The sequence below is a fragment of the Drosophila miranda genome, chromosome XR (assembly GCF_003369915.1).
Source record: "Drosophila miranda strain MSH22 chromosome XR, D.miranda_PacBio2.1, whole genome shotgun sequence".
Classification (NCBI taxonomy): domain Eukaryota; kingdom Metazoa; phylum Arthropoda; class Insecta; order Diptera; family Drosophilidae; genus Drosophila; species Drosophila miranda.
The window spans coordinates 49,030,051-49,174,229 of record NC_046674.1 but is presented as its reverse complement, the minus strand read 5'-3'; positions in this window follow the sequence as shown (position 1 = coordinate 49,174,229).

Sequence of the window (144,179 nt, the reverse complement as noted above, 5' to 3'; positions counted from 1 at the left end):
ACAGATTTTGACTATCGATTAGCTGCTGCTGCTGCTGCTGCAGGCGGCTGTTATTGAAATAGCTCGACCTGGACCACCCTGGATTGGTCCTGGCCAGGCTCTCCACCTGCTGCCAAAGCTCCTCCCGGTGCGACAGCTTCTCCCGCTCCATCTGCTTATCTTGCTTGTAGTTCTTGCTGCACTCGTCGAACAACCGCTGATCCATCTCCATGAACAGCTTGAGCGCATTGTAAATGAGACCGTGTATTTATTTATTTATTTATTAAATTAACAAATTATCTGTTAATAATGGTACTTAGTTACTAAAGGCGGAAAAAGATAAGTTAAAAGTTAGCTAAATTTAAATGATTATAAATATTGCATGCAATTAGTTTAAGAGACAGTTCAGGGGATAGGGTTTGACAGAGGGAGTTATAATTATGGCATAAAACCCTAAAAGGTTCATGATCAGCATAATTAGACCTACATATGGGTAGACGGATAGGCCTAAAAGTACGGGTAGGTCTAGATGGAACGGCCAAGTCAATCTGACCCAAGAGAGTTTGGGAGTCAACAGTCCCAAGAAGGAGCTTGTGCACGAACATTACGCCATTGCATATTCTGCGATGGTGCAACGACGGCAGGTCAATAAGATTTAGCCTAGACCGGTAGGGTGGCAAGATTCTACCCGAGTCCCAGTTAAAGTTCCGAAGGGCAAAAATTAAAAATTGCTTTTGCACGGATTCAATAACAGCCTGCTGCTCTTTATACTGCGGGCTCCACACACAAGAACAATACTCCAATATAGGACGTACTAACGAGATGTACAGTTGTTTCGTAACGTACGGGTCGTCAAACTCCTTGGACCAACGCTTGATGAACGCTAAAACACCCTTAGCTTTATTTACAGTTGCAGCTATATGGGTGTTAAAACACATCTTATGATCAAAAAGGACTCCGAGGTCATTTTAATTCGAAATTCGCTCAAGGACATGATTTCCTAGAACATATGGGACAAAATGAGGAGCGCGACGGTAAAATGTCATAAGTTTGCATTTGGAAAGGTTCAGAAAAAAAAGATTAGTTGAACACCACAATAGTAGTTCACTTAGATCAAGTTGAAGGCGTGTGTGCAAATACCAATCAGAGTAAGAAAGACAGATTTTGACATCATCAGCATACATTAGTGTAGTAGAGTATGTTATAACTTGAGGAAGGTCATTCACAAATAAAATAAACAGAAGCGGGCCCAGATGACTTCCCTGTGGCTCACCTGAAGTAACATTTACAGTATTTGACAACACGTTAGAAAACAAAACACGTTGAGTACGGTTAGAGAGATAGGACAAAATCCAATCTAGAAGATTCGTTGGGAACCCTAATAAAGAGAGCTTTTGAATAAGCAGAGCATGGTTCACAGAATCGAATGCCTTGCTGAAGTCCGTAAAAACTACATCCGTCTGCAAACCAATTTGAAAACCACGGTGGATTAGGTTAGAAAACTCAAGAAGGTTAGTCGATGTTGAACGATGTCTGAAAAAACCGTGTTGCGACGGAGATATCAAGCTGCAACAAAGATGTTGCAGTTGCCGGGTGACCAGGAACTCAAGAAGCTTCGGGATGGCGGAAAGCTTTGCGATACCACGATAGTTTTCAATGTTTGATCTTGAACCTTTTTTGTGAAGCGGAATGATGTAGGACTCATTCCAAATTACTGGGAGACAAGACTGTTCCAAGACTGTTTACGCAACTCTTGCCCGATTTCGATTAAATCGTTTTGCACTCACAGCTGACATCTCCAAAATGTATAGTCAAGATCATGTCGCCGATGAACACCGAAATTTCCAATTGATTCTGTGGAGGGAGAAGGCTAATCTTGTTGTTCAAACGTATCGCCTGAACACGGTTACTTATGGGACAGCCTCAGCTCCATTTCTGGCCATCCGCTGTCCCGTCGAATTGGCAGACGTTTATGCTAAGTCACATCCCATTGCAGCACAAGTCATAAAAAGTGACTTTTACATTGATGATATGCTGCCAGGAACAAATAGTTTGGAAAACTTAGAACGTATTCGGCTGGAAGTGTGTGCGGTTTCAGAAGCTCGGGGTTTTAAGTTGGCCTAGTGGGCGTCAAATCATCCCCAGCTGCTGTCCGATAGTAGCCTGGAGAAATCTCTTCAGTTTGATCCTTCGTCGTCAGTTAAAACGGTCGGAATTCGATGGAATCCGCAAAATGATTTTTCCATTATCATTTAGATCACTCCTTTGACTCATTGACCCCTACAATGCAAAATATATTTATTATGTCCCTTAATAACTAGTGATGAAATCTTGCTGCAGCAATTTTGGCGGCAAAAGTTGGATTGGGACGAGTCAGCTCCCATGCCGCGCTACATTGGTCTTGCCACGCATAAAAGCATTCAGATTCACGGATTCGCGGACGCACCAGTAATGGTAAACATATTGTGTCTAGTCTCGAGTATCTCGTCTCAAAACAAAATCGATTCCAAAACTTGAATTGTGGGCTCAAGTGAAACCGCTCCTGGACAAATTCATGATCCAAAGTGTAAACTTTTGGTCGGACTCCTAAGTCACCTTGTTCTGGCTGGAATGGGATCCAGCCACGCAGCAGCCTTTGTGACCAATAGGGTTGCTGAAATCCAGGAGTCGTCAAAGGGTGTGATTTGGCGTCACGTTCCTACAGAGCGAAACCCAGCCGATTTAGTGTCACAGACGTAGACGGTGTAACGTGCTCATTTTGGACTGATGGTCCACAATTTCTGCTCTGGAATTCTGAGGGGGGTCATGTCTACTTCATGTTGAGTTGTCCCCAGGAGTGAAACGGTCGGAGAACAAGAAGTGTTTGGCAAGACATTTAGTGGCAAGGTGTCAAGCCAATAAGTTCATCGAGTTGATTGAAAGATGCTCGTCTTTTGAGAAATTGCCTTGGATTATGGAATTTGTAAATCGGTTCCTTCAAGGAAGCAAGCGTAGTCGAGAGGTCGTTTTATCAGTCAAAGAACTGAAGGTCTCATTTCTAAGGCTGGTAGAAGTAATCCAAAGAGATGAGTAGGAACCAGAATTCCGCAATCTAGCGAGGTCGAAAATCCTGTCACCACATCTCCACCGACTCAGCCCGTTCATACATACGAGCGAACTCGTCGGCCCATATGTAGCCGTCTTCGACTGTTTTGTGTCAAAATCTGTTCACCTGGAGTTTGTTGCAGATTTTTCCACTGATAGTTTTTTATCTGTCTTTAAAAGGTTCGTCCGGAGAAGACAGCGACTACGCCACCAACTTCGTGGGCGCGAGCAAAGTGCTAAACGAGCTTCACCAAGCGTACCAGAGGAACCAGGACCGGCTCAAGGCGTACGCAGCGCGCCAAGGCGTCGAGTGGTATTTCATACCTTCGAGAGCACGGCACTTCGGCGGATTGTGGGAGGCAGCCGTCAAATCCGCCAAGCAGAGGTTGGTACACGGAGTGGGCAACGCCAATCTTACCGCGGACGAGCTGTGCACCTACCTGGTAGAGGTAGAGGCAACGATCCCTGCGATGGAGAAGCGCTAACGCCAGGGCACCTGCTGATCGGGCAGCCGCTTCTTTCGCTGCCGCCCGAATCAGATCAAGACGACAGATGCAGCAGGGGAAGCTTCGCGTATTTGAAACGGTGGCGAATGCTGTCAGCGCTCAAGCAGCAGTTTTGGCAGAGCTGGTCCAAGGACTACCCGATCAGCCTGCAGAAGCGTCAGCAGTGGGCCACCAAAGGGCCAGACTTGGACATTGACTATCTGATGCTCGTCCACGAGGACAACACACCGCCACAGAAGTGGACAACATGAGTGGTGGCCGCAATCGCGGGAGAAGATGGCAGAGTGCCTATGGCCGATGTGCGAATACCCACAGGCATAATTAAACGCCCCTTCCACAAGCTGGCAAAATTTCCAATAGACAGTTGAAGCATCGCACAGTTGCGATTTCGTCGAAAAGAGGTTTGAAAAGTCGGAGATTTTTTTAGCGCTTTGGATAAAATAAATACACGCATCTAATGGAATTTGCCAGAGCTTTTAAAAATCAAACTTTCAAAATTCTGACTTTTAGTTTAAAAGATATGCACTCGAAGTTGAAAATTGTTTCAGTGCTCAACATTTTGTTTTACTTTTATCAAATACTGCATCTTTCAGTTGGAAAAAAAGTAAACTATGCAACGTATGATTCTGTTTTTGGTATCTTTTATTAGTTGCATTAATTTGTAGGAAAACTTTTTAAAAATATGATCAGTTACATTGGCAGTTGTTTACAAATATTGTTTTGCAAACCATCTAAAATTTAGGCTGTTTTTAAACTTTGACTGGGCTTTTAAAAAATATATCCTTAAATTTTCCCGAGAATTTTCTTTTTATATGTTCCTTAATCTATTTATTACCTAAGTCTAAAAGCACTTTCTGCGCTTCGGAGCCGTTTGGCCTCTATACTGATTTACCTGTCACAACCTCGCACAAAAACGGTCAAAAACGGCTATCACAGCTCTTAAATCCCATACAAAATCATTTTTTTACCGTTTTTCGGTTAGTCATTTTAGCGCAGCTCTATAGTCTTATTTGGATTTTCAAACGATTCAGTTGCGTATAAGACAATATTAGTGAATACAATTTTTATATATAATTCAAGAATTTAATACATAGTTGTTCGAGATATTTAGAAATTCAAGCACCTCATACCATCATACGAATACGAAAATATGACAGCCCAGAGCAGCATACAAGTACAAGAAAGAAAATTATTTGTGTACATATTAATATTAAAAAGAAATGGGTGATCTCACACCGTAAGGTTGAATAGTTTAATAGCAAATACGCAAGCTGACTTATTGGAAACAGCTTGCTATATGATGGACCCTCCACATCCACAGGACGACAAAAAGGGAGAACAACAAAATCCCTGGATAAGTGTTCAGATTAAACTAGAAAGTGAAAACTTGTAGATGCAACATGTCATATAGATACGGATCATTTATCGGAGGCACTGTCAATTAAATATACGAACAACAAGGAAAACAAGAGGTCGCACATTACAAAAGCTGTATCTGAGGCAAGCCCGGTGAGACTTGTCAGGATAAAGAATAGCATCCTCACGCCACCAAAATTACAACCGAAGTCGTATACCGATGAAGAGGCCTTGTCGTTGTTTTCAGACTTAGGAATGTCTAAGGAGAAGTATTCAATACTTCGGTATTCCTTACAGCAGCATCAAGTCTATGTTCTTCCTGAATACAAACATATTACAGATGCCAAATTGATGGCAAGGCCGGAAGAAAATTTAGTAAATCAGCAGTAGTAAAACTGCAAGACCTGGTGCAACATACTACGAAACGGCTCATTAAAAGCTTACCTCACCATCAAATTGAGAGTCTGCCACCAAATCTCACATTGATCAGCAAATGGGGCTGTGATGGATCTTCTGGGCAAAGTGAATATAAGCAAGTAATATCCACAGACGATTAAACTATTACAGACTCTAACATGTTTATGGCTTCTCTTGTACCACTGCGGCTTAAGTCGGATACATCGGAGTATTGGAAAAATCCTCGACCTTTGTCTGCTCATTATTGCCGTCCCATGTTATTCAACTACGCCAAGGAATCTTCCGAACTAATAAAATCCACTGTAAGTTATATTAAGAATCAGATTTCAAATATAAGACCGTTTGTACATAAAGTCAACGAAGAAAAATCCATTAGTGTCAATTTTGAATTTTTCGTTACTATGATTGATGGAAAAGTTCTTAACGAGCTTACTAATACTAAATCGACCTTGAAATGCGCATTTTGAAAAAAAAACACAGAAGGAATTTCAAAATTTTGATGATTCCATAATTGAAGAGGAAAAGTCAGAATATGGCATTTCCCCATTACATGCAAGAATCAGATGTATGGAGTTCATTTTAAAACTTTCATATACCATTCCTCGAGAGGGAGAATCTTTTGACAACAGCTCGCCAGCCAAGGAAATACAAAAGACTAGGAAAAAAATTATACAAGAACAAGTCTAAGACAAACTATCACTGAAAGTGGACTGCCCCAAACAAGGAGTTGGAAACACAGACGATGGCAACTTATCTCGGACATTCTTTGAGAAAAACGAAATTACTGCATAAATAAATAAATAAAAAATAAATAAATATTGAAATTATCAAAATTTTGGGTGTCATTTTAAATATTTTAAGCTGCAAAGAAAATAAATACCCGCAAGCTTGGTAAATATGCCTCGAAGACTGCAGAGCTGTTACTGGAAAAATATCCTGAAAATAAGCTAACTCCCACGCTACACAAAATTCTGGCACATGGTCAAATTTGAATTGAACATCAGAGCCTACCAATTGGAGAGATGTCAGAGGAAGCCCAGGAAACGAGAAACAAAAATTACAAAAAATACAGGAATATGAATACGTGCAAGGGATCACGAATTAAACAAAACCAAGACCTTTTCAACATGTTGGCAGCCTCTTCAGATCTATATATTTCATCCATTAGATATGTGAGATCACAAATTAAATCGGCAAGCAGCTATTCTTCATGATGAAATGATAAGTTTATTAGATATTCCTCCCACTAAACAGGAAGTAGAGGATTATTTTACAGAAATAAAAAAAACAACCATTTTTTCAAAATAAAAAAATATAGTTTTCTTGTTTTAAATTTTTTTAAATTAGGTTAAGTTTAACATTTAATAAAAAATAATATTTTATAGTAAAAACCAGCATTAAAAGTACTTTATCGATAAAAAAAACGAGGGGGAACGTTGTGAGTTGCTGCGGACACCGCAACTCTACATTTATACCCGATACTAAGTCAGTAGAGCTCTCCTCCGGAAGACGCCGCTAATATTAAACGACACGACAAAGAGTGCGTGCGAGAGAGACGGAAAATCAGTCTGAGCGTGACGTCGGGCGCTGCGTAGCCACTGCAAATTGATTTGTTCCTTTTGGCTATAAGAATTATCTGATCTGATCCAGATTCAGCAATTTGAGAGATATGGTCATTATCTATGACTCTGCGTTTTTAGTTTTCTCAAATCTGCAATATTGTAGATGCAGCAGATTTTCGTCCTTTGTGTGTGCAGAAGGGGGTGGGGCGAAATTCTGAGATATACGTTTTATAGTGAGATCTAACAGAAGTGCGGATACTAAATTTGGTTACTCTAGCGTTAATAGTCTCTGAGATTTGTGGATGTCCCAGATTTTCGTCCTTTGCGTGGGCGGAAGGGGGTGTGGTGAAATTTTGACACAAAACGGTCAAGGTCCGATATCACAGGAGTGTGGATACTAATTTTGGTTGCTCTAGCTCTTATGGGTTCTGAGATCCTTGAACTCATATTTTGCAATTGGCAAAACCGACCATGAAACCTGTGTGTTAGAGAGAGACAGAGCGAGAAAGAATGAAATTGTTTTCTTGATTCTGGCTATAATAATTATACGATCTGGTTCAGATTTTGCACTCTAGAAGATATAGTCATTTTTTATTTTATTTATTTATTAAATTAACAAATTATCTGTTAATAATGGTGTGGAGATAATGTTTTTTATCCCCAATCGGCCGACTAATTATTTCGAATTAAATAAAACTCGGCGCAGAAATAAAATTACGATATGTTCTTTAATGCGTGACATCCAAATTGCAAGTGTGGCTTGCCTGCCCTTTACATTGCCGCTCCGATCGCTAAGCGCAGCTTCGCTCGGCCGACGTCGGTAGGCAGACGCAAAGCGGAGATAGCGAAGAGCGAGCTGGCAGAGAGCGTTTAGCAGGGCAAGCAAGCGCAAAGCTTTAACAAACAAATGAGTGACATAGACATAAGTAACAAACAAAATAAGCGGCTGAGGGCCAAGAATTAGGTGCTATTTGGCAAGCAGCTAATCGGCTGGGTTCTGCTCCGAACATTCACCCCCGTTGGAAGGCAAAGGCTTTCAACAGATCCATCCTGAAGGGGCAGAACCGCTATTTTTCCAACGGCCCTCTTGAAAAGGCCTCTTTGAGTGCGGATGACGGCTACTCTGATGGTTCCATCTTTTCCTGGGATGACGCTCTCAACGCGGCCAAGCGGCCACCTTAATGGTGGCAGCGTTTCCTCCTTGATCATGACGAGCGCTCCTAGCTTGATGTTTGGAGACGATGACCGCCACTTGCTCCGCTCCTGAAGAATCGAAAGATACGCCGTGCTCCATTTTCTCCAAAACGCCTGCTTCATTTGACACAGCCGCTGCCATCGACTAAGTAGGTTGACCCGGAGATGCGCCACATCTGGCTCGTCGAATGCAGCTTTCGGGGCTCCATTGAGAAAGTGGTTTGGCGTGAGCACATCTAGATCATCGGGACTTTCTGTAATTGCATAAAGCGGACGGGAATTTAACAAAGCAGAGATTTCACAAGCCAAGGTCTGAATTTCATCAAGAGTAAAAATTTAGGTCCCGACGATGCGATGAAAATGATATTTAGCTGCTTTAACAGCCGCCTCCCACAAACCCCCAAAATGAGGTGAGCGAGGGGGGATGAATTTCCAATCGATTCCACTAGAAACGCAGAGATGTGACACAGCCGACGTATGAGGATCGCTGAGGAACATTTGCCGAAGCTCCAAAAGCTCATTTTTTGCTCCTACAAAATTTGTAGCGTTGTCTGACCAGATGATTCGAGGTTTGGGACGTAGACTTATAAAACGCCTTAATGCTGCCAGAAAGGATTCTGTAGATAGATCCCGAACGACTTCCAAATGAGTTGCTTTGGTGCTAAAGCATACGAAGACAGCGATGTAACATTTGATAGGAGGCCTGCTTCTGACTTCCGACTTGTGATAAAAGGGTCCGCAAAAATCAACGCCCGTTGTGTGGAATGCTGGATTAGTCCTTACGCGATCCGCAGGCAAGTTTCCCATGATATGTTCCCTCAGCACTGGCTTCAAACGAAAGCATCTAACACATTTGCGAATGATTCCCGCAACATATTTGCGTCCACCAATAGGCCAGAATTTTTGCCGAAGCAGTCCGAGCAATCCTTGAGCTCCTGCGTGGAGAAACCTTTCGTGAAAGAAGATAATAATAGAGACAGTGACAGGATGTCCCTTAGGAAGCAGGATCGGGTGCTTCGCGTCGTAGTCCAATTCGGCATTTTGGAGGCGGCCTCCAACACGAAGCAATCCAAAGCTATCCAGAAATGGATTCAGTGAGGCCATCGTGCTTTTTGGGGGTAGGGCCTGTTTGCTGGCGAGGGCCCTTATCTCTTCCGAAAATTGTTGCTGCTGTATTGCCCTTATGAGCAAATGCGTACCATTTTTGATGTCGATTACGGTAAGTTGACCCTTCGACCGCGCTATGCCTTTGTCCTTGAGAATGTAGAATCGATATATGTAAGCAAAGACGCGCTGCATGGATCCGAATGAGTTTTGAAATTTGCAATCGTACGATACATTCCTTTCGTTTGAAACAACCAATGCTGCATGACGACGTTCTGGTACATCGGTCGGCAATTGCAAGCCTGCAGGCCACTCTGAGCTCTCATTAGTTCAGCGGGCGTGGATCCACGTGATATGATGTCGGCAGGATTCAACTTTGTGGGCACGTGATGCCAAGTCATTCCAGCGGTGAGCTCCTGAATCCGCTGAACTCGATTAGAAACAAATATATTAAAATTCAATGGTGATTATCGAATCCAGGCAAGGGCTATGGACGAATCCGACCAGCAATGTATTTGGCATGGAGCTGATAATCCCTTAACTATGGTGGACACTAGTTCGGCTAATACGAGGGCAGCGGATAGCTCAAGCTTGGGGATAGTCATACTTTTCAAGGGCGCGACTCTGGATTTAGAGCATAAGAGATGACTTTGCACAATGCCAAGAGCTTCCGAACGCATGTATACACAGGCGCCATATTCTGCTTGGCTCGCATCACAAAACGCGTGCATTTCTAATCTGGCTTGCTGCCGAAGCACGTAACGTGGAAACTTAAAGTTTTTAACCATCGACAACTGCGAAGTCAGCTCAATCCAAGTCGTAAGTAGATCCTGGGGCAGGCATTCGTCCCAATTCAACTTTAGGCTTTCGTTCCATAGCGACTGCATAAATATTTTAGCTTTTGTGATGATGGGAGAGATGAGCCCCAGAGGATCGTAGAACCTAGCTAGTGTAGACAGGACCGAACGCTTCGATATTGGGCCTGCAGCGGTTCCGACGTGAGCGAAGCCAAACAGAAGATTGTCCGTGGTGGGATCCCAAACTAGACCAAGCGCCTTGGTTACTTCAGATCCGTCATGAAAGGTAAGGAACTTTTCGCGATCCGCCTCCGATACGCCTTCCAAAGCAGCGGGTTCATTGGAACACCATTTACGTATGGGAAAACATCCTTTCGAAAGTAGCTCCTTTACCTGCTGACGAATCTTGATGACAGAATCAATGCTGTCCCCTCCAGATATGAGATCATCGACATAGAAATCTCTTCGAACAACATCAGCGCCAAGCGGAAAACGCAACTCTTCATCATTTGCCAATTGATGCATAGCACGAATTGCTAAGAAAGCGGCAGGTTTGGTTCCGTAAGTAACAGTCTCCAACTTGAACACCTGAATCTCCTCCTTCGGGTCATTGCGCCATAGGATGCACTGCACGTGCGTATCGGGATGGGAAACGCGTACACAGCGGTACATTTTGCAGATATCGCCACACAAGGCGACTTTAAAAAAGCGGAAACGAAGCAGAGTTATCAGAATTTTAGGTTGGATGGTGGGTCCAGCCATTAGCGCATCATTCAGTGATACTACACACGCTGTTTTGGCAGATCCATCGAACACTACGCGTAATTTGGTGGTTGTACTATCCTGCTTGTGGACGCAATGGTGAGGCAAGAAGTACTGCGGGAGGTCTGACTGCCGCGAAGCTGTCGACATGTGTCCTAAATCACGATACTCCTGGAGAAACTCCATATATTTTGCCTTAAGCTGTGCATTTTTTGCTAGCTTCCTCTCCAAATCGAGAAATCTACGTAGCGCCTGCTGATACGCTTCTCCTAATTCCTCTAGACTGAATTTGGTTGGCAAACGCACGGACTAAGCTCCGGAATCTGGGCGAATGCAGTTTGTGACGAAATGCTGTTCGCAATTAACATCTTCCTCCGAAATTGATGAGGGCGAATAATCTCCATCGACTTCCCAAAACCGCCTTACAATATCGCACAAATTAGTCTTGCAAGCGGAGATGACAGGGGGATCTTCAACGGCTGCTAGCGCCGCACGGGCTTTCTCAGAGTTTTTAATACTTCCTGACACTATCCAGCCAAGTTTCGTCTTCTGCAATGTTGGCAATTGGTCTGACAGTCGAATCTGTCCAACGCACATTAATTCGAAGAACAAACCAGCACCTATCAACAGATCGACACGCTGGGGCTTGGCGAAATTAGGATCAGCCAGTTTTAGATTATTTGGCATTGGCCAATCCTTTGCGTCTAGGCCGAAGTTAGGCTGCATTCCTGTGATTGAGGCAGTGATAATTGCAGAAAGGAAACCGTGATAGCTTTCGTCTTGAGATTGCAGGACGATGTCTACAGCCTTGCTGGATGGTAGAATTGACTCTCCAATACCGGCGATTTGAACGTGAGACGGGTGAGGATCTAACTGCAGCTGATTGGCGAGTCTCGATGTTATAAAGTTAACCTGAGAAGCGGAATCTAAAATGGCACGACATGGAATAAGCGATCCAAAACGGCCCCTGACATATATGATTGCGGTAGCTAGCAGCACGTTTATGCTAGTATATTTGCTTGCTACTAGGGCACTTGCAGGATCATGCTGGGTCGATTCCGTGCTCGGCGACGGCAACTCAGCGTCAGCGCCCGACTGCATGTGGAGCAGTGTGTGATGCTTGGCTTGGCAATTTCTACATGCACCTGACTTGCAGCGTTGCAATGAATGGCCTTTGTTGAGGCAGTTTAGACATAAATGGCGCTTCTTCACCTCCTTGTATCGAGAAAAAACAGGGAGATCTAGAAATGCCTGGCATCGGGATATGTAGTGATCGGAGGATTTGCAATACTTGATATTATGATCGTTAATGGAGGGGATTAGGGTGCTAGGTTTACTTTCTCCCACCTGCTGGCTAGGAATTGTTACCATAGCCGATCCCAAATTTTCCAGCATCCGACATCTTGCTTCCAAGAATAAGGCCATGCTTGACCACCGAGGCAATCCTGACGTCGGCAAGTTCTCTTCCCATTTTTCCTTGGTCTTGTGGTCCAATTTCGTGCCTATGATGAAGATCAGCAACCCATCGGAAATCTCCTGCGGGGTCGCCAAGGTCTGAAGTGCACGCAAGTGCGAATTGATTTTATCGCTGAGCGCGCGCAAGCCGATAGCCGAGCCCTTCTCCACCCCTTGCAGCCCGAAAATAGCCTTGACGTGTGCCTGAAAATGTAACAGTTTATTATCGAATCGCAACATTAGTAAATTCAACGCCTTGTCGTAATTCTCCTCAGAAAGTTCCAAGGAACGAATCGTATCCAGCGCAGCACCATCTAGACATCCACGAAGATATTGGAATTTTTCGATGATTGGTATACGATGGTCTTTGTGCACCATTGTCGAAAACATCGCGTGGAATTCTGGCCAATCCATGTAGCTCTCACCGAATCGCGGAAGCTGCAACTCGGGCATTCGAGAACGGCCTATACTATTATAGGCGAACAGCGACGAATTCCCCTCGAGAGTATGCCGAGCCGTTGAATTGGCAACATTTACCGTGCGAGCAGCCATCAACTCCCGCGACAGCCTGGACCTAACCTTGACATAAACATTCGAAAAGTCCAGCCGGGCATCATGGGCTAACTGCAGGAAATCCAGCCTTTCAAGGCTCGTTTGAGCGGCATCGAAATCCGCATTCATTCGCTCGATTTGCTCTAAGCGAGCTTGAAGTTCTGCCTCATCTAACTCGGCAAGCTCTTCCTTGGTGAGAAAGCGATCCATGGCCTTTAGTTGGCGCGCGATGGACTCGGCCTTGTGCTTGTAGAAATCTACATCACTCGGCATTGCTGCGTTCGCGACATTGGTAGGCTCAGGTGCTGCCATGTTGAGGTTTTAAAAGAGTCACTCAGCACGACCGAAAAAGACACCCTGTATACGTATAAACGTGGGAACCGAAAGCAAAGGGATTACAGCTAATGCCTTTAGCTGTGCGGCTGTGCGAGCTGTCCGATTCCGCTTTGTACTCCGCTTGTGTGTATTAGTGAGTTCGCTGTACTGCCTACCGCACTGCACTGACCGAATTGTCGCGACAGAGAAATGAATAGCCAGCAATGCGTGTATGTAGGTGTATGTAAGTGTGTTTTAGCACCGAATTGTGCTTAACCGCCGAAAATTTGCTAGGGCTAACGAATGTCGATCGCGAATGATTATTAATTGACACTGCAACTCAGAGATCACGTCGGGGTCACCAAATTTTATGTGGAGATAATGTTTTTTATCCCCAATCGGCCGACTAATTATTTCGAATTAAATAAAACTCGGCGCAGAAATAAAATTACGATATGTTCTTTAATGCGTGACATCCAAATTGCAAGTGTGGCTTGCCTGCCCTTTACATTGCCGCTCCGATCGCTAAGCGCAGCTTCGCTCGGCTGACGTCGGTAGGCAGACGCAAAGCGGAGATAGCGAAGAGCGAGCTGGCAGAGAGCGTTTAGCAAGGCAAGCACGCGCAAAGCTTTAACAAACAAATGAGTGACATAGACATAAGTAACAAACAAAATAAGCGGCTGAGGGCCAAGAATTAGGTGCTATTTGGCAAGCAGCTAATCGGCTGGGTTCTGCTCTGAACAAATGGTACTTAGTTACTAAAGGCGGAAAAAGATAAGTTAAAAGTTAGCTAAATTTAAATGATTATAAATATTGCATGCAATTAGTTTAAAAGACAGTTCAGGGGATAGGGTTTGACAGAGGGAGTTATAATTATGGCATAAAACCCTAAAAGGTTCATGATCAGCATAATTAGACCTACATATGGGTAGACGGATAGGCCTAAAAGTACGGGTAGGTCTAGATGGAACGGCCAAGTCAATCTGACCCAAGAGAGTTTGGGAGTCAACAGTCCCAAGAAGGAGCTTGTGCACGAACATTACGCCATTGCATATTCTGCGATGGTGCAACGACGGCAGGTCAATAAGATTTAGCCTAGACCGGTAGGGTGGCAAGATTCTACCCGAGTCCCAGTTAAAGTTCCGAAGGGCAAAAATTAAAAATTGCTTTTGCACGGATTCAATAACAACCTGCTGCTCTTTATACTGCGGGCTCCACACACAAGAACAATACTCCAATATAGGACGTACTAACGAGATGTACAGTTGTTTCGTAACGTACGGGTCGTCAAACTCCTTGGACCAACGCTTGATGAACGCTAAAACACCCTTAGCTTTATTTACAGTTGCAGCTATATGGGTGTTAAAACACATCTTATGATCAAAAAGGACTCCGAGGTCATTTTAATTCGAAATTCGCTCAAGGACATGATTTCCTAGAACATATGGGACAAAATGAGGAGCGCGACGGTAAAATGTCATAAGTTTGCATTTGGAAAGGTTCAGAAAAAGAAGTTGAACACCACAATAGTAGTTCACTTAGATCAAGTTGAAGGCGTGTGTGCAAATACCAATCAGAGTAAGAAAGACAGATTTTGACATCATCAGCATACATTAGTGAGTAGAGTATGTTATAACTTGAGGAAGGTCATTCACAAATAAAATAAACAGAAGCGGACCCAGATGACTTCCCTGTGGCACACCTGAAATAACATTAACAGTATTTGACAACACGTTAGAAAACAAAACACGTTGAGTACGGTTAGAGAGATAGGACAAAATCCAATCTAGAAGATTCGTTGGGAACCCTAATAAAGAGAGCTTTTGAATAAGCAGAGCATGGTTCACAGAATCGAATGCCTTGCTGAAGTCCGTAAAAACTACATCCGTCTGCAAACCAATTTGAAAACCACGGGGGATTAGGTTAGAAAACTCAAAAAGGTTAGTCGATGTTGAACGATGTCTGAAAAAACCGTGTTGCGACGGAGATATCAAGCTGCAACAAAGATGTTGCAGTTGCCGGGTGACCAGGAACTCAAGAAGCTTCGGGATGGCGGAAAGCTTTGCGATACCACGATAGTTTTCAATGTTTGATCTTGAACCTTTTTTGTGAAGCGGAATGATGTAGGACTCATTCCAAATTACTGGAAGACAAGACTGTTCCAAGGAGAGGTTGAAGAGAAAGGTCAAGGGTTTGCAAAGGGACTGGGCACAGTGTTTTAAGATGCAACTTGGTACCTTCTCTGGACCCGCAGAAAACGATATGTCTATAGATGACAAACTTTCCAGAACAACGCTTTCCTCGAAAAAGGGCAGAAAAATGCTGTTAGCTTGAGGTAGCTGGTACGGATACGGAGTGGATGCCTTGTAAATATGAGACGAGAACGTTGTTTGGAAAAAGTTAGCGAATAAATTTGCAATACAAACAGCAGAAGCTTCTGTTTTGTTCTGGTAATGAAGGGACGGAGGAAAAACGTTTGACTTACGCTTAGAGTTAACGAACGAATAGAATTTTTTAGGATCACTACGAAAGTTACTACTACATTGTGAAAGGTAATGATTATAACACTGACTATTGACGGCAAGGAACAGAGAGCGAGCGGAGGAGTATAGAGCTAAGGCCAACGTGGAGCCCGACTTCTGGTACTTTTTATAGAGCCGGGATTTATTATTTTTTAAGTATGACAAATACTTGGAGAACCAGGGAGGCTTGGACGATACAGGTACAGTGATATCTGGAACAAACGTATTAAGGGCGGAGTAAATAGAACTATAAAACGAGCTAACAGTTGCATCTATGTTCGGTAATGAATAAAGAAACGACCAATCAACACGCGAGAGATGTAGATCTAAATCGATAAAGTTTGTCTTGCGAAAACACTTTATGTGACAAGGAGCCATGGAACTGTCAGCACCTCCAGATTGTGTACACTCCAGGGTTATCAACAAAGTTGGATGATAAGGATCTTCAGGGAGAGATATTGGGCTTGCTCTAGATACCGTAGCAAGAGAACCATCGTTAACAAAAACGAGGTCAAGAAGTCTGTCCCTAATGTTTTTAACGGCATTAATTTGGACAAGGGAAATATCCGTTAGACCATTGATAAAGTCATTATGGCAATTGGGAAACAACAGGTTAGCGTCATCACAAGGCAGCCAAGAAAGAAATGGGAGGTTAAAGTCCCCCATGACAATAATTCGATCATTGCACCCTAATGCAGAAACAACATTATTAATTGCTGAGAGGTGGTGTAAGTAAAGCTCAGCATCAGACCTGGGAGGAATGTGAGAGCAGGTTAAATAGAAAAATGCGGAGCCAACACGAACTTTGACTGCAACAAATTCAATTCCATGAATGTTATTGAATGGGAATAGCTCAGATGAGAAAACAGATTTAACTGCAATCAGAGCCCCACCTGCAAAAGATGGGCGGTCCATTCTATAAATAGTGTAACTATCAATGAAAATTTCATGATCATTGACAGAGGAGTTAAGCCAGGTTTCGGTAAACGATCTTCTACGATTCTTTTAGTTTTTTCGTATCGTCGAAATTGTGGATGCCACAGATTTTCGCCCTTTGTGGGGGCGGAAGTGGGCGGGGCAAAGTTTTGAAATATTCTTGTAACAGTGACATATCACAGAAGTCTGGATCCAAAACATCGTTGCTCTAGGTTCTATAGTCTTTGAGCACTAGGCGCTGAAGGGGACGGACAGACGGACGGACGGACAGACGGACAGACAGACATGGCTCAATCGACTCGGCTATTGATGCTGATAAAGAATATATATACTTTATGGGGTCGGAAACGATTCCCTCTGGACGTTACACACATCCACTTTTACCACAAATCTAATATACCCCAATACTCATTTTGAGTATCGGGTATAAAAATAGAGTATTTTACATAGGAAAATTTGCACCATATGAACAAAGTTAAACTTTAACCAATTATTGTGAAGATTTCAGACACTGTAGCATAGTATACTAAAAAAAATTAAATTTTGAAAGATTTTTTTTTCAAATGCAGTTTGTTTCATGAAAATATCTTTATTTGTTCAGAAGTTATTAATTTAGAAAGCTAAAAACGGCAGAAGGCCCCACGGTGCGTCGGAGGTCTTCAACCGGGCCGGAATGTTGCAACAGGAGAAAGAATTACATATTACATTACAACATAAGCAGCTTTGGCGTATGTACCGTTGTCGGTCAAATTCAGTTTGTTTCATGAAAATATCTTTATTTGTTCAGAAGTTATTAATTTAGAAAGCTAAAAACGGCGGAATGCCCCACGGTGCGTCGGAGGTCTTCAAAGGGGTCGGAATGTTGCAACAGGAGAGCAGGAGTGTGGATACAAATTTGGTTGCTCTCGCTCTTATAGGGACGGACAGATGGACGGACAGACAGACAGGGCCCAATGGACTCGGCTATTGATGCTGATCAAGAATATATATACTCGACAACGGCAACGATTCCTTCTGGACGTTACACACATCCATTTTCACCACAAATCTAATATACCCCCAAAACCCATTTTGAGTATCGGGTATTATTACGCCCCAAGGATGAAAATCTATGGGATCCACAGATCGCAAAGACTATTAGAGCTAGACTAACCAAATTTTGTATCCAAACTCCTGTTAGATCTCACTGCTACAATTATATTTCAAAATTTCGCACCACCTTCTTCGTCCCCAAAAAAAGACGATTATCTGTGGCATGCACAATTTTAAAGATACGAGAATATATTAGCGTCATTTGGTGGAGGAGCGCCATACTGACTAAGTATCGGATATAAATGTAGAGTTGTGGCCGTAGCAGATACTCACAACGTTCCCCCTAGTTTTTTTTTTTATTTGTTAGATGTTGTCCTTCCTCAGAAGAGCATGATTTTAGAATTAGCGAGAAGAAGAGCTGTCATGGCAGATCGGTAGGATGGATGACAGGGGCAAACACACGGAAAGTGGGCTCATGTACCGTGAGGCTTCTTCCTTATCGGAAATAGCTTAGGGCGACTAAGACTAGGAAAAAAATTATACAAGAACAAGTCTAAGACAAACTATCACTGAAAGTGGACTGCCCCAAACAAGGAGTTGGAAACACAGACGATGGCAGCTCATCTCGGACATTCTTTGAGAAAAACGAAATTACTGCATAAATAAATAAATAAAAAATAAATAAATATTGAAATTATCAAAATTTTGGGTGTCATTTTAAATATTTTAAGCTGCAAAGAAAATAAATACCCGCAAGCTTGGTAAATATGCCTCGAAGACTGCAGAGCTGTTACTGGAAAAATATCCTGAAAATAAGCTAACTCCCACGCTACACAAAATTCTGGCACATGGTCAAATTTGAATTGAACATCAGAGCCTACCAATTGGAGAGATGTCAGAGGAAGCCCAGGAAACGAGAAACAAAAATTACAAAAAATACACGAATATGAATACGTGCAAGGGATCACGAATTAAACAAAACCAAGACCTCTTCAACATGTTGGCAGCCTCTTCAGATCTATATATTTCATCCATTAGATATGTGAGATCACAAATTAAATCGGCAAGCAGCTATTCTTCATGATGAAATGATAAGTTTATTAGATATTCCTCCCACTAAACAGGAAGTAGAGGATTATTTTACAGAAATAAAAAAAAACAACCATTTTTTCAAAATAAAAAAATATAGTTTTCTTGTTTTAAATTTTTTTTAAATTAGGTTAAGTTTAACATTTAATAAAAAATAATATTTTATAGTAAAAACCAGCATTAAAAGTACTTTATCGATAAAAAAAACGAGGGGGAACGTTGTGAGTTGCTGCGGACACCGCAACTCTACATTTATACCCGATACTAAGTCAGTAGAGCTCTCCTCCGGCAGACGCCGCTAATATTAAACGACACGACAAAGAGTGCGTGCGAGAGAGACGGAAAATCAGTCTGAGCGTGACGTCGGGCGCTGCGTAGCCACTGCAAATTGATTTGTTCCTTTTGGCTATAAGAATTATCTGATCTGATCCAGATTCAGCAATTTGAGAGATATGGTCATTATCTATGACTCTGCGTTTTTAGTTTTCTCAAATCTGCAATATTGTAGATGCAGCAGATTTTCGTCCTTTGTGTGTGCAGAAGGGGGTGGGGCGAAATTTTGCGATATACGTTTTATAGTGAGATCTAACAGGAGTGCGGATACTAAATTTGGTTACTCTAGCGTTAATAGTCTCTGAGATTTGTGGATGTCTCAGATTTTCGTCCTTTGCGTGGGCGGAAGGGGGTGTGGTGAAATTTTGACACAAAACGGTCAAGGTCCGATATCACAGGAGTGTGGATACTAATTTTGGTTGCTCTAGCTCTTATGGGTTCTGAGATCCTTGAACTCATATTTTGCAATTGGCAAAACCGACCATGAAACCTGTGTGTTAGAGAGAGACAGAGCGAGAAAGAATGAAATTGTTTTCTTGATTCTGGCTATAATAATTATACGATCTGGTTCAGATTTTGCACTCTAGAAGATATAGTCATTTTTTATTTTATTTATTTATTAAATTAACAAATTATCTGTTAATAATGGTGTGGAGATAATGTTTTTTATCCCCAATCGGCCGACTAATTATTTCGAATTAAATAAAACTCGGCGCAGAAATAAAATTACGATATGTTCTTTAATGCGTGACATCCAAATTGCAAGTGTGGCTTGCCTGCCCTTTACATTGCCGCTCCGATCGCTAAGCGCAGCTTCGCTCGGCCGACGTCGGTAGGCAGACGCAAAGCGGAGATAGCGAAGAGCGAGCTGGCAGAGAGCGTTTAGCAGGGCAAGCAAGCGCAAAGCTTTAACAAACAAATGAGTGACATAGACATAAGTAACAAACAAAATAAGCGGCTGAGGGCCAAGAATTAGGTGCTATTTGGCAAGCAGCTAATCGGCTGGGTTCTGCTCCGAACATTCACCCCCCGTTGGAAGGCAAAGGCTTTCAACAGATCCATCCTGAAGGGGCAGAACCGCTATTTTTCCAACGGCCCTCTTGAAAAGGCCTCTTTGAGTGCGGATGACGGCTACTCTGATGGTTCCATCTTTTCCTGGGATGACGCTCTCAACGCGGCCAAGCGGCCACCTTAATGGTGGCAGCGTTTCCTCCTTGATCATGACGAGCGCTCCTAGCTTGATGTTTGGAGACGATGACCGCCACTTGCTCCGCTCCTGAAGAATCGAAAGATACGCCGTGCTCCATTTTCTCCAAAACGCCTGCTTCATTTGACACAGCCGCTGCCATCGACTAAGTAGGTTGACCCGGAGATGCGCCACATCTGGCTCGTCGAATGCAGCTTTCGGGGCTCCATTGAGAAAGTGGTTTGGCGTGAGCACATCTAGATCATCGGGACTTTCTGTAATTGCATAAAGCGGACGGGAATTTAACAAAGCAGAGATTTCACAAGCCAAGGTCTGAATTTCATCAAGAGTAAAAATTTAGGTCCCGACGATGCGATGAAAATGATATTTAGCTGCTTTAACAGCCGCCTCCCACAAACCCCCAAAATGAGGTGAGCGAGGGGGGATGAATTTCCAATCGATTCCACTAGAAACGCAGAGATGTGACACAGCCGACGTATGAGGATCGCTGAGGAACATTTGCCGAAGCTCCAAAAGCTCATTTTTTGCTCCTACAAAATTTGTAGCGTTGTCTGACCAGATGATTCGAGGTTTGGGACGTAGACTTATAAAACGCCTTAATGCTGCCAGAAAGGATTCTGTAGATAGATCCCGAACGACTTCCAAATGAGTTGCTTTGGTGCTAAAGCATACGAAGACAGCGATGTAACATTTGATAGGAGGCCTGCTTCTGACTTCCGACTTGTGATAAAAGGGTCCGCAAAAATCAACGCCCGTTGTGTGGAATGCTGGATTAGTCCTTACGCGATCCGCAGGCAAGTTTCCCATGATATGTTCCCTCAGCACTGGCTTCAAACGAAAGCATCTAACACATTTGCGAATGATTCCCGCAACATATTTGCGTCCACCAATAGGCCAGAATTTTTGCCGAAGCAGTCCGAGCAATCCTTGAGCTCCTGCGTGGAGAAACCTTTCGTGAAAGAAGATAATAATAGAGACAGTGACAGGATGTCCCTTAGGAAGCAGGATCGGGTGCTTCGCGTCGTAGTCCAATTCGGCATTTTGGAGGCGGCCTCCAACACGAAGCAATCCAAAGCTATCCAGAAATGGATTCAGTGAGGCCATCGTGCTTTTTGGGGGTAGGGCCTGTTTGCTGGCGAGGGCCCTTATCTCTTCCGAAAATTGTTGCTGCTGTATTGCCCTTATGAGCAAATGCGTACCATTTTTGATGTCGATTACGGTAAGTTGACCCTTCGACCGCGCTATGCCTTTGTCCTTGAGAATGTAGAATCGATATATGTAAGCAAAGACGCGCTGCATGGATCCGAATGAGTTTTGAAATTTGCAATCGTACGATACATTCCTTTCGTTTGAAACAACCAATGCTGCATGACGACGTTCTGGTACATCGGTCGGCAATTGCAAGCCTGCAGGCCACTCTGAGCTCTCAAGACGCAAGAATGGTGGTCCAGAGATCCAAAGGCTGCTATCCATTAGTTCAGCGGGCGTGGATCCACGTGATATGATGTCGGCAGGATTCAACTTTGTGGGCACGTGATGCCAAGTCATTCCAGCGGTGAGCTCCTGAATCCGCTGAACTCGATTAGAAACAAATATATTAAAATTCAATGGTGATTCTCGAATCCAGGCAAGGGCTATGGACGAATCCGACCAGCAATGTATTTGGCATGGAGCTGATAATCCCTTAACTATGGTGGACACTAGTTCGGCTAATACGAGGGCAGCGGATAGCTCAAGCTTGGGGATAGTCATACTTTTCAAGGGCGCGACTCTGGATTTAGAGCATAAGAGATGACTTTGCACAATGCCAAGAGCTTCCGAACGCATGTATACACAGGCGCCATATTCTGCTTGGCTCGCATCACAAAACGCGTGCATTTCTAATCTGGCTTGCTGCCGAAGCACGTAACGTGGAAACTTAAAGTTTTTAATCATCGACAACTGCGAAGTCAGCTCAATCCAAGTCGTATGTAGATCCTGGGGCAGGCATTCGTCCCAATTCAACTTTAGGCTTTCGTTCCATAGCGACTGCATAAATATTTTAGCTTTTGTGATGATGGGAGAGATGAGCCCCAGAGGATCGTAGAACCTAGCTAGTGTAGACAGGACCGAACGCTTCGATATTGGGCCTGCAGCGGTTCCGACGTGAGCGAAGCTAAACAGAAGATTGTCCGTGGTGGGATCCCAAACTAGACCAAGCGCCTTGGTTACTTCAGACCCGTCATGAAAGGTAAGGAACTTTTCGCGATCCGCCTCCGATACGCCTTCCAAAGCAGCGGGTTCATTGGAACACCATTTACGTATGGGAAAACATCCTTTCGAAAGTAGCTCCTTTACCTGCTGACGAATCTTGATGACAGAATCAATGCTGTCCCCTCCAGATATGAGATCATCGACATAGAAATCTCTTCGAACAACATCAGCGCCAAGCGGAAAACGCAGCTCTTCATCATTTGCCAATTGATGCATAGCACGAATTGCTAAGAAAGCGGCAGGTTTGGTTCCGTAAGTAACAGTCTCCAACTTGAACACCTGAATCTCCTCCTTCGGGTCATTGCGCCATAGGATGCACTGCACGTGCGTATCGGGATGGGAAACGCGTACACAGCGGTACATTTTGCAGATATCGCCACACAAGGCGACTTTAAAAAAGCGGAAACGAAGCAGAGTTATCAGAATTTTAGGTTGGATGGTGGGTCCAGCCATTAGCGCATCATTCAGTGATACTACACACGCTGTTTTGGCAGATCCATCGAACACTACGCGTAATTTGGTGGTTGTACTATTCTGCTTGTGGACGCAATGGTGAGGCAAGAAGTACTGCGGGAGGTCTGACTGCCGCGAAGCTGTCGACATGTGTCCTAAATCACGATACTCCTGGAGAAACTCCATATATTTTGCCTTAAGCTGTGCATTTTTTGCTAGCTTCCTCTCCAAATCGAGAAATCTACGTAGCGCCTGCTGATACGCTTCTCCTAATTCCTCTAGACTGAATTTGGTTGGCAAACGCACGGAGTAAGCTCCGGAATCTGGGCGAATGCAGTTTGTGACGAAATGCTGTTCGCAATTAACATCTTCCTCCGAAATTGATGAGGGCGAATAATCTCCATCGACTTCCCAAAACCGCCTTACAATATCGCACAAATTAGTCTTGCAAGCGGAGATGACAGGGGGATCTTCAACGGCTGCTAGCGCCGCACGGGCTTTCTCAGAGTTTTTAATACTTCCTGACACTATCCAGCCAAGTTTCGTCTTCTGCAATGTTGGCAATTGGTCTGACAGTCGAATCTGTCCAACGCACATTAATTCGAAGAACAAACCAGCACCTATCAACAGATCGACACGCTGGGGCTTGGCGAAATTAGGATCAGCCAGTTTTAGATTATTTGGCATTGGCCAATCCTTTGCGTCTAGGCCGAAGTTAGGCTGCATTCCTGTGATTGAGGCAGTGATAATTGCAGAGAGGAAACCGTGATAGCTTTCGTCTTGAGATTGCAGGACGATGTCTACAGCCTTGCTGGATGGTAGAATTGACTCTCCAATACCGGCGATTTGAACGTGAGACGGGTGAGGATCTAACTGCAGCTGATTGGCGAGTCTCGATGTTATAAAGTTAACCTGAGAAGCGGAATCTAAAATGGCACGACATGGAATAAGCGATCCAAAACGGCCCCTGACATATATGATTGCGGTAGCTAGCAGCACGTTTATGCTAGTATATTTGCTTGCTACTAGGGCACTTGCAGGATCATGCTGGGTCGATTCCGTGCTCGGCGACGGCAACTCAGCGTCAGCGCCCGACTGCATGTGGAGCAGTGTGTGATGCTTGGCTTGGCAATTTCTACATGCACCTGACTTGCAGCGTTGCAATGAATGGCCTTTGTTGAGGCAGTTTAGACATAAATGGCGCTTCTTCACCTCCTTGTATCGAGAAAAAACAGGGAGATCTAGAAATGCCTGGCATCGGGATATGTAGTGATCGGAGGATTTGCAATACTTGATATTATGATCGTTAATGGAGGGGATTAGGGTGCTAGGTTTACTTTCTCCCACCTGCTGGCTAGGAATTGTTACCATAGCCGATCCCAAATTTTCCAGCATCCGACATCTTGCTTCCAAGAATAAGGCCATGCTTGACCACCGAGGCAATCCTGACGTCGGCAAGTTCTCTTCCCATTTTTCCTTGGTCTTGTGGTCCAATTTCGTGCCTATGATGAAGATCAGCAACCCATCGGAAATCTCCTGCGGGGTCGCCAAGGTCTGAAGTGCACGCAAGTGCGAATTGATTTTATCGCTGAGCGCGCGCAAGCCGATAGCCGAGCCCTTCTCCACCCCTTGCAGCCCGAAAATAGCCTTGACGTGTGCCTGAAAATGTAACAGTTTATTATCGAATCACAACATTAGTAAATTCAACGCCTTGTCGTAATTCTCCTCAGAAAGTTCCAAGGAACGAATCGTATCCAGCGCAGCACCATCTAGACATCCACGAAGATATTGGAATTTTTCGATGATTGGTATACGATGGTCTTTGTGCACCATTGTCGAAAACATCGCGTGGAATTCTGGCCAATCCATGTAGCTCTCACCGAATCGCGGAAGCTGCAACTCGGGCATTCGAGAACGGCCTATACTATTATAGGCGAACAGCGACGAATTCCCCTCGAGAGTATGCCGAGCCGTTGAATTGGCAACATTTACCGTGCGAGCAGCCATCAACTCCCGCGACAGCCTGGACCTAACCTTGACATAAACATTCGAAAAGTCCAGCCGGGCATCATGGGCTAACTGCAGGAAATCCAGCCTTTCAAGGCTCGTTTGAGCGGCATCGAAATCCGCATTCATTCGCTCGATTTGCTCTAAGCGAGCTTGAAGTTCTGCCTCATCTAACTCGGCAAGCTCTTCCTTGGTGAGAAAGCGATCCATGGCCTTTAGTTGGCGCGCGATGGACTCGGCCTTGTGCTTGTAGAAATCTACATCACTCGGCATTGCTGCGTTCGCGACATTGGTAGGCTCAGGTGCTGCCATGTTGAGGTTTTAAAAGAGTCACTCAGCACGACCGAAAAAGACACCCTGTATACGTATAAACGTGGGAACCGAAAGCAAAGGGATTACAGCTAATGCCTTTAGCTGTGCGGCTGTGCGAGCTGTCCGATTCCGCTTTGTACTCCGCTTGTGTGTATTAGTGAGTTCGCTGTACTGCCTACCGCACTGCACTGACCGAATTGTCGCGACAGAGAAATTAATAGCCAGCAATGCGTGTATGTAGGTGTATGTAAGTGTGTTTTAGCACCGAATCGTGCTTAACCGCCGAAAATTTGCTAGGGCTAACGAATGTCGATCGCGAATGATTATTAATTGACACTGCAACTCAGAGATCACGTCGGGGTCACCAAATTTTATGTGGAGATAATGTTTTTTATCCCCAATCGGCCGACTAATTATTTCGAATTAAATAAAACTCGGCGCAGAAATAAAATTACGATATGTTCTTTAATGCGTGACATCCAAATTGCAAGTGTGGCTTGCCTGCCCTTTACATTGCCGCTCCGATCGCTAAGCGCAGCTTCGCTCGGCTGACGTCGGTAGGCAGACGCAAAGCGGAGATAGCGAAGAGCGAGCTGGCAGAGAGCGTTTAGCAGGGCAAGCAAGCGCAAAGCTTTAACAAACAAATGAGTGACATAGACATAAGTAACAAACAAAATAAGCGGCTGAGGGCCAAGAATTAGGTGCTATTTGGCAAGCAGCTAATCGGCTGGGTTCTGCTCTGAACAAATGGTACTTAGTTACTAAAGGCGGAAAAAGATAAGTTAAAAGTTAGCTAAATTTAAATGATTATAAATATTGCATGCAATTAGTTTAAGAGACAGTTCAGGGGATAGGGTTTGACAGAGGGAGTTATAATTATGGCATAAAACCCTAAAAGGTTCATGATCAGCATAATTAGACCTACATATGGGTAGACGGATAGGCCTAAAAGTACGGGTAGGTCTAGATGGAACGGCCAAGTCAATCTGACCCAAGAGAGTTTGGGAGTCAACAGTCCCAAGAAGGAGCTTGTGCACGAACATTACGCCATTGCATATTCTGCGATGGTGCAACGACGGCAGGTCAATAAGATTTAGCCTAGACCGGTAGGGTGGCAAGATTCTACCCGAGTCCCAGTTAAAGTTCCGAAGGGCAAAAATTAAAAATTTCTTTTGCACGGATTCAATAACAGCCTGCTGCTCTTTATACTGCGGGCTCCACACACAAGAACAATACTCCAATATAGGACGTACTAACGAGATGTACAGTTGTTTCGTAACGTACGGGTCGTCAAACTCCTTGGACCAACGCTTGATGAACGCTAAAACACCCTTAGCTTTATTTACAGTTGCAGCTATATGGGTGTTAAAACACATCTTATGATCAAAAAGGACTCCGAGGTCATTTTAATTCGAAATTCGCTCAAGGACATGATTTCCTAGAACATATGGGACAAAATGAGGAGCGCGACGGTAAAATGTCATAAGTTTGCATTTGGAAAGGTTCAGAAAAAGAAGTTGAACACCACAATAGTAGTTCACTTAGATCAAGTTGAAGGCGTGTGTGCAAATACCAATCAGAGTAAGAAAGACAGATTTTGACATCATCAGCATACATTAGTGAGTAGAGTATGTTATAACTTGAGGAAGGTCATTCACAAATAAAATAAACAGAAGCGGACCCAGATGACTTCCCTGTGGCACACCTGAAATAACATTAACAGTATTTGACAACACGTTAGAAAACAAAACACGTTGAGTACGGTTAGAGAGATAGGACAAAATCCAATCTAGAAGATTCGTTGGGAACCCTAATAAAGAGAGCTTTTGAATAAGCAGAGCATGGTTCACAGAATCGAATGCCTTGCTGAAGTCCGTAAAAACTACATCCGTCTGCAAACCAATTTGAAAACCACGGTGGATTAGGTTAGAAAACTCAAGAAGGTTAGTCGATGTTGAACGATGTCTGAAAAAACCGTGTTGCGACGGAGATATCAAGCTGCAACAAAGATGTTGCAGTTGCCGGGTGACCAGGAACTCAAGAAGCTTCGGGATGGCGGAAAGCTTTGCGATACCACGATAGTTTTCAATGTTTGATCTTGAACCTTTTTTGTGAAGCGGAATGATGTAGGACTCATTCCAAATTACTGGAAGACAAGACTGTTCCAAGGAGAGGTTGAAGAGAAAGGTCAAGGGTTCGCAAAGGGACTGGGCACAGTGTTTTAAGATGCAACTTGGTACCTTATCTGGACCCGCAGAAAACGATATTTCTATAGATGACAAACTTTCCAGAACAACGCTTTCCTCGAAAAAGGGCAGAAAAATGCTGTTAGCTTGAGGTAGCTGGTACGGATACGGAGTGGATGCGTTGTAAATATGAGACGAGTACGTTGTTTGGAAAAAGTTAGCGAATAAATTTGCAATACAAACAGCAGAAGCTTCTGTTTTGTTCTGGTAATGAAGGGACGGAGGAAAAACGTTTGACTTACGCTTAGAGTTAACGAACGAATAGAATTTTTTAGGATCACTACGAAAGTTACTACTACATTGTGAAAGGTAATGATTATAACACTGACTATTGACGGCAAGGAACAGAGAGCGAGCGGAGGAGTATAGAGCTAAGGCCAACGTGGAGCCCGACTTCTGGTACTTTTTATAGAGCCGGGATTTATTATTTTTTAAGTATGACAAATACTTGGAGAACCAGGGAGGCTTGGACGATACAGGTACAGTGATATCTGGAACAAATGTATTAAGGGCGGAGTAAATAGAACTTTAAAACGAGTTAACAGTTGCATCTATGTTCGGTAATGAATAAAGAAACGACCAATCAACACGCGAGAGATGTAGATCTAAATCGATAAAGTTTGTCTTGCGAAAACACTTTATGTGACAAGGAGCCATGGAACTGTCAGCACCTCCAGATTGTGTACACTCCAGGGTTATCAACAAAGTTGGATGGTAAGGATCTTCAGGGAGAGATATTGGGCTTGCTCTAGATACCGTAGCAAGAGAACCATCGTTAACAAAAACGAGGTCAAGAAGTCTGTCCCTAATGTTTTTAACGGCATTAATTTGGACAAGGGAAATATCCGTTAGACCATTGATAAAGTCATTATGGCAATTGGGAAACAACAGGTTAGCGTCATCACAAGGCAGCCAAGAAAGAAATGGGAGGTTAAAGTCCCCCATGACAATAATTCGATCATTGCACCCTAATGCAGAAACAACATTATTAATTGCTGAGAGGTGGTGTAAGTAAAGCTCAGCATCAGACCTGGGAGGAATGTTAGAGCAGGTTAAATAGAAAAATGCGGAGTCAACACGAACTTTGACTGCAACAAATTCAATTCCATGAATGTTATTGAATGGGAATAGCTCAGATGAGAAAACAGATTTAACTGCAATCAGAGCCCCACCTGCAAAAGATGGGCGGTCCATTCTATAAATAGTGTAACTATCAATGAAAATTTCATGATCATTGACAGAGGAGTTAAGCCAGGTTTCGGTAAACGATCTTCTACGATTCTTTTAGTTTTTTCGTATCGTCGAAATTGTGGATGCCACAGATTTTCGCCCTTTGTGGGGGCGGAAGTGGGCGGGGCAAAGTTTTGAAATATTCTTGTAACAGTGACATATCACAGAAGTCTGGATCCAAAACATCGTTGCTCTAGCTTCTATAGTCTTTGAGCACTAGGCGCTGAAGGGGACGGACAGACGGACAGACGGACAGACAGACATGGCTCAATCGACTCGGCTATTGATGCTGATAAAGAATATATATACTTTATGGGGTCGGAAACGATTCCCTCTGGACGTTACACACATCCACTTTTACCACAAATCTAATATACCCCAATACTCATTTTGAGTATCGGGTATAAAAATAGAGTATTTTACATAGGAAAATTTGCACCATATGAACAAAGTTAAACTTTAACCAATTATTGTGAAGATTTCAGACACTGTAGCATAGTATACTAAAAAAAATTAAATTTTGAAAGATTTTTTTTTCAAATGCAGTTTGTTTCATGAAAATATCTTTATTTGTTCAGAAGTTATTAATTTAGAAAGCTAAAAACGGCAGAAGGCCCCACGGTGCGTCGGAGGTCTTCAACCGGGCCGGAATGTTGCAACAGGAGAAAGAATTACATATTACATTACAACATAAGCAGCTTTGGCGTATGTACCGTTGTCGGTCAAATTCAGTTTGTTTCATGAAAATATCTTTATTTGTTCAGAAGTTATTAATTTAGAAAGCTAAAAACGGCGGAATGCCCCACGGTGCGTCGGAGGTCTTCAAAGGGGTCGGAATGTTGCAACAGGAGAGCAGGAGTGTGGATACAAATTTGGTTGCTCTCGCTCTTATAGGGACGGACAGATGGACGGACAGACAGACAGGGCCCAATGGACTCGGCTATTGATGCTGATCAAGAATATATATACTCGACAACGGCAACGATTCCTTCTGGACGTTACACACATCCATTTTCACCACAAATCTAATATACCCCCAAAACCCATTTTGAGTATCGGGTATTATTACGCCCCAAGGATGAAAATCTATGGGATCCACAGATCGCAAAGACTATTAGAGCTAGACTAACCAAATTTTGTATCCAAACTCCTGTTAGATCTCACTGCTACAATTATATTTCAAAATTTCGCACCACCTTCTTCGTCCCCAAAAAAAGACGATTATCTGTGGCATGCACAATTTTAAAGATACGAGAATATATTAGCGTCATTTGGTGGAGGAGCGCCATACTGACTAAGTATCGGATATAAATGTAGAGTTGTGGCCGTAGCAGATACTCACAACGTTCCCCCTAGTTTTTTTTTTTATTTGTTAGATGTTGTCCTTCCTCAGAAGAGCATGATTTTAGAATTAGCGAGAAGAAGAGCTGTCATGGCAGATCGGTAGGATGGATGACAGGGGCAAACACACGGAAAGTGGGCTCATGTACCGTGAGGCTTCTTCCTTATCGGAAATAGCTTAGGGCGATTACTAGAGTAGGTGACAGGTCGCACAAAAGGTGTTTGTAAGGCTAAGATATCCTTAGGTCGACTGACAAATGTACCGCGGAAACTGGAGCGGTTGCTGGTGTGCCCCTCTAAATGAATCTTGTAAGAATAAGAAGAATTGTAAGAAATGCTTAATGTTGGGTGGTGTTTTGTGTTGAATATGTGTAAAGTTGTAGTCTTTTAGGTGTCGGCTGAATAAACATATATAATATTATTTATAAATTTATTCAAATATTTAGTTGCTGATATTTCGTTAACTGCGCTATTTGGCGCAATATTAAATTAAGTACATACGAATTTATTTATTTATCTGAGTACTTATTGGTCCGGAGCGCGCTGTTATTTATTTTGCTATTTATTTATTTGGGTATTTATTAATATACATTTATTTTAGCTAAGGACTGATTTTTATGAGGTACTATTGGTAATATTCGTGTTGCTCGTGTTTTAGATGCCACAAGAAGCAGGCAGTCGACCGTATCATACGCGTTCTTTCATACACGAAACAGAGGACTCTTCGGACAGAAGTGGCCGGTGCGATGTTTGATCAAGATCGGGAGCAACTTTGAGCTATGAGTGGGTTGCCGAGAACACCGGTCCAGGTCAGGACAGAAGAGTGGCGAATGTCCGATTACACGCCCACGCTTGCTTCCGAACTTGCGTTAGCAGTCAACGTATCGCTGCGACACAAGCTCATGCGACAGATAGAGATGCGAACACTGACTCGATAAGTCGGGTGTTGCAGGGCGAATCGCGCAAGGGGTTTATGAAGATGATGCATGAACTCAATGAGGTACTCCAGCCGGTTAGACAGTTGCCACCGCAGAATGTACCGCAACGGGAAGGGGTTCTCCATGAGCAGGGGCATCGAGGAGCAATCCCGGAAAGGAATCCGTTCAGTACGACTGATGCGCCAATTCCGGCACCAATACCTTTTTTGGCTCGATTTGGCCACCACCGAAAACGTCTTCAGGAGTATGGGGCGACCGCATCCAGTGAGCAGCATCAACGATGTTAGGCACCGTCAGGCACGAAATTGGCGAAACGCGATAGCAAGAAAGTCTGGTCAGGGTTGTGGCAAGAGTAGGAGATAAGGTGGGTATCCACGTGGAGATCCGCATCCAGGTCCGGCGGCTTATAGACCGTGGATACGGTGGGACCGAGTCGGACAATGGAACGAAATAAAGAACGGCTAGGAAACTATTTGGAAACCCGAGACAGAATAATCATTGAATTACGAGTGGATAATATGCGAGCACAGTCGGTGCGGCTGAGGGCGAGATCCCGGCTATGAAGATGCAGCTTATTGCTTTAGTAAAGCGCTATTGTAAGAAGGACCCGAGATTATTCGCGGAAATCTCGACAATGGGCATAATCTCGAGCCGGCACCATTTTCGGTTGAAAGCTCGGAGTGTCGGCGGGTCGTAGTGCCGACATACTGTCAAGGTATCCGGAGAAGCGCTGTGGGTGGGTATACCCGGCGGGACCCTGGGCGTGTGCTCAAATTGAGAGAGAGGAGCAGCAGAAGGCTATCCATTAGCCAACCCTGGGACATTAAAGGAGGTTCACTTTACGGAGAGGAAACGATAATGGAGTCAGCGCATCGCACCGACGCAAAGTTTACCGTCTAGTGGCTAATATTAGAGAAGGGCGGTCACGTCGAGTTCGGAGTTGAGTGTGGCGTATGAGGCATTAATCGAAATCAGACACGCAGCCGTGATATCGACGGTGCCACGCTTGGAGTGGCCCTAGCCAAGCTCACTACCATTATATAAATAGCAATTCACGTGATTGCATGTCAACGTCCAAAACATTATTCAATGACTGCATCTTTCAAGAGGCGATGCAATTACTGCACCGCCAAGTGGCCCCCGTGTCACCAGCAGAAGACTGATACGCACGGATCCCAGGCAAAACGAACCAACTAATATGCGAGGAAAATTATAGCTAAACATTACTAGGAGAAATAAGCATGAATTCAAAATACAAATATCACTACACTTACTAATTACGAGAAACGTATGTGAGTATTAGTAATTTAATAAGGGGAAGGGAATTAGTGGTGGATATAATATGGTAGAGGGAATTATAATCCGAGCATAATACCCTAAACGGTTCATACAAGGTATAATTCGATCTACAAAGAGGAAGAGACAACGGTGTATAGGTTCTAGTGTGTGCATAAAAATCACACCAAGCATTTTTCTACGGTTAACTAAGGATGCGAGGTTAACTAATAGCAGTCTACAAGAGTAAGATGGCAGTCTCATACCTGCATCCCAGTTAAGGCCCCGCAGAGCAAAGAGTAAAAAGATTTTCTATACGGTCCTGGTGTACTTCGTACTGAGGACACCATACATAGGAGCCGTATTCTAAAATCGGACGAACTAGCGAGGTATAGAGAGTCTTTGTTATATATGGGATCGTAAAATTCCTTTGAACACCTCTTTATAAACCCTAGCACGCCCATGGCCTTACTTACGATGGTAAAAATGTGTTCAAAAAACTTTAGCTTAGCGTCTGGAATAACACCGAGATCATCCACCAGCAGTGCTGCCAACTTTTTATCAGAAATAAGCGGTTTCTAACTTGAAAAAAACGAAAAAAATCTGAAAATTAAAAAAAAAATATAAAAAAGCGTAAATAATGTGTGCTAACAATTTTTTTAAAACGTTATATTTAATATGTATTTTATATAATTTTTATTAACTCGTTCATCTCTGTGGGGCTAGCTTCTGATTCGCCTTACGTTGGTTGGTCGTACCAATCATGCTTGGGTAATTATGTGGCAAAACAACATTTTCTGCGCAAGCCATACCTGTAGATTAAAATAAAAACTAGTAATATTTTTTCACTGACAATAAAACTTTACCTTACGCACAAAAATGTTATTGGTACTGCTTAGTTTCATGGAATTCCTTTTGTCTTAACCAGATTAATCTGGCATAATACCCGCTCAATTTCCGCGTTTGACCGCGGCAATTATTAGATTATTGCAGTAGGCAAACTATTGTTCCAAATAAAAAGGCTTTGTTAATTTATTTATTAACATACTTGTTTATCTTATCTTTTCATCTTCACGCACTCGTCCCTTAGAAAAAGTGAACTCAATTAATGGACGCCACTGCAATATTCAGCTTTTTCGTTCCTTCTTTTGTACTCATTTCGATAACATTTGCAGTGGAACATCTGCCAGCTCAATAAATCAGCTGTTTTCACCTGAATCTTGTGACGGCGCTTCGGCCGGGGTATGCTCGTCGCGCCGGGTTCCACAGAAATTTGTTTGATCTCTGGGTGTGGTAGCTGAAAGAGAGTCTCGTGGTTCAAGAATAAGGCGGGGCTTGAGCGGTAACAAAAGAGATAGAGTTATTTTTATTGTTCTTAAAAGGTACAAAGTTTGGTAGGTGCGCGGGTTTTTCTTCTGGCTCTTCCTTCGGGGTCGGCTGCCGGGGTCGTCCTTCGGATTGGCCGCACGTGGCGGATGGTTGCGTTCCGGTAGTCGTCCGGTCGGTCGGTCGAGGAGAAGAAATGTTGCGGAGGGTTAATGCGCTCCGAGGAAAATAAATGATGCGGAGGTCAAATGCGCTCCGAGGGGAAGAAATGTTGCGGAGGGTTAATGCGCTCCGAGGAGAACAAATGATGCGGAGGGTTAATGCGCTCCGAGGAGAAGAAATGTTGCGGAGGGTTAATGCGCTCCGAGGAGAATAAATGATGCGGAGATCAAATGCGCTCCGAGGAGAAGAAATGTTGCGGAGGGTTAATGCGCTCCGAGGAGAATAAATGATGCGGAGATCAAATGCGCTCCGAGGAGAAGAAATGTTGCGGAGGGTTAATGCGCTCCGAGGAGAAGAAATGTTGCGGAGGGTTAATGCGCTCCGAGGAGAAAAATGTTGCGGAGGGTTAATGCGCTCCGAGGAGAGGAATGTTGCGGAGGGTTAATGCGCTCCGAGGAGAATAAATGTTGCGGAGGGTTAATGTGCTCCGAGGAGAGGAAGGGCGGCGGAGGTTTAATGCGCTCCGAGGAGAGGAAAGGCGGCGGAGGTTTAATGCGCTCCGAGGAGAATGGGAGGATCGCTGGGGCTGCTGATGGCTGCTACTGATGCTTACCTCTCCACTGGCCGGAGTCGAACTGATTTCGAACTTATTTATACTTATTTCTTTTATCCTTCTGTGGCAGGTCTTCATGTATTGTCGCTTACGTTCTACTTATCCTACTAATACTTATATTTTTGCCTTCATGGCTTGCCTTGGTGTTTCTAAGGTCTTGTTGTGGTGTTTGTGGCGCCGGCGCATGGTATGTACATATGTAGGTTAATATGTGCTTACAGACATTTATGAGGTCGATTTTTTAAAGTCTATATAGTCTTTTGAAATAAAATTAAAATTAATTAAATTTCTTACTGTTGAAAATTTTGGTTTTTTTAACAATACAGTATAGAACATGAGTAAAAAACGTATTGTATGAGCTGATTTGTGTCGCTTCGTTGCAGAATTAACAATTGATCGTTTAAGTATAAGTATGAAAGCCAAATCTTTGTCTGGGTCTCAAAGTGTCTCCCAATTTTACAATACTTTTGGAAAATGGAAATTCTTTTGTAATAAGAATTGGGTGCAGTGACAGGTCCACTTTGGGTCCTATTCAGGAAATCCACTTAACACATTTTCTATTACTGGTACATACATATGTAGTAGAGGTCTGCAGCAATAGCAAAAAACCGGCATTCGAATTAACCATGCGCAAAATGAATTGAATGATTTCAAATGCTACGCCTTCAGAGTTTGAGTAAATGATTTCGATGACGTATAACTCATCTCACACACTCAAACGTCTTGGCACGACTTTTGCCTCTACATTTGGGCAGCAGTCAGTGTTGTCAACTTTTAAGAAGAAAAATAGCTGTTTTTGTGATAAAATGATATAATATCTTGTTTTATGGTGCAGGTTTTGCAGTTCCAAAAAAAAAAAAAAATACATTGCAAAACATATGTAACTAAATATTTTAGATGTTCAGATTTCCGGCTAATATCAATTTTAAAATTTGTATAGAAATGGAACTTACAAAATAGCTAAAACTGGCTATACGATAGCTGATTTGGTAAAAGTGTTAGCAATAGCCTTCCAAGCAACGAACGCATGAATAGTTTAAGCAAGGGTTCACACAGTGCCTCGGCGCTGTACCTGAGTACACAACCTCAGAATAGGTGGTTCGGAAAATTTGGGCAAAAAGATCGGCGATTGCCGGATTATTTGCCGACGTATTACAAAATGATGGCGAGGATGGATGCGCGGACGTTCTACGCTTACTGTTTAGGTTAGGTTTGCTTGAGGCGGCTGCCGGGCTCGCTCGGAACCCGTCATACATAGGCCAGTTTCGGCCCGTTGTGATACCGCTTAGGATCTTCCCTTCCTGCGTTATGAGACTTACTGTCAGCAATCATCCCATCCAGACGCTCTTACAAAGTTCGCCATCTTCCTGGGACATAGTTTGGACATCTCCGAAATGTCGCTTAGAAAGGCTGAGCCCAAGTGTTGTAGCCTTCTTCTGCAGAGAGCTGGGCAGGAGCAGAACAGGTGTTCCACTGTCTCCTCCTCTTCCTCGTCTCTACAGATACGGCACAAATAATTATGTGGGTCCCCCAGCCTGTAAGCTTGGGTGGGTGCTGCAGTTGCAGCTGGCAATAAAAGAATTCTTGTGTTACAAACCACTTGGATCACCTACTTTTATCAACAGAGCGAGAGAAATGTTTCAAATTAAAAAAAACACCTTCACACAGTTGAGTTTTAAAACTTATTTTCTATATGAAATGGTTTAATTAACATTTGTTTCTTCTAAGTGATTTAACCACAGAAGAGTCTCTATTCTATGATAAAAAAATTCATTATGTTTAAAAGATTTTTTGAAGAGCACGTGGAGAAGCCATTGATGCTTTTTGCTGATGACTGGACTGATGTTAAAAGCTTTATTAGAGCCAGCATACGTAGCCACTCAAAAACAAAAATGCTCCCAACTGTATATAGGTGAAGCTTAAGCTCACTGGTAAAGCAACAAACAACAGTCTCAGTAAAATTTTCGTAAAATGCTAAAGCAAAAGAGGAGAAGATTTGCTGGGAAACCATGTTGTCGTCTGCAGCATATAACTATGTCGGAGGATCAGGACGGTTTTGGTGCAAAATCCAATAAGCCTTATTTTCGCTAGAGCACAGTACTGACGAAGTACTGGTCCGGTATATCCTTCAACGAGTGAAGTGAAGGAGAAATGTCAAAGGTCAAATATCAGGGGAGTAGCAGAGCAGAGAGAGATGCCTGATGTTCGCAAACTATACATTTTGCATATGAAAGATCAATATATTTTGGCGCGGTTCTTGGTTTTAGTTTTATTAGTTTCTTTATTTTCACGTCTGTTCTTTCCTTTTGTCGATCGTAAATCCGACTTATCGCATTATCGCATAAAACTTATCGCACTAGAGTATCGGTAAAGGCTAACATTGAGGTGTTGGTAACGGTTAACACATTAGCCTTACAGCTCGGCAATAGATCGCCCTTGATCCTTACAGTTAGTTAAATTTGTTATTTACCGGGCTAAAGTTATAAACGAGGGGGAACATTGTGTTTTTACGGTTTTTAATTTTCTCGTATCTTCAATATTGTGGATGTCACAGATTTTCGTCCTTTGTGGGTGCGGAAAAGGGTGTGGCGAAATTTCGAAATACACTTGTAACAGTGAGATCTAACAGGAGTGTGGGTACAAAATTTGGTTGCTCTAGCTCTAATAGTCTCTGAGACTTTTGGATGCCCCAGATTTTCGTCCTTTGTGGGGGCGGAAAAGGGTGGGGCGAAATTTCGAAATACACTTGTAACAGTGAGATCTAACAGGAGTGTGGATCAAAAATTTGTTTGCTCTAGCTCTTATAGTCTCTGAGATCTAGGCGCTCACTTTTTGCGATAGGCAAAGCCGGCCATGAAACATGTGTGTTAGAGAGAGACAGAGCGAGAAAAAATGAAATTGCTTTCTTGATTCTGGCTATAATAATAATACGATATAATAATTCATATTCCGCTGTCTAGAAGATATTGTCATTCGCTACGATTTTGCGTTTTTGGTTTTCTCGTGTCGTCAAAATTGTGGAATCCACAGATTTTCATTCTTTTTGGGCGCGGAAAGGGGCCGGGCGAAGTTCTGAAATATACTTGTAACCGTGACATATTACAGAAGTCTTACTCCAGCTCTTATAGTATCTCAGCAATAGGGACGGACGGATGGACGGACAGACAGCCATGGCTCAATCGACTCTGCTATTGATGCTGATCAAGAATATATATATTTTTTGGGGTGGGAAACGCTTCCTTCTGAACGTTACACACATCCATTTTTACCACAAATCTAATATACCCCTATACTCATTTTGAGTAGAAATACATATTAGTATTAGAGATACTTCTACACAGATCACGCCAATTTATATATTTCCGAAGTCGACAGGCTTCTATTACACAGTCATACGGAATTTGTGATACTAGACAATTATCAATGTCAGTCATGACATACCGATCATTTGGTAAATTTTTTTGATAATGTATGGTCCTTTAAATTTTGGAATAAATTTCTTATTTGTACCTATCGCAGTGTCAACGTTTCGTACGAGAACAAAGTCTCTTTTTGAAATTCTGTGTGTTTCTTAATATTTTTATCATAATAGTATTTTATCTTAGTTTGGTTTTCAGTTATTTTTTCTTATACTCCTTTCCGAATTTCTATTAAGTCTCTTTTTGGTTTTGAATTAGTTTTGTCTTCTAGAAATTCCGTTAAAGCGTCAATATCATAGCCTCTATGCTGAACACCGAAGAGTACTACCGATGGTATTTCCCCAGCAACCGAATGTTTCGAATTATTTATTGCATATTCCGCTTTTGTGAGTAGTTTACACCAATCTGAATGTAGCAATGATTCAGCTATTTTTGCTAACATAATTTTCATTGTTCTATTTACTCTCTCCACTTGCCCATTTGACTGTGGTGAGGCAGTTGCTGCTTTAAAATTTTCAATGTTGTTAATTAGCATAAACTCACTGAATTCCAACGATGTGAAACATGAGCCGCTATCACTGACAATTCTCCTCGGTCTACTATAATTTTCAAAATATTTACTTAGTACCAGTTGTGTTTGCAGAATACAATTTAAAAAACTTTGTGAACCCATCAATGACTACCAATATGTGTTTCTTTTTATTAATGACTGAGGGGAGGGGTCTGAAATGGTCAATATGCAATGTGTCGAATGGAATTAGTTTTTTCGGTATACTATGCAATGAGCGATTGTTGGAATAGCACGGAAGGCTAAATTTAATACTAAGTGTATGCAATTTTTATAAAAGTATCAACTTTTGCGGACATATTCGGAAACCAATAATGTTTCTTACTTTCGGTTATACATTTGTCAACTCCCAAATGGCACAATTTTTCGTGAACAATTCTTATTCAATAATTTTCCATTTCTGACGGAACCTAAAGCAATTCGAAATCAGCATCTTTTCTATTAAGACCATCATCCAAAAAAAAATTGTTCACTGGTTTTCTTTCTAACTTATCCTTCAACTGACTTATAGTGCTATCTCTATTTTGCGTAACCTGAAGCTGAAAATTGATGTCATCTATATCTATAACTGAAACTATACGATCCTTATTTTTGTTTTCCTGTTGTTTTTGTTTTGTTTTTGGTTCGTAACTGAACTCTGGACTTATTGTGAGGTATCTACTTGAACCATCGACATGGGGCATATATTTACCATTTCAATGATTCACTGTGTAGTCATAACTTTTAAGTTCAAGGGCCCATCTAGCCATTTTTGAGTTTACAGTTTTCTTACATAAGGGTAGAGTAGCGGCACTAAAATCGGTTATTATTCGGAACTGTATTCCTTTGAGTTAAATCTTAAATTGATTCAATGAGTAGATTCTAATTCATTACTATGATATATTGCTTGAGAAAAATATGAGATTGGATGAAATTTGTTATCATCCTGTTTTTTTAAAATAAAATTCCTCCAAACCCCTCGGCACTAGCTTCACAATGCAATTCTGTTTCTTTATTCGGACTATATAGGGCTAGAACTGGTGCTGAGGCCAGTCTCTTACAAAGATAATTAAATACTGTCACACATGTGTCATCTAGCTCAAATTTCCCCATAGTTTTTGTCAGAGCTTGCAATGGCTTAGCAACTTTCGAGTATGTCTTATGTCTTATGTCTATGTCTATGTCGTCCAGCTTTGATCCATCCGTGAAGATGTTTATGGCCCCATGTGGTCTTGGGAGTCCCTCGAGCCATTCGTCTCTGTGAGGGATGATTGTGTTGAAGGGAGTAACTGCGAACTCTCTTGGAACTTGGTAGTCTGTTTTTGAGAGAACGGTATTGAATTATTTAATATGGCTGAGTGACCTATGCACTGTGTCACCCATTAATTTGAGTCTCTTAGACGTATTGCTTCTGCTGCTGCTTCTGCCCGTTCCTTTCCTGCGAGGTCAAGGCTCTGTAGGCATAGGATGGCATTTAGCGCATAATTTGGGGTGGTGCGAAGAGCTCCGCTGATGCATAGGGCGGCAGTTTGCTTAACTTTGCCCATTGTCTTGGTGATCGCCCTTTTTGATAGGGCCGGCCACCACACCGTAACTCCGTAGAGTAGTATTGGTCTAACTATAGCTAGATATATCCATTGGACTATGCTTGGGTTCATACCCCATCTTAGCCCAATAGCTTTTTTGCATGTGTAGAGTGCAGTCGTTGCCTTCTTCAGGTTTCAGTTAAGCTTCTTGTCAATTACCAACCCTAAGTAACTGGCACTGTCGCTATGTAATAGCGCTAATCCATGTAGTATTGGTGGGTTGAGCGGCGCGACCTTGTATTTATTTGTGAATAATACGAGTTCCGTTTTTGAGGGATTTTCTCCCAGGCCGCGCGATTCTGTCCATTCCGACAGTTGCGCTGGCTTTGCGGTCATTAAGTTGCACAGTATTTGGGGGTATTTCCCCGAGAAGACTTTTTATTATAGATTTCTGACTTTCAAGATGTTTCATGTTTATTTTTTTTTTTTAAGGTTAATGTGCAGCCTTAAGATTCTTCCGCTGTGCAAAAATGCACCTCCGCGCAGGTCTCGCATTTCGCTGACTTGGTGATCGTGGGTCGACCGGGTCTTATTCCTCGCATTTTGGTGACTAGGCGGATTTGCCGTTGGCGCGTGTCGTGAGTTTTCGCGGTCTTATCTCTTTTTGGTTGAAGAACTCGGACCATTGCACTCGATCGTCGCTGTAGTCTGGAGTAGGGGGGAGGAGGCTCGCACGGCCTGGTGTGTTTGGTCAGCGTTCGTGGGGTCTTCATATGCTGAGACCTCTTAGAGCTTTCTTTGTGCCGGTCTCGTCTTTCCGTGGTTGGTGAACTCGGATGACGAGCCCGGGAAAACGCGTCCGATCGGTCGTTCGGTTTGGGGTGGAGGAAAATCCGCGTGACCAGGCGGGCTTAATCGGCGGTTTGGGGCCGGCGCCTGTCTTAGTAGCTACGTTGGCATTTCTTAGGGCAAAGAATATTGTCTGGGGTGTTCTTAGAGTTAGGAAGTACGTATGGCGAATAATATATGTATTATACTATGTTGGGAGAGGCATTGTAGCGAACCGTTTTAGGTTTCTTCTTTCGTTGGCTTCTATTGGTTTCGAGTCGAGTAGTGCGCTTATTAATATGATCCAAGGATTCTTAACCGCACTGGCCCAATCCAAGGTCTCAGCCGAAAATTGGGACTACGCCTCCAAATTACCAAGGTTGACCCGGGCATTGTTGGAAGATTCCGCCACCACTAAGAAAGAAATGTCTTTATGGAAGGAAATGGAATCCACTGCTTCGCAAGAGGCCATCAGATTCGGGAATGCCGCAGCTTCCATAACTGCATTACGTGTGGGGACCAACACTACACGCTGCTGTACCGTTGCAATCCAATTTCCAGCGAGTCCACTTCCACAGTCGTACCAAATCCAAGTTCTTTCGACTCGCCGCCCAGCGTTCAAAAATTATTTCGCCACCGGCAACAGGGCTGTCCTCCTTGGCACGTCAATCATTAATATTTGCCACCTGGGTACGACCCGCGACGTTCATTACGGAACGTCTCTTCAATATCATCAAGTTGCCGTTTCGACTTATTTAGAGTGCATCTGACATTCTACGAGAGTGCAAAAATAGATGTCTTGATATGAGTTGACATCCTTCCATCCATTCTGTTAAGCAGCTCACAGACCAACCTCTGAGATTCTCTCCTCGGGCAGGAAACCATTTAACTGTTTAATCGTGATTCCGATCTGGGGTATTCAAGGAATTCAACGCATCCATCCCGTCCACCAACGGCATGAGCTTGGATGAATTAACCTTTCAGATCCTGAAGTTTCGCTGATTCCGGTTTTTGTGCAATTCTGATATCACTAAGATGTGTCGACAGATTTGGGTAGATCCGAAGCACACCCTCTTCTAGTGAATTTTTCGCAACAAGGAGGGAGAAAATCGCGACTATAAGCTGAAGACCGTTACCTTTGTAGTCAATTGTGCTCCCTTTCTCGCCATCCGTATGTTGCCACAGCTATCAGACGATGTCCAGTCCCGATTCTCAAGAGCTAGTCTTATTAATCGGTCCTTTATGTACAAAGACGACGTCCTACCAGGAGCAGACTCCACAACTGAGGCTAAGCTAGTTATACGCAAGTTACAGGCCGCACTTAGCTCTGCTGAGTTTCCGCTGAGAAAATGGCCGTCCAACCACAAAGCTATTTTGGCCAGAGCTCCGAGTTACCATCTCTTCCATGAAATTTATGCAGAGAGCACGGCCAAGAACCTCGAAACCCGCTGGAAGGTGACCTCAAACGAGTTCATCTTTGTTTCTCCAGATGGATTGTCTCCCAACAATCGGTAAAAGCCGAGCAATATGGATTCTGCGATGCATCTGAAAAGGCGTACGGTGCCGATGCCTACGTACGCGTCGAGATTGACCATCTAATCGAGGTGCAACTGCTCACTGCAAAAACATGAGTCGCAAAACACGAGTTCTGTGAAGACCGTATCGCTTCTCCGGTTAGAGCTATGCCGTAATACTGTCCGAAATGGAGACGTCTATCCTGCCAAACATGCCGACGAAACGTACGAAGTGTTATTTTTGGGCAATCCCACCATAGTTCTCGCCTGGCTGAAAAAGCCTGCTCGCCACTGGAATACCTTAGTGGCCAACCGAGTAACAAAAGTTTCCCAAGACACCGAGGTCAAGTACCGTCCTCGCAGAACCCCGTGGACTTAGCCAGTAGAAGCACCACCGTACAGAAGCTAGTCGATAGCAAACTCTGGTGGCACGCTGCAAGAGCCCTGCTATCAATGGCCAGCACAATCTGAGGAATCTCCCGTTATGACCCTCGAGCAACGTGATGTAAAGATTCATTTCGCACCGAGCCCATCCGAAGAATTCCTTGACCGGTTGTTCAATCTTGAGAGAGCTCTGCCATGCTTATGTTATTTGCTTCACCCAACGCTGCCGGAAGGTAGTCACCTGACAAGAGGACCACCTTGCAGGCGGAGAAATTAGCGAAGCTGAGCGCACTCTTATCCTAGAGACCCAGCGAAACTGGGAGTACCCCCAAGAGGATCTCTGCCTAAGTGAGAATTGGCCAGTGCCAAGGTCAAGTTCTATCCTGAATTTGAAGCCGTTCCTAGACCAACATAGGCTCATAAGAGCATGTGGCCTTGTCGCAACTTCTGCCTTTATGACGAACGGCATGCAATTATTCTTCCATACAGTTGTTGGCTGTCAAGTCTTGTCGCACAATTCACCCACCGGATAACTCTTCATGGCGGCAACCAATTAATAGTGAGCCGTATTCGATGCAAGCACAGTATGTCAAAGATTCAGAAGCTTATGAAATGGGTCGTAAATTCCTGCCAGAAATGCTTCATCCATAAAAAGAAGTTGCAAACCCAAATGTTTGGTGATCTTCCAACTGAGCGAGCTTCCTTTTCCAGACCATTCACGCACACCGGAATTGACTACGCGGGCCACCTCGAAATACGGAATTATAAAGAACGTGCCTGATAAGTACGGGTGTTTGAATTGAAGGGCTCGGTGATGCTTATACCCATCAGCAAGTTTTGTGGCGTTTTATCCCACCAGGAGCTCTTCATATTTATTCATTTATTTATTATTCGCCACCGGAATCAAAACAGCCTTATCTGGCTTCTAACTTATTTCTTACCTAAGATAGTAACAGGAAATACAAAAATTAATTATGGAAAAGGAAGAGATCTACAAGCAACCGTCTGACGGCTCCCTTCCCCTGGCAAACGTCAAAACGCATCCCAGCTGGCAGCGCATGTGCTGCCGAAGCGCCCTAAAAATGGGCCCATTGGTCCGGTGGAGATCAAATGCAAAGGGTGCATGGGTCCTTAGGCTCCTGTCAGGCGCACTGAAGCTAATCTTTGTAATATTCGACGCTTGTCGTCCTTAATTATTGGAAATATCAAAGCCTAACTCCGAAAGAACAGCCTAAAACTAGGCCATAACAAAATTCGAGCTTAAGATTTTGTGAGCTTTGATAAAGCTTATAAAAATATGTTTTGCGATCAAGTGGCAACACTTTAATATGCAATGTTTCTGCTTTGCATCATATTTTATTAAATATTGCTGTGCCTGCATTCGGTATAACAGAAACAGACCATAGAAAGTGTGAAAACTACGTGGGTTGCTGTACTTAGTAGGCCCAGCCTCTTTCTTTTTCTCCTCGTGGCCGTCGTCGTGACCGGTAGTGAAAATATATACGCTTAAAGCCGGCTCAGTGTCCGTTCCAAGGTCAAGCCAAAGTCAAAGATTCCTACCAGGGCAAAGTGGTAGTTCCACGCCGTGGACGGAGAAAATATATATCGCCAATACGTGGGCAGCCGTTCTGGAAAACGAGCGCCGCAGTGTGTTAACATTTTTCTCAAATAGTGGTACAATTCTGTTGAAGTAATTATCCACCCAGCTGCAGCGACCCGTTGAAAAATGTTCTGTTCCTTCCGCTTAGGATTAGCACCACTAGTACCTACGTACTGAAAAGCTGGTCTAGAATTTGCGGACTGGGAATTCCCGGAGACCTCTATTGGTCACGTACCACCGGTACGTAACCCCACCGTTCGACACTCGGATGAGGCGGTAGCTGAGGGCATGATCTGTGCTCTTCACCTGGACAAGTTCGACCCATGGTGATGAGCTGAGGGACTCTTTAAATACACCAGTCGCCCCACGATCGATCCATATGTGCCAGCGTATATAACCTCACGCAGATGGACCGCGGTCATGGACCCCTGGCCTCGGCAACAGCTGATGTGTTCGTTGGTCTTCAACCATGATCTTATACACGTATTACTCATGCTCTTGAGCGACTTGCCATATACCCGGTTTTTCTCTGGTTTTGCACGGACCAAGTTAAATTAACAAAGTTTAAAGTTTTAGTGTTTTTATAATTAACACGTAATCTAGTTCTTGCACACATCTATACATACTCATAACCATTTTTACATATTTAAGATCATTATACCCTACCTCGCCCATGTAAATTTAAGAAAGTATCGAATATCATGCTAATATTAGGGTCTAGGTTCTATTTTATGTTGGGTTTTATAGGAAAGTAGATGAATATTCATGGATTGCTTAAATAAAATTAGTTTTGAAATGAAACAAGACTAAATAGACTATATCGGAACCATGCAGCGTCGTTTAAAGGAGATGTGACCCACCGCAGTCTTTGTTGGAGGGATCCTGACTATTCATAGGTGGCCCTGAAAGATCATGGTAGGGTGGGCGTTCTCGCCAATGGGCGATACCGCAGCCAACAAAGAGCTGACGGGTGATATTCTTCGTTCATGTATATATGCTGATCTGTCCCTTTGAACCCCTTTATCCCATTTCCTAGTATCCTTTCCCAATTCGTACGCGATTTTTATAAATTCTTACCTCGACCCTTTGCCAGAGCTCTAAATTGGTAGAAAACTGTCCTCTATGCCCACACCCCGCCGACCAGAGACAAATGCCGAAGCCAGCGCGTACTTCCTACTCCAGTTTAGTGTACATCGGCTCCCAGAACCTGTACGTTGTATGCTACATCCTACTAAGCAGATCAGGGCAACCGATGTTACCAACTAGAAAGTCATAAATAAAGATGTGAGCCGCAATGGTTCTTCGATTCTCGAGAGAGGAGAGATGCTCGAGTAGACATCTGCACTCATAAGACGGCAACGGAATGAAAAAGCGCAAGGGCTGGAGTGCATATTTCAGAAACCTTCTTTGCAGTCTATCGATGCGTGAAATTAGAACGACCCCAGTGGGACTCCACACCATAGAAGCGTATTCAAGGCACGAGCGCACATGGAATGAGTACAGACTTAGCCTCGTATATGGGTCCCCGAACTGGAATGAATTGCGCTTAACAAAGCCAAACACAGGCTTCTGGCAATACAAAATTCAGATGCTCAACACAAATAAATCTTAAGTCAAATAAGAACCTGTAGGTCATGTATCTCCGTCAGCTTTAAGAGAAGATAGCCATCTATTGAATATGAGGCCAGCACATTGAACACACACTAGATCAAGGTAACAAATTAACTTTTGCTTATGTTGAGAGGGAGCGAATAAAGTCTGCACCAACGAAGAGGGTCCGAAGGCTTTCCATTTACCACTTCGACATACTCTCGCCGCTCAAGATATGACCTAAACGAACTGGGCAGGAAGGAATGAATCCCTAGCCGATGCAGCTTGGCTATTAAGACACAGTGGGGACTTTGTCAAAGGCCATAGCAAAGTCAGAATACACAACATCTACTTGAGAGTGCATTCCAAAGACACGAGTGCAGAAATTACTGAAAGCTGATTTGAGCCAATGTACGACTTCATGAAGAAAGTGATCTTTCTGGGTAGAATATTTGAAAAACTGCTGAGTTTGGCAATTGATCTATAATTGGAGGTGAAATTTTTGGCACCTTTCTTAAAAATTGGCGTAATCGTGGCAACAGCGACCCGTTAACAGCGAATTTGTGAAGAGAATTTTGAGAGGTGCAACATCACTGTTGCGAAGCAGGAAAGCAGAAATGCCATCACTGTCGGGTTTATTAGAATTATCGAACTCATCAATTGCCTCTAAAATATCCACCTCCGATATGAATATGGTTTGAGCTAAAAAATTAGATAAAAAGGTTTGCTATACCACTATCCGTATAAGCGCTCAAGTTACCCAGGCTCATAGCTGAAGGAAGAGAGCTCGTCGACCTTTTCGAATTTATGAAATGCCAAAACGACCTGGGATTGATTTTAAGTCCCCTTTCAACGTCGGCAATATTTTGGTTATACAAAAATTTGCTTAAAAAAGCAAAGTCCCTCTTATGCTGCGCATACCTCGCCCAGTTCACAGGAGCCCGTTTATAGTACTTGTTACGAAGATTTTTATATTTCACAAGACTACCGACTACCGGCTACCGAACCCCACGGTAGCCTATAGGAGTCATGCACCGTACTGGATGCGTTATTACTAATAATACGACGAATCGTATGCAGGAAAATACTATAGGAAGTAATCTAATTTAATTTTTTTAAATTCTACTAAATGTATGTATTTTCCTTTAGCACACGCGTATGTTTTTCGATTTTTTTCCGAGAGCTGATCAAAAAGCGACTTATTCGGCGGCTTGGTCGTGACGGAAGAGGAAGTGCTTGGCCTGTCAACCTTTTTTTTGTAGCGTGGACCTCTTCTTTTTGTATTTCTATACCCTGAACTGTCTTAGCAACCCTGTGCAAGACCCTACCTCACGCTTCTTATATTGTGATCTGTCAAATCCCTACTGATCTTGATTACAGCTCCAACAGATCCCAACAGAATGTACCATCGAATGAGGCAAAATTAGCAATCTGATTGCTTTAGGCGCCATTACAAAGCCCCCCTTCCAAATCAGACTAGGGTGGAACAGGGTGTACCCCTGGCAGATCCCGCGGCTTTACTGCCGTGATAATTTCCCAAAAACCGTCCCAGCAAGTCTTCCAAGGCGTAATATGCGCTACCGATCCGTTTCCGTACTGGAGCTTTTATGAAGGTGGGGCCAAATTTGGCGCTATAACCTGTTTGGAAGCAACTCTGCTTGAAGTTTCGCTGGTACACCTCCTGCCCTTCCGAGAACGCTACAGTTTTCGAACGCAAATTGTACGGTTTCTCATTGTCCTCGTGCTTATTCTGCATCACTTGGCGAGCATGCTCACGAACAATTTCAAAGGAATCGGGGCGATTGAAGGTCATTGTACGATCCTCCAGCATTTCTCAACAAGGCATATGTCGATCCCGAGTTGATCATGTTTTGACCGAACGCCATGTAGTAAGGAGTAGTTCCTATGCTGGAGTGCTGCGAGGATCTCAAGGCGCACGATATCTTACTTAGGCATTCGTCCCAATTCTTTTGGTCGGGCCGCAAATAGGCTCGAATACTCGCAAGCACGGATCGATGCACCCGCTCGGAAGCATTCACTTGCGGTGAATGTACGGCTGTCAGCGTGTGTGACGCCTCGAATCAGTACAAGAGTTTTTGGAACTCTTCGGACCGGAATTGGGAACGTTGTCAGACACCACAGTCTCAGGCACGCCAAAGGTCATAAATAGATCTCCTTCGAGATACTTAACCACAACTTCGACATTGATCTTTTTGACGGTCTTCAGAAACACACTTTTTTTGAAAAGTGATCCAAGACGATGAAAATAGCAATGTTACCATTCCGCGACCTCGGATGAGTTACAAGAAAATCTAAAAATAAACGATGGAAAAACTTATGACTTTCTGGATGTATGACTTTACGTCGGCTACCAGCCCAGGTAAATAATAGTATTTTCGTACTCTTTCGATAGTTTTTTTAATTCCACCGTGGGAAGAACCATAGTGAGCTCGTAAGCGCACGTAAGATTTTAAAGAATTAGGAATCCATAATTTCCACGACTGTACGTCATTAACTAATTCTTTGTCCAAATGTTCGACCCGACGTTACATTAACCCATCTTCCGGCCTGAAACGCGATCGACCATGTCCCTATAATCTGGGGATTTGAAGTGATCAGATTCAAGATTCACCTCCTACTAACTCTACCGCTTCTATTGTCTCCGCATGGACCAGTGACAAAATGTCTGGAACTACATTTTGAGAACCCTTGCTATCTTCGATCTTGAAACGATATTTTTGCAAGTACAGGGCCCAATGGGCGAGACTAGAACTTAGATCGTTATTGGACATCAGCCACTTCAGGGACGCGTGGTCTGTAATGATAGTAAAGTCGTGTCCTTCTACGTAGGCTCTGAAGATTTTCAGTCACACTATGGCCACGAGACACTCTTGCTCTGTCACGGCGTAGTTACGCTGTGCATTGTTGAACTTCTTCGAGACAAAAGTCACAGGGCAGTCTCCTTCCTCGGAAAGTTGTACTAAGATTCCTCCCACTCCTGCTTTACTTGCGTCACAGTGAATGAAGAATGGTTTCAAAAAGTCGCGACTACGTAAAACGAGGGTCTTCACCAGTCTACGTTTTAGCTCTTCGAAGGCTTCCACAGCTTCCTCGGCCAGACTAAATTTCTTCTTTGTCGTCATTATATCAGTCAGCTGAAAAGAGGGCGAGGCAAAGTTCGGGACGAGCTAGCGAAACCCTCCGCAAGTCCCCATAAAACTCCTTAGACTCCTCAGGCTCTTAGGCACTATTGCCTTGATCTTTTCCGGGTATGTTCGAATCCCTTCGTCTTCTATGATGTGACCTAAATTGACCACTCGGTACCTACAAAAGTGACTTTTCTATATTCAGCGTGGTCTATTCTTACCTTGTTTAGCTATTTCTCCACTTCCAGATGCCGCGGGAAACTGTATGAAACCACCAGCAAGTCATCTAGATATATGAAAACCTCGTTTCTGAGATCGGCTGGGATCACATTGTCAAGCGCGACATCGTGCTAGTGGCATTACATATTCCGAACGGCTTTACCTTGAATTGGTACAAAGGATGGCCGTGAATACCGTCTTGTTTCGGGACTTTTCATCTAATCGCACTTGCCAATAGGCATCCTTTAAATCCAAACTTGTTATAAGCTCCGCTTTAGGCAACCCACTCAGAATTCCATTAATCTGGGGTAAAGGGCATGCATCCTTTTCGGTATAACCGAATCATCCGATTTATCTCGGTATACATGCTTTCTCTACTGCTGGCGAAGCTTAGCGTTTCTCACATTGATAGAGTGGGTGATTTGGCTGGTTTTTCCGAGCCCTTCCTGGGCGAAAGAGGGAAATTTCTTTACATCGTTCCCTAATTCGGCCGATTGCTCTTCGGTCAGAGGGCAACAATCATCGACACTCTTTCCTATACCTCTGTTTGTAGGGGGCGGATCGAGGCTCAATTATCCAACGACGAGGTGTATATTCCAGTTTCGCTCCTAGCAGTCGTCAAAGAAAAGAAAGGCAGGTGGGTTTTGTTGTATATTTATATACATATATGTATATGGTTCGTGTATGTGGATATTCGCGCGGTAGGTCGGCCGGTTGAAGCAGGGGTGAAAACGTAACTAACTCTAAGCCTTATGATCTATGCTTTATGCTGCGGTGAGCGCCGTGTGGATCGTGGAGTGTGGATCGTGGAGATCTTCCGAGTGCCCCTCCCCCACGCCCCGGACACGACTCATCCAAAAACAGTGCTATGGACTTGACAAAGACGTCGGCTCAGTATCGCTCCACAGTCTATGGACGGCAGCGTGGTTCCTACGACGGGGCTGCTCACATGGAGACAAGTGTGTCGTTCGTCGTGGGCCGATGTAGATGGTGACGATGCAGTCGCGGCTGAGCGGCCTGGACGTCGAGGGCGGCATACGTGGAGTAGCGTGTAGTGGTTCTTGCCACACACCCTGCACAATCCGCCACTGCGACAATCCTTGCCGGAGTGCTGGTGAGCCAGGCAGTTCCCGCAATACTTGTTGAAAAGGACAGCTCGGAGTCTCTCCTCGGGGCTCAGGAGATCTTGGAACGGGTGTAAGACAAATTTAGGACATTGGAAAAAACCCGCCCGGTTACATGGTCTGCTGAGGTTGTGTTGATCTAAGGACGGTTTCACATTCAAGTTCAGGCTTGAATTCGGAACGGAGCGTTGAGCTTTCATACAGTGAATATTTTGGAAATATTTCCTTCGGTCAAGCGTGGGAGACCGTTCGAGAACTGCGGAGGGAGCTGGAAGGAAATTGCTTTTGTAAAAAGACCCCGAGTCTTCTTCCAGTTTGATAGGTCGTTTATATAGTTCGTATTCCGCATTGAGGAACGGAGTCAGGAATTTGAACAGAGACTTTATTTCGAAAATAATTTTTGTGGTGTTCCAAACAACTCCGAGACAAGACTGACTATTTCCAATATATCTGGCATGACAAAAATAGTCAGCCTACTTAATGTCCATTCGTTATACTGCCCTCCGCCTAATCTCGAAGATGTTATTCGTTTTGCAGTTCTCTGCTTGGAGCACCTCCAGCACCGTGTACAGCTCTGTATCTCTGGTCGTTGATCTTTTGTGCATCTTCTAAAGCCATTTTCTCCTTGTGCTGGAGATCATTCAGCTCCCTGACGGTCTCCTGGGTGCCGCTGCTCAAAAACTGTTGGTCCGCCTGGATCTTGTCCAGTTCCTCATTCAGATGCTTGATTGACTCGTTCAGCGTTTCTTCCCGTTGTTCTCGCGCTGCATCTGCAGCATCTCCTAGCCCTAGGTATCGGCTTTGCTGGTCAGCTCCTTCTGGCTGCTGATCATTTTTTCGCTGAATTTGGTCATCATGATGTGAAGGTTGCTTGACAATGATCGTTCTGCCTGCAGCTCTGATTGGAGCTGCTGTGAGATTTGCTGTAGACGTTCCTCCAACTAGGCGAGCTCTGCTCGAGATTCTGCATAACCCTGACAATGATCGTTCTGCCTGCAGCTCGGATTGGAGCTGCTGTGAGATTTGCTGTAGACGTTCCTCCAACTGGGTGAGCTCTGCTCGAGATTCTGCAAAATCCTTGTTGATCTTCTCCAGTGCCGCATTTGTGGTTTCCAGCTGCTCCACTTCCGCCTGGCTGGAGACGAGAGCTTCTGCAGTGTTTCTTGTCTCGAAAGATCTTCTGCCCTCCTCATCGGAGTCTACCACCTGCTGTTGCAGTCGCTCCAGTTGGTCGTCGACAGTCTGTAGAGCCTCTTTGATTCTGTCCGACTGCGCTTGGATGGTCGATTCGCGGCTTTTCCTCAGCAATGCGACTTCCGTCAGCAGGATTTCGTAAGCTTCTGACTTCTTTTCCTGTTCCAGCCCCAATTGGGATAGCGTCTCAGTGGATTCGCTGAAGATCCTTTTGGGCATTGAGTTGGCTGCTATCCTAGAGCCGGGACTGTGCCTCGATCAATTCTTTTTAACAGCCCTCGAGTTCGGACAGACTTTGTTTTTGCATATGCTTGTGCTGATCCACCAATTGCCTCGGGGGTCTCTAGTCCCAACTTTTTGATACATGGACCAGGGTCTCGCTCTTTTTTGTCGTCTCGCCATATGACCCATTTTGTTGCAAATGAATTACCATCCGTTGAATATTCCTTGTTCTTGTCGGTCTATTACCATTATTCACCTCAGCTTGTACAGAATGCAAGCGGCATATAGTGATGGACGGCACGATATGGACGGCATATCAATAGTGATGTTTCACAGATCAATGCGTGACTGACCGCTTCTTCGTACGTTTTTCTCTGCATCAAAAACATTGTGCGGTTCGTGTCTAAGTCCCTGATGCCGTCTATGAAACCATTGATTTTGCATCTCTCTAAAAAGTCGATTGGGGCATCATTCTACGCCAGGCGTGAGAGTCGCTCTATGTCCGTCGCGAACTCCCTGTAATGTTGTATCCTGCACTTTAGTTCCAAGCGATGAACTTCCCGCTTGTGGCCACCTCCAGATTGACGCTCCAGGGTACGCTAAACAGCCTCGTAATTCAGGCGTTCAGCTTCCGTCCAATTATTCTTTGACGCTGACATTGCGAATTGTGTCATGAAAACTCCAAATGCTTTTATGCCATCAAAAATAGGTTTAGCGAATTTCGGTTTGGCGGTTGTCATGTTTTTGACTGGAACATCCAATTCCAATTGACGGAATCGGTCCTGCAGCCCATCTACGAAACGTGCCGAATTTTCTCATCAGGACGTGTGATCTCTTCATCCAGACGCTGAACTGCTTTTGAGTTTTCCTTGAGTTTCTTGTCAACGCTAGCCCATTTTTCTTCCATCTGTTTTGTCATAGCTTCTAATTTCTGGGATTGAGCTTCACCTTGACCCTTCACCTGATCCTTTACTTCCATTAACATCTGTGTCTGTTGGTCGCCTTGACCATTCATCTGCAGCATCATCTGTTGGTGTAGGTCACCTTGACCCGTCATCTGCAGCATCATCTGTTGTTGTTGGTCACTTTGACCCTCCATCGTCTCGTCTTAATTCTTTATCTGTAACATCATCTGTTGCTGTTGCAACATCATTTGTTGCAACATCGCCATCATTTGGCCATTGTATGACCATTGAATATTTCGCAACAAGGAGGGAGAAAATCGCGACTATAAGCTGAAGACCGTTACCTTTGTAGTCAATTGTGCTCCCTTTCTCGCCATCCGTATGTTGCCACAGCTATCAGACGATGTCCAGTCCCGATTCTCAAGAGCTAGTCTTATTAATCGGTCCTTTATGTACAAAGACGACGTCTTACCAGGAGCAGACTCCACAACTGAGGCTAAGCTAGTTATACGCAAGTTACAGGCCGCACTTAGCTCTGCTGAGTTTCCGCTGAGAAAATGGCCGTCCAACCACAAAGCTATTTTGGCCAGAGCTCCGAGTTACCATCTCTTCCATGAAATTTATGCAGAGAGCACGGCCAAGAACCTCGAAACCCGCTGGAAGGTGACCTCAAACGAGTTCATCTTTGTTTCTCCAGATGGATTGTCTCCCAACAATCGGTAAAAGCCGAGCAATATGGATTCTGCGATGCATCTGAAAAGGCGTACGGTGCCGATGCCTACGTACGCGTCGAGATTGACCATCTAATCGAGGTGCAACTGCTCACTGCAAAAACATGAGTCGCAAAACACGAGTTCTGTGAAGACCGTATCGCTTCTCCGGTTAGAGCTATGCCGTAATACTGTCCGAAATGGAGACGTCTATCCTGCCAAACATGCCGACGAAACGTACGAAGTGTTATTTTTGGGCAATCCCACCATAGTTCTCGCCTGGCTGAAAAAGCCTGCTCGCCACTGGAATACCTTAGTGGCCAACCGAGTAACAAAAGTTTCCCAAGACACCGAGGTCAAGTACCGTCCTCGCAGAACCCCGTGGACTTAGCCAGTAGAAGCACCACCGTACAGAAGCTAGTCGATAGCAAACTCTGGTGGCACGCTGCAAGAGCCCTGCTATCAATGGCCAGCACAATCTGAGGAATCTCCCGTTATGACCCTCGAGCAACGTGATGTAAAGATTCATTTCGCACCGAGCCCATCCGAAGAATTCCTTGACCGGTTGTTCAATCTTGAGAGAGCTCTGCCATGCTTATGTTATTTGCTTCACCCAACGCTGCCGGAAGGTAGTCCCTGACAAGAGGACCACCTTGCAGGCGGAGAAATTAGCGAAGCTGAGCGCACTCTTATCCTAGAGACCCAGCGAAACTGGGAGTACCCCCAAGAGGATCTCTGCCTAAGTGAGAATTGGCCAGTGCCAAGGTCAAGTTCTATCCTGAATTTGAAGCCGTTCCTAGACCAACATAGGCTCATAAGAGCATGTGGCCTTGTCGCAACTTCTGCCTTTATGACGAACGGCATGCAATTATTCTTCCATACAGTTGTTGGCTGTCAAGTCTTGTCGCACAATTCACCCACCGGATAACTCTTCATGGCGGCAACCAATTAATAGTGAGCCGTATTCGATGCAAGCACAGTATGTCAAAGATTCAGAAGCTTATGAAATGGGTCGTAAATTCCTGCCAGAAATGCTTCATCCATAAAAAGAAGTTGCAAACCCAAATGTTTGGTGATCTTCCAACTGAGCGAGCTTCCTTTTCCAGACCATTCACGCACACCGGAATTGACTACGCGGGCCACCTCGAAATACGGAATTATAAAGAACGTGCCTGATAAGTACGGGTGTTTGAATTGAAGGGCTCGGTGATGCTTATACCCATCAGCAAGTTTTGTGGCGTTTTATCCCACCAGGAGCTCTTCATATTTATTCATTTATTTATTATTCGCCACCGGAATCAAAACAGCCTTATCTGGCTTCTAACTTATTTCTTACCTAAGATAGTAACTGGAAATACAAAAATTAATTATGGAAAAGGAAGAGATCTACAAGCAACCGTCTGACGGCTCCCTTCCCCTGGCAAACGTCAAAACGCATCCCAGCTGGCAGCGCATGTGCTGCCGAAGCGCCCTAAAAATGGGCCCATTGGTCCGGTGGAGATCAAATGCAAAGGGTGCATGGGTCCTTAGGCTCCTGTCAGGCGCACTGAAGCTAATCTTTGTAATATTCGACGCTTGTCGTCCTTAATTATTGGAAATATCAAAGCCTAACTCCGAAAGAACAGCCTAAAACTAGGCCATAACAAAATTCGAGCTTAAGATTTTGTGAGCTTTGATAAAGCTTATAAAAATATGTTTTGCGATCAAGTGGCAACACTTTAATATGCAATGTTTCTGCTTTGCATCATATTTTATTAAATATTGCTGTGCCTGCATTCGGTATAACAGAAACAGACCATAGAAAGTGTGAAAACTACGTGGGTTGCTGTACTTAGTAGGCCCAGCCTCTTTCTTTTTCTCCTCGTGGCCGTCGTCGTGACCGGTAGTGAAAATATATACGCTTAAAGCCGGCTCAGTGTCCGTTCCAAGGTCAAGCCAAAGTCAAAGATTCCTACCAGGGCAAAGTGGTAGTTCCACGCCGTGGACGGAGAAAATATATATCGCCAATACGTGGGCAGCCGTTCTGGAAAACGAGCGCCGCAGTGTGTTAACATTTTTCTCAAATAGTGGTACAATTCTGTTGAAGTAATTATCCACCCAGCTGCAGCGACCCGTTGAAAAATGTTCTGTTCCTTCCGCTTAGGATTAGCACCACTAGTACCTACGTACTGAAAAGCTGGTCTAGAATTTGCGGACTGGGAATTCCCGGAGACCTCTATTGGTCACGTACCACCGGTACGTAACCCCACCGTTCGACACTCGGATGAGGCGGTAGCCGAGGGCTACCTGTGCTCTTCACCTGGACAAGTTCGACCCATGGTGATGAGCTGAGGGACTCTTTAAATACACCAGTCGCCCCACGATCGATCCATATGTGCCAGCGTATATAACCTCACGCAGATGGACCGCGGTCATGGACCCCTGGCCTCGGCAACAGCTGATGTGTTCGTTGGTCTTCAACCATGATCTTATACACGTATTACTCATGCTCTTAAGCGACTTGCCATATACCCGGTTTTTCTCTGGTTTTGCACGGACCAAGTTAAATTAACAAAGTTTAAAGTTTTAGTGTTTTTATAATTAACACGTAATCTAGTTCTTGCACACATCTATACATACTCATAACCATTTTTACATATTTAAGATCATTATACCCTACCTCGCGCATGTAAATTTAAGAAAGTATCGAATATCATGCTAATATTAGGGTCTAGGTTCTATTTTATGTTGGGTTTTATAGGAAAGTAGATGAATATTCATGGATTGCTTAAATAAAATTAGTTTTGAAATGAAACAAGACTAAATAGACTATATCGGAACCATGCAGCGTCGTTTAAAGGAGATGTGACCCACCGCAGTCTTTGTTGGAGGGATCCTGACTATTCATAGGTGGCCCTGAAAGATCATGGTAGGGTGGGCGTTCTCGCCAATGGGCGATACCGCAGCCAACAAAGAGCTGACGGGTGATATTCTTCGTTCATGTATATATGCTGATCTGTCCCTTTGAACCCCTTTATCCCATTTCCTAGTATCCTTTCCCAATTCGTACGCGATTTTTATAAATTCTTACCTCGACCCTTTGCCAGAGCTCTAAATTGGTAGAAAACTGTCCTCTATGCCCACACCCCGCCGACCAGAGACAAAAGCCGAAGCCAGCGCGTACTTCCTACTCCAGTTTAGTGTACATCGGCTCCCAGAACCTGTACGTTGTATGCTACATCCTACTAAGCAGATCAGGGCAACCGATGTTACCAACTAGAAAGTCATAAATAAAGATGTGAGCCGCAATGGTTCTTCGATTCTCGAGAGAGGAGAGATGCTCGAGTAGACATCTGCACTCATAAGACGGCAACGGAATGAAAAAGCGCAAGGGCTGGAGTGCATATTTCAGAAACCTTCTTTGCAGTCTATCGATGCGTGAAATTAGAACGACCCCAGTGGGACTCCACACCATAGAAGCGTATTCAAGGCACGAGCGCACATGGAATGAGTACAGACTTAGCCTCGTATATGGGTCCCCGAACTGGAATGAATTGCGCTTAACAAAGCCAAACACAGGCTTCTGGCAATACAAAATTCAGATGCTCAACACAAAGAAATCTTGAGTCAAATAAGAACCTGTAGGTCATGTATCTCCGTCAGCTTTAAGAGAAGATAGCCATCTATTGAATATGAGGCCAGCACATTGAACACACACTAGATCAAGGTAACAAATTAACTTTTGCTTATGTTGAGAGGGAGCGAATAAAGTCTGCACCAACGAAGAGGGTCCGAAGGCTTTCCATTTACCACTTCGACATACTCTCGCCGCTCAAGATATGACCTAAACGAACTGGGCAGGAAGGAATGAATCCCTAACCGATGCAGCTTGGCTATTAAGACACAGTGGGGACTTTGTCAAAGGCCATAGCAAAGTCAGAATACACAACATCTACTTGAGAGTGCATTCCAAAGACACGAGTGCAGAAATTACTGAAAGCTGATTTGAGCCAATGTACGACTTCATGAAGAAAGTGATCTTTCTGGGTAGAATATTTGAAAAACTGCTGAGTTTGGCAATTGATCTATAGTTGGAGGTGAAATTTTTGGCACCTTTCTTAAAAATTGGCGTAATCGTGGCAACAGCGACCCGTTAACAGCGAATTTGTGAAGAGAATTTTGAGAGGTGCAACATCACTGTTGCGAAGCAGGAAAGCAGAAATGCCATCACTGTCGGGTTTATTAGAATTATCGAACTCATCAATTGCCTCTAAAATATCCACCTCCGATATGAATATGGTTTGAGCTAAAAAATTAGATAAAAAGGTTTGCTATACCACTATCCGTATTAGCGCTCAAGTTACCCAGGCTCATAGCTGAAGGAAGAGAGCTCGTCGACCTTTTCGAATTTATGAAATGCCAAAACGACCTGGGATTGATTTTAAGTCCCCTTTCAACGTCGGCAATATTTTGGATATACAAAAATTTGCTTAAAAAAGCAAAGTCCCTCTTATGCTGCGCATACCTCGCCCAGTTCACAGGAGCCCGTTTATAGTACTTGTTACGAAGATTTTTATATTTCACAAGACTACCGACTACCGGCTACCGAACCCCACGGTAGCCTATAGGAGTCATGCACCGTACTGGATGCGTTATTACTAATAATACGACGAATCGTATGCAGGAAAATACTATAGGAAGTAATCTAATTTAATTTTTTTAAATTCTACTAAATGTATGTATTTTCCTTTAGCACACGCGTATGTTTTTCGATTTTTTTCCGAGAGCTGATCAAAAAGCGACTTATTCGGCGGCTTGGTCGTGACGGAAGAGGAAGTGCTTGGCCTGTCAACCTTTTTTTTGTAGCGTGGACCTCTTCTTTTTGTATTTCTATACCCTGAACTGTCTTAGCAACCCTGTGCAAGACCCTACCTCACGCTTCTTATATTGTGATCTGTCAAATCCCTACTTATCTTGATTACAGCTCCAACAGATCCCAACAGAATGTACCATCGAATGAGGCAAAATTAGCAATCTGATTGCTTTAGGCGCCATTACAAAGCCCCCCTTCCAAATCAGACTAGGGTGGAACAGGGTGTACCCCTGGCAGATCCCGCGGCTTTACTGCCGTGATAATTTCCCAAAAACCGTCCCAGCAAGTCTTCCAAAGCGTAATATGCGCTACCGATCCGTTTCCGTACTGGAGCTTTTATGAAGGTGGGGCCAAATTTGGCGCTATAACCTGTTTGGAAGCAACTCTGCTTGAAGTTTCGCTGGTACACCTCCTGCCCTTCCGAGAACGCTACAGTTTTCGAACGCAAATTGTACGGTTTCTCATTGTCCTCGTGCTTATTCTGCATCACTTGTCGAGCATGCTCACGAACAATTTCAAAGGAATCGGGGCGATTGAAGGTCATTGTACGATCCTCCAGCATTTCTCAACAAGGCATATGTCGATCCCGAGTTGATCATGTTTTGACCGAACGCCATGTAGTAAGGAGTAGTTCCTATGCTGGAGTGCTGCGAGGATCTCAAGGCGCACGATATCTTACTTAGGCATTCGTCCCAATTCTTTTGGTCGGGCCGCAAATAGGCTCGAATACTCGCAAGCACGGATCGATGCACCCGCTCGGAAGCATTCACTTGCGGTGAATGTACGGCTGTCAGCGTGTGTGACGCCTCGAATCAGTACAAGAGTTTTTGGAACTCTTCGGACCGGAATTGGGAACGTTGTCGGACACCACAGTCTCAGGCACGCCAAAGGTCATAAATAGATCTCCTTCGAGATACTTAACCACAACTTCGACATTGATCTTTTTGACGGTCTTCAGAAACACATCTTTTGAAAAGTGATCCAAGACGATGAAAATAGCAATGTTACCATTCCGCGACCTCGGATGAGTTACAAGAAAATCTAAAAATAAACGATGGAAAAACTTATGACTTTCTGGATGTATGACTTTACGTCGGCTACCAGCCCAGGTAAATAATAGTATTTTCGTACTCTTTCGATAGTTTTTTTAATTCCACCGTGGGAAGAACCATAGTGAGCTCGTAAGCGCACGTAAGATTTTAAAGAATTAGGAATCCATAATTTCCGCGACTGTACCTCATTAACTAATTCTTTGTCCAAATGTTCGACCCGACGTTACATTAACCCATCTTCCGGCCTGAAACGCGATCGACCATGTCCCTATAATCTGGGGATTTGAAGTGATCAGATTCAAGATTCACCTCCTACTAACTCTACCGCTTCTATTGTCTCCGCATGGACCAGTGACAAAATGTCTGGAACTACATTTTGAGAACCCTTGCTATCTTCGATCTTGAAACGATATTTTTGCAAGTACAGGGCCCAATGGGCGAGACTAGAACTTAGATCGTTATTGGACATCAGCCACTTCCGGGACGCGTGGTCTGTAATGATAGTAAAGTCGTGTCCTTCTACGTAGGCTCTGAAGTTCTTCAGTCACACTATGGCCACGAGACACTCTTGCTCTGTCACGGCGTAGTTACGCTGTGCATTGTTCAACTTCTTCGAGACAAAAGTCACAGGGCAGTCTCCTTCCTCGGAAAGTTGTACTAAGATTCCTCCCACTCCTGCTTTACTTGCGTCACAGTGAATGAAGAATGGTTTCGAAAAGTCGCGACTACGTAAAACGAGGGTCTTCACCAGTCTACGTTTTAGCTCTTCGAAGGCTTCCACAGCTTCCTCGGCCAGACTAAATTTCTTCTTTGTCGTCATTATATCAGTCAGCTGAAAAGAGGGCGAGGCAAAGTTCGGGACGAGCTAGCGAAACCCTCCGCAAATCCCCATAAAACTCCTTAGACTCCTCAGGCTCTTAGGCACTATTGCCTTGATCTTTTCCGGGTATGTTCGAATCCCTCCGTCTTCTATGATGTGACCTAAATAGACCACTCGGTACCTACAAAAGTGACTTTTTTATATTCAGCGTGGTCTATTCTTACCTTGTTTAGCTATTTCTCCACTTCCAGATGCCGCGGGAAACTGTATGAAACCACCAGCAAGTCATCTAGATATATGAAAACCTCGTTTCTGAGATCGGCTGGGATCACATTGTCAAGCGCGACATCGTGCTAGTGGCATTACATATTCCGAACGGCTTTACCTTGAATTGGTACAAAGGATGGCCGTGAATACCGTCTTGTTTCGGGACTTTTCATCTAATCGCACTTGCCAATAGGCATCCTTTAAATCCAAACTTGTTATAAGCTCCGCTTTAGGCAACCCACTCAGAATTCCATTAATCTGGGGTAAAGGGCATGCATCCTTTTCGGTATAACCGAATCATCCGATTTATCTCGGTATACATGCTTTCTCTACTGCTGGCGAAGCTTAGCGTTTCTCACATTGATAGAGTGGGTGATTTGGCTGGTTTTTCCGAGCCCTTCCTGGGCGAAAGAGGGAAATTTCTTTACATCGTTCCCTAATTCGGCCGATTGCTCTTCGGTCAGAGGGCAACAATCATCGACACTCTTTCCTATACCTCTGTTTGTAGGGGGGCGGATCGAGGCTCAATTATCCAACGACGAGGTGTATATTCCAGTTTCGCTCCTAGCAGTCGTCAAAGAAAAGAAAGGCAGGTGGGTTTTGTTGTATATTTATATACATATATGTATATGGTTCGTGTATGTGGATATTCGCGCGGTAGGTCGGCCGGTTGAAGCAGGGGTGAAAACGTAACTAACTCTAAGCCTTATGATCTATGCTTTATGCTGCGGTGAGCGCCGTGTGGATCGTGGAGTGTGGATCGTGGAGATCTTCCGAGTGCCCCTCCCCCACGCCCCGGACACGACTCATCCAAAAACAGTGCTATGGACTTGACAAAGACGTCGGCTCAGTATCGCTCCACAGTCTATGGACGGCAGCGTGGTTCCTACGACGGGGCTGCTCACATGGAGACAAGTGTGTCGTTCGTCGTGGGCCGATGTAGATGGTGACGATGCAGTCGCGGCTGAGCGGCCTGGACGTCGAGGGCGGCATACGTGGAGTAGCGTGTAGTGGTTCTTGCCACACACCCTGCACAATCCGCCACTGCGACAATCCTTGCCGGAGTGCTGGTGAGCCAGGCAGTTCCCGCAATACTTGTTGAAAAGGACAGCTCGGAGTCTCTCCTCGGGGCTCAGGAGATCTTGGAACGGGTGTAAGACAAATTTAGGACATTGGAAAAAACCCGCCCGGTTACATGGTCTGCTGAGGTTGTGTTGATCTAAGGACGGTTTCACATTCAAGTTCAGGCTTGAATTCGGAACGGAGCGTTGAGCTTTCATACAGTGAATATTTTGGAAATATTTCCTTCGGTCAAGCGTGGGAGACCGTTCGAGAACTGCGGAGGGAGCTGGAAGGAAATTGCTTTTGTAAAAAGACCCCGAGTCTTCTTCCAGTTTGATAGGTCGTTTATATAGTTCGTATTCCGCATTGAGGAACGGAGACAGGAATTTGAACAGAGACTTTATTTCGAAAATAATTTTTGTGGTGTTCCAAACAACTCCGAGCCAAGACTGACTATTTCCAATATATCTGGCATGACAAAAATAGTCAGCCTACTTAATGTCCATTCGTTATACTGCCCTCCGCCTAATCTCGAAGATGTTATTCGTTTTGCAGTTCTCTGCTTGGAGCACCTCCAGCACCGTGTACAGCTCTGTATCTCTGGTCGTTGATCTTTTGTGCATCTTCTAAAGCCATTTTCTCCTTGTGCTGGAGATCATTCAGCTCCCTGACGGTCTCCTGGGTGCCGCTGCTCAAAAACTGTTGGTCCGCCTGGATCTTGTCCAGTTCCTCATTCAGATGCTTGATTGACTCGTTCAGCGTTTCTTCCCGTTGTTCTCGCGCTGCATCTGCAGCATCTCCTAGCCCTAGGTATCGGCTTTGCTGGTCAGCTCCTTCTGGCTGCTGATCATTTTTTCGCTGAATTTGGTCATCATGATGTGAAGGTTGCTTGACAATGAGCGTTCTGCCTGCAGCTCTGATTGGAGCTGCTGTGAGATTTGCTGTAGACGTTCCTCCAACTAGGCGAGCTCTGCTCGAGATTCTGCATAACCCTGACAATGATCGTTCTGCCTGCAGCTCGGATTGGAGCTGCTGTGAGATTTGCTGTAGACGTTCCTCCAACTGGGTGAGCTCTGCTCGAGATTCTGCAAAATCCTTGTTGATCTTCTCCAGTGCCGCATTTGTGGTTTCCAGCTGCTCCACTTCCGCCTGGCTGGAGACGAGAGCTTCTGCAGTGTTTCTTGTCTCGACAGATCTTCTGCCCTCCTCATCGGAGTCTACCACCTGCTGTTGCAGTCGCTCCAGTTGGTCGTCGACAGTCTGTAGAGCCTCTTTGATTCTGTCCGACTGCGCTTGGATGGTCGATTCGCGGCTTTTCCTCAGCAATGCGACTTCCGTCAGCAGGATTTCGTATGCTTCTGACTTCTTTTCCTGTTCCAGCCCCAATTGGGATAGCGTCTCAGTGGATTCGCTGAAGATCCTTTTGGGCATTGAGTTGGCTGCTATCCTAGAGCCGGGACTGTGCCTCGATCAATTCTTTTTAACAGCCCTCGAGTTCGGACAGACTTTGTTTTTGCATATGCTTGTGCTGATCCACCAATTGCCTCGGGGGTCTCTAGTCCCAACTTTTTGATACATGGACCAGGGTCTCGCTCTTTTTTGTCGTCTCGCCATATGACCCATTTTGTTGCAAATGAATTACCATCCGTTGAATATTCCTTGTTCTTGTCGGTCTATTACCATTATTCACCTCAGCTTGTACAGAATGCAAGCGGCTGTAACGAGTAACGAAGAGAATCTTCGCACGATGAAGCTGGTGGTCGGCTAACTGAGAAGGAGTACGCGCTCGCTTCCACGGCTGATCTCTGGTCGGAAATGGGGATGGGTTCTTTGGGGTAACCCTCCAGTTAGGTTGCTTCGCTCCTGCTGGTATTATTTTATTAAAATTCGCGTACTCTTTTTGGTAATGGGAGGGGGACAGACAAGGAAAGGATCGTTAGGGGTACGGAAAGTATAGTGGGGCAAAGATAGTGCAGAGAAGGAGTAGGGATCTACCACCGCGGCGGACATCTCTGTTTTGCTGGCACGGAGTCGTGCCACGCCCACCCTACCATGATACTGAAAGAGCCAATAATAATATCAGGATCCCTGGAGTGTCCGGTATTGGTCATCCTATTTCGCTCACGAGCGGCATGGTTCCCCCAACTGCGGTAACGTCTAGCACATATTCATCTTAACAATCATTTTATTAGAAACTATATTCAGATACTATATTCATGTTACAAGAAAAAAGAAACACTAACCGAGAACTCCAAGACAAGGATAAATGGACAAAAGGAGGAACGAAAAGCGTCACAAGAGATATAGCTATTATTACTAGGGAATATTTAGATAAATAAATACGATAAGTGTAAATAGTTATAAGTGCATATACGATATTTTATAGTGCGATATAAACTAATGATTTTTCCTTAGATAGAAAGATAATACTATAGCGCAATATAGGTACACATGTCCCAGCACATCGGCTTCAGGGAGTAGTTGGACATACTATTCGTTCTACCAAGCGTATTGTAAAGGCAGAAGGCCAATCAGCTGTGACTACTTTAAAAGTGTGAGGTCAACGACCGACAAACAGCTCTAGCAAAAAAGAACGAAGCTTTTGCCACGCTCGCGGAATTTTGGGAGGCAATAAAATGTAATGTTGTTGGTATATTATAAAGCTCACTCAGTTTTTGTTTGTGTTCCCGCGGCGAAAGATCTTTCGTAGCTGGGCGTGTGGCTGTGTGTGGGTGCATTAAACTTTTACCTGCAAACCAAAAACAAAATCGTACAGCGCGTGCTGCATGGCATAAGCTCGCGGAGGGGACCCGGACGAGCGGACGCTTTTAAGCTCAAACTTTTAAGCTTTTATCAAATGCATTTTCAAACTTTCCATGTGTTGGTGGGTTTTTTTCTGGTTTTTTTTCTGTTACAATTAACACTAAGTATATCCAACTACACAAAAACAGACATATCAACGGACTGCGAGGTTCAAGGGAATGCGAGTCACGGTGGGATCTTACTGGCCTCAGTGACTTTCAGTGGGCGGTGTATACATATGTATGTGAGCACATCTCTTACAGTTTTCATTCAGCCTACATAATGACACTAACGTGCACATAAGACAAACGCTGGCCTCCACTGCACTTTAAATAAACGTTTGGAACAGCTAGGCCGAATCACGAGAAGAACAAGAGAGGCGATACCACTAGGGGTCGCCGGGAGGTTATGTACACACGTGGTGCACTATTTTTTCCCGCCCGGTAGGAACATTTAAGCGGCTTCGGTCCTACGCTGACTGCAAGCACCGGTTTCCGTTTCTTGGCCCGGTTTTGAATGCGAAACGGTTACGCCACTTCGCCGCACTAAGCCCGTTCAGACGGCTGTCCTCGTCTCGCGCAGCCAAAGTTCACTGCCCGCGACTTGGTGGATCAGCTGGTTCGTAGTGCGGGGGCTTAAAGCTCGGGCTGCAGCTTTTGGATAATTCCCAAACTAAGTGCCGATTCTAATGTGGAATTTGAAAATACTGATCAGGCTACTTTTTCTAACAGTTACTCCATGCACATATTTACCCGGTTGGAACTGGCACTGCGAAAATAGGGGGATGGGGTTGAGGTGCTAATTCCTTCTTTCTCCAGGTGTTTTTTTTTTTTTTTTTTTTTTGTTGGGGCTGCTCCACTCCAAGCGGAAACTACAGAAAAAGTCGGAAAATCTAACTTCGAGGCTCCTAGCACTGTCGAAGGCCGGTACTCACGTTTTCGATTAGAGCCCAATCTGCTTTCTTGGGTTCTTTTTTCCCGATCGAGTGCACTTTGGTTTCACACCACGGTTATTTACGGCGGTTTAATTTTTTTTTTATTATTTTTTTTTCTCACCGCGCAACTGAATGCTTGTACGGCCACGAGGAGAAAGAAAGATTTGGGCGGATCTACTGACCAACAAAAATTTTGTTCTCCGGATCTGCCTTTGCACGATCCTTCGCCATTCACCTTGAATGGTTATGGACATGGTGGGGAGATTTTTTGTTCGTTTTTAAGCATATTCTTAATGTCAACCCTAGATGGCGCTAGCCCTCACACGACCAGGAACATTTAACATGTAACACCACAACAAGAAATTAAGCCAACCTAACTATACACTAACTATGGGGACTAAACTTAATAATTAATAAGTAAGTACAAATACCATCGGGCATACTTTCAGGCGAAGAACACAAATATGCTTTCCTATCCGCCCGACAAGCGACCACTACAAATCCCCCCGGCCAAGATCACACTTTGGTGTTAATCACATCAAAGGGTGATAGACGCTTGGAGGAAAACCGTTAACCTGTATTAGGATGGTCACTGCTTTATGTCTTTAGCGTGGTATTTTCCGATAAGTCTACCTTGGGGATCTTCCAACTCGTAATAACTGTGACCAAGCCTACGTTTTATTCTAGCTTTTACAAAAGTAGGAGCTAGTTTTGCGCTGAAACCTTTAACGAAATTGCTCTGCTGAAAGTTGCGTCTGTAGACCTCCTGGCCAACTTTGAACGCCACTTCACGACTTCGAAGGTTGTACTGCTGTTCGTTTCGTTGGTGTTGTTTTTGTATTGTTCGTTGGGCTGTTTTTCGAATCACATCAAACGAATCTTCCCGGCCAAAACTCACGGTACGATCTTCTAAAACCTGCAAATTTCGTAAGAGCTGATAGGTGTCTCCATTGGTGATCATGTGCTGTCCAAATGCAACCCGATAGGGGCTGTCGTTTAGGGCTGAATGCAGACTAAATCGTAAGGCACAACTAATAGAACAAAGCTGCTCATCCCAATTAGTTTGATCTGGCTTGATGTAAGCTTTAATGGCGGCAATAACGGATCTGTTAACGCGTTCCGATGCGCTGGCTTGAGGTGCGTACACAGCCGTATAAAAATGCTGCACATTGTACTTTTTCAACAGCGAATTGAAGTGATGGGACTTAAATTGTACTCCATTGTCGGACACAACCACTTCGGGTACCCCGAAGCAATGGAATAGGTCCTCTTCCATGAATCGAGTTATCGCCTCCGCTGTAAATTTCTTTACGGGTTTTAAAAACGGATATTTTGAAAGATGGTCCAAAACAACGAAGATACCGATATTTCCGGATTTGCTTCGTGGATACGGACCCAGGAAATCCACAAACAACTTCTGAAACACTCGTTGAGTTTCCTTCACTGGAGCTAATGGGGATCGTAACGAACGATTCGGGTACTTGGTGCACTTGCAGACCGAACAGCTGTTTATGAACGCTCTCACATCGGTTACTAAACTTGGCCAATAATAATAACGTCGAACTCTCTCCAACGTTTTATTAATGCCGCTATGAGCTGCTAGCGACTGTTCGTGACTCTGTTTTAGTACATCGGACACCAGCTCCGTTGGAACCCACAGCTTCCAACACAGGTCGTCAGCGATCTGATCAGCAGCCGCGTGTTCTGCTCGCCGATATATGAGATTATCGATCACCTTAATGTCAGGCATCTGTGTCTGGTTGCGTTTAATTTTTCGAATTAGTTCCAAATATTCTGCCGACTTGAAGCAATCAGACTGCAAGTCTACCAATCCATCGCAGCTGAATGCCGATAGATCTTCGGTGTGCACCCGCGACAGAGCATCTGGGACAACATTTTGGCTACCTTTGCGGTGGAAAATTTTGAAGTTGAACCCCTGCAATTTGAGAGCCCATCTTGCCAATCTAGAACTTAGGTCCGATTGTGACATTAGCCACTTCAATGATGCATGGTCGGTATGGATGGAGAACTCGTGTCCTTCCACATAAGCTCGAAACTTCTTCACACACATTATGGCTGCCAAACACTCTTTCTCCGTGACTGAATAGTTTCGCTGACACTGATTCAGCTTGCGAGACATGAATGCGATTGGGATGTCATTACCATCGCTATCCGTTTGCATTAACACGCCGCCAACTCCGGTGTGGCTGGCATCGCAATGAATGGCAAATGGAATGGTAAAGTCGGGGCTATGTAGGACTGGTGCCTCGCACATTTGGTCTTTTAAACTTTCAAACGCCCTTTGCGCTTCGTTGGTCCATACAAACGATCGACGTTGCTTTAGTGTATCTGATATTGGGGCAGCAATTCCGGCATAGTTTTTAATAAATTTATGGTACCATCCAGTGGTTCCCAAAAATCGTCGCACTTGCTTCACCGATCGTGGCACTGGAAACTCCCGAATAGCAGCAACTTTTTCGGGATCCGTTTGTATCATCCCATACCCTATCACGTGGCCCAGGTATTTCACTTCCTTCAGGCAAAATTTGCTCTTCTCTACGTTTATCGTCAGTCCAGCTTGAGACAGTCGGTCGGCCAGCGCTTTCAACACGGACATGTGCTTCTCGAAGGACTCCGAAATCACCAATAAGTCGTCGAGATAAATGAAAATCTCATTTCGCAAAGATGGTGGGATAACTTTATCCATCAGTTTGGACATGGTCTGTGGGGCATTGCATAAACCAAACGGCATCACCGTGAATTGATATAGCGGCCTCCCAGGCACAGCAAAAGCCGTCTTCTCCCGAGCCCTTGGAGTAAGCGGAATCTGCCAGTAAGCATCTTTAAGATCGATGCTTGAAATGAACTGCGCTTTTGGAAGTCTACTTAAAATGCCATCAATGAGGGGCATAGGGTAAGCATTTTTGACTGTTACTCCGTTAACTTTCCGGCTATCAAGGCAAAGGCGAACCTTACCTGGCTTACGCACAATTACTACCGGGGAAGACCACGGGCTATCTGATTCTTCAATCACCCCAAGGCCTAACATTCGGTCCAACTCTTCGTATATACATTTTTCGACTGCAGGCGACACTGCGTAGTGGCGTTGTTTTATGGGCCGAGTCTCGGAAATTTCTATGTCATGTGTAAGCCAGTTTGTCTTTCCTAATCCTTTTTCGGCAAACGAAGGGAACATCTGTACTATCGCTACTAGTTCCTTCTGCTGTAATTCCGACAAAGGTATTTGCATCGGGTTGTCAAAGTTTATAGCCGCCAAACTGTTGTTATTCGCTTTGCTCATTAAGAAGAACGTCAGTAGATTAAAGCTTCTCCAAAAGTCTATTCCTAGATATAACTCCTGCGATAACGATGGTACAAGATAAAGGCATATTCGTTTGGAATTTCCACGAAAGCAAATGAGTGTGGAGATCCTACCTAGAATAACTTGCTTTTTCCCATCTGCGGTTCGCACGGCTGACTTCATCGGCTTGACCTCAGGGTTTGTTCGAGATAACTCTTCTGCAAATTTACCCCCAAGGCAGCTGATTGAGGCGCCTGTGTCCATTAATCCACTTATCGTCTTGCCAAACAGAGTGACATTGGCGTAGGGTCGTAGGTCAGTGATATTACTAATAACAGAGGCTAATAATGCTCTGCGCGCATTTTTACTCTGCGTGCGGAACAGCTTCCTACGCTTACGGTCTCGAGTTTTGCTAGGCGCAGGGGTCGTTTCCTGATCGTCGTCCTGTACTGGTATCATAGTGGTCGTTATCATGTCAGGAGGTAGGGGGAGTGAGCTTGACGTAGCCCCGGTTACTCCGTATTCGTTGCCTTCGACACTAACTTGCGTGCACTCGATATCGGTGCACGAGCCAACTCGTTTTTTGACGAGCTACATTTTTGGCACGATGGTTTATATGTGTCCCGCTTACCACATCCATAACAGAATACTTTACGCTCTGCTTCGCACTCTTGATATCGGTGGCCTTGTTTATTGCAATTCCAGCAAGAAAGCGTCATCGCGTCGATATCAAAAGCGTCAGCTTCTTCCGAATCGGATTCTGCCAGACCTTCTGTCTGGATGGACATTTCGTTCACCTGATTGCGAGGAACAAATCGTCGAGTAGCCGGGATTGGCTTAGCAGTATTTTCGATGAACCTTTCACGCTTGCGGACCACTTGTCGCAACTGCACAATGTTCGGTATGGGCACATATAAAATCTCATGTTGTATCTCATTGAGCAGATTTGCTCGCAACACCTCTAACAAGGACTGCTCGGTCATCGGCTGCACGAGCTTGTCTGCAAGCGCCACTATGGCCTCATAAAAACTGTCAAACGGTTCGTTGACTTTCTGCTTCCTCTGGGTGATCGCGGTTCTGATTTCTAAATCTGTTCTGCCGTCCGAAAACTGCGATCTCAGAGCAATACAGAGATCAATCCAGCGCACTCTTGGTACGCTTTTATGATACCTCCAGTACCATTCACCCGCGCTTCCTTCGAACAGGTTGCTCGCGTAGCGAGATAACAATTCAAAATTGCTATCTAATGTCTGGCTGGTCAGAGCTTCGACGCGATACAAAAAATCATCTATTGACATAGAGGAGCGCCCTGAGAATCTCAACTTCCAGTTCGCGATTATCTGGCTAATCCGATCCGCGCGCAACTGATGTGATTGCTGCGACTCGGGTGGGGCTGACAAGTTAGTCGGTCGCTCGGACGCTGAGTTTGGCAATGCTGCGTTTTCCCTGGCGGATAACCTAAAGAGTTGCTCAAAGGATTGATTTGACCTAACGGGAGAGGACTGCCTATGGGCTGGGTGTACCCTTTCCGTTGGAACTGGAGCTGCATTCTGGAGCGACAATCTTTGAAACCCCGCTTCAATCGCGTTAGCTAGCATTTGAGTGTGCTGTGCTAGTGCGGCTGTCACTGCGTCCGCAATGGTCTGTTGCAAGCTACCATCCGTGGCTGGCAGACCCGTTCGAGCTGCTGAAGCTGACACCACTGCTGCCGCAGAGTTTGGCGGTTGGCCTCTAGGACGATCTGGAGCGGCCATTGGACCGGACACGCTAGGCCCTTCGGGTTGGCTAACACTTCGGACCCCACTCTGCATATTGGCAGCGGATAATTGGTTTTGCTGTGATTTAAGTGTTTTCGAACGGGATCTGGTCACTGCAACTGCCCCTGGTTGGCTGCCCGAGGCTTGAGCTGCTTCTAGTTCTTCTGCCAAATTAAGGGTCGATTTGCTCAGCGCAGTTCTGCACACTGGACAGACTTTCTTATTTCCTGAACGTGCACTAAAGCAGGTGTGATGGAAATAATGGTTACAGCTGGTAGCTAATAGTTGGCCTGGGTATTCGACTTCTTGCGTGCATACACAGCAAAAGGTTTCGCTCTCTTTTGGCTGAATCCTATAATCCGGGCTTCGGTCTACCGGCATTGTAAAGTTATCCTATATATTAACTAGCTTTAAGCACGTTCCTATAAATCTAGTTCAGACAAATATTAACAAAAAAAACAATAATAACGGGGAAAGCAAAAAAAAACGATCTTTGATAGAGAGATTTTGGGGGAAACCATGCAACCCTTTCCCTCCGAAAGGTTGCCAATAACTATGCGTGGTAGAGCGAAAAAGGGGGAAATAAAGAAAAGGTATCTTCGGCAATCGTGACCCAAGTAGTAGCTCTAGGCCCCTTCCTGTCTGCGGCGAACGCCTAAACATAGGGACGGACGACGTTCTTGCCCGCGTGCCCATACCAGGATCACGACGGTGTTCGTCAGCCGCCCATCGAGGAAACATTACCGAAGCGGTTACGGGGAATTTGTAATAGTCTCTGCGTGCTACGAACTATACCTTTTTCGCAGCCATTATCGGTCCGGGCCGGAAACGTAGCACGAAGAAACGCACCAGCACCAGGGGTACCACGTTCGGCCGGCGATAACCTGCTGTATAAATCGGCGCACGAATAGACCAATCACTAGAAAGTAGAGAGAGAAACAAAAGACGGAGGCACCCTAATAACCCCGATTCGAGTTGAGCGGCAACAAAAAAATAATTTTGATTCTTCTAGCTGACTCCGGTGACAACTGAACCAAAGCTACCCAAGGTACCTGTCAATTTCCAAGGGATACGGGCGAATGTATTCACTAATATGCTTCTGTATAGCGGCAGGTCGTAGATTTACTCCACTAATAACCCTGTGTCCAGCCAACTTCCACATACCAGGGAATCCATCTAGATTTCACTGCTATGGCATATACTGCTCGGCAATAAAGCTATGGTGAAGCTATTATCGATTCCAGAGCAGCTTACCATCGAGCAAGGGTTATGGATCATACTCCGATGCGGGCTAACCGTTATCGGAAACTAATAAGCATCCACCATCACAGGATCCAATTCCAGGACAAAAGGAAGGCTTTAAGGAAGGGGGGTGGGAAACAGGGAACAAAAGTCTTAAGCCAGTGCATGACTATGCACTGCTCGCAGGTGTTATGGACTTTCTCAACAATTTTTCTGCTTCGGGGTCAAGTTTGGCTGGGGTCACACACAACCATATAAGTTAATGTAACTCCGCTTTGTAACGTTTACAATTACGTCAACCCTGACCTTCAGGCCTTTCGGCCCCACGTTGGGCGCCAAATAAAATAATTATTACTGTAACGAGTAACGAAGAGAATCTTCGCACGATGAAGCTGGTGGTCGGCTAACTGAGAAGGAGTACACGCTCGCTTCCACGGCTGATCTCTGGTCGGAAATGGGGATGGGTTCTTTGGGGTAACCCTCCAGTTAGGTTGCTTCGCTCCTGCTGGTATTATTTTATTAAAATTCGCGTACTCTTTTTGGTAATGGGAGGGGGACAGACAAGGAAAGGATCGTTAGGGGTACGGAAAGTATAGTGGGGCAAAGATAGTGCAGAGAAGGAGTAGGGATCTACCACCGCGGCGGACATCTCTGTTTTGCTGGCACGGAGTCGTGCCACGCCCACCCTACCATGATACTGAAAGAGCCAATAATAATATCAGGATCCCTGGAGTGTCCGGTATTGGTCATCCTATTTCGCTCACGAGCGGCATGGTTCCCCCAACTGCGGTAACGTCTAGCACATATTCATCTTAACAATCATTTTATTAGAAACTATATTCAGATACTATATTCATGTTACAAGAAAAAAGAAACACTAACCGAGAACTCCAAGACAAGGATAAATGGACAAAAGGAGGAACGAAAAGCGTCACAAGAGATATAGCTATTATTACTAGGGAATATTTAGATAAATAAATACGATAAGTGTAAATAGGTGTAAGTGCATATACGATATTTTATAGTGCGATATAAACTAATGATTTTTCCTTAGATAGAAAGATAATACTATAGCGCAATATAGGTACACATGTCCCAGCACATCGGCTTCAGGGAGTAGTTGGACATACTATTCGTTCTACCAAGCGTATTGTAAAGGCAGAAGGCCAATCAGCTGTGACTACTTTAAAAGTGTGAGGTCAACGACCGACAAACAGCTCTAGCAAAAAAGAACGAAGCTTTTGCCACGCTCGCGGAATTTTGGGAGGCAATAAAATGTAATGTTGTTGGTATATTATAAAGCTCACTCAGTTTTTGTTTGTGTTCCCGCGGCGAAAGATCTTTCGTAGCTGGGCGTGTGGCTGTGTGTGGGTGCATTAAACTTTTACCTGCAAACCAAAAACAAAATCGTACAGCGCGTGCTGCATGGCATAAGCTCGCGGAGGGGACCCGGACGAGCGGACGCTTTTAAGCTCAAACTTTTAAGCTTTTATCAAATGCATTTTCAAACTTTCCATGTGTTGGTGGGTTTTTTTCTGGTTTTTTTTCTGTTACAATTAACACTAAGTATATCCAACTACACAAAAACAGACATATCAACGGACTGCGAGGTTCAAGGGAATGCGAGTCACGGTGGGATCTTACTGGCCTCAGTGACTTTCAGTGGGCGGTGTATACATATGTATGTGAGCACATCTCTTACAGTTTTCATTCAGCCTACATAATGACACTAACGTGCACATAAGACAAACGCTGGCCTCCACTGCACTTTAAATAAACGTTTGGAACAGCTAGGCCGAATCACGAGAAGAACAAGAGAGGCGATACCACTAGGGGTCGCCGGGAGGTTATGTACACACGTGGTGCACTATTTTTTCCCGCCCGGTAGGAACATTTAAGCGGCTTCGGTCCTACGCTGACTGCAAGCACCGGTTTCCGTTTCTTGGCCCGGTTTTGAATGCGAAACGGTTACGCCACTTCGCCGCACTAAGCCCGTTCAGACGGCTGTCCTCGTCTCGCGCAGCCAAAGTTCACTGCCCGCGACTTGGTGGATCAGCTGGTTCGTAGTGCGGGGGCTTAAAGCTCGGGCTGCAGCTTTTGGATAATTCCCAAACTAAGTGCCGATTCTAATGTGGAATTTGAAAATACTGATCAGGCTACTTTTTCTAACAGTTACTCCATGCACATATTTACCCGGTTGGAACTGGCACTGCGAAAATAGGGGGATGGGGTTGAGGTTTTTTTTTTTGTGTTGGGGCTGCTCACCTCCAAGCGGAAACTACAGAAAAAGTCGGAAAATCTAACTTCGAGGCTCCTAGCACTGTCGAAGGCCGGTACTCACGTTTTCGATTAGAGCCCAATCTGCTTTCTTGGGTTCTTTTTTCCCGATCGAGTGCACTTTGGTTTCACACCACGGTTATTTACGGCGGTTTAATTTTATTTTTATTATTTTTTTTTCTCACCGCGCAACTGAATGCTTGTACGGCCACGAGGAGAAAGAAAGATTTGGGCGGATCTACTGACCAACAAAAATTTTGTTCTCCGGATCTGCCTTTGCACGATCCTTCGCCATTCACCTTGAATGGTTATGGACATGGTGGGGAGATTTTTTGTTCGTTTTTAAGCATATTCTTAATGTCAACCCTAGATGGCGCTAGCCCTCACACGACCAGGAACATTTAACATGTAACACCACAACAAGAAATTAAGCCAACCTAACTATACACTAACTATGGGGACTAAACTTAATAATTAATAAGTATCTCGGTGAGGTGTGATATATACTTGTATAAATAATACAATATATATAAATATATTTATATATATATTATATACATAAATATATAAATTGTACAAATACCATCGGGCATACTTTCAGGCGAAGAACACAAATATGCTTTCCTATCCGCCCGACAAGCGACCACTACACGGCATATCGTGATGGACGGCACGATATGGACGGCATATCAATAGTGATGTTTCACAGATCAATGCGTGACTGACCGCTTCTTCGTACGTTTTTCTCTGCATCAAAAACATTGTGCGGTTCGTGTCTAAGTCCCTGATGCCGTCTATGAAACCATTGATTTTGCATCTCTCTAAAAAGTCGATTGGGGCATCATTCTACGCCAGGCGTGAGAGTCGCTCTATGTCCGTCGCGAACTCCCCGTAATGTTGTATCCTGCACTTTAGTTCCAAGCGATGAACTTCCCGCTTGTGGCCCGTTCCAGATTGACGCTCCAGGGTACGCTAAACAGCCTCGTAATTCAGGCGTTCAGCTTCCGTCCAATTATTCTTTGACGCTGACATTGCGAATTGTGTCATGAAAACTCCAAATGCTTTTATGCCATCAAAAATAGGTTTAGCGAATTTCGGTTTGGCGGTTGTCATGTTTTTGACTGGAACATCCAATTCCAATTGACGGAATCGGTCCTGCAGCCCATCTACGAAACGTGCCGAATTTTCTCATCAGGACGTGTGATCTCTTCATCCAGACGCTGAACTGCTTTTGAGTTTTCCTTGAGTTTCTTGTCAACGCTAGCCCATTTTTCTTCCATCTGTTTTGTCATAGCTTCTAATTTCTGGGATTGAGCTTCACCTTGACCCTTCACCTGATCCTTTACTTCCATTAACATCTGTGTCTGTTGGTCGCCTTGACCATTCATCTGCAGCATCATCTGTTGGTGTAGGTCACCTTGACCCGTCATCTGCAGCATCATCTGTTGTTGTTGGTCACTTTGACCCTCCATCGTCTCGTCTTAATTCTTTATCTGTAACATCATCTGTTGCTGTTGCAACATCATTTGTTGCAACATCGCCATCATTTGGCCATTGTCTGCCACCGGCTGCTCCTCCACTATCGACCTGGACCCTTGCTTATCCAAGAACTCATAATGCTCGAAATTGAGGCCTGCTCTCTCCATTGCAGATTTTAACCGTAGCTGCGGTTCGGCTTTCAAGCCACTTGTCGGTAAACCCCGCTCAGCTTATTCCTTCTTCAACTGTTCAACTTTTAGCTCTCCGTATTCGTATATCCATTCGTTACAATATACTCTGTCCCTATAATGCCCAAAAATTTCTCCATGTCGCATGGCGTTCTCGAAATAGCCAATCCTGCACAGCAACAATTTTTCTTAGTACAACAACTGTTTTTAAACGACCTCAAGAGATTAATCCTGATTGAATTCATTGTACAGTGGCAATGCATGGAGCTTTATCAATATAAGGTGAACTAAGCTGATCTAAGCATTCTTGGCTTAAAAATAAACATCCAATATGGTAGAAAATCAGGCTTATCACAAATAATACGAAACATTTTTATAAATAGTGACCTAGGCACCCTCGTATTTTGTACGTAAACGCCTGAATTGGTAACGAACTCAATATAAAGCCGCATGCTCTCCATGTCTTGTTGATACCGCGAAATTTTAACAGTGAGATATCGCAAGAGTCTGGATACAAATTTAGAATAGTTTTTCTAAATAAAAGAGACCGAAAAACTTGGGTGACTGCAAATTATTGTATTTTACGACGACGAAAAAAAAAGGATTGCGTGCGTTCGTTTCAATAGATTTTTCTCGACCTTTTTTCATATATTCTAAACAACTTCTTCTTCGCCTATCTTACCTACGGTGCGCTCCCGCTTTGCCCTAGCCTAACTTACACTAGACTTCATAATAGACTAGACTAATAACAATTATTATACGCCAAATGGCGCTACACCGGCTCCGTTGAAGGCCTGGAAGGCTTCAAACCAGTGGCAGAAGCGCCAACTTGTGAATTGGCCTCCTGAACGTGGCTCCGCTGCTCGTCCTTAGGTCGACCACTCTGACCCTTCCGTCCTGCCCGGCGGTTGTTCCGACCACCCTTCCGAGGAGCCACTGTTGAGGGGGCAGGTTGTCGTCGGCGACGATTACGAGGTCGCCTTCCTTGATGTTTGGTTCCTCCTGGTGCCACTTGCATCTTATTTGCAATCCCAGCACATACTCCCGGGACCAACGCTGCCAGAACATTTGCCTGGCTGACGAGACAAGCCGCCATCGCTTTAAGCAGCTCAGACCCTCCTGGTCCGGGGTCCTGGGTGCTGGGGGTGCGATGAGCGGCCCGCCTGTCAGCAGGTGCCCGGGAGTCAGCGCGTCTCCGTCGCTTGGGTCTGGGCTTAGGGGTCCTAGCGGGCGCGAGTTGAGTACCGCCTCGATCCCGACCAGCACGGTCTCCAGCTCCTCTGCAGTGAGGAGAGCGCTTCCGACTGACCGTAGGAGTAGGCCCTTGGCAGACTTCACACCGGCCTCCCAAAGTGGCGTGAAAATTTAGAATAGTTTTTCTAAATAAAAGGGACCGAAAAACTTGGGTGACTGCAAATTATTGTATTTTACGACGACGAAAAAAAAGGATTGCGTGCGATCGTTTCAATAGATTCTTCTCGACCTTTTTTCATATATTCAAAACAATTTCTTATTCGCCTATCTTACCTACGGTGGCAAAGCGGGGCGAATTCGCCAAGAGCGACAGAGCGAGCTTTAATTGCGCTCCCGCTTTGCCCTAGCCTAACTTACACTAGACTTCATAAAATTCGATCCTAATAACAATTATTATACGCCAAATGGCGCTACAGCTGGCCCTTTTCTCTTCCATCTGTTCTGTCATAGCTTCTAATTTCTGTGATTGAGCCTTGTGATTCACCTTGACCCTTCACCTGATCCTTTACTTCCATTAACATCTGTGGCTGTTGGTCACCTTGACCATTCATCTGCAGCATCATCTGTTGGTGTAGGTCACCTTGACCCGTCATCTGCAGCATCATCTGTTGTTGGTCACTTTGACCCTGCATCGTCTCGTCTTAATTCTTTATCTGTAACATCATCTGTTGCTGTTGCAACATCATTTGTTGCAACATCGCCATCATTTGGCCATTGTCTGCCACCGGCTGCTCCTCCACTGTCGACGTGGACCCTTGCTTATCCAAGAACTCATAATCCTCGAAATTGAGGCCTGCTCTCTCCATTGCAGATTTTAACCGTAGCTGCGGTTCGGCTTTCAAGCCACTTGTCGGTAAACCCCGCTCAGCTTATTCCTTCTTCAACTGTTCAACTTTTAGCTCTCCGTATTCGTATATCCATTCGTTACAATATACTCTGTCCCTATAATGCCCAAAAATTTCTCCATGTCGCATGACGTTCTCGAAATAGCCAATCCTGCACAGCAACAATTTTTCTTAGTACAACAACCGTTTTTAAACGACCTCAAGAGATTAATCCTGATTGAATTCATTGTACAGTGGCAATGCATGGAGCTTTATCAATATAAGGTGAACTAAGCTGATCTAAGCATTTTTGGCTTAAAAATCAACATCCAATATGGTAGAAAATCAGGCTTATCACAAATAATACGAAACATTTTTATAAAAAGTGACCTAGGCACCCTCGTATTTTGTACGTAAACGCCTGAATTGGTAACGAACTCAATATAAAGCCGCATGCTCTCCATGTCTTGTTGATACCGCGAAATTTTAACAGTGAGATATCGCAAGAGTCTGGATACAAAATCTGGTTTCTCTATCTTTTTTAGTTGCCGAGATATAGGCTCTCATCAAGATGGACGAGCGGATAGACACACATGGCTATATTAACGCGGCTGTTGATGTTGATCAATAATATAATAATTTATACCCATATATGTATATATACCCTATATTAAAATCATTTGGTTACCGTTAGTCTTATAGCACTCCTGAACGGCTAGACCGATTTGGATATTTTTTTAAACGAAGTTCGTAAAGGTGTCAAAACTTTCTAAATTAATGACTTCTGAATTTTTATACCCGATACTCAAAATGAGTATTGGGGTATATTAGATTTGTGGTAAAAGTGGATGTGTGTAACGTCCAGAAGGAATCGTTTCCGACACCATAAAGTATATATATTCTTGATCAGCATCAATAGCCGAGTCGATTGAGCCCTGTCTGTCTGTCCGTCTGTCAGTCTGTCCGTCCCCTTCAGCGCCTAGTGCTCAAAGACTATAAGAGCTAGAGCAACGATGTTTTGGACCCAGACTTCTGTGATATGTCACTGCTACAAAAATATTTCAAAACTTCGCCCCGCCCACTTCCGCTCCCACAAAGGACGAAAATCTGTGGCATCCACAATTTTAAAGATACGAGAAAACCAAAACGCAGAATCGTAGAGAATGACTATATCTTTTAGACTGCAGAATTTGAATAAGATCGTATTATTATTATAGCCAGCATCAAGAAAACAATTTCATTTTTTCTCGCCCTGTCTCTCTCTAACACATACGTAGCCGGCTTTGCTTAGAGTAAAACATTAGCGCCTAGATCTCAGAGACTATAAAAGCTAGAGCAACCAAATTTGGTATCCACACTCCTAATATATCGGACCGAGACGAGTTTTTTTCAAAATTTCCACACCCCTTTCCGCCCCCGCAAAGAGTAAAGGCTAGAGTAACCAAATTTGGTATCCGCACTCCTGTTAGATCTCACTTTAAAACGTATATCTCAAAATTTCGCCCCACCCCCTTCCGCCCACACAAAGGACGAAAATCTGTTGCATCCACAATATTGCACAGAAAACTAAAAACGCAGAATCATAGATAATGACCATATCTATCAGATTGCTGAATCTGGATCAGATCAGATCATTTTTATAGCCAAAAGGAACAAATCAATTTGCACTGTGTTAATTTGCTACATTTGTGATTATGCAAAATTGTTTACTAAAATCGGGGTACAGTAGTAAAGTTGGATTCATAAATGATGTTTTAAGGTGTTCAAAGGCATGCTGGCAATCAGCTTTCCATTCGAATTTTATATCTTTTTTACATAATCTTGTTATGTGACAAGAAAAATAAAATTTGCAAAAATGCAACAAATTTTTTAGCGCTGTCTGCGTCCGTAGGGACTGGGTGTTTCCTAATAATATCATATTTAGTGTCGTCAGGCCATCAGTGCATTTGTGTCCAAGAAAAGTGACCTCCTTCATGAAGAATTAGCACTTATCTGAGTGCAACTTGATGTTGTTTTTTCTGCATAGATCGAAAACGTTTGTAATATTTTTGGTCATATGCTTTTCAAAACAACCAATGAAATGTCAGCTTCTGCATCGATTAAAAATATTAATTTCCTACCAGTATGTTCATTTTGTATGCTGATAAATACATTTAAATTAAGATATATGGTTGTTTTTATTGATTTTGAGTACTTAACGGGGCTTGTTCGTTTTGCGGCGTGCTTTGAGCGTGCCGTACATAACCATTTTGTCTATAATTCTTTGATCTGTTTGGGTGGTTATTGTAGTTTTTACCTCTGTGTTGACTGTTTCCTCTATAATTTCCACGTAATCTTACATAATTATTGTAGTTACTTTGGCATTTTTGTGGTAATACATTTTTTTTCTTATTATTATTTTTACATTATTGACCACATTGGCCGTATTGTCATTTGCCTCTTTCGTCTCCAAGCCAGCCCATTGTAAAAAAATTTTTCGCTTTAAGTTTTTGGGTGGTATTGACAGATTTTAAGTAGATGATAATATCGTTAATATATTTTTTTATTTTATGGCCTTGTTTTTTTTTTTTGCTTATTTTAGATTGCAAATTTTCGTAATTTAAAAGAATTTTTTCTTATTTTAACCTTTTCCTCTCTAAAATTCGTATGGCTTTACGGTCCATACTGATAGCAAGATTTTTTTCTTATATATAAATTAGGTTATAATGTAATGCTTCTGCTGTCCATCGGCGGGGCAAGAGGCGGTCCTATGCCACTCGCACTTTTATTCCTGGCCCAGCTTGGTGCGCTGGGCGGGGCCGGTGCTGGTCTTCGCACAGGCTTTATGTTTCCCATGCGCTCTTTGAAGCGCCGCACAGTGGGGAATTTCGTCGTTTCAGCTTGCTAAATTAATAGCTTCTGAACAAATAAAAATATCTTCATGAAACAAACTGCATTTAAAAGAAAAATTTTCAAAATTTAATCTGCTTAAGTAAATTATGCCACAGTGTCTAAAAGCTTCACAATAAAGAGTTTGAGTTGAACTTTGTTGCCGGTGCATATTTTCCAATAAATATAATGTAAATACTGTAAAATACTCTATTTTTATTTTTTTGTATCGATGAAGTGCTTTTAATGCTGGTTTTTTACAATAAAATATTGTTTTTTATTTAATTTTCAACTTACCTAATTTAAATAAATTTAAAACAAGAAAATTTGAAAAATTGTTGGTGTTTTTTAATTCTGTAAAATAATCCTCTATTTCCTGTTTAGTGGGAGGAATATCTAATAAACTTATCATTTCTGAAGAATAATTGCTTGCCGATTTAATTTGTGATCTCACATATCTAATGGATGAAATATATGGATCTGATGAGGCTGCCAACATGTTGAAAAGGTCTTGGTTTTGCCTAATTCGTGATGTATGCACGTATTCATATTCGTGTATTTTTTGTTATCTTTGTTTCTCGTTTCCTGGGCACCCTCTGACATCTCTCCAATTGGTAGGCTCTGATGTTCAATTAAAATTTGACCATGTGCCAGAATTTTATGAAGCGTGGGAGTTAGCTTCTTTTCAGGATATTTTTCCAGTAACAGCTCAGCAGTCTTCGAGGCATATTCACAAAACTTGCGGGTATTTTTTGTTCTTTGCAGTTTAAAATATTTAAAATAACACCCAATCTTTTGATAATGTCAATATCTCCAGTTATTTATACAGTAATTTTGTTTTTCTCAAAGAATGTCGGTGAAAAGCTTTTATCGCTTGTGTTTCCAAATCCTTGTTTGGGGCAGTACATTTTCAGTGATAGTTTGTCTAAGAATTTTTCTTGAATAATTTTTTTTCCTAGTCTGTTGTATTTCCTTGGCTAGCGTGCTGTTTTCGAAAGATTCTCCCTCTCGCAGAATGGTATATGCAAGTTTTAAAATGAACTCCATACATCTATGTTAATTCTTGCATGCAGAACCTGGTCAAAACGACAGGTAGAGGTAGAAATACTAGCCTGCATATTCATACATATATAACCAACAACATAATTGAGGTAGCGCGAGATTGAAAATTATTCTAATATTGAGTGTACCTGAGCATATGGATTCATTAGTAGCTAACTTTTGCGCAGTTTTCCAACTTTGACTGCACTTTACAAAAATCTACCTCTACCTAAGTCTAAAAGCCCTTTCTGCGCTTCGGAGCCGTTTGGCTTCTATACCGATTTACCTGTCACAACCTCGCAAAACCACAAAATATGATTTTGTATGGGATTTAAGAGCTGTGATAGCCGTTTTTGACCGTTTTTCGAGCGAGGATATATATTTTAAAAGTCCAGTCAAAGTTGAAAAATAGCCTAAATTTTAGATGGTTGGCAAAACAAGTTTTTCTAAAGAACTGCCCATGTAACTGACCATATTTTTAAAAAGTTTTCTTAAGAATTAATGCAACTAATAAAATATACCAAAAACAGAATCATACGTTACGTAGTTTACCTTTTTTCCACCTGCAAGATGCAGTATTTGAATAAAATAAAAAAAAAATGTTGCGCCCTGAAACAATTTTCAACTTTGAGTGCTCATATCTTCTAAACTGTGGAGATAATGTTTTTTATCCCCAATCGGCCGACTAATTATTTCGAATTAAATAAAACTCGGCGCAGAAATAAAATTACGATATGTTCTTTAATGCGTGACATCCAAATTGCAAGTGTGGCTTGCCTGCCCTTTACATTGCCGCTCCGATCGCTAAGCGCAGCTTCGCTCGGCCGACGTCGGTAGGCAGACGCATAGCGAAAAGCGAGCTGGCAGAGAGCGTTTAGCAGGGCAAGCAAGCGCAGAGCTTTAACAAACAAATGAGTGACATAAGTAACAAACAAAATAAGCGGCTGAGGGCCAAGAATTAGGTGCTATTTGGCAAGCAGCTAATCGGCTGGGTTCTGCTCCGAACATTCACCCCCCGTTGGAAGGCAAAGGCTTTCAACAGATCCATCCTGAAGGGGCAGAACCGCTATTTTTCCAACGGCCCTCTTGAAAAGGCCTTTTTGAGTGCGGATGACGGCTACTCTGATGGTTCTATCTTTTCCTGGGATGACGCTCTCAATGCGGCCAAGCGGCCACCTTAATGGTGGCAGCGTTTCCTCCTTGATCATGACGAGCGCTCCTAGCTTGATGTTTGGAGACGATGACCGCCACTTGCTCCGCTCCTGAAGAATCGAAAGATACGCCGTGCTCCATTTTCTCCAAAACGCCTGCTTCATTTGACACAGCCGCTGCCATCGACTAAGTAGGTTGACCCGGAGATGCGCCACATCTGGCTCGTCGAATGCAGCTTTCGGGGCTCCATTGAGAAAGTGGTTTGGCGTGAGCACATCTAGATCATCGGGACTTTTTGTAATTGCATAAAGCGGACGGGAATTTAACAAAGCAGAGATTTCACAAGCCAAGGTCTGAATTTCATCAAGAGTAAAAATGTAGGTCCCGACGATGCGATGAAAATGATATTTAGCTGCTTTAACAGCCGCCTCCCACAAACCCCCAAAATGAGGTGAGCGAGGGGGGATGAATTTCCAATCGATTCCACTAGAAACGCAGAGATGTGACACAGCCGACGTATGAGGATCGCTGAGGAACATTTGCCGAAGCTCCAAAAGCTCATTTTTTGCTCCTACAAAATTTGTAGCGTTGTCTGACCAGATGATTCGAGGTTTGGGACGTAGACTTATAAAACGCCTCAATGCTGCCAGAAGGGATTCTGTAGATAGATCCCGAACGACTTCCAAATGAGTTGCTTTGGTGCTAAAGCATACGAAGACAGCGATGTAACATTTATTAGGAGGCCTGCTTCTGACTTCCGACTTGTGATAAAAGGGTCCGCAAAAATCCACGCCCGTTGTGTGGAATGCTGGATTAGTCCTTACGCGATCCGCAGGCAAGTTTCCCATGATATGTTCCCTCAGCACTGGCTTCAAACGAAAGCATCTAACACATTTGCGAATGATTCCCGCAACATATTTGCGTCCACCAATAGGCCAGAATTTTTGCCGAAGCAGTCCGAGCAATCCTTGAGCTCCTGCGTGGAGAAACCTTTCGTGAAAGAAGATAATAATAGAGACAGTGACAGGATGTCCCTTAGGAAGCAGGATCGGGTGCTTCGCGTCGTAGTCCAATTCGGCATTCTGGAGGCGGCCTCCAACACGCAGCAATCCAAAGCTATACAGAAAGGGATTCAGTGAGGCCATCGTGCTTTTTGTGGGTAGGGCCTGTTTGCTGGCGAGGGCCCTTATCTCTTCCGAAAATTGTTGCTGCTGTATTGCCCTTATGAGCAAATGCGTTCTATTTTTGACGTCGATTCACGGTAAGTTGACCCTTCGACCGCGCTATGCCTTTGTCCTTGAGAATGTAGAATCGATATATGTAAGCAAAGACGCGCTGCATGGATCCGAATGAGTTTTGAAATTTGCAATCGTACGATACATCCCTTTCGTTTGAAACAACCAATGCTGCATGACGACGTTCTGGTACATCGGTCGGCAATTGCAAGCCTGCAGGCCACTCTGAGCTCTCAAGACGCAAGAATGGTGGTCCAGAGATCCAAAGGCTGCTATCCATTAGTTCAGCGGGCGTGGATCCACGTGATATGATGTCGGCAGGATTCAACTTTGTGGGCACGTGATGCCAAGTCATTCCAGCGGTGAGCTCCTGAATCCGCTGAACTCGATTAGAAACAAATATATTAAAATTCAATGGTGATTCTCGAATCCAGGCAAGGGCTATGGACGAATCCGACCAGCAATGTATTTGGCATGGAGCTGATAATCCCTTAACTATGGTGGACACTAGTTCGGCTAATACGAGGGCAGCGGATAGCTCAAGCTTGGGGATAGTCATACTTTTCAAGGGCGCGACTCTGGATTTAGAGCATAAGAGATGACTTTGCACAATGCCAAGAGCTTCCGAACGCATGTATACACAGGCGCCATATGCTGCTTGGCTCGCATCACAAAACGCGTGCATTTCTAATCTGGCTTGCTGCCGAAGCACGTAACGTGGAAACTTAAAGTTTTTAACCATCGACAACTGCGAAGTCAGCTCAATCCAAGTCGTATGTAGATCCTGGGGCAGGCTTTCGTCCCAATTCAACTTTAGGCTTTCGTTCCATAGCGACTGCATAAATATTTTAGCTTTTGTGATGATGGGAGAGATGAGCCCTAGAGGATCGTAGAACCTAGCTAGTGTAGACAGGACCGAACGCTTCGATATTGGGCCTGCAGCGGTTCCGACGTGAGCGAAGCCAAACAGAAGATTGTCCGTGGTGGGATCCCAAACTAGACCAAGCGCCTTGGTTACTTCAGTCCCGTCATGAAAGGTAAGGAACTTTTCGCGATCCGCCTCCGATACGCCTTCCAAAGCAGCGGGTTCATTGGAACACCATTTACGTATGGGAAAACATCCTTTCGAAAGTAGCTCCTTTACCTGCTGACGAATCTTGATGACAGAATCAATGCTGTCCCCTCCAGATATGAGATCATCGACATAGAAATCTCTTCGAACAACATCAGCGCCAAGCGGAAAACGCAACTCTTCATCATTTGCCAATTGATGCATAGCACGAATTGCTAAGAAAGCGGCAGGTTTGGTTCCGTAAGTAACAGTCTCCAACTTGAACACCTGAATATTCTCCTTCGGGTCATTGCGCCATAGGATGCACTGCACGTGCGTATCGGGATGGGAAACGCGTACACAGCGGTACATTTTGCAGATATCGCCACACAAGGCGACTTTAAAAAAGCGGAAACGAAGCAGAGTTATCAGAATTTTAGGTTGGATGGTGGGTCCAGCCATTAGCGCATCATTCAGTGATACTCCAGACGCTGTTTTGGCAGATCCATCGAACACTACGCGTAATTTGGTGGTTGTACTATCCTGCTTGTAGACGCAATGGTAAGAAGTACTGCGGGAGGTCTGACTGCCGCGAAGCTGGCGACATGTGTCCTAAATCACGATACTCCTGGAGAAACTCCATATATTTTGCCTTAAGCTGTGCATTTTTTGCTAGCTTCCTCTCCAAATCGAGAAATCTACGTAGCGCCTGCTGATACGCTTCTCCTAATTCCTCTAGACTGAATTTGGTTGGCAAACGCACGGAGTAAGCTCCGAACTCTAGGCGAATGCAGTTTGTGACGAAATGCTGTTCGCAATGAACATCTTCCTCCGAAATTGATGAGGGCGAATAATCTCCATCGACTTCCCAAAACCGCCTTACAATATCGCACAAATTAGTCTCGCAAGCGGAGATGACAGGGGGATCTTTAACGGCTGCTAGCGCCGCACGGGCTTTCTCAGAGTTTTTAATACTTCCTGACACTATCCAGCCAAGTTTCGTCTTCTGCAATGTTGGCAATTGGTCTGACAGTCGAATCTGTCCAACGCACATTAATTCGAAGAACAAACCAGAACCTATCAACAGATCGACACGCTGGGGCTTGGCGAAATTAGGATCAGCCAGTTTTAGATTATTTGGCATCGGCCAATCCTTTGCGTCTAGGCCGAAGTTAGGCTGAATTCCTGTGATTGAGGCAGTGATAATTGCAGAGAGGAAACCGCGATAGCTTTCGTCTTGAGATTGCAGGACGATGTCCACAGCCTTGCTGGATGGTAGAATTGACTCTCCAATACCGGCGATTTGAACGTGAGACGGGTGAGGATCTAACTGCAGCTGATTGGCGAGTCTCGATGTTATAAAGTTAACCTGAGAAGCGGAATCTAAAATGGCACGACATGGAATAAGCGATCCAAAACGGCCCCTGACATATACGATTGCAGTAGCTAGCAGCACGTTTTGGCTAGGCAGAGATTTTTGACTCGAGGGGGGAGGGCTAATATATTTGCTTGCTACTAGGGCACTTGCAGGATCATGCTGGGTCGATTCCGTGCTCGGCGACGGCAACTCAGCGTCAGCGCCCAACTGCATGTGGAGCAGTGTGTGATGCTTGGCTTGGCAATTTCTACATGCCCCTGACTTGCAGCGTTGCAATGAATGGCCTTTGTTGAGGCAGTTTAGACATAAATGGCGCTTCTTCACCTCCTTGTATCGAGAAAAAACAGGGAGATCTATAAATGCCTGGCATCGGGATATGTAGTGATCGGAGGATTTGCAATACTTGCATGTTGAGCTATTATGATCGTTAATGGAGGGGATTAGGGTGCTAGGTTTACTTTCTCCCACCTGCTGGCCAGGAATTGTTACCATAGCCGATCCCAAATTTTCCAGCATCCGACATCTTGCTTCCAAGAATGAGGCCATGCTTGACCACCGAGGCAATCCTGACGTCGGCAAGTTCTCTTCCCATTTCTCCTTGGTCTTGTGGTCCAATTTCGTGCCTATGATGAAGATCAGCAACCCATCGGAAATCTCCTGCGGGGTCGCCAAGGTCTGAAGTGCACGCAAGTGCGAATTGATTTTATCGCTTAGCGCGCGCAAGCCGATAGCCGAGCCCTTCTCCACCCCTTGCAGCCCGAAAATAGCCTTGACGTGTGCCTGAAAATGTAACAGTTTATTATCGAATCGCAACATTAGTAAATTCAACGCCTTGTCGTAATTCTCCTCAGAAAGTTCCAAGGAACGAATCGTATCCAGCGCAGCACCATCTAGACATCTACGAAGATATTGGAATTTTTCGATGATTGGTATACGATGGTCTTTGTGCACCATTGTCGAAAACATCGCGTGGAATTCTGGCCAATCCATGTAGCTCCCACCGAATCGCGGAAGCTGCAACTCGGGCATTCGAGAACGGCCTATACTATTATAGGCGAACAGCGACGAATTCCCCTCGAGAGTATGCCGAGCCGTTGAATTGGCAACATTTACCGTGCGAGCAGCCATCAACTCCCGCGACAGCCTGGACCTAACCTTGACATAAACATTCGAAAAGTCCAGCCGGGCATCATGGGCTAACTGCAGGAAATCCAGCCTTTCAAGGCTCGTTTGAGCGGCATCGAAATCCGCATTCATTCACTCGATCTGCTCTAAGCGAGCTTGAAGTTCTGCCTCATCTAACTCGGCAAGCTCTTCCTTGGTGAGAAAGCGATCCATGGCCTTTAGTTGGCGCGCGATGGACTCGGCCTTGTGCTTGTAGAAATCTACATCACTCGGCATTGCTGCGTTCGCGACATTGGTAGGCTCAGGTGCGGCCATGTTGAGGTTTTAAAAGAGTCACTCAGCACGACCGAAAAAGACACCCTGTATACGTATAAACGTGGGAACCGAAAGCAAAGGGATTACAGCTAATGCCTTTAGCTGTGCGGCTGTGCGAGCTGTCCGATTCCGCTTTGTACTCCGCTTGTGTGTATTAGTGAGTTCGCTGCACTGCCTACCGCACTGCACTGACCGAATTGTCGCGACAGAGAAATTAATAGCCAGCAATGCGTGTATGTAGGTGTATGTAAGTGTGTTTTAGCACCGAATTGTGCTTAACCGCCGAAAATTTGCTAGGGCTAACGAATGTCGATCGCGAATGATTATTAATTGACACTGCAACTCAGAGATCACGTCGGGGTCACCAAATTTTATGTGGAGATAATGTTTTTTATCCCCAATCGGCCGACTAATTATTTCGAATTAAATAAAACTCGGCGCAGAAATAAAATTACGATATGTTCTTTAATGCGTGACATCCAAATTGCAAGTGTGGCTTGCCTGCCCTTTACATTGCCGCTCCGATCGCTAAGCGCAGCTTCGCTCGGCCGACGTCGGTAGGCAGACGCAAAGCGGAGATAGCGAAGAGCGAGCTGGCAGAGAGCGTTTAGCAGGGCAAGCAAGCGCAGAGCTTTAACAAACAAATGAGTGACATAGACATAAGTAACAAACAAAATAAGCGGCTGAGGGCCAAGAATTAGGTGCTATTTGGCAAGCAGCTAATCGGCTGGGTTCTGCTCCGAACATAAACTAAAAGTCAGAATTTTGAAAGTTTGATTTTTAAAAGCTCTGGAAAATTCTCTATTAGATGCGTGTATTTATTGTATCCAAAGCGCTACTAAAATCTTGGACTTTTGCCACCCCTTTTCGTCGGCATCGCCACTGTGCGTCGTCGGATGTTTTAAGGCCAGCCGACAAATAATAACCGTAACTTTAAGCATTATTATTGTATGAGCAGAGAAAGCCGCCTACATTGATTTGCATCATATGCACCAAGTCAACCTTGATTCCCGTAGCCTCTGCAAATATTTCTTGCCTCATCACTGTGTCCTAAAGGAGGACAGTACGACGACAAAAATCCACGTCGTTTTCGATGGATCCGCAGCTACACCATCTGATAATTCTCTAAATGATGTGATGATGACGGGACCAGTTATTCAGCCTGCATTGTTTAATATATTGATTCGCCTTCGAACATATCCAGTCGCTCTCACTGGGGACATTTGTGTCTCCACCCGACAATTTGTATCAATGCATCCTATGGCGAGATTCCATCGAGTCCGAGGTTCAAGTCTACACATTAGACACCGTCACATACGGGACGAGGGCTGCATCATTTTTAGCGGTCCGCGCAATGCACCAGCTGGCCATCGACGAGGGTGAGTCCTACCCTCTTGGCCCAGCTGCTCTGCGTCAGGAGTTTTACGTGGATGACCTTATTTCGGGCGGTAATTCGGTCGCACAGGTCATGGACAAGATGCACCAGACATCAGCTTTACTGTCCCGTGGTCATTTTAGACTTAGGAAATGGTGCTCCAGTCACCAGGAAGTACTTGAGGGAACCCCTGAAGATGACATAGAGAAGTTCCTAAAGTTTAATGATGGAAGCGACATAGCCAAAACTCTCGGATTAGCGTGGGACCCTGCTTCGGATCAGCTGCTTTTTGCCTTGTCCGCACTGAACACAAACTCAAAGCCATCAAAGCGGTCGGTTTTATCTACGATTGCGCGGTTCTACGACCCTCTAGGATTGATAAATCCAGTCATTGTCAGGTGCAAAATCTTCCTTCAGCAGCTTTGGAGAGAAAATTTGGATTGGGATGAAAGCCTACCCTCAGCGTTGCATTCAACTTGGATGGACTTGAGAAATAGTTTGGCAAGCATTTCTCGGATCTCATTTCCTCGCTTGGTTCTTCGTTCTAGTGTAGCTACAGAAGTTCACGGATTCTGTGATGCCAGCCTAGAAGCATATGGCGCTTGCGTATATGTCGTGTACAGGGAAGCCCATTCTTCGAGCCACGTTTTGTGCTCAAATTCACGAGTGGTGCCACTAAAGACTATATCGATTCCTGGAATTAAGTGGAGCCCATTTGCTTTGGAAAATCATGCAGAATGTAAAGGATCGTAAAGGTAACCGAGTTTAAAGATTCCCATCTTTACAGGTCGGTTTGATTTTATTTATCTTGGATTAGGGACGAGCCAGCCACCGACATAGCAACTTTGGAGCTTCGCAAGAGAGTATTGCTAATCACGTCACCACATGCCGATCTCACGTCCGGATGCAAATTTGCGAATTCATTCCTTCGCATGCAGCGCACATTCGCCTACATGCATAAATTTATACATCTTCTTAGGTATCCAGGACTCACCGTTTCTGATATTCGGCAAGGAACGCATCTTCTGATTCGACACAATCAGCTGGAAATTTTGTGGATGGACATAAAGGAGATTCGACGCAATGGTCAAGTCATCAACCCGTTCATCAATCATTCTGGACTACTTAGAGTTGGAGGTCGTCTTGGCAACTCATAGCTAGGATTTGACGCTCAGCAGCCATTTATTCTGCCAAAGGCACATTCCATTACTCACGAAAGAAACCTCCATGCCGAATCTCGCGCCCTACTATCCAAAATTCGGCTGGAATATTGGCCCACTGGAGGTATTAAAGCAGTCTCAAGAGTCGTCATGGTTGAACACATCATGGGAGACCTACCTAAGGAACGTTTGGAATGATGTCGAGCTTTTGAAGTCACTGAAGTAGATTACTGTGGACCTTTTTTCTACCGATCAGAAATCAGCACGAGGCCTCCGATCAAGTGCTACATTAGCGTATTCATCTGCTTCACTTATAAGGCTATACACATGGAGCTCGTAAAGGATTTGACCACCGCATCGTTTCTAGGCGCACTAAAGCGTTTTACTTCCACTCGAGAAAAGCCAAGTCAAATTTGGTCGGACAATGCGACAAACTTCGTTGGGGCCAAGAACGAGCTTCTGGAGCTAAAGAAGCTTTGTCTGAGCGAACCGCATATGAAGGAGGTACATGAATCCTGCTTGGCTGACTCGATCGACTGGCGTTTCATCCCACCACGCTCTCCGCATTTTGGTGGGTTGTGGGAAGCGACCGTGAAGACCGCAAAATATCACCTGTACCGCTCAGTTGGACCAGTTAGCTTCGACGAGCTGCGCACTCTGATCTGTCAGATCACGGTAATTGTTAACTCTCGCCCTTTGCTCTCCCTTTTAGAAAATCCTGATGATTTAGACGTTTTGACTCCTGCTCATCTGCATCTAGGCGGCCCCCATGAGCAAATCCTCGAGCATGACCTAACGAAGCTGAACTACAATCGTCTGGATGGCTGGCAGCGGGTCACCCAACTACAACAAATATTTTGGAGCCGTTGCAAGAACGATCTCGTTCTGGTGAAGGACGAAAATCTTCCTCCAATGCGTTGGCCACTGGCTAGTATGGTCGATGTCGCTATGGGCAAGGACGGAGTGTGTCGCGTCGCTGACCTGAAGACATCCTCACGAAACATCAGGAGGGCCGTCACTCGGCTATGTTTGCTGCCCCTTAAGGAATCTGTTGAGAGACTAGCTCCCAACGGGGGGAGTATGTTCGGGCCAGCCGCCAAATAATAACCGTAACTTTAAGCATTATTATTGTATGAGCAGAGAGAGCCGCCTATGTTGTAAAACGTTGACTTCTGCAGAGCTGCTGCGCTGTGCCGCTAAAGGGGCTCTCTGCCGCCACCACTTCGGCAATCACTTTGATCGGAGGCCGTCATCTATTTTAGTTCTATGCTAACCCATCTGCGCATTGGTTGCATATCGATCTCGCCTAAATTTTATCTGGCCATAGCAAACAATCGGTTTCCGCTAAGCCACCAAAATTAAATACGAATTATAAAGCTTAACCCAAATTTTTTCATTTTTGAAACACATAGGTGCCAAAAAAGCTTGGCATCTCGAACAAAGGCTTTGTTGATGGCTTTTGATGGATGATTGGGGTGGCCGAAGAACGCTGCGTCTGTCTTGTCTCTGCCTCCACTTGTTGCTGCTGCTCCGTTTCTGTATTACACTTTACTTTTTTTTATTCGTTAATTCTACAAGAAGTACAAATTCAGGCGGATTCATTTCACGAGAACGTTATTGTTGTTTTCTTGGTTCACTTTTCTCGAGAGTCACGGTCGCCATGTAAATAGTTTTACGGTTCTTTATTAACTGATTTGAAATCTTATAATATGGAGCTTACTTGGCTAAGGCCGCGTAGCTGCACTGCCAGAGACGCCGGCATTATTTATAAGCTTAATGAGCGCAGTGGCTTAACGGCTACACTTATAATAGCTCGAAGCATAATTGTGTAATTTTACGTTAGCATTGCAAAAAAGTGTTACAATGTTTGTTCTTCCACATATACGGTCTATGCGGTGTACAAACTGTCGTGTATTTCTCGTTGTCTCAGCAAATGGCCTGGCGTGAGCACCTGGGATCACCTTGGGATCTGTGCTGGCCGGAGTCAGTGACCTGGATTTCAAAATGGCCACTGCCTCGGCGTCGGCGAACTGCCGAACGTCGATTTGCTTCGCCGACTTGACCGCCGCCTCCCACAAATCGCCGAAGTGCGGTGCTAGTGGCGGATGAACTTGCACTCCACCCCTTGCTTCTTGCTGAACCTGCTCCTCGAACGCTTCCTGCAGCCTCCTCAGCTCCGGGCTTCGAGAAAGTTGGTCCCGTTGCCGGAAAACATCCTTTGCGAAACGCCACGTCTTGCGATTAATCTGTTGCACGATATAAGAAAAGCATTAGTTGACAGGTCCGGGACAAGTTCTAAATGAATGGCTTTCGAAGCGAAAAACACAAATATCGCGATATACATTTTGAAGTTCCTCGATTCCGAAGCGAGACCTTAATAGGGCAACAAAAGTTCACACCATAAATCAGGAATGAACTACCTTCTCAAGGCCGGCATATTTGCAATTATCTGACTCATCAATTTCGGTTTGTAGCGAAAACAGTGATGCATGCATTTACAAGCCAAATCTTCTATCTCAGCAGACTAACTAGTGTCGTTGCGTTAGAACAAAAATTTTAATGTGCAAATATATAAAAAAAATGTTTGACTACGTGACTCTTGGCAGGCAGTTAAATTGGAAACTGGGCCTCAAATGGCACAGGCGCATGCAACAACCTGCCTCCCCCCACCCTGATAAACAAAAACGTTCGCCTCTTTTCGGAGCGCCCGACGACATGGTCAGACACGTTTTCTGCCTCTCCTGCACTTGCTTTTCGTCGCTCAATGTAGCCATACTGACGATGTATCGGGTATAAAAGTAGAGTTGCGGTCGCAGCAGCAACTCACAACGTTCCCCCTCGTTTTCCCTGTCGATGTTTAAAACACATAGGCAAAAACTCGAACTTATATAGTGTGTGACGAAAAATGAGAAAATATCTGATTAGGAAATGATTCCTCAACACCAATTAAAACTTGGGCGGACTTTTTACCTCCGAATCCCTAGAATCGGGTGGGATGTTAAAATGCGAGTTCTCTGGCCAACAATGCTCAGGCTCACATAAAAACTTCGGACCTTCTACCCAAATTGACTCAAGGAGGTTAGGGACGTCGCATCCACGAGAAGCCAAGTCCCCTGGATTTGACAGCGAAGACACATGACGCTATGTAATGCCTTCTAAAAGCTCCTGAATTGTTTCTATTTGACGCAAAAACAGCAAGCGACGATGGCGTAGTCTTTATACAATGTAGCGTTATTTCGGAGTCTGTCCAGAAATTTGTCAAGAACTTGTTTGACGTACAACCAAAATTGAGCCAAGAGAGTGGCGGCGCATAGTTCAAGCCTTGGTATGGTTTTCGTCTTTAGTGGAGCAACACTAGCTTTTGCTGCCAGCAATCGACAACAGACTTGACCACTTTCGATTGCTCGAATATAAAGGCAAAAGCCGTATGCTTTACCGGGAACTTGAACAACTGAACACACACTAGCCAAAATATATCTTGGAATGGTCACTGCGTGAAGACTCCGCAAATTCTTCCTCAAGCCTTCCCAACCTGAATGCGATTTCATCGGGCTCGATTCATCCCACCCCGACTGGAGTTGCCAAAGTCGTTGGAGGAAAATTGTGGACGTTATGACAGTGGGGCACAGCAATCCCAAAGGATAGAGTAGTCGCGCACTCACTGAGAGAATTTAAATTAAGGGATTTTTCCACACTGATCCCTTCAGCTAGTTGTGGATGGTTTGAAAACCATTTAGACATTGATTACACATCACATCACACTCAACGTGTCAGTCTCATCGGCTCCAGTAAGTCGTCCAGTCGTCCACATAAAAATCGTGTTGAATTACATATGTCGGAATCGATCTCATGTGTTCGTCATATAGACGAATTCCCAGTTCTTGCAAGCAACGGATGGCAAGAAATGAAGTGACAGTATTAACTCACTCTCTCTCGCCATACTATGAGCTGAATGTTGCGATCGTCTTCAGTCAAAGTCACTTGCCTGTACATTTTCGATAAATCTGCTGTTAAGGCGAAGCGATTTAAACGAAATATGACGAGAGATAATACCAATTCCCTCTGAATAGTGGGCCCCACCATTAAAATGTCGTTTAATGACTGCGCCGAAGTAGTCTTCTCTGACGAAGTTTGGTTGAGGTACTATCAGGCCTCAGGACGCATTGATGTGTTATTAAATAGTGCGGTGCTGGCGGAAAAATACTCGCTGCTGGAGACATATGACCGAGCTCGAGGTAATCCTTCATAAAAGCAACGTACATTTTGCGAAGATCCAAGCATATGGGGATCAGATATAAAGGGCCGCGAAATTCAAAATACCCTGAACTAAAATTGGACACTTTTTAAACAAAATGGTCCTCACAAGCAATTTGTGCTGCAGTATATTTTGCAAATTTTGTATTTTCTGGAACAATATGTAGCTCCCAAAGCCTTTCAAAAGGCCCCCAACTTCATGTCTTCCTTTGACGGAGCTGCGATACAACACGCAGCTTCTTGTTGTTGCTTGCATCGTCCTGAAACTACCCATCCCAGGAGAGTTTTCTACAGTAACGGACTTCCACTACTGATTCGCCCGGTGCACAAAAACTCGAAAAATATGTCTGTCTACCTTTTGAGGTCGATGGAACGCTAAATCAACGAACTCCACGTTCGCCGGAATTTTCCATTGCTCGATGGGAAGACTATTATCAGGCTACTGGTTCGTAATGCTGCTGAGAACCCAAAAATTGGCGTATATTGTAATCTACACTTCACTCCTCGAGACCGAGCTTGACTTTCCTACTGATGTTACTGTCAAGCAACGTTTAACCCTTAGAGACTGCGCCAGCCAGTCTTGGCGGTGTCTCAGCTCTTAACTATTGTGAAGCGATGGCTTTTCTTGTAGTATTATAATGTTTATTAATAAGAGGTGTAAATGTATATAGAGTTCTTAATTTGATCTGTTCTGCGTCGCTTCCTCTTTTTGTCTGGCTATCTTGAAAATATCGATGTTGATGTCGAAGCTGACATCGATATGGACATCAATGTTGATGGAATTGCCGTGCGTATAACATAACCGTAGGGTTCACAGCTCCTGTTAACTAGCAGACCGTCACAGTCGGGGTTTCCTGACAGCGTCCACGCGGGATTCGTGGGATGAGTCGTCTTCCATATCGTCATCTTCATCTGGATCATCGGGTGGGAGTTCGCACCAGCGTTTCATCCTATCAGATAAATACACCGACATGTAGTGCTTTTGCTTCCGTTGTGCATGGGGAATATCTTCCACTAGATATCTGTCGTTTGGCAGCACCTTGTTGACAATAAATGGTTCTTTATAGCGAGGCTCCAATTTGTGTGATATGCCCGTACTATTCGGCTCATTCTCGACTAAAAAAAGGTCACCTAGGCTATATGTGGTTGACTTGGAATGTTTGGCATCGTAACGTTTCTTTATTATCGCCCTATAAGTAATCGTTGACTGTAGTCGCAGCATCTGCTACAACTCGGCAACTGTCATCATTTTCGGATTCTGACCTTGCATCAATGTGTTCGTAAGGCTAACTCGTGGCTCGTAGCCATACAATAGCTGAAATGGGGAGCACTTACTAACATACTTACCATGGTGTTGATGCTCCACTGGATTGATCGTATCTGGTCGTCCCATCGTTTTTTATTTCCATTTGAAGGCAAAAACATTGACAAAATGATCCGGTTCGTTCGTTCTGCATGACCGTTAGCTCTTGGTGTCATTACTGAATTGAGTGTATGCTTTACAGTATTCGATTTACAATATACAATACAAAGGTGGAAAAAGAGATGGGATTGATGTCATCATAATGGTACTGACCTTCCTGACGTCCTCCTGGTATTTTATACAGTGCACAGCCCACACATGACTTTATGTAGCTGTTAACGAAGTTACGCATTCAGGGAAACCAAAACATGTTTAGAATGCGAATAATTTTTTTCTCTGTGCTCATGTGGCCGGACTTGTCGTGACATTCGTGTAGAATATAGAATCTTAGCTTCTTCGGCACAACCCATAACAGCTTTCTGTCATATTTGCGAAAAAGGCGATCTTGCTCAATCACATACTCGTCGCTCTCAGATTATCGATATCTCAGCTCCATATTTTTTGGATTTTCTCATCTTGTAATTGTATAGTAAATAACCAATAACCAACAGGATTGTCAAGCATCTGTTTATATCGGCAAAAGCATCTTGCTGTAGCAGTTCCCACCTTAATTTCTGGTCTTTGCGCAATAGGGTTTGCAAGGGCTCCGAAATAATGGCATATCCAGCAACAAATTTCCTGAGCTTTCCGCTGAGGCCTAAAAACTGTCGTACTTCGGTAACATTGCTCGGCGTCGGGAACAATGAAATGTCATTCGTCTTAATCTCTCCAGGACCGATGCCGTCTGCGTATATCCGATGACCCAGGAATGTAACTGATTGCTTATAAAATTCACATTTATTCAGATTTATGGTTAATCCGGACTCCTGCAATACCTGGAGGATCCGCTCAAGCTTCTCATACATCTCGTCAAACGTCTGACTACCAATTAAGATGTCGTCCATGTAATGTCATATCGCCTTTTCTGCACTCGCTACCGCAATTCTGCCATGATTCGATTGAAAACAGCAGATGCATTTCTTTAGCTTAAACGGCAGTCGCTTGAACTCATATAGTCCATCCGTGGTGATAAATGCAGTAAACTTTCTATTTTCCAGTGCCATTTCAATCTGATAATAGCCGCTGTTGAGATCCATGGAAGAAAATTACTTAAACTGCTTTGCCCCCTGCAGACGCTCCTCAATATTTGGTACCGGGAAATTTTGCTTCTTGATCAGCTTGTTTGGGCGGCGGTAATCAACACAGAGTCGATCCCTACCGTTTGGATTCTTGATGAGTAAAACCGGGCTGACGTACTCTGATACGGATGCAGTGATAATGTCCTGATCCAACAGGTCGACGACAATTCTGTTTACAATTTCTTTCTTTGGCTCGGCAAACTCAGTATGGCCATTGACAAACCACCTGGCTACTCTCAACGATGATATTGGCTGGAACGATGTTTGTTTTTCCTACGCCTTGCAATCCTGTAGAAAAAACATTGGCAAACTTCTCAAGCAAACTGCGCATTTGGTCTCTTTCTTGATCGTTCTGTAAATTAACAAAAAGTTGTTTAGTTATGTTGTCGTTTGCAAGAGGAACCGGCTGATGAACTGCTCGTTTTTCTTCCGTGTCGCCTGACTCCAACTTAAGCTATAGATGAGCACTAATGATGACGTCCTGTCCCAGCAGGAAGTCCTCTTACGTCCTGCTAAGTATACTTTGGCTGTAATGATTTTTCTATCGATGTCTATATCCACAACCATTGCTTCGGTAAGGATACAAGAACCCCCACAAATGCTTCGTATTTTCATAGAGTACCTGTGCCGATCAGCGTTGATTTATTGGGCAGCCTGACTTCCAGTAGCAATGAACGCGCTATACCTGCACGACTTTATGCAGAATTGCCTGGTGAATATGATGTCTTGATTTGAGGCACCCAAACGCATTAAATTTTAAGCTTGGCAATTTTCATTGGGGGCATGAAATTTTTTGCATTTGGTATAGCGCAACTTCTTCTTCTCCTTTGGGCATGAATTAGCGAAATGCCACACTTCTCCACAATTGTTGCCCTTCTGAACTTCCTTCGGTTTTATTGGCTTTACATATTTGTCCTGTTTTGTCTCGAAGTTGTTGCCTTTTGATAAGAATTCCTTTATGTTCACAATTGGCCGACCTCTGTTTACGAAATAAGATTAAGCTGCATCACAAGTCTGCTTCATTGTCCAAAAGTACATTGCTGTAATACTGTTTTGCAATTCGCTGTGCTGTAGGCCTGATCTAACATATCTTATGACAGCTGCTTCACTAAGTTTGTACCGCACGCCAAGGGCGGACATCCGGAAACAGTATTCCTTCACTGTTTCTTTCTATCGTCTGGTTGCAATAGCCATATTAAAGTGAACTTCAGCCTCGTATGGGTTAGCTTCAAACTCGTCTTGTATAGCTGCAGCGAAGTTGTTCCATGTGGTGTGTAGAACCGGCAAAGATTCGAACCACTTTTCGGCGGGATCCTTAAGCCGTGTATAAATTGCTAGCAGTACAAATTTCTCGACCGATGGCGTTATCGTCGCTTGGGTCAAACTCTGCCAAGCTTTTTGCCTTTTTTTTTGACCGATGCTTACCTAACGTTTCTGGTAGCCTGTCCACCACGGCTACTGTCGTGGAAAATCTCTTGGGTATCCTCTTCTCTGATTTGCTGCTGCTGATTAGCTGTTTTTGCTGCCGCTGTTGTCTCTGCGTTATGCATTTGCATGGTGACCAACTGAGCCATCATATTCTTTAGCTCCGTCATTTCGTGTTGCATATGTGAAATCGCCGCCGTTTGTGACGTCAGCGTCTCCTCATGTTGACAAGTGATTCCAGGTGATATACACACAAGCTCATTGTATGTACATCGACAGGCTCACACAGATTCCTGATGCAATTTTTCGAAACTCTTTTTTCCTGGTTCCTGATCGCACAACTTTGAATCCGTCTGCCACGTAGAAAAGGAACACATCCGTAATTTGCAATCTACTTTGTCACATAGACCTTTGGGAACAAAAACTTCCCACACCCACGATTCTTGTCGCTTTTCTTGAGTTTCGCTTAAAACTTTTCCGCTCTACACATAACCAACTCTAATGATCCCACTTCTGAACTGTGAAGGGCTGGCTTTTCCAGTAGTTTTATAGTGTTTATTGGTAATAAGAGTTGCTTCCTATTTTTGTCTGGCTATCTTGAAACTATCGATGTTTATGTCGATGCTGACATCGATATGGATATCAATTTAAATGGAATTGCCATGCGTTTAACAGAACCGTTAACCCTACAGCTACTGTTAACTAGAAAACCGTCACTTCCTTCTCCGATGGTCTTTTGGCGCTGGCGTTCCCCCCTTTGTGAAGGGCTGTTTTTTACGACGCGACACACTGTTATTCGCGAACAGCTTTCTGGTCCAAACAAAAATTTGCGATCACAAAAAGCTATGCTGCAGCGTATGTTGCTCAACATCGTTATGTTGCTTCAAGTGTGAATACATACATACGTACAAATGAATTAATTACACAAACACAACAAGTTGGTGCATTAAGTTCCTTATTGACTACGTTAGTTAAAATCCCTTAGAAGCGTTAGCTAGCTTTTTAGCTATTTCTTTATTCTTATATTGGATATAATTGATTGAGTTGTAATTGATATCAATTTCGGTAGCAGTGGCTGGCCGATTTGAATTATGAGAATTAGTTATCTATTGCGAGCGGTACGCTGGGCATTAGATTCAACTAAGGCTGATCATAAATGAAATTAAAAGCTATGATTTCGGCTGGCTTCGCGGCCGGTGCTGCCGCTGCTCTGCCGTCGCAACAGAACCGTCGCCGCTGTTCCAGGAACTCCATCGTCGCTAACAGCTGTTCGGCACCCGTGGGAACTGCTGACTTGTGGGTGGTGTCGGATGGCTGCAGCTGCAGCCCGATTCCGAATGCTGTTTCGGTTAAGGAAGGTTTGTTCCATGGACCCTTATTGCGGTGCAGTCGTCATAGCTGATGGTGGCGCTATGATCGTTTACGACAATGATGCCGTCGTCAACCACGGTGACAGGGTTGAGGTGGCTTGGTTGCGTCTGACATTATGCGATGTCCCCTGAATGGAGACCTTGCGCACAGGTAACGTTCTCTGACCCTTTGCAGAATGTGGCTGTCGCTGTTTGGGTGCAATTTGTCGCGGCCATGACCTTCCCATTGCACTCGGCTACCAGGTTGTCCTGTAGCTGGAGTACCATTGCTTGCTTACAATGGAGAATTGGATTATAAAATTGATGATGTTTTCCTTACGATCTATCTTAATATTAGACACTTTCATTAAATCAGTAATAGAAGTCCTTGTGACTTGATCAGTGAGAATTGATTCGATATCTGAATGGTCTATGATTTCTGGATTAATTACGTTAACTTTTTCAAGGGTTAAAAAGAAGAGACCTTATGGTCTCGGACTTAAGAGCAGGCTCATTATCGCGATAAACTTACTTTTCCTTGGTAAAGACGTTCATCAGTATCAGTAGAGGGGGTCGTTGGTCGTCTATTGTCCTGGATGCAATGGGTTGCACTATTGCGAACTTGGATAGTTTGTCTACGCAGGTGAGGAAGAATTTTTTGTCTGTGGAGAAGATGTCAACGTGTAACATCACTCCGGCCTGTGAGAGTTTTTCCGCCGAATAGGATAAAGTTCTTTTGGAGCGAATACCGGGCCTCTTCCAACACTATTTGGTTACGGAAGCAATTCAACGGTTTGTAAGTCGTGTCGATTGTGTAAGTCAGGGAAAACTCACTGTGGATCGTGGCCGCATCGGACTCCGGCTCCTCGTGGTTGTTTTGTAGGGCGTTAACGTTTTGGCGCGATAGAGTATCGGCCACGCTGATTTCTTTGTCTGGTTTGTAAAACGCTTTCCAGCGTTTGATTTTGGCATTTGGGTTGCTCTCAGATGCTGAGAACGTGAGCGGCTGATGGTCGGTAAATGTGTTAATATTTTTCGCACCGTAGAGGAAGTGCCGCAGTTTGGCTAAGGCCCAGACGAGAGCAAGCAGTTTTCGCTCGTTAGTAGCGTAATTTGCTTCTCTATATTTCAATGATCGAGATATCATTATTATTGGGCAGCCGTTCTGGGACAGAACGTTCTGTGGTCGGATCGAATTGCTTTTGGTAGTCTGGGTACATGAGGGTAACGTCCTCCGAGGCTAGAATGTTTCTTAACTTTTCAAACGCGTTGCGTTGGGCATGATTTAACTGTACCTGAATCTGTTTTGAACTGTACTTGCTGACGGATCCGTTTTCTCCTTTCAGAATGTCGGAGATTGGTTTTGCGATTGCTGCTGAAACAACGGATATAGCTGGCTAGACCCATGAATGATCTGACGCTAAATACTGTTTTAGGCTCAACGTAGTGCCGTTGTTGCAGCAGAAGAACTTAATTACCCTACTAATATGCAGCTTGGCGTGTGCGATGTTGTGAGCAGAGCTTTTGTTCTCACACGCGGCGCTCTTGTACTGCTCTCTGAGCATGCAAGATCAGCTCTGCGTTGGAGTTGGGGACCAGTCTGCAACCAGTCGAATAAATACTTTGAAGTCGAACACTTGTTTATTGTTCTGAAATTACCTGAAAATTTGAAGTCAAAAAACGCAACTAGAGCCCGCTGCGGAAATTCGCACGACAAACCAGTGACCCACAGTGCATCTTCGTTGTCTCGGCACAAGTCATTGGTTTTTATTTTGTTGCGAATAGAGCTCTAGCTGGCTTGTTTCGTGCGACGAATTGGATTAATCTTTAAACAAAAAAAAGGAAGGTTTTTGTTAAATCTATGCCGAATTCACAGGTATTTAGTGCGAAAAAACTGAGTGCTAGAACCAAGCCACCATTTTGTGCGTTGTGTTTCTCTATTTGGCCACTGGTCTCAATTTTTGGCACCTTGTTGTATTGGAATACCAATTAAATACAAAATAAAACAATAAAATTAACCATAGTGAACAGCCAGAAACATAAAATAATTATTATATGTGGAATATTGGTGAAATGAAGAAAAGTGCAAATTGATGAAGGTTTACTGTACTCGCTAATCAGACGCACCGGTCATTGCCGCTGTTTTCAATTCTCTTTTGCGAAGTACCGCTTATTGGTGCTGCCAATACTTCGGTAACGTTATCGTTGCGGCAATTGTGCATAAATTGGCGGCGTTTGCTTGTGTGCATTGGCAGCATAATTTGTGTTTGTTTCGCTGCGTTAACCCTCTGATGCCCATACATAGTTTTTGGAAAACATTTTTATGCGTACAATGGCATAATAATTGTCAACTTTTCCGTTCCTGCCATTGACCATTTATCTATTGAAGCGGATACAGATTTTTTGTGGAAATTTCTCGTTTTTTCGTTTTTTTGTAAATCAATTACTTTAAACTTTGTGACGGCATAGTTTTTGCATACCCTGCAGTATATGGGTTAACCATTGTCTAATCCCAGTGCATTACTTTTCGACCCTCTTGAATTAAGAGAAAGAGCCAGAATAAGTAAAAAGGAAAGGGAAATTGTTACTAGGTAAGGAGGTTCGAAAGAAGGAGGGGGTCAAAAAATCTTGCAAAAGTTAGTAACAGCAATGCAAAGACACGATACGGTGATGGGCGATCTAAGACGTGTGAGAACGGCATTTGAAGAAAAAACTATTTTGTTCGACTCTCTTTAAATTAAATGCAGACTCGAACAGACCGAAAATTATTGTAAAAAGTTTATGGATATACAGGCAGACGTGGATTGTTTAAGTCCCAACAACGATCTACGAGCATCGGTCGAAGATATGTGTGTTACCTCAAAGGCTCTGTACATGTCTGCACTTAAAGGACCCGAAACTCAGCGAATACAGAGGAGGGATAGGAGTAACCAGCATCATTCATCACATCTGCCTAAAATGAATCTCCCCAAGTTTAGTGGAAAACATGATGAATTTAAAAACATTATAAGCCTTTTCGAGAGTTTGGTGCATAACGATCCAATATTAAGAAATGTGGAAAAAGTTAATTGGGAACAGTGAAGGCGTTGCAAATCTCTGCAGAAAATTATGAGAAAGCTCTTGATAGTTTGAAGGAGGTTTACGACAAAAAATATTTGATCTTTGATCTGATACTGTTTCGTAGTTGTTTGACATTCCCAGCACAACAAAAGCTTCTGCTTCATTCCTAAGGTCTCTCATTAACACGGTGTCAGCTATCTATTCCTCTCTGCAGTCGTTAGGAAGTGAAAGAGACATAAATAGCGCGATGCTAATTCACATAGCATGTCTAAAATAGATCCCACAACGAAGTATCGGTTCGAAGAGCAACTGGATTAAGATAATCTACCGTCTTGGTCCGAGTGCGTAGCCCAGTTGAATCGGGGCTATCAGCATCTTGCTGCCGAAGAGTCAAGTAAAGGACCCACTAAATCTTTATTTTCATGTGCAAAGACGGATAGGCCAGCTGATTCGAAATGTAGCTATTGTCAAGCGGGGAATCATACCATAAGCAATTGTCAATCGTTTAGTGCTCTTTCTGTTCTTCAACGGTTCGATATCACCAAGCAACTCCGACTGTGCATAAATTGTTTGAAGCCAGGTCATACAGTGACGAGGTGCAAGACAGCAAAATGTCGAGTGTGCTCTAAGCCCCATAGCACTTTGCTTCATTGACACGGAGTAGAGCCACAGCAAAATGGGACTAGTTCTGTGACTGTAGAACATTCATCATCGTGCGTCAGACAGCCTATTCTAGTCACATTGCTAGTGCTGACCAGGTTATTCTTGCTACCGCTGTTATAAAGGTGCGAGATCGGTCCGGACAATTTCAGTATGCACGGACACTTTTAGATTCCGGCTCCCAAATTAATTTTATATCCGCAGCACTTACGACTTGCCCCGTGATGACTCGTGCCTTAATATCACAACTGTTGGAAAAAATTCTTCCGTCATAAAGCACAATCTCGCATCAACGCTTACAACTTTGATTTCGATATTTGCGTATTAAGGTCGATTCCCACATACCAACCCGATCATGTTGGCAATTTCGCCCAATGGAAGATACCAGCAAACCTTCAGCTGGCAAACCCGCATTTTTATAAGCCTGCTAAGGTTGACTTATTGATAGGGGCAGAAACCTTTTTTGAGTTAATGTGTGGAGGCCAATTAAAGGCAAGTTCCGAACATCCATCAATCCAGAAAACATTGTTGGGATGGATTTTTATACCCGATACTCAAAATGAGTATTGGGGTATATTAGATTTGTGGTAAAAGTGGATGTGTGTAACGTCCAGAAGGAATCGTTTCCCCCCATCAATAGCCGAGTCGATTGAGCCCTGTCTGTCTGTCCGTCTGTCCGTCCGTCCGTCCGTCCGTCCGTCCGTCCCCCCCCGTCCGTCCGTCCGTCCGTCCGTCCGTCCCCTTCAGCGCCTAGTGCTCAAAGACTATAAGAGCTAGAGCAACGATGTTTTGGATCCAGACATCTGTGATATGTCACTGCTACAAAAATATTTCAAAACTTTGCTCCGCCCACTTCCGCCCCCACAAAGGACGAAAATCTGTGGCATCCACATTTTTAAAGATACGATAAAACCAAAAATGCAGAATCGTAGAGGATGACTATATGTTCTAGAGTGTAAGATCTCAACCAGATCGTATAATTATTATAGCCAGAATCAAGAAAACAATTTCATTCTTTCTCGCTCTGTCTCTCTCTTACACACAGGTTTCATGGTCGGCTTTGCCAATTGCAAAATATGAGTTCAAGGATCTCAGAACCTATAAGAGCCAGAGCAACCAAATTTGGTATCCACACTCCTGTGATATCTGACCTTGACCGTTTCATGTCCAAATTTCGCCACACCCCCTTCCGCCCCCGCAAAGGACGAAAATCTGGGGCATCCACAAATCTGAGAGACTATTAAGGCTAGAGTAACCAAATTTGGTATCCGCACTTCTGTTAGATCTCACTATAAAACGTATATCTCAGAATTTCGCCCCACCCCCTTCCGCCCCACAAAGAACGAAAATCTGTTGCATCCACAATATTGCACATTCGAGAAAACTAAAAACGCAGAATCGGATCATTTTTGCAGCCAAAAGCAAGAAATCAATTTGCAGTGGCCACGCAGCGCCCGACGTCACGCTCAGACTGATTTTCTGTCTCTCTCGCACGCACTCTTTGTCGTGTGGTTCAATATTAGCGGCGTCTGCCGCAGGAGAGCCATACTGACTTAGTATCGGGTATAACTGTAGAGTTGCGGTGTACGCAGCAACTCACAACGTTCCCCCTCGTTTTTTTTGTTTTTCTGGACGTTGACATGCAATGACTGCATCTTGCAAGAGGCGATGCAATTACTGCACCGTCAAGTGGCCCGTCTTAAACCAGCAGAAGGCTGTTACGCGAACATGCAGGAAAGATAGCTGTTAGACTAATATTCGAGGAAAATTAGCACTAAAGTTACTAAGAGAACTAGGCATGCACTGTGGCATTGTGGAGGCGGAAGTGGGCGGGGCAAAGTTTTGAAATACATTGTAACAGTGACATATCACAGCAGTCTGAATATAAAATGTCGTTGCTCTAGCTCTTATAGTCTTTGAGCACTAAGAGGCGCGAAGAGGGACGGACAGACGGACGGACGGACAGACAGACAGGGCTCAATCGACTCGGCTATTGATGCTGATCAAGAATATATATACTTTATGGTGTCGGAACGATTCCTTCTGGAAGTTACACACATCCATTTTCACCACAAATCTAATATACCCCAATACTCATTTTGAGAATCGGGTATAAAAAAAAATCGTGTGCCGTTACACAGCCGTGGTGGGTTCAAGTTACGAAGCAGAATGATCGGAGATCAAACCTTCCATAGTAAATGGTTTGGTGGCATGGCTGGCAAACCCAATGAACTTAAAAACTCAATTCACAGTTTCGTTGGTCTCGCAAACTGCATCGATAGATTTGTATGACACAAAGGCAGTCCAGCCAACAACTGTTGTATCTTTAAATTTAAGTCATTGACGTCTTAATTTTTTGCTGCCAAAATCCTCTACGTTTGTTGCGTTGTTGTTCAATTCATCTACGTCTGTTGACTATGTATCTGCGCGTTACTCTCCGTTTTAGTTGCATTTGTTGATTTCGTTCATCTCGGGCCTCTTGTGATTGTGATTCACGTTACCGCGCCATGCTCACACGCTCAGCTGCCCTGTTTTCTTGGATTTGTTCACCTGAAATTCGTACTCTTATATCTCGTATGGTTCAAGACTTGATCGTTTAACGACTCAAATTGGCCCCTTTGCTTCTTATTGGCATTGCTCAAATATATTAAATTCTCGGATTGCAATGTTTGTTATTGAACTTCTTCAAATTTCATGAAATTTTATGTGCTTTCGATTATAAGTTGTTTTTTTTTTAGATATTTTCGGTTCCGAGATGAAACAAATAATGATTTCATACACAATATTCAAAACGGCCTACTGGGATTTCATATGTGTATGAAAAAGTTAGATATAATTTAATATTTTTCATAACATTTTCTTTGAATATCATGACGACACATTTTAGTATTTTCAATTCTAAATACAGCCATATCACTTCCTTTATTCACAACGATGCTATGCCTTACAACTAATTAATCTGAATCAAAAATTTTCAAAACATAAGGGCGTCTAAAAAAATTATGCATACAACATCTTGACCAGATCAGACCACTCCTTAGGGTACATCCCAAAAATAAAAGCACATAGATGTTTGGCAGATACGCGAAGGAGTGGTCTGATCGTGATGAAAAATAGATGTTGGTCGATGCGCAGACCTCACCGATAAGCACACAAAATTTCAAAAAAATCGGCCAAGTCATTTCGGAGGAGTTAAGCTACAAAACAAATACCAAAAAATGTGTTGGAATACATTAACAGTACCATTAATTAACCATACAGAAGAAATTGATAAGTTAAGAAACGAATTAAAATTTTTAAAAGAAGATTATCATGATTTAAAAGGACTTAAGTTCCATCATGTATCTGGATATGCGGCCTTGATTATCGGAATCATAATAATCTACGCAGGTGAGAAAGAATTTTTTTGTCTGTGGAGATGTCAACGTGTAAAATCTCTCCAGCCTGTGAGGGAATCGGCGTTTGGTCGAGCTCTTGGTTTTTTTGGGTGCATATCGTTCTTTGCCCTGGCGCAAACTTTACAATTTTGGGCCACCTCGTCGTTATTTGTTTGACATTTTACTGCGCTGCCCTGTAGGCTCTGTTATGCTCTTTTGTGATTACTTCTCTTTTGTCACTAACGTAGAACACGTCTGGCTTTTGTTAGTCAGGGTACATGAGGGTAACGTTCTCCGAGGCTAGAATGTTTCTTAACTTTTGAAACGCGTTGCGTTGGGCATGATTAAACTGTACCTGGATCTTTTCTGACCTGTACTTGCTGACGGATCCGTGATTGCTGCGAAATCCTTAATAAAACAACGGTAATAGCTGGCTAGACCCATGATTGATCTGACGCTAAATACCGTTTTAGGCTCAACGTAGTGCTGAATGGCTTTCTTTTTTTCAGCGTCCGTTTTTGCGCCGTGTTTAGTTACGATAAAGCAGAGGTACTCGACGCTCTCTTTAAAAAATTGTGACTTTTCGCGGGTCACCCTCATGTTTGCACTATGAAGGTTCTTTAATACCTAGCCGACGAGTTTGACGTGGTCCACCTCGTTTTCGGAGACTGCGTTTTCATCGGTCGTATTCCACCCCTACTTGTTTTAGTATGTCAAGTCCTATGATCCTATCGAAACTGGTCATGGAATCTAATAGGAAGAAGAAGGTGTCGTGTCCAAACGTTGGTATCTTGCATTGCTGCGTGATGTTTTTTGAGCCATGGATGGAGTGCACGGCGAAAGGGGACTTGACAGGGGTGACGTTTTTTAGCCGTTCGTTTGGTTTGATTTCATTTTTGGCCGAACCCGTGTCGATTAGAAAAGACATGTCTATCCCAGCTATTCTGCGGCGAATAAATGGCAGCAGGGACCTTGCTCTAAAAAATTTGCGTTGTCGCTATCTGTGTCAGAGTCGTTGCCGTCGTCTATTTCAACTACCGCTTCCTGTGCTACTTCTGCGTAGTTTGCCTCGTGTTCAGCGACTGCCTTTAGGAGGTTTATCTTTTGCCGCCTTTGGCCAGTTGCACGGTCGGAACCTGCGGGGCGTTTGCTACCCTGACCTTGACCCTGATTTTGAGATTTCTGCCGGTTCGTTGGTTGGCTATATTTCGAGGACGAGGGGTATACGTCCATAGGTTCCGGGGCTATTTCGCCACCGGCCTGAGATTCATCGGCATTATGGTAGCCGTTTTGTTTTTTATAAAGGGGATTCTTTCCCTGGTGGTTCTGGTTGGCCTGATTCGTGCCTTGGGATTGCTAATTCTGACGGCCTTGCTGCCGTTGGTCAGAGCGTCCCTTTTCCTCCATACCCCTAGCATATCTAGTTGCGAAAGCGTACCTTTCATGGTTTGCTTCGACCTCCTGTGCCAATGCGAGAGCTGATGGCAAATCGGGGGTTGGTGCGCAGGGAACAGTACGTCCGTCAAGCTACGCTTCAGCTCAGAGATGAATACACGAAGTGCGTCGCCTCTGAACTTTTCGCACATGCCATTTGCCAAGCTACTGTCGTAGGTCATGTGGGCCTTGTTGGTCAACAAGGTAAGTTTCTTTTGAGCTTCCGTCATACCTTTGGAAAATTTTGTATACGGCATGGGCCGCCTGCCTCCTACGAATGTTTCCTGAGTTCCATGGAATTCAGGGACGCACTTCACTGCGTCGAGAGGCTCATCGCAAAGGACCCCGTCGGTTATTTCTACATCCCTACAGACTTTCACCTCGAGTACCGCGAGAGGTAAGTTTTGTATTTTAGAATTTACTAATGCTGAAACTCCTGTTTGAGGGCGTCCTCCCTCCTAGTGTTCTCTTGCGCCTGCACCGTGAGTGCGCTTTGCACGGCCGTGTCAGTTATAGCTCTGAGATGTTCAGCGTCCTTGTCTGTTTTGTTGGCTTGGCTGCACGCAGCGGGTTGGTTAACTTGGTCAGGTACTTGTAGGTCAATGAACCCTCCAGCAAAATTGCTAACGTTCTGGCACCAATTTCGTGTCGATTGTTTTTTGATTAGTTTATTTCTGTCCATTCGTTTTTAAGCAGATTTATTGAAGGACTACGGCATAAATGGTCAACGAAATGAAAACTCTCAAACTCACTACCTTTAGTTTTATTTTTACTTTATTTAAAATTGATATATTCCCAATATTATCGAAATTCTCAGTTTTCAAATCATTTACATGCTTTCTAACTTAGATATGTCTAGCGCAGCAGCCGTGTTAATATATATGCGTTTAATTATCCCTCGCAGCGGTCGTCGCGTTGGAGGCCCAGGGGATGGTGGAGATTATAATCGTCTCTCGCCGCAATTTTGGTTTTTAAAGATTAAATTGCCTTTTGCCGCAGTCTCTGTTTTTAAAGATGCAGGATTCTCTTTTTCTTTTTTTTCTTTATTTATTTTGTTCTTTGTTGCTTTCACACACAAAAAAAAGAATATTTATTATTTTTTGTTTTTCCACTTTTGGTTTCGTTTGGTTCTTTATATGTTGGGCGCCAATGAATTAATTACACAAACACAACGCGTTGGTGAATTAAGTTCTTTATTGATTACGTTAGTTACAATCCCTTAGAAGCGTTAGCTAGCTTCTTAGCTATTCTTATATTGAATATAATTGATTGAGTTGTAATTGATATCAATTTCGGTAGCAGTCGCTGGCCGATTTGAATTATGAGAATTAGTTATCTATTACGAGCGGTACGCTGGGCATTAGATTCAACTAAGGCTGATCATAAATGAAATTAAAAGCTATGATTGCGGCCGGCTTCGCGGCCGATGCTGCCACTGCTCTGCCGTCGCAACAGAACCGTCGCCGCTGTTCCAGGAACTCCATCGTCGCTAACAGCTGTTCGGCACCCGTGGGAGCTGCTGACTTGTGGGTGGTGTCCGATTGCTGCAGCTGCAGCCAACATTGTTGCGACACATCCGCCGCGCCTGTGACTCTGGTCGTGGACCTCGCTAAAGTGCTAGGTCAGCACACGTCCAGTGTCGGTGGTTAACTTACACATGTTAGGCGTTAAATCTTAGGCGGTAACGACTTCATTGTCTCTTCTTGTTTAATTTCAATTTATTTCTGGCTTAACTATTCAATTCTACCTTCTGCAACGACTGCTGTACCGACATGTATAATAAACGTTACTCTTTGGACTATCTTAAAAATTGCAGCAGCTCTGTTTGGAAGCTAGTTTGGCCTTGGCTGCTCGCAATTTGCTGGAGTATCTCTCGCCTTATTTCCTGGTGCTCAACCTGTAATTTCTGCTGCTCCTTATTGACTTCAAACATTTTCCGAAAAATCTCCCCCAGATTTTCCAGTTTAATTCGTTTTGGTACGGCGCCTCGGTTGCTGAAATAATACTAATAATTTCGGGACCATCATGACAAATTTTTATAGTGAGATTTTCAATATATGCAGTCTATTTCGACTTATTTCGATTTAATGGCTAAAAAATACTAATACTAAACTAGGGGGAACATTGTGAGTTGCTGCTGCGACCCGATACCCGTATGGCTCAGTATGGCTCTGCTCCATCAGACAGCACTAACAGTGAACGACACGACAAAGAGTGCGTGCGTGAGAGACAACAACATTAAAAAATAAACGAAATTTACCAAGTCAAGACCCTTTGCCGCCAAAAAAAAAAGGATTGAAAGGATGCGAAAATCTACAGAGATTGCACTATGTAGTCGATGTCAGGATTACGGCCACACAAATAAATACTGCCGCCGACATCCCAATTGTTCTATATGTGTTGAAAATGCCCAAACCTCACAATGAACATGTCCCTTAGACGCACAGCCAACCTGCATTAACTGTTCTGGATCCATATGGCCAGTTATAAAGGATGCCAATGGTACAAGGAGTTTGTACGCCGAAAAAATGGGTTCTGCAAAAAGGCAATTAATACAAAGAGGACGAGTCAGGTCATTAAATAATCAAGTGGCATATACTTACCATACCACACGTCCTTTAGAGCGGCAACAGTTTCCTAGCTTGCAGTCTAGTCGCCAAAAGGGGGCTTATAGACCAGCAATACAGCAACCGGAGCAACTAACTCAACATCAGCGAAATATTGTTCAGCACCAACCATTTGTAGGCACTAGAAGTAATAAGCTGCCGTAGCAAAAAGCAATTCAAATGCAATACCTTGAAAAGATGGACCTGCTCAGCGTCGTCTTCATAGTCTACAAGCGCATCAGATATCTTAGTAACAAGTTTTGAATAATCAGCAACAAAATTAATATGAAGTTCAGGCACTGCTGCAACATCAGCAGGCACAGATTCAGCAATGCCAAAAACAACTCCAACAGCAACAGCAGCAAGAACAGCAGCAGCATAATAGTCAAGCCAATCAGCGTCTCAAAAAAATAGCTCGAAAAAATAGTATTTAAATTCTCAATGAATCCAATGAAAAGGTTCTTATCTGGAGTTCTAACGACATTTCAGGTAAAGCAAAAGAAGTTTAGCTCTTCGCGCACAACAACAGCGTTGACATTCTTCTTTTGACGGAGATGAAAATTAAAGGAGTAATACAAGCCATCGCGGAATAAGACTAATAATAGTGTTGGTGGGGGGGCGATTTTGGTGAAGACCACTCTTCGCCATTTTCCACAAAGGGTCAGTGAGATACGCAGCATGCAAATGTTTGCAGTAAAAGTTGCCACTGAACTGGCCGATGTGGAGCTCAGCGCCATTTACTGCCCTCCCAGAGTTAAGATTGAGGAAAGACATTCAGGCAGGCTCCGTTTTTCACTTGCTTTTGCGGATTACGTTTTCAGCCAAAACGTTTCGTTTTCGTTTTAAGATGTTGTTGTTGTTGCCCTGGCCATTTTTTCCGAGCAAAACTTGAGGTTGGGTTAAAATAAAATTATTTATAAAGAAATCAAAAGTAAAATTACCCTAAAATAGATGTCAAGTTTATGTTAATGCATCTATTTTTTTCCTTTTGCAATTAAGGTTCCTTTCGTTGTATAAAAAGCCGTTTACTTTTCCTTTCGTCAACGAAAATGTTTTCGTTTTGAAAACGAATAAATCTTGCGGAATGTGAAAACGGGAGCCCATCTCTGCCACTGGCTCCAAAATATTTGCAATTGGATCACCATACCAGGTACCCATAAGTTCATAGACTTTGGCGTGCACCAAGTTATTCCGGACTCTCGAGCAACAATAAGTCAGAGCTGTAATTTGGACTCCAACGCTCTGGCGACACTGATCTGCTCGCCTTTGTTTCTTTATTTTATTTATTTATTTAATTAACAGTTATCTGGTTATAATGAAACTTAGTTACAAAATGAGGAAAGAAAATTAGTTAAAAGTTTGTTAAATTTAGGTGATTAAAAATATTACATGCTATTAGCTTAAGGGATAGTTCAAGGTATAATGTATGACAGAGGGAGTTATAGTTGTGGCATATAACCTTAAACGGTCCATATTGGGCATAATTAGACCTACATATAGTTAAGCGGATTGGCCCTAAAGTACGGGTAGGTCTAGATGGAACGGAAAAGTCAATCTGACCCAAGAGAGTTTGGGAGTCAACAACCCCAAGAAGGAGCTTGTGCACGAACATTTCCCCATTACATATTCTGCTATGGTGCAACGACGGTAGGTCAATAAGATTTAGTCAAGATCAACCTTGCCACCCAGCTTCTACCCTAGTCCCAGCTCAAGATACGAAGTGCAAAAATTAACGAGGGGGAACGTTGTGAGTTGCTGCGGACACCGCAACTCTACAGTTATACCCGATACTAAGTCAGTATGGCTCTCCTCCGGCAGACGCCGCTAATATTAAACGACACGACAAAGAGTGCGTGCGAGAGAGACAGAAAATCAGTCTGAGCGTGACGTCGGGCGCTGCGTAGCCACTGCAAATTGATTTTTTCCTATTGGCTATAAAAATGATCTGATCTGATCCAGATTCAGCAATCTGATAGATATGGCCATTATCTATGATTGTGCGTTTTTAGTTTTCTCGAATGTGCAATATTGTGGATGCAACAAATTTTCGTCCTTTGTGTGGGCGGAAGGGGGTGGGGTAAAATTTTGAGATACACGTTTTATAGTAAGATCTAACAGGAGTGCGGATACCAAATTTGGTTACTCTAGCCTTAATAGTCTCTGAGATTTTTGAATATCCCCAGATTTTCGTCCTTTGCGGGGGCGGAAGGGGGTGTGGCGAAATTTTGAAACAAACTCTTCTCGGTCCGATAAATTAGGAGTGTGGATACCAAATTTGGTTGCTCTAGCTTTTGTAGTCTCTGAGATCTAGGCGCTAATGTTTTACTCTAAGCAAAGCCGCCTATGCTACGTGTGTGTTAGAGAGAGACAGGGCGAGAAAAAATAAAATTGTTTTCTTGATGCTGGCTATAATAATAATACGATCCAATTCAGATTCCGCAGTCTTAAAGATATGGTCATTCTCTACAATTCTACGTTTTTGCTTTTCTCATATCTTTAAAATTTTTTTTGTAGCAGTGACATATCACAGAAGTCTGGGTCCAAAACATCGTTGCTCTAGCTCTTATAGTCTTTGAGCACTAGGCGCTGAAGGGGACGGACAGACAGACAGGGCTCAATCGACTCGGCTATTGATGCTGATCAAGAATATATATACTTTATGGGGTCGGAAACGATTCCTTCTGGACGTTACACACATCCACTTTTACCACAAATCTAATATACCCCAATACTCATTTTGAGTATCGGGTATAAAAATTGCTTTTACACTGATTCAATAACAACCTGCTGCTCTTTACACTGCGGGCTCCACACACAACAACAATACTCAAATATCGGACGTACTAAAGAGACATGCAGTTGTTTCGTCACGGGTCGTCAAACTCCTTGGACCAACGCTTGATGAACGTTAAAACACCCTTAGTTTTATTTACTGCTGCAGCTATATGGCTATTAAACATATCTAATGATCAAAGACGATTCCGAGATCATTTGAACTCGACATTCGCTCCAGGACATGATTTCCTGAAACAAAACGTGGAGCGCGACGGTAAAATGTCATAAGTTTGTATTTAGGAAGGTTCAGAAAAAGAAGATTAGCTGAACACCACAATAGTAGTTCATTTAGATCCAGTTGAAGGCGTGTGTGCCAGTACCAATCAGGGTAGTGTAGACAGATTTGAACATCAACAGCATACATTAGTGTGGCAGAAAATGTTATATCTTATAAACATATGACTTCCCTGTGGCACTCCTGAAGTAATATTAACGATATTTGACAACACATTAGAGAACATAACTGGTTGAGTACGGTTAGAGAGATATTACAAAGTCCAATTTAGAGGACTATTTGGGAACCCTACTAAAGAGAGCTTGTGAATAAGCAGAGCATGGTTCACAGAATCGAATTCCTTACTAAAGTCCGGAAAAACTACATCCGTCTGCAAACCACTTTGAAAACCACGTTGGATTAAGTTAGAAAACTCAAGAAGGTTAGTAACGATGTCTGAAAAAGCCGTGTTGCGACGGAGATATCAAGCTGCAACAAAGATGTTGCAGTTGACGGTTGACCAGGAACGCAAGAAGCTTCGGGATGGCAGAAAGCTTTGCGATACCAAGATAGTTTTCAATATTTGATCTTGAGCCATTTTTGTAAAACGGAATGATGTAGGACTCATTCCAAATTACTGGGAGACAAGACTGTTCAATAGAGAGGTTGAAGAGAAAGGCCAAAAGTTTGCATTAAGACTGGGCACAGTGTTTTAAAATACAGCTTGGTACCTTATCTGGACCCGCAGAAAACGATATGTCCATAGATGACAACCCTTGCAGAATAACGGTTTTCTCGAAAATAGGTAGAAAAATGCTGTTATCGTGAGGTAGATGGTAGGGATACGGAGTGGATGCATTGTAAATATGAGACGAGTACGTGCTTTGGAAAAGGGTAGCGAATAAATTTGCAATACCAACAGCAGAAGCTTATGTTTTGTTCTGGTAATGAAGGGAAGGGGGAAAAGCATTTGACTTACGCTTAGAGTTAACGAACAAAAAGAATTTTTAAGATCACTACGAAAGTTTCTACTACATTGTGAAAGGTATTGATTATAACACTGACTATTAACGGCAAGGAACTGAGAACGAGCGGAGGAGTATAGAGCTAAGGCCGACGTTGAGCCTGTCTTCTGGTACTTTTCAGAGAATCTGGATTTATTATTTTTTAAGTATGACAAATACTTGGAGAACCAGGGAGGCTTGGACGATACAGGTACAGTGATATCTGGAACAAATGTATTAAGGACTGAGTAAATAGAGCTTTAAAACGAGTTGACGGTTGCGTCTATGTTCGGTAATGAATTGGGAAACGACCAATCAACAAGCGAGAGATGTAGATTTAAATCAATAAAGTTTTTTTTTCGAAAACACTTTATGCAACATTCGGAGAGGTCGAATTTCACGCTAAGCTCTGAGGAAGATATCGAGATGGCTGTAGATAATGTTCAAAGTGACCGCCACGATAATTAGATATTGATCTCTAACAACACTGCGCATGTGCCCTGCTGCATATCGATGTTCTCATATCGATGTTCTTCTTACGGCGTCAGTCTCTTGCGTATGTTACTCGGAACACATATAAAATATTACAAATAAAATAATTTAAACAGGTTATGGGCCCAGGCACCCAGAAAGTATTAAACAGAAACAGTGAGAAACAATAAACATTGTTTGGTGCTTAGTGAAAAGCAGTGTCGAAAAAAAACGGCATAGACTCATTGGTGTGTGTGTACGTAGAAAAGGAAAAGAACAAGTTGAACAAATTCAACAGAGATTCGCATTGTGTTTTTTGATTAGAATTTTGCAGCGAATCGGACCGTTGCCGTGGTTTTAAGTTCAAAATAAAGAAGTCCCAACGGATCAGAAAACACAAAAGCGAACGGAGACTCAAGTGTGTATACCAAAAAGTGTGTATACCAAGCCGTAAAAAATTGCGTGTGTTACCAAAAAGTGTGTATACCAAGCCTTAGAAAACGTGAGTGTGTGTGTGTGAATAGCAACTCGGAGGGATACATAAAAGAAAAGGAAAAAAAAAGGAAAGACAGGGACAACGACGTCAAGTCGTTGTTGCTTTGTGCATGAGACGATCGACAGTTACAAATTTTGCACTGTGGGACAATAAGTATCAAAAATGAGTGGAAATATGAATTTCAATATTGAGAAACTGGACGAAAACAATTATAGCACATGGGAAGTTTTGATGAGAAGTGTTCTCATACAAAATGATTTGTGGCCAATCGTCAGTGGTAAAATTGAGCTTAGTGAAAGTGCAACAAATGAGCAACGTGCAGCTTTTGAACTAAAGGATCAAAAGGCGTTGGCGTCAATTTTACTTTGTGTTAAATCGACCCAACTAAACAATATTAAAAATTGTGTATCGTCGTCACAGGCATGGCAAAAGCTAAATAAAATTCACAGGCCAAGCGGACCAGCAAGGGTAGTGCTTTTAATTAAACAATTGTTGACGTTAAAAATGTCGGATGGTATAAGTGCACAGGAATATTTGCGGAAATTCCAGGTGGTACACGAGGCTTTAGCAGAGGTCAACATAAAGGTTGATGAAAAGATCTTATCAGTTGTGTTGCTAAATGGTTTGCCTTAATCGTATGAAAGTTTTGTTGTTGCGATTGAGACGCGAGAGCTTGAGCATGCTAAAAATAAAAATTTCTGAAGAAGCGAATAGGCAGGAAGATAGCATTAGCAAGGAAATTACAAGTAGCGCGGAACTACACGTCAGTTATGACAACAAAAATTTTAAGAAAAACTTTAAGAAGGGCAAAAAGTGTTTTAAGTGCGGAAAGGAAGGGCATTTTAAATCGGAATGCCGTGCTAAAAGCAAGCAGGAAGGAGCAAACAACAAGGGCGCAAACAGTAAAAGCGGGGAAAGATTGAGTACAATGCTTTGCGTAACCGAATATGCCAAAGTGGAACCAGAAAAATATGTACCAATCCTAAATTTAGCTAAGCCAAATGACCAGATGTTAAATGCATGGTGCATAGACAGTGGCGCAACGGCGCATCTATGTTGTGACAAGGAACGCTTTGTGTCGTTCACGGAAGATAATCAAAAAGTATTTTTAGCCGGCGGTAAATCACTTATTGCTGAAGGGCATGGAACTGTTCAAGTAAAGTTCGGTGATAGATCCGTTACGCTGGAAAATGTTATCTTGGTACCAGATTTGCAGTACAATTTTATATCGGTCACAAAACTATTAAAACATGGAAAAAAGTTGTGTTTGAAAAAAATCAAGCGATGATTTTTGAAAACGAAAAAAAAAATAGTTATAAAGGCACATCTGGAAAATGGATTGTTTATGATTCAGGACAATCAGGAAAAGTGTATGAACATTGTAAAAGTTGAGGCAGATGCATTCAAATGGCACAATAGGTTCGGCCATGTACATTTTGACACATTAAAGGAAATGGTTAATAAGGAGATGGTAATAGGTTTCAAGGGCATATACAAGCCAAAACAAGTGTGTGCAACATGCGCAAAAAGTAAAATTTGCGTGCAACCATTTCAATTGAGCACAAACAGGTTGTTAAGCTATTAAGCGTTTTTAATAACTGTTGCAATTTGAAGTTAATGAAAGTCGAGAGGCTGTTTATAATTCACAATTTATTTGCATATGTAAACCAACTTATCGCGTATGTACATATGGGGATGATTGGGCGAACGATTGATGCGAGGATGTTAATCTAATAGCTGCGACGATTAGCTCAAGACTGCCCATGCAAGGGCTGACGGGCCAAATTGCCGGGCCCTATGCAGCAAGCTTAGATGCGAGCGAGAGCGTAGGATAGCCCGAGAGCGTTAGAGCTGCTCGGGGACGCTGTTAAGCCGAGTACGAGAGATTGCGATATAAGGAGACGAAAGAATTCCGCTGGATGCGCATATGCGGTAGCAAATGATCTTTGCAGTGGGGGCATTGGAAACGACAACACCAAAATGCATTTCCTTTGGGGCGCACCACTGGCAATAATTTAAAATATTTAAGCTGCTTGACCCGACATACTCCCCCCGTTGGAAGCCTGACTTTCAACAGCATCTTTAAGGGGCAGCAGGCACAGCTTGTTGACGGCGCGCTTGGTGATTCCAGATGACGTCTTCAGCACAGCAACTCGGGAAACGCCATCTCGTCCAGGCAAAAGCTCGACCACTCTCGCCAGTGGCCACTTCATGGGAGGAAGATTCTCATCCTTGACAAGAACCAAATCTGCGACTGCTAAACTAGGCTTCGCAGTGCGCCACTTTGAGCGCTGCTGCAGTGACGTTATGTACTCCTCCTTCCACCGGGACCAAAAGAGCTGCTGCAGGTACGAAACGCGCTGCCAGCCGTCCAGGCGATCGAAGTTTAGCTGCGTGTCGTCAGGCTCAGCGAACGAAGCAGGAGGGCCACCATTCAAGAAATGCGCTGGAGTAAGAACATCTAGATCGGCAGGGCTCTCTGAAATTGAAACTAAAGGTCTTGAATTAATCACTGCCGTGATGTGGCACAACAGCGTCCGCAGCTCGTCAAATCCAAGAACCGAGTTGCCTATCGCACGGTAGAAGTGGTACTTGGCCGTCTTCACTGCAGCCTCCCATAGACCACCAAAATGAGGGGAGCGCGGAGGAATGAAATGCCAGTCTATAGCCTCGACCAAGCAAAAATCCAGCAGCGCCTTCTGATGGTCATCGCTGAGGACCAGGCGTTTTAATTCCATCAGCTCATTTTTAGCGCCGACAAAATTGGTTGCGTTGTCTGACCAAATTTGCCGCGGCTTCCGTCTGGTTCATATGAAGCGCTTTAGTCCATGTAGAAAAGCAACTGTGGATAAGTCCTTTATAAGCTCCAGATGAACAGCCTTGGTAGCGAAACAAATGAAGACGCAGACGTAGCACTTGATTGGAGCCTTGTTGCGTGCCTCCGGTTTGTAGAAATACGGCCCACAGAAGTCCACGCCTGTGATCTCGAAAGCATGAGAACCATCGAGCCGCTCCTTTGGAAGATCCGCCATAATATGCTCCAATACCCTGGGCTTCAGTCGAAAGCATCTTACGCACTTGTTTACCGTCTTCCTCCCCCCAATAGGCCAATATTGGGATCGAATTAGTCAAAGCAAAGCTCGAGGACCAGCTTGCAGATTCCACTCATGAAAATGGGAGATTATTGCAAGAGTCAGTGGATGGCTGCTGGGCGAGATGATTGGATGACGGCCATCAAAATCCAACGAAGAGTTTTTCAGTCGACCATCTACCCTGAGAAGTCTAAACTGATCCATGAATGGCGATAACGATGCGATTGAGCTCGATGAGGAGACTGCTCCCCTTGCCCGCAGTGACTTCATGTCCTCCCATAGCTGAGTACGCTGGACTAGTCGTAGCAATACCTGGGTTCCATGTTCAATGTCTTAGACAGTGAGTCCGGGGCGCCGAATTCGGTTGCAAAACTTGTGAATGTATCCGAAAACGCGTTGCAAAGAAGCAAATGAATTCGCATACTTGGAATCAGCAATAATGTCCATGTAGGGCGATTTGACCAGAAGAGCCTTCCGACGAAGTTCAAGGGCTGGCTTATCAGGTAGCACAGTGGGTGGCCAGTCATCTGAGGAGCAGCAAAGAAATGGAGGACCATGAGCCCAAAGAGGTGACTCATTCAGCTCAGTCGGATGAGCCCCTCGAGACAGAATGTCGGCTGGGTTTAAAGCTGTGGGAACATAGCGCCATTAAATTTTTTCGGTCATTTCCTGAATCATTGACACTCTATTTGCAACAAAAATATTAAATCTTGACGGCTCGTCCCGAATCCAAGAGAGCGCAACTGCAGAATCACACCAACAGTAACACCTTCCCTTGAAGACATTCATTCCAGTTATCTCAGATATGAGCCTAGCCAGCAACTCCGCTCCACAAAGCTCCAACTTTGGTACTGAAAGTGTCTTCAAAGGAGCCACACGAGATTTGGCACAAAGTAAGTGACTGCTGGAATGCTGACACTTGGACAAGACATAAATGCATGCACCATAAGCCTCGATGCTGTCATCGCAAAATCCGTGAATTTCCAGCGTAGAGTCTGGAAGGAGTACAAGCCGAGGAAATTTAAGTCGACGAATCTGACCAAAACTGGTGCGTATTTCCTGCCACTCGGTGTTCAGTGCGACTGGAAGGCTTTCATCCCAGGATAACTTCTCGTGGCACAAACGCTGGAGAAAGATTTTGGATTTAGTAATTACGGGACCAGCTAGTCCGAGAGGATCGTAGAATCGCGCTATGGATGACAAAACAGAGCGCCTGCAGGAATTCAAAGAAGATTGAAGGGCCGAGAACGAAAATAATAGTAGATCAGAAACCGGATCCCACGCAAGTCCTAAAGTTTTAGTCACATGGCTGCCATCGTCGAACTTCAAAAATGTTTCCTTGTCCTCTTCCGGAACTCCATCCAGCACAGCAGGGACGTTCGAACACCATTTCCTCAATCTGAACTGACCACTAGACAAAATTCCAGTAGTTTGCTCCCGAATTCGGATAGCCTCTTCCTGAGAGCTGGCTCCAGATATCAAGTCATCCACGTAGAAGTCACGGCGAAGGATTTCAGCTCCAACTGGAAACGCCATCTGCTCGTCCATTGCCAACTGATGCATCGCTCGCACAGATAAATAGGAGGAAGGCTTCGTCCCATAAGTAACGGTGTCCAATTGGGTTTCTGGATGTCCGGAAACAATTTGTGGCTCTCAACGAGAAATTTCTTGCCCTTGAATCACAGTTTCTTGGGCTCAAACTCTTGAGCGAATCGCCTAGACGGAAAATTCCGCATAATGATACCAATCTCTTGCAACCTAATCCGATTTGTACGCCTGCCTCCCACCTTCATCCATCGGAAGCATTTCCGTGTAGGCATGCCACGCCGTTGTCTGTAAATCCGCCAACGGTGGCTCCGGAGTTCTTTACACCGAGCAATGTGCTTCCTTCGAGCACCCAACTCCCCAACAGCATCAATCCCATCCCTGCAGTTTCTGTGGCCGTCACTTCTGACGCGGTGAGTGCTCCTAGTGCGGGTGTGCTGGTTGCTGACGACGTCTTGCCAATTCCTGCTCCAATTCCTGCTCCAATTCCTGCTCCAATTCCTGCTGCAATTCCTACTCCAATTCCTGCTACAGCCATTGCTGCCAATTCCTCTGCCCTTGTACCGAGATCTCTTTTAGGAGTGGCTCCACCATCTCGATCTCGCTCGGGACTTCAACTTAAAGCAGTGGTCCCTCGGAAAGCAATATTTGTTTCTCGTCTTATTCCTGAGGCTACAACGGAGGATGTTAAACAACATCTTGCCGCTAAAATTAACACTTCGCCTGTTGATATAGTTGTGACTAAATTTACATTTAAACATAAGCGCAACATATCATCCTTTAAAATTCTTCTCCCTGATTCTTTACTATCCTGTTCTCTAGAACCGTCAATATGGCCTGAGCATACAATTGTGCATGAGTTCCTTCTCAAAGATTCGAACTCGAATCCAAGAATTACCGAACATGCTCCAAAAAACTGATGTACTATTTTTCCATGCACTATCAGAACGTTCGCAGTTTGCTGGGAAAGTTGCGTCAAATTCATACTAATAGCGCGTCCTTTGATTTCGATGCCATCGCGTTTACCGAAACCTGGCTTAACTCCTCTGTCAATGATCACGAAATTTTCATTGATAGTTACACTATTTATAGAATGGACCGCTCATCTTTTGCAGGTGGGGTTCTGATTGCAGTTAAATCTGTTTTCTCATCTGAGTTATTCCCATTCAATAACATTCATGGAATTGAATTTGTTGCAGTCAAAGTTCGTGTTGGCTCCGCATTTTTCTATTTAACCTGCTCTTACATTCCTCCCAGGTCTGATGCTGAGCTTTACTTACACCACCTTTCAGCAATTAATAATGTTGTTTCTACATTAGGGTGCAATGATCGAATTATTGTCATGGGGGACTTTAACCTCCCATTTCTTTCTTGGCTGCCTTGTAATGACGCTAACCTGTTGTTTCCCAATTGCCATAATAACTTTATCAATGGGCTAACGGATATTTCCCTTGTCCAAATTAATGCCGTTAAAAACATTAGGGACAGACTTCTTGACCTCGTTTTTGTTAACGATGGTTCTCTTGCTACTGTATCTAGAGCAAGCCCAATATCTCTCCCTGAAGATCCTTACCATCCAACTTTGTTGATATCACTGGAGTGTACACAATCTGGAGGTGCTGACAGTTCCATGGCTCCTTGTCACATAAAGTGTTTTCGCAAAACAAACTTTATTGATTTAGATCTACATCTCTCGCGTGTTGATTGGTCGTTTCTTTATTCATTACCGAACATAGATGCAACTGTTAACTCGTTTTATAGTTCTATTTACTCCGCCCTTAATACGTTTGTTCCAGATATCACTGTACCTGTATCGTCCAAGCCTCCCTGGTTCTCCAAGTATTTGTCATACTTAAAAAATAATAAATCCCGGCTCTATAAAAAGTACCAGAAGTCGGGCTCCACGTTGGCCTTAGCTCTATACTCCTCCGCTCGCTCTCTGTTCCTTGCCGTCAATAGTCAGTGTTATAATCATTACCTTTCACAATGTAGTAGTAACTTTCGTAGTGATCCTAAAAAATTCTATTCGTTCGTTATTTCTAAGCGCAAGTCAAACGTTTTTCCTCCGTCCCTTCATTACCAGAACAAAACAGAAGCTTCTGCTGTTGGTATTGCAAATTTATTTGCTAATTTTTTCCAAACAACGTACTCGTCTCATATTTACAACGCATCCACTCCGTATCCGTACCAGCTACCTCAAGCTAACAGCATTTTTCTGCCCTTTTTCGAGGAAAGCGTTGTTCTGGAAGGTTTGTCATCTATGGACATATCGTTTTCTGCGGGTCCAGATAAAGTACCAAGTTGCATCTTAAAACACTGTGCCCAGTCCCTTTGCAAACCCTTGACCTTTCTCTTCAACCTCTCCTTGGAACAGTCTTGTCTCCCAGTAATTTGGAATGAGTCCTACATCATTCCGCTTCACAAAAAAGGTTCAAGATCAAACATTGAAAACTATCGTGGTATCGCAAAGCTTTCCGCCATCCCGAAGCTTCTTGAGTTCCTGGTCACCCGGCAACTGCAACATCTTTATTGCAGCTTGATATCTCCGTCGCAACACGGTTTTTTCAGACATCGTTCAACATCGACTAACCTTCTTGAGTTTTCTAACCTAATCCACCGTGGTTTTCAAATTGGTTTGCAGACGGATGTAGTTTTTACGGACTTCAGCAAGGCATTCGATTCTGTGAACCATGCTCTGCTTATTCAAAAGCTCTCTTTATTAGGGTTCCCAACGAATCTTCTAGATTGGATTTTGTCCTATCTCTCTAACCGTACTCAACGTGTTTTGTTTTCTAACGTGTTGTCAAATACTGTTAATGTTACTTCAGGTGTGCCACAGGGAAGTCATCTGGGCCCGCTTCTGTTTATTTTATTTGTGAACGACCTTCCTCAAGTTATAACATACTCTACTACACTAATGTATGCTGATGATGTCAAAATCTGTCTTTCTTACTCTGATTGGTATTTGCACACACGCCTTCAACTTGATCTAAGTGAACTACTATTGTGGTGTTCAACTAATCTTCTTTTTCTGAACCTTTCCAAATGCAAACTTATGACATTTTACCGTCGCGCTCCTCATTTTGTCTCATATGTTCTAGGAAATCATGTCCTTGAGCGAATTTCGAGTTCAAATGACCTCGGAGTCCTTTTTGATCATAAGATGTGTTTCATCACCCATATAGCTGCAACTGTAAATAAAGCTAAGGGTGTTTTAGCGTTCATCAAGCGTTGGTCCAAGGAGTTTGACGACCCGTACGTTACGAAACAACTGTACATCTCGTTAGTACGTCCTATATTGGAGTATTGTTCTTGTGTGTGGAGCCCGCAGTATAAAGAGCAGCAGGCTGTTATTGAATCCGTGCAAAAGCAATTTTTAATTTTTGCCCTTCGGAACTTTAACTGGGACTCGGGTAGAATCTTGCCACCCTACCGGTCTAGGCTAAATCTTATTGACCTGCCGTCGTTGCACCATCGCAGAATATGCAATGGCGTAATGTTCGTGCACAAGCTCCTTCTTGGGACTGTTGACTCCCAAACTCTCTTGGGTCAGATTGACTTGGCCGTTCCATCCAGACCTACCCGTACTTTTAGGCCTATCCGTCTACCCATATGTAGGTCTAATTATGCTGATCATGAACCTTTTAGGGTTTTATGCCATAATTATAACTCCCTCTGTCAAACCCTATCCCCTGAACTGTCTCTTAAACTAATTGCATGCAATATTTATAATCATTTAAATTTAGCTAACTTTTAACTTATCTTTTTCCGCCTTTAGTAACTAAGTACCATTATTAACAGATAATTTGTTAATTTAATAAATAAATAAATAAATAAATAAATAAAAAATTGAAACACACGCAAGTCTTCTTCCCTGGAGTTTCTCCACAGAATACACTGCAAGTTGCTATCCTCGGTCGAGACTCTTACACAACGATACATCTTACAGATATCTCCCGTAATCGCAACGGCGTATGACCGAAATCGAGCAAGAAAATGAAACAGTTTGGGTTGGATTACGGGACCAGCCATTAAAACGTCGTTCAGGGAATATCCAGATGAGGTTAAAGCGGATCCCTCAAAAACGACTCGATGCTTGGTCGTAGAACTATGTTCCTTCATGACGCAATGGTGAGGCAAAAAATATCGGCAGTTGCTGATTGACTGGGTAGGAACCTGAGACATATGGCCTAAATCAAGGTACTCCTTTATAAATGCTGCATACTGAGATTTAACATCAGGGCGACGATCTAACTTTCTCTCAAGGGTCAGGAATCTACGAAGCGCTTGATTGTAAGATTCTCCAAGGAGATCCAAATTATATTTTTCTGGCAGCCGAACACAATAATCGCCTTTATGTAGTGTAATGTGCCAGAAATTCATATTAGTAGAGGTGTGAGATTGTATGTACGGATGGAGGTTGTACATACTTTTTTTGACGGTCAGACACCAATAGTATAGCAGGATTTCGGAACGTGTACCTCTAGCTATGCTCTAACTAGCTCGCCGGAATGTCGTGGGATCTTTCCTACTCTCCTATCTGCTATACGAACACATTCGCAAAGATGTTTTAGGTACACTTGATTTAATGTTCAAAAGGAACTCTACAAAAGAAATCAAAAAGAAAAGAATGTGAATTTTAACTGACTGGTTAACCGACTACCGACAAATAGTCAGGCTATATTCCGTCGCTCTTGGGGAACTCAGATGACTTTGACCCCTTCTCTACCCTCCCTACCTTTGTATGCCGTTTAATCGACAGCATAACCCTAATCGAGCGCATCTCTATTTGATCATCGGACTTCCTCAGGCTCTTCTCAGGACAAACACGAAAGGTTTAATGTTCCATTATTATCTACTAATTATTATTTAATATTTCAAAATTTAAGGGTTTGGACTTCATGGTTTTCCAGATAAGTATAAACTTAGCATAAAGTAATTAAATAAAGAAGGAGGAAATAGTATCCAGTTATACCTAGTTATATGTATATATGTATATAGGACTTATGTGTAGAGAATATGGCGTAAAAGAAATTGAATTGGAAAGAAGAGAAAAATATGATAATTATATAACTAGAAGGCAAACGTGAAAGAAAAATTAGTAGCCGATCCGCTCTAAATTATGGCACGGATATGGTTGTTTCATATACCGGAATAGAAGTTTTATAAGACAGATATATATTTCGAAAATACTCGAGAATTCCGTTTAAGGAAGTTCGTAACTCACTCATACTTTATACGAATTATCCGGCGTGTCCGTTGAGCTCAAGGGGCGACGTAGAAACATATTCTGAGGAAGGGAGAAAAATTATGAATATACAGGTCTTCACTTCTAATTCGGATGAAACACCGATTTTCTTTACATTTCCATACCCGTACGACGACGATTTGCCACTCAACGGCTGATCTTAAAAAAAATGTGGTTTTCATTTGCGCTAATTTCTAATTATGGGTAATTATATGCATTATTGGTTTTTTTTCTTTTTAAATCTATACAATAAAAAAATAGTTAGTGCGTAGCCTAATCTTTAATAAATGGAAAATCTCATGACGAGACTCAAAACTAATACTTTGGTACATTTTCACACGACGACTATTAAACGGCAGTGTGAATCGCCGCAGAATAATGTTTTATTTTCACAGTTTGAGAACCACTCCACACACTGCGAAGAACTACATGCGAAAGCCTTAGCCGCGCGCTTGATTCATAAGCGAGAAGGGTGACGAGTGCGGCATATTAGTTTCTCCGAACTCGCAAGAAAACTATTCTTCTCGTCTTTCTCCAAAATGTACTTCAGCTCAAGTATGCCTCCACATAACTTCGGGTTTCACTCTAGTATATCTTCGGACGGCTCTTTCTGGTTTATTTGGTTGTAGTTATCGTTGGTTTATGTAGATGCTGGTTCCTGGGAAATCCGAGGTCTTTCCCAGATCTACTAAGAAATCGATGGACTTTGACGACCTCGTTCTTGGAGGTCATTGGTTTTTTTTAGTGTCGAACGTAGTAAGATTTCCAGCCCTATGATACGAGACTGTTAAAGCTGTGTCACTATTGTAAGGTCCAAATACCTTTATTTTTTTATCCTTGTAGTCCACCAGAACTTCAATTTACTTGGCACGTGTTTGATTGCACAACGTTTTCAAATTCACTTGTATATATATATTTGTATAAAAAGACACATCCGAATTCGCACAGCTTCACTATAGCAATGATCTAGCCAGAAGTTCTATTACTTGCATTAGCCCTTACGATCGGAACTTTACCTTCCACAACCAACGGGGTAATCGTACGATTTTAGACAAAGCTTACACCTTGCTTCCCTAGATAACGGAGAAATCGTACGATGCTAAGCAAAGCTTACACATAGCTTCCACGACTAACGGAGTAATCGTATGATTTCTAGTAAAGCTTTAAAACATAACTCCCACAAATCCACGCTGCTTCTCTAAATTAGACATTAAGCTCTTCAATGGAAGCTTTAACTACTGCTCTCTTGTAATTGATCTCTTATCTTGTTTTGTAAAGAGCAGAGTTAATGTTAAACGCGAGGGCCGTACTTCCCAAACTGTTCTCTGGAGTTTTAGAGTCACAACTGGCCACTACACCACAGTTGAGGAAGCGCTAGTTTTAACTGGCGAAGCCTAAACGGAAAAAGGACAGTTGCCTAGTGTTTCACTTGTATGTCTTTGAGGTGAAATATTCCTAAGTTTTTACCCTGTTCGTTCTTTAGTTGATAATAGGATGAGCCAACTCGTCTAGATACCACGGCTGAAATAAAAACCGGCGCTAACTTTGCATTGAACTTTTTAATAGCATTGCTTTGGCAGAAATTGCGGGCAAGTACTGGCTCTCCAACCTTAAACTCTTTCCGACAGCGTAGATTATATCGCCTAGCATTTTGTTCATGTGACTCTTTCACCTTTTTCTTTGCCGATTCGCGAATAATTTGTAGTGCTTCCGGATAACTAATGCGGCTATCCTCCGATAAGAGTCTTAAGCGGCGAACCAACTTATAGTCTTTGCCATTCAGAATCATATTTTGTCCAAAGGTTAGGAAATAGGGCGAGTACCCGGTGCTTTGGTGAATGTTGGATCTGAGAGCAGCACTGATTTCCGGTAATTTGGTATCCCAAGTGGAATGATCCCGGCTTATGTAAGCTCTGATAGCTGCTAACACCGATCTATTGAGTCTCTCACTGGCATTCGCCTGTGGTGAATATATCGCCGTACGAATATGTTGTATCCCAAAGCGGGTTAGAAAAGCCTGAAAGGCTCCAGAAACGAATTGAGATCCGTTATCTGTTAATATCACATCGGGGACTCCAAATGTACAGAACAAATAATTTTCGAGGTAATCGCACACCCGATTGGAAGTAAACACCCTAAGGTGGCATAGGAAATGAAATTTTGTGAAGTGATCTACGATAATAAGTAAACCAATATGCCCTTTCTTGGATCGGGGATATGGACCCAGCAAATCCATATAAAGCTTTTGAAACGGACGATCAGACACCATTGGTTTTCCCATGGGTGGTTTCAACACGGTGTTCGGGTGTTTGGTGTGACGACACACTTCACAAGAAGTTACATACTCACGTATTTGCTTGTTCATTTTTGGCCAAAACAAATATCTTTTAATCTTTTCGATGGTTTTCCCTACTCCACTGTGAGCGGCATTGGGCGGATCATGAGCCCGCGAGATTACACCTTGGGTGAGTTCCCTAGGAATCCACAATTTCCAAGATAGATTATCTACACCATTATTTCCCTGATCAGGTTCGGTTCTTTTGTAGACAAAATCATTGAGAATCTTCAAGTCTGGTAATTTGTCTTGCTTAGCCGAATATTATCATTAGTCTTTTTGTGATTTAATTTCGCAATAGATCTATCGACCTGCTCTCCATCAGAACGTAATTTCTCTACGCAAGCATCGCTACACGAGACCCTTCCGGTGCGTTATCTCAAAAGAGTATCCCTGTAGTTTTATGACCCATCGAGCTAATCTACCAGACAACTCCTTCTGACGCATAAGCCATTGTAATGAGGCATGATCGGTTATCACCTCGAATGCCTGACCTTCTACATAAGCGCGAAACTTTTTAATTCCCTTTATCACCGCTAAACATTCTAATTCCGTGACTGAGTAGTTTTTCTGAGCTTTAGATAGCTTCTCGGACATGAATGCTACGGGTAATTCTTCTCCTTCTTCGTTTTTCTGAGCTAACACACAACCAATTCATACAGTACTAGCATCACATAACAGCAAAAAGGGTTTTGAGAAATCAGGAGTAGACAAAATGGGAGCTGACGTCAAGCACTGTTTAAGTTTTTCAAATGCCTGATTGGCCAAAGGGTTCCACGCATACGCTTTCGGTTTCTTTAATAGTTCTGTGAGGGCGCAACTTACCGTTGCATAATTGTCGACGAAACGACGGTACCACCCAGCAAGACCAAGGAATCGTCGCAATTGTTTCACCGTCTTGGGAACGGGGAATTCTTTAATAGCTTCAATTTTACTCGGATCCGTCTTTACCTGTCCGTATCCAATGATGAACCCCAGATACTTAATCTCACGCATGCAACAGTGCGACTTGGCAATGTTTATCGTAAGATTAGCCTTTCGTAAGTGTACTGCAACTTCTCTCAGTAACATTAAATGGGATTCGAAATCGTCTGATAAAATTAGTAAGTCATCGAGGTAAGCAAACACTCTCGTACGCAAGTTAGCAGGTATTACCTTATCCATTAAACGACAGAGGGTTTGTGAGGCATTGGTTAGACCAAAAGGCATAACTTTGTATTGATACAGCGGTCGGTTAGGTATGGTAAACGCGGTGTATTGGCGTGAAGACTCCTCTAGGGGAATTTGCCAATAAGCATGCTTCATATCGAGTCCCGTTATGTATTTGGCATGTGGCAATCGACTGAGTATCCCATCTATATGGGGAAGGGGGTATGCATCTTTTCGGGTATATTTGTTGATCTCTCGAGAATCAAGGCATAACCTATTCTTGTTCCCTTTCTTTACTAGGACGCAATTGCTACTCCATGGACTATTTGAAGGTTCTATCACGCCCAGCTTAATCATCTTCTCTACTTCTTCGAACATCACTTTCTCTTTCGCGGGGGAAATGGGCCAATGTCGTTGTTTGACGGGTACTTCGGCATTGATTACCATAGAATGTTGTATTAGGTGTGTACGACCTAGTCCGTCGCATTCATATGACGGGAAGGTTCTTATTACCGCCTCTAATTGGTTCCTTTGTTCTTCATTTAGGGAATGCATTTTAGGCGTTTCCTTCATAATCGTGTCGTCTCTATTCTCCAAACAGCTCACAGTTCCTTCTCGGGTCAATAATTGGGATAGAAGACCGAAGTCTTTCCAAAAGTCAACTCCTAAATAAACATCTTGCTTTAAATCTGGTATGATAAAGAACTCTACTTCCTTAACTATTTTACGGAATTCAATCGGGACCACCAATTTGGACACTACGGTACAAGCTTCGTTGCTGGCAGTGCGTATGGTTCCCAAACACTTCTGAGATTGTGGGTGATGTGCTAAAAAGGTTGCTGCTCTCCCACCCAAACAACTAATGGTTGCTCCTGAATCCAGCAAAGCCTTATAAGTTTGCCCTTCGATCATTACCTCCATGTACATTCGGTTATCTGAACTCAGAATAACTGCTGAGACTAAACGTTTTCGAACAGATTGGACCTTTTTCCAGAACGCTCGTCTCCGGACCGTCGATCGTTTGGGCTTAACTATCAATTTAAACCACGTATTCACATTTTCTGAATCTAACTCTTTGCTCTCCATCGTTTGAGTCGCTACATCTATACCTGTACAAATTTGGTGTAGTATTATATCCGGTTTTACGTCAACTACCCCTTCGGAAAGCCCTCTTAAGGTAGTTGGTTTACTTTCGTTTAGTTGCTGTTCTTGGTCGGATGTACTGACTGGGCTCCGGTCGGTACATCCCGTTTCAAGTTTTTCCATGGGTTACATTTGACGCATCGAGGTTTATAAATATCCTTAGCACCACACCCATAGCAGAAAATTCGCCTTTCTCCTAAACAATCTTCAAAACGATGCCCTTCCTGGTCGCAGTTCCAGCATACCAGTTTCTTACGATAAATCTGCGAAACGTCTTCTTCCTCCATATCTTCATTGGCCGTAAGTATTTCTGCTACATTCGGTTTGCTGAATTTACCTCGTGGAAAAGGGTTATGGTTGTCTTTACAGAAGTTTTCATGCTTGCGAACTTCTTCTCTCAGGCCAGTTCGATCGCTGATTTTGAGATGCAAGAGTTCATATCTGAGGGCCGTTTTTGCGTTACGTTTTAAAATGTCTACTAACTTATTTTCGCTAACCTCGTGTGAGAGCCTGGACACTAATTCTTCGACGGCCGTCTGGTAATCGTCAAACGTTTCACCCTCTCTCTGACGGCGTTTTCTAATCAACTCCCACAAGTCGAAATCATCTTTAGCATCATCGAATCGTTGTCTAAATGAGGCAGAAAAAGTTTGCCAAGAAAACTGTGGGTTCTTTCTATGGAAGTTCCAAAACCAATCGCTGGCTTTAGACGAGAAAAGCAGATGCATATTGTCACAGAGTAATTCGTAATCGTTATTTAAAGTGGAGGATGTAAGTGAACGAACCCTGTACAGGAGTTCGTCGACGTGCATAGCGTCTTTGGATCCGTCAAACTTTAGTCGCCAACTGGCTAAGATATTAGCGGCCTTCCCAGGAGCTATTGCCCTGTTAGATACATTTGGATGTGGTAATCCCCTTTCCCTTCCATTTTCTGAAGACAACGAGTTTCCTGTTATATTAGGCTCGTGATTTTGCCTTGTCGCTTGCACAGGCGTGCTATCTGAAGCTATAGTCATCCTACCTAATTGTCCGCGTAGATTTTCTTCGATCAAATTCTTAACGAATTTAGCTCCACCATCATATCTTTCTGCTCACCTTTTATCAGGGCTTGTATAACCTCAAGGGTTCTTTCCGGCATATCTCCTTCGCCCGACCTATGGCTGATACTGCCCAAAGAATTATCCCGAAATTGTTGAGACTGCAACCTAGTATGCATCCCTCTGCGCGATGTAGTTCCCCGTCCCTGTTTAGGCCTAGCCCCTCTTGACTTTTGATGTCCTCTCTCTGAAGCGTTTGACTCCGGGTTGGATCCCCCTTCTAACGGCACTATACCCGAACCCATTTCGGGTGGTAATTCGGCTGCTAGAGTATTCTCATCAAACGAAAGTTCCTCCGGATTCAACTCCGCCCTACATACGGGGCAATTTCTGTTATTTTTCACGAATTCTTTCATGCAAGTATCATGATACCGGTGCCCACAAGACGCAGTACATATTAGTTGACTTCTTCTTATGGCTTCTTGACATATACCACAGATCTGGGCGTCCACGTCACCCGACGCCTTGCCCCCTGGGGTACGTTGTACTGGTGACATGTTAAGGTAACCCAGTAATACGAGTTCTGATCACTAAATGTGGAAATCCCTAATTATAGGACCAAAGCTTCAATAAATTCTACAAAATTTTCCTAAATACCCAATATTTGTCCTTTTCGAGCTTGACTCCGTCCGATATACGCTTTCTCTTGTCGCCGGAATATAACCTCAATGAAATCTAAATTGGTCTATGGTATGTTTATGTGGTCAGTAACCTTGGCAATGGCTAATTTCCAAATCTATATCTAGAAAATTAGACTTCCGAAAGCCATCGATACTCTTCCCTCATAAACTCTTTTGGGGTTATCCTATTATAATTTGTGAATAGCTGTCGTATATTCGCAAATTAATTCTGGTAACAAAAAAAAATCAGTTTCCATCCCTTGCTACCTGGCGGATTCTATTTGGTTAGGTATTCCGAAACTCAGAATCTTAAACCCAAAATTCCATCAATATCCTCCGTTACAGTAGTTGGACGAGAAGTATTAATTTTAATGTGGAATTTAAAATTGCAACGAGCAAAGTTTTTGGGGGTTTTAACCAGTAGTAACTCGTACTCTGGCCCCACGTTGGGCGCCAATCTATGTAATGTGCCAGAAATTCATATTAGTAGAGGTGTGAGATTGTATGTACGGATGGAGGTTGTACATACTTTTTTTGACGGTCAGACACCAATAGTATAGCAGGATTTCGGAACGTGTACCTCTAGCTATGCTCTAACTAGCTCGCCGGAATGTCGTGGGATCTTTCCTACTCTCCTATCTGCTATACGAACACATTCGCAAAGATGTTTTAGGTACACTTGATTTAATGTTCAAAAGGAACTCTACAAAAGAAATCAAAAAGAAAAGAATGTGAATTTTAACTAACTGGTTAACCGACTACCGACAAATAGTCAGGCTATATTCCGTCGCTCTTGGGGAACTCAGATGACTTTGACCCCTTCTCTACCCTCCCTACCTTTGTATGCCGTTTAATCGACAGCATAACCCTAATCGAGCGCATCTCTATTTGATCATCGGACTTCCTCAGGCTCTACTCAGGACAAACACGAAAGGTTTAATGTTCCATTATTATCTACTAATTATTATTTAATAATTCAAAATTTAAGGGTTTGGACTTCATGGTTTTCCAGATAAGTATAAACTTAGCATAAAGTAATTAAATAAAGAAGGAGGAAATAGTATCCAGTTATACCTAGTTATATGTATATATGTATATAGGACTTATGTGTAGAGAATATGGCGTTAAAGAAATTGAATTGGAAAGAAGAGAAAAATATGATAATTATATAACTAGAAGGCAAACGTGAAAGAAAAATTAGTAGCCGATCCGCTCTAAATTATGGCACGGATATGGTTGTTTCATATACCGGAATAGAAGTTTTATAAGACAGATATATATTTCGAAAATACTCGAGAATTCCGTTTAAGGAAGTTCGTAACTCACTCATACTTTATACGAATTGTCCGGCGTGTCCGTTGAGCTCAAGGGGCGACGTAGGAACATATTCTGAGGAAGGGAGAAAAATTATGAATATACAGGTCTTCACTTCTAATTCGGATGAAACACCGATTTTCTTTCCATTTCCATACCCGTACGACGACGATTTGCCACTCAACGGCTGATCTTAAAAAAAATGTGGTTTTCATTTGCGCTAATTTCTAATTATGGGTAATTATATGCATTATTGGTTTTTTTTTCTTTTTAAATCTTATACAATAAATAAAATAGTTAGTGCGTAGCCTAATCTTTAATAAATGGAAAATCTCATGACGAGACTCAAAACTAATACTTTGGTACATTTTCACACGACGACTATTAAACGGCAGTGTGGATCGCCGCAGAATAATGTTTTATTTTCACAGTTTGAGAACCACTCCACACACTGCGAAGAACTACATGCGAAAGCCTTAGCCGCGCGCTTGATTCATAAGCGAGAAGGGAGACGAGTGCGGCATATTAGTTTCTCCGAATTCGCAAGAAAACTATTCTTCTCGTCTTACTCCAAAATGTACTTCAGCTCAAGTATGCCTCCACATAACTTCGGGTTTCACTCTAGTATATCTTTGAACGGCTCTTTCTGGTTTATTTGGTTGTAGTTATCGTTGGTTTATGTAGATGCTGGTTCCTGGGAAATCCGAGGTCTTTCCCAGATCTACTAAGAAATCGATGGACTTTGACGACCTCGTTCTTGGAGGGGGGTCAATTGGTTTTTCTTTCCTAGTGTCGAACGTAGTAAGATTTCCAGCCCTATGATACGAGACTGTTAAAGCTGTGTCACTATTGTAAGGTCCAAATACCTTTTATTTTTTCTTAATCCAAAAGGAATAATGTAGTCCACCAGAACTTCAATTTACTTGGCACGTGTTTGATTGCACAACGTTTTCAAATTCACTTGGATCTATATATTTGTATAAAAAGACACATCCGAATTCGCACAGCTTCACTATAGCAATGATCTAGCCAGAAGTTCTATTACTTGCATTAGCCCTTACGATCGGAACTTTACCTTCCACAACCAACGGGGTAATCGTACGATTTTAGACAAAGCTTACACCTTGCTTCCCTAGATAACGGAGTAATCGTACGATGCTAAGCAAAGCTTACACATAGCTTCCACGACTAACGGAGTAATCGTATGATTTCTAGTAAAGCTTTAAAACATAACTCCCACAAATCCACGCTGCTTCTCTAAATTAGACATTAAGCTCTTCAATGGAAGCTTTAACTACTGCTCTCTTGTAATTGATCTCTTATCTTGTTTTGTAAAGAGCAGAGTTAATGTTAAACGCGAGGGCCGTACTTCCCAAGCTGTTCTCTGGAGTTTCAGAGTCACAACTGGCCACTACAGTAGTCGACGGAAATGCTGCACAAAGTGTGCTTCACAATCTAGCTCTTCTTTGGTAGACTTTATTATTGGTTCGATGCAATTTTCTACCTCCCAAAACCTCCGAAGAAGCACCTCAAGCCGATCCTCTGGACTATTATCCTCAGCAGCTACGGCCCGAGCGCGAGAGACCATCAACGAGGAACCTTTTAAACGCCAGACACGACCCATCCCAAGCGCGTTTTCTGAATTGAAGGCAATCCTGGCAGTAGCTTGACCTGACCAACACACAGGAGTTCGAAAAACAGACTTGCGCCAATTAGCGGATCGACGCGCTGCGGCTTATAAAACTCCGGATCAGCTAGTGGTATGTTCGATGGAATGTTCCAGTTTTGAGTGTCAATTCCAAAGCTTGGCTGTCGATCGGTTATGCTAGAGGCTACAATGGCAGTGAGGAGAGTTGAGTAATCCGATGAGCGAGAGTGCAGGCTAACATTGACCGAAAATCCATCCGTGACGAAGCTAGAGTCGCCTATTCCCGAGACTGCAGTCGATGATTTCATTTTTCGAAGCTGAAGCTGATTCGCGAAACGAGAAGTTATTAGATGCAACTGGGAGCCGGAATCCAGCAACGCTCGGCAGGGAACTAAAACTCCGGAACGATTTTTGACTAAGACCGTGGCCGTGGCAAGTAGAAAAACACCATTCCTGAGATCTTGGGCAATAAGGGCAGACGAGGTAACCGCTGAAGTAGAGGGCTCAGTGGTATGCTCAGACGGCGTAGACTCAGACAGCGCAGACTGAGATGGAGTATACGGCGCTGATTTCCCTTGGACTGCGGTATCTTCAGGGCTACCAAAATGAAGGAGGGTATGGTGTCTACCCCCGCAGGTACGACAGTTGCTCGAGGTGCACTGAAATAATCGATGCCCTGTTCTGAGACAATTTATACACAACGAAAGCCGCTTGGCTTCTTTATGGCGATTTGTGGGGACAGCGCTTTAAACTTCTGACAGTGCTGGACCTCGTGAGCACCATCGTTGCACAGTGCGCAGCGTGCTACGGTTTGGTTCGTTGTAACCAATGTGGACCTAGAATTATTATGCTTTCTACTTCTGCCCACCTGATTGCTCAACGCATAGCTTGCCATAGAAAAGTCCATCGTCTCCAATGATCTGCATCGCTGCTCCAAGAACGAGGCCATAGATTCCCACGACGGAATTAAGTTGGCGAATGCGGGGTCGTTGAATCGTTCCTCCCACTTCTCTTGGCTCGCTGGATTCAGTTTTCGGAGAAGTTCATATGTGAACTGAACTTGTCTGAAAGCTCCCGAAGCATGACCACTGACCCAGGTTCCACAGCCGGGAGCGCCAAGATCTCATTGATGTGTGCCTGAAAGACCAATCGCCGATTATTGAATCTGTTTTCCAACAAATCTAATGCCACAGCATAATTGCCATCTGAGATTTCCAGCGACCGAACAGTCTCCAATGCCGAATCCCGCAGACAGGAACGCAAATGTTGGAGCTTTTCTATGTTTGTTAAGTCCGGATGGCTGTCGATGATGGTGGCAAACATTGAATAAAAGTCCGTCCAGTTCGCATACCCGCCGCTAAACGTCGGCAATTGTATAGGAGGCAGGGATGGTACTTGTCTACGGTGAGGTAGAAATTGCGAGCCGGCAAACTCAACCGTAGTGTTTCCTCCAGCCGAAGTAGAATGAAACGGCATGCGGCCGCTACTCTTAGCCATTTCCCTCATAATCGCCGCCTTCAGCGAGCTGGCATGGCAAGTGACTCAAAAATGTCCCACAAACCACTGTGAATTTCGCTTCGAGCCAATTCCTCAAGCTCGCCGTGAAACATCTCAAAATTGCCGATCAACTTCTCGACTTGCTCTTGCTTTACCACGAGCATGTAGTAGTCATAGTCCGACGACTCATTCTGCCAAGCGGCAGAATGCCTTTTTATTTTTTCTTTTTATTTTCTCGCATAATTCCGTTGACTTAAGCTTCAAAAAAGACACCCTGTTTTGCTCACTGGTCATTGGAATTTCGTTAGCAGCATTAATTTCCATGGTAGCGGCAGCGTTAGCAGGAAGACCAACGTCTCTAGCGGGAAGATGATCGCAAAGAGTAACACGAGCAATAGACGACAAGAACCGAGCCCAGCAAGCGAACAGCTATGTACGAACTGTTAATACAAAGGCGACCGGTGTAAGAAACGTTTCTTGCGGGAAGATGACCGAAAAGAGAAGCGCAAGCCAACAGCTACGTGCACTACCGAATATGCAGGGGAGGCCGGTGTATATATGTATGGATAACTTATGTGGTCGATGACACTGGTTGAGATGGCAATTAGTTTAGATCTTTGAATGCTATATTAGTTTGTGATTGCACTGATGGATTATTTATTGCACAATCACGTCGGGGTCACCAATGTTAAGCTATTAAGCGTTTTTAGTAACTGTTGCAATTTGAAGTTAATGAAAGTCGAGAGGCTGTTTATAATTCACAATTTATTTGCATATGTAAACCAACTTATCGCGTATGTACATATGGGGATGATTGGGCGAACGATTGATGCGAGGATGTTAATCTAATAGCTGCGACGATTAGCTCAAGACTGCCCATGCAAGGGCTGACGGGCCAAATTGCCGGGCCCTATGCAGCAAGCTTAGATGCGAGCGAGAGCGTAGGATAGCCCGAGAGCGTTAGAGCTGCTCGGGACGCTGTTAAGCGAGTACGAGAGATTGCGATATAAGGAGACGAAAGAATTCCGCTGGATGCGCATATGCGGTAGCAAATGATCTTTGCAGTGGGGGCATTGGAAACGACAACACCAAAATGCATTTCCTTTGGGGCGCACCACTGGCAATAATTCAAAATATTTAAGCTGCTTGACCCGACACAGGTCAAAGGGCGTACTAGACTTAATACATACTGATGTATGCGGTCCAATGCAAAAGCAGTCAATGGGAGGCAATCGATATTTCGCCACATTTATTGATGATTGTTCAAGATATGTATCAGTAAGTTTCCTAAAAACCAAAGATCAGGTTTTCAAGGCTTTTAAAAAATTTAAAAGTCAAGTTGAGTGCCAAACTGGGGAAAAGTCAAGGTTTTACGAAGCGACAATGGCCGAGAATACATATCCAACGTTTTTGACAATTACCTAAACCAAAATGGAATAAAGCGAAAACTTAACAGTGCCATATACACCTCAACAAAACGGAGTTGCAGAAAGGGCCAACAGAACATTGGTAGAAATGGCAAGAAGTATGCTGCTGCATGCTGGGTTGAGTGAATGCTATTGGGCAGAAGCGATTCGAACTGCCACGTATTTGCGAAATAGAGTGGCAAGCAGCTGCTTGAGAGGGGTGACACCCTTTGAAATATGGACAGGTAGAAAGCCAGTGGTATCGCATTTAAGAGTTTTTGGCTCAGTAGCGATTGCTCTAGATAAAACAAAGAAATCAAAGATCGCATAGAAAGGCTTAGAGTATATAATGGTGGGCTACTCCGATACGGCCAAAGAATACCGTTTGGTCAGTAAAGAAACCAGGAAACTCGTAGAGAGTAGGGATGTCATTTTTGTAGAACCTGAAGGGGGCAAACTAGATGCATCATGTTCCAATGACATGGCATCAATTGAGGTTCAACAAAACCAGGACTCTGAACCCGAAATGGATAGCGAGCAATTTAAAGATCCAGAAAATGAGCCAGAAAATCAGGAGGAAACTAGGTCTAGTAATGACATTCTTGTAATTTCAGAACCAATAAGAGGACCAGGACGCCCAACCATAGTACGGACGGGCAAACCAGGACGACCAAGGAAGCAGTATCATATGCTCAATGCGATACTGGTAGCAGATGTACAAGTTCCACAAAACTACTCACAAGCTGAACGGTCTACTGAAGGCGAGATATGGAAAGCATCAATGAAGGACGAGTACGAATCTCTCGTGAAGAACGGCACGTGGTCGCTTACTAAATTGCCTAGCGGGAAAAAGTCCATTGGATGCAGATGGGTTTACGCAGTCAAGTCCAATCCGGATGGATGCGTGAGCTGGCTCAAATCACGTCTGGTTGCGAAAGGTTGTAGCCAACGCTACGGGATCGACTACAAGGGAACATTTGCACCAGTTGTACGCCACGCAACTATCAGGTTGATAATTGCACTTGCAGTCGAACATGGTCTCCACCTACATCAAATGGATGTTGTCACGGCGTATCTCAACGGCGAATTGGAAGATGAGGTTTTTATGAGACAACCTGAGGCTTCATCAGCGAAGTTCACCCAAATCACGTTTTGAGGCTTCACAAAAGTATATATGGGCTAAAACAATCAGGAAGAGTGTGGAACTCTACGTTGAATGCAACGCTGAGACGCATTGGTTTTTATACCGACTGTCAACGAACCCTGTCTGTATTGTAAGCCAGGTAAAAATATGTGTCTAATAGCTGTCTACATAGATGACATTATTTTGGCGTGTAAGGACCTAGATGATATATCTGATATCAAGATAAAGATCGCAGCAGAATTTGATGTGGTTGACATCGGGCCTATGCAATACTTTTTAGGTATTGAGGTGAAACGTGAAGGCAGTACGGGTGCGATTTCAATCAGCCAAAGGAAGTATATTAAAGAGTTGCTCGAACAGTACAATTTGAAAGATTGTCGACAGACGTCCACGCCTCTTGAAGCTGGTTACCAGGTGGCATGCAACAAAGAGGACTGCCGCAGGGTCGACATCACATTCGTTCCAAAAGCTAATTGGAGAGTTATCTTATCTTGCTGTTATGACTCGTCTGGACATTGCGCATTTCGGTGAACAAATTAGCACAACGTAACAAGGATCCTCATTCCGAGCATGAAGCGGCAGCCAAGCACATCCTTCGATGTCGACTGGGAGATATGCTACACAAAGCAAGGAAAGGCAATTGAGTGTTTTGTTGATGCAGATTGGGCAAGTGATATGACAAACCGAAAGTCAATCACTGGCAATGTATGCATGTTGGCAGGAGGAGCGGTTTCTTGGGAGTCAAGAAAGCAATCGACGGTTGCCCTCAGTTCCACGGAGACATAGCCTTATCATCTGCATCAAAAGAGGCGCTATACTTTTGCAGCCTACTGATTGACTTGAAGCTGATGTCCAAGGAGTCAGCTATTCAGATGTACGGCGACAACATTGGAGCACAGCAGCTTGCTAGAAACCCCATGTTTCATGCACGTACAAAGCACATCGACGTCAAGATACATCATATTCGAGAGGTTCTCAAGAGAGGTGAAGTCGACATTGCGTATCTGCCAACCGATGAGATGATAGCAGATGTCCTCACAAAGAACTTAGCCAAGGTTAAGCACCATAAATTTGTATTCGCATTTGGTTTAAAAGATAGTTTATAAGTGCTTGACATGTTATCGAATATTAGTTAAGTATATTAAAGTTTGTAAACATGCGTTGTGTTGAGGAGGAGTGTTCACAGTGACCGCCACGATAATTAGATATTGATCTCTAACAACACTGCGCATGTGCCCTGCTGCATATCGATGTTCTCATATCGATGTTCTTCTTACGGCGTCAGTCTCTTGCGTATGTTACTCGGAAGCACATATAATTCTGTATACTGATCTTCTGCTGTATTACAAATAAAATATCTTTAACAGATAACATCACGAAGAGTATATACATGTAGTAGTTTAAGTTGCTTGATGGCAACGAGTAACATTTATTTGATAAGTATGTTGGACTTAAAATTATAACAGCTCCAAGTTTTACAAGTATGTTTGTGACTAATTATATGCGTGTACGTCTGATGCGTGGCTGAACTGACAACTGACTGATCTCTCTCTCTCTTGCTATCGGCTCTCTCAGAGCCGATTACTGCTCTATCCCGACGATACGACGAAAACACGACCGCTTCGTGTCTCTCTCTTTCCTTCGTTTCCTACATTCGGCTGTCCTGACGACCATTCGCCTCGGATGGGTCTAGCCAAGGTTTCATATATTCTGAAACTGTAGAGGTCTTATAGGACCCTCAGTATCCCAATCTTCTCGACTTCGTACCTTCCATGATTCTTTACCCTAACCACCTTATACGGCCCTAGATACTTTCCTTTTAGCTTTAATCTAGTACCATACTGAGTACGCTTGATAGCTACTAGCTCATTAACCTCATACTATCTATCTAGTTTCCTTTTTAAAGTCAAAACTCTTCTTGTTTTCCTGCTGTAACCGTGCAATGTTTTCAACTACTTCCTTTCTAATTTTTCGCGGTCCTTGTTCAACTCTTCGATAAGTGATTCTTCCAATATTTCTTTTATTTTTGGATCCATTCCTATACGCATGTCTAGCCCAGTCAATATCTTGAAAGGTGTTACCTTGGTACTGTCGCGGCTCAACACTGTTGATCATTTGCTGTACTTTTCCTAGATGCTTATACCAACTACCGGAATTACCCTGACACAATTTCGACAACATAGGCACCACTATCTTGTGCATCCTTTCGACTTGACCATTCCCACGTGGAACGCCTGTGGCAATCATTAAATGCTGTATTTTCTCTCTCTCACAATATTCACGAAACAATTGGACATAAACGCTGCACCCCTATCCGTCACTATTCTGTTCGGATTACCAAAACTAGTCCCCTGAATTTCCAAACACTTAACGACCTCTTCAACACCTGTACTACGTGTAGAATATAACCAAACAAACTTAGAAAATCCATCAACGACAACCAGTATATAATTGTACTGTTTTTTAGTCAATTTCCATTGGTCCAACGTGATCAATGTGATACGTTTGTACCTTGTCTATTGGTGCAAATAACCCTCACGTTTTCCTGTCTTTTCATTGACAATGATACACTTGACACAACTATTTATTACGCGCCATACTTTGTCTTTTAACTTCGGAATATAATACGACTTTTCAATGATATCTTGTGTCTTTTTAACTGAAAAATGTCCTTTGCTTATGTGCTATTGATATAATCTCATTTTCCAACTAAAGCTGGTACTACGATGAGCTCCTTATCGGATCCTTAAACAAAATCTGATTCTAATATAATAATCCTCATATTCCTTGTCCTCCACAATACTTTTAACGGCCTTTAACCCAATCGTCGGTTAGCTGAGCTTTCTTTCAAACGATGAGCTATACTTTCGGTCACCATAAAACAAGATACACGACTCAACTCGTCAACGTGCCTTATCTTCGTTCCTGAGCGATGTTCTATAACATAATTAAAATCTTGTAGGTACATGGCCCAACGTGCTACTCTCAAAGGAACGTCTTTCTTTTTGATCGTCACTGTAAATGCATTTACAATCTGTGACAATTTTGAACTTTATACCCAAAACGTATACACGCCATTTCGCTAAAGCTTCGATAATTGCCAGAACCTCAAGGTCATAAGCAGGATATTTCTCTTCACATGGCTTAGTCCTACGGCTCATATATTGAACTGGATGGAATTGGGCTGTCTTCCAAACTCTTTTGCAGTAACACGGCTCCATACCCCGCATTTTGATGCATCAGTATGGATTCTGTCTCCAACTTTCGGGTTGTACATTTCTAAACAGGTCTACTAATCAATGCTTACCTTAGTGTTCAAACGCAACCTGATGTATCTCCTTAAATTAAAATTTAACATCCTTCCGCAGCAGATCTGTCAATGGTTTTGCAATAACAGCATAACCCTCAATAAACTTTCGGAAATAAGAAGTCAATCCTATGAAACGCTGCACTGTTTTTTTATCAACTGGCACTGGGAACTTTTCGACTGCCCTCGTCTTCTCATCACTTGGTCTTATCGTATTCTTTCTATTATAGTACCCCAGAAAATTAACCTTTGGTCGTATCAGCTGACACTTTCCTCCAATTTATACGTAGCCCATTCATTTCCGCTATCTTCAGTACTTTTCTCAACTTTAACAAACTCTCTTCTATATCTTGACTACAAATAATAACGTCATCCATATAAGACTGCTGCTTCATTATTCTTTACCAAATCTCTCAACACAGCCATTATAAATCTGGTAAACACCGCTGGAGAATTTGAAATTCCAAATGGTAACATATAAAAATTCGAACTGACCATTCTGAGTCACAAAAGACGTATATTTTTGAGACTCGACTTCTACAGGCACATGGAAAAAACCATTCGTTAAATCCAACGTGGTGAAATACTTTGCACCCTGCCAGTTTCTCCAACACTGTATCCATATGTGACATTGGAAAGTTATCGCGAACTATTTTCTCATTCAGCTTTCGGTAATCACAGCATAGTCTCTTGCTACCGTTCTTTTTCGGTACCAACACTACTGGTGATGCATACTCCGATGTACTTGGCTTTATAATCTTCTGAGCCAGCCACTCTTCCACTTGCTTGTCCACGATTTCCTGTTCACACAACGGTAATCGTCTCGGATGCTGGAAAACTGGTATCTCATCCACTAATACAATTTTCATTTTTATCGGCGCATCTACATTTCTCTGAGGTTGGTACTTTCCTACCATACCCCTAACCTCTCTAGCATGTACTTCACTGAGATGACCAACATCAATTGAAAACTCCTTCTCAACTTCGTCAATACTTGACATGCAAATGCCTTTATATTCATTAAACAATTCCACGCATGAGGACGATGCTACCTGATCAAGTTTCTTATCTTTATCCTCGCCACAAACTCTACGAACAAATCTTGTTCCTGTCTTAGAAACTTGCATGTCCACATGATCCAGAATAGTCCTTCCTAAAATGGCTTCAAAACCAATATCCTCGTCTGGAATGACATGAAATTCTACCTCCATTCCAATCTCATCGATTTTCACTGGTATCGAAAAGCTACCAAAAGTTACAACTTGACTATCTCCAATACCTGTTAAACATTTCTCCTGGCCGATCAGTTCAAGATTTCCAAATTTCAAAAATACCCTCCTGCGAATTAAACACAAATCTGCTCCAGTATCAATCAAACCTTGGAATACCAAATTCGCGTACTTAATATCCTTTAATTCCAAACCTGATGGAGTGAAAATACCTGACGGCTTATTGACGACTTCCTTATCTCGAATAATGTTCGTATTCGATCTCTTTTCTTGTCTGGTTTCGACCTTGACATTACAGCTTGCAGCACGGTGTCCTGGTTGGCCACATTTGAAACAACAAAAATCATTTTTGGGACAATCTTTCCTCAAATGCGATTTGTCTCCACACTTAAAACATTTCCTAAAATTCTCTGCCATCGACCCTTTCACCGAACTCTCACTTTTATTACTCAGCGGCCAATTCTTACTCATCGGCTTGGATCCGCCTCTAGCTTTCTGGTAAACATCGATCTGAAATTTAAGCTCCTTTAAGTTTCTAGCTTGGTACAGCATTGCCTTACTTGCCCTAGCGTCTGGTATACC